At 52.4% G+C, this 144,179-nt stretch overlaps 1 protein-coding gene across 1 annotated transcript; it reads right to left on the bottom strand.

Annotated features, from left to right (window-relative positions):
• Window positions 1-67,873: 67,873 nt before the first annotated feature.
• On the bottom strand, window positions 67,874-127,049 carry nfkb2 (nuclear factor of kappa light polypeptide gene enhancer in B-cells 2 (p49/p100)). Its single transcript, XM_079248489.1, has 23 exons — window positions 126,990-127,049; window positions 125,788-125,877; window positions 107,563-107,596; window positions 102,472-102,541; window positions 100,929-100,969; window positions 95,683-95,781; window positions 93,839-93,990; window positions 93,500-93,612; window positions 93,271-93,429; window positions 93,023-93,127; window positions 92,860-92,948; window positions 89,510-89,648; window positions 89,218-89,337; window positions 88,953-89,141; window positions 88,738-88,879; window positions 88,408-88,522; window positions 84,983-85,190; window positions 84,739-84,908; window positions 84,519-84,621; window positions 84,281-84,447; window positions 83,543-83,848; window positions 68,465-68,576; window positions 67,874-68,365 (listed from the first exon to the last, which is right to left on the bottom strand). Exons 2-23 carry the CDS (start codon window positions 125,802-125,804, stop codon window positions 68,295-68,297), a joined length of 2,721 nt encoding a protein of 906 aa, XP_079104615.1. The 5' UTR covers window positions 125,805-125,877; window positions 126,990-127,049; the 3' UTR covers window positions 67,874-68,294.
• Between the last annotated feature and the right edge of the window lie 17,130 nt (window positions 127,050-144,179).

Here is a 144,179-nt window from a genome sequence, read left to right as displayed (position 1 = left end):
CTCCCGTCGGTTTATTCCTGAACACACACTCCCGTTGGTTTATTCCTGAACACACACTCCCGTCGGTTTATTCCTGAACACACACTCCCGTTGGTTTATTCCTGAACACACACTCCCGTTGGTTTATTCCTAAACACAAACTCCCGTCGGTTTATTCCTGAACACACACTCCCGTCGGTTTATTCCTAAACACACACTCCCGTCGGTTTATTCCTAAACACACACTCCCGTCGGTTTATTCCTGAACACACACTCCCGTTGGTTTATTCCTGAACACACACTCCCGTCGGTTTATTCCTGAACACACACTCCCGTTGGTTTATTCCTGAACACACACTCCCGTTGGTTTATTCCTAAACACAAACTCCCGTCGGTTTATTCCTGAACACACACTCCCGTCGGTTTATTCCTAAACACACACTCCCGTCGGTTTATTCCTAAACACACACTCCCGTCGGTTTATTCCTGAACACACACTCCCGTTGGTTTATTCCTAAACACAAACTCCCGTCGGTTTATTCCTGAACACACACTCCCGTCGGTTTATTCCTAAACACACACTCCCGTCGGTTTATTCCTGAACACACACTCCCGTTGGTTTATTCCTAAACACAAACTCCCGTCGGTTTATTAACCTCCCATTGAAACCTTTGGTCCCTCCAGGTTTGGTCAGTAGGTCTGCAGCTTTTATTCCAGCTTTAAACTCGCTGCACGTGAAGTGAGGATCAGAGGTTTCTCTCCTGGAGCTGGTTGCTTTCCATTCTCTGGGTTTTCTTCTTGGAAAACGGAGATGTTTGCTTCCTCTTTGGTGAACGTCGACGTTGTTTAGTGTGTTAGTGAAAGACAGCAGTTCCAGCTCAGAGCCACATCTGTTTTGCAGCTCAACATCAGAAACACTGGGAGGGTCTATTTGGATGGTTTGTGAAGTTTCCTCACAGCTGGTCTGTCCTCTGAACCACAGCAGCATTTGTACAGACCGAAAGGACCTAGATATGCCATCCACTTTTCTTCCAGCTGGAATTCATGTGGTTAAATATGCACGAGCAGCAGATGGCATTTGTGTTAACTCCGTCAGTCTGCATCGTTCATGTTTCCTCATGAAGTGTGCATCAAATGACTTCATGTTGTGAAAGGTTCAACTGAAGTTTGCTTTTCGTTTTCTTGACAGAACTTAATTATCAACCTGCTGCTGAAAGTAGTTCCCGGTTCTGATCAGTTTCAGACAGAAACCATCGCATGTATGTGAAAGACACGCGAACACGTCACAAGACCAGGAGCAGGAACGCAGACATTTCCTCTCAATGGGGACAGATTTTCTCTTTGGGTTGAAGTGTGGTGGTGTTTGTGATGTGAGTCAGTGTGTGCTGCAAGTTTGGTTGTTGTGGTTTCAGTCTTCTGACACACCCTGGAAAATAACCAGCTTTCACTTCTTCTGATCTCAGCCTCCATCTCTGTCGGCTCTTTAAAGCCTCCCAGTCAGGTGTCATCCAGGTGTCAGGTGTCATCCAGGTGTCAGGTGTCATCCAGGTGTCAGGTGTCATCCAGGTGTCAGGTGTCATCCAGGTGTCAGGTGTCATCCAGGTGTCAGGTGTCATCCAGGTGTCGAGTGTCATCCAGGTGTCAGGTGTCATCCAGGTGTCAGGTGTCATCCAGGTGTCGAGTGTCATCCAGGTGTCAGGTGTCATCCAGGTGTCGAGTGTCATCCAGGTGTCGAGTGTCATCCAGGTGTCAGGTGTCATCCAGGTGTCAGGTGTCATCCAGGTGTCGAGTGTCATCCAGGTGTCAGGTGTTATCAGGGTGTCATCCAGGTGTCAGGTGTCATCTAGATGTCAGGTGTCATCCAGGTGTCAGGTGTCATCTAGATGTCAGGTGTCATCCAGGTGTCATCCAGGTGTCATCCAGGTGTCGGGTGTCATCCAGGTGTCATCCAGGTGTCTGGTGTCATCCAGGTGTTAACCAGGTGTTGGGTGTCAGGTGTCATCCAGGTGTCAGGTGTCATCCAGGAGTCGGGTGTTATCAGGGTGTCATCCAGGTGTCGGGTGTCATCCTGGTGTCAGATGTCATCTAGGTGTCAGGTGTCATCCAAGTGTTGGTTGTCAACTAGATGTCATCAAGGTGTCATCCAGGTGTCAGGTGTCAACCAGGTGTCGGGTGTCATCCAAATGTTGGGAGTCAACTAGGTGTCATTAAGGTATCAACCAGGCGTCAGGTGTCTTCCAGGGGTCGGGTGTCATCCAGGTGTCATCCAGGTGTCATCCGGGTGTCTTCCAGGTGTCGGGTGTCATCCAGGTGTCATCCAGGTGTCATCCAGGTGTCATCCAGGTGTCAGGTGTCATTCAGGGGTCAACCGGGTGTCAGGTGTCATCCAGGAGTCGGGTGTTATCAGGGTGTCATCCAGGTGGCAGGTGTCATTCAGGTGTCGGGTGTCATCCAGGTGGCAGGTGTCATCCAGGTGTCGGATGTCATTCTATTGTCGGGTGTCATCCAGGTGTCAAGTGTCATCCAGGTGTCGGGTGTCTTCCAGGTGTCGGGTGTCATCCAGGTGTCGGATGTCATTCTATTGTCGGGTGTCATCCAGGTGTCAAGTGTCATCCAGGTGTCGGGTGTCTTCCAGGTGTCAGATGTCATCCAGGTGTCAGATGTCATCCAGGTGTCAGATGTCATCCAAGTGTTGGGTGTCATCCAGGTGTCATCCAGGTGTCAGGTGTTTTCCAGGTGTCGGGTGTCATCCAGGTGTCATCCAGGTGTCAGGTGTCTTCCAGGTGTCGGGTGTCATCCAGTTGTCGTCCAGGTGTCAGGTGTCATCCAAATGCCGAGTGTCAACCAGGTGTCATCAAGGTGTCATCCAGGCGTCAGGTGTTTTCCAGGTGTCGGGTGTCATCCAGGTGTCATCCAGGTGTCAGGTGTCTTCCAGGTGTCGGGTGTCATCCAGTTGTCGTCCAGGTGTCAGGTGTCATCCAAATGCCGGGTGTCAACCAGGTGTCATCAAGGTGTCATCCAGGCGTCAGGTGTCATCCAGGTGTCGGGTGTCATCCAGGTGTCAGGTGTCATGCTGGTGTCAGGTGTCATGCTGGTGTCAGGTGTCATGCTGGTGTCAGGTGTCAACCAGGTGTCGGGTGTCATCCAGGTGTCGGGTGTCATCCAGGTGTCAGGTGTCAACCAGGTGTCATTCAGGTGTCATCCAGGTTTCATCCAGGTGTCATCCAGGTGTCAGGTGTCATCCTGGTGTCAACCAGGTGTCATCCAGGTGTTGGGTGTTATCAGGGTGTCATCCTGGTGTCAGGTGTCATCCTGGTGTCAGGTGTCATCCATGTGTCAGGTATCATCCACGTGTCACGTGTTATCATGGTGTCCTCCAGGTGTCTCGTGTCATCCAGGTGTCGGGTGTCATCCAGGTGTCAGATGTCATCCTATTGTCGGGTGTCATTCAGGTGTCAGGTGTCATCCTGGTTTTAACCAGGTGTCATCCAGGTGTCTGGTTTTATCAGGGTGTCATCCAGGTCTAATGTGTCATCCCGGAGTCAGGTGTCTCCAGGTCTCAGGTGTCATCTAGGTGTCAGGTGTCATCCAGGTGTCATCCATGTGTCATCCGCGTGTCAGGTGTCAACCAGGTGTCGGGTGTTCTCAGGGTATCATGCAGGTCTCAGGTGTCTCCAGGTGTCAGGTGTCATCTAGGTGTCCGGTGTCATCCAGGTTTCGGGTGTCATCCAGGTGTCATCCAGGTGTCAGGTGTCATCCAGGTGTCATCCAGGAGTCGGGTGTTATCAGGGTGTCATCCAGGTGTCGGGTGTCATCCTGGTGTCAGATGTCATCTAGGTGTCAGGTGTCATCTAGGTGTCAGGTGTCATCCAAGTGTTGGGTGTCAACTAGATGTCATCAAGGTGTCATCCAGGTGTCAGGTGTCAACCAGGTGTCGGGTGTCATCCAAATGTTGGGAGTCAACTAGGTGTCATTAAGGTGTCAACCAGGCGTCAGGTGTCTTCCAGGGGTCGGGTGTCATCCAGGTGTCATCCGTGTGTCTTCCAGGTGTCGGGTGTCATCCAGGTGTCATCCAGGTGTCAGGTGTCATTCAGGTGTCAACCGGGTGTCAGGTGTCATCCAGGAGTCGGGTGTTATCAGGGTGTCATCCAGGTGGCAGGTGTCATCCAGGTGTCGGGTGTCATCCAGGTGGCAGGTGTCATCCAGGTGTCTGATGTCATCCTATTGTCGGGTGTCATCCAGGTGTCAGGTGTCATCCAGGTGTCGGGTGTCATCCAGGTGGCAGGTGTCATCCAGGTGTCTGATGTCATCCTATTGTCGGGTGTCATCCAGGTGTCAGGTGTCATCCAGGTGTCAGGTGTCATCCAGGTGTCGGGTGTCATCCAGGTGTCAGGTGTCATCCAGGTGTCAGGTGTCATCCAGGTGTCAGATGTCATCCAAGTGTTGGGTGTCAACTAGATGTCATCAAGGTGTCATCCAGGTGTCAGGTGTCAACCAGGTGTCGGGTGTCATCCAAATGTTGGGAGTCAACTAGGTGTCATTAAGGTGTCAACCAGGCGTCAGGTGTCTTCCAGGGGTCGGGTGTCATCCAGGTGTCATCCGTGTGTCTTCCAGGTGTCGGGTGTCATCCAGGTGTCATCCAGGTGTCAGGTGTCATTCAGGTGTCAACCGGGTGTCAGGTGTCATCCAGGAGTCGGGTGTTATCAGGGTGTCATCCAGGTGGCAGGTGTCATCCAGGTGTCGGGTGTCATCCAGGTGGCAGGTGTCATCCAGGTGTCTGATGTCATCCTATTGTCGGGTGTCATCCAGGTGTCAGGTGTCATCCAGGTGTCGGGTGTCATCCAGGTGGCAGGTGTCATCCAGGTGTCTGATGTCATCCTATTGTCGGGTGTCATCCAGGTGTCAGGTGTCATCCAGGTGTCAGGTGTCATCCAGGTGTCGGGTGTCATCCAGGTGTCAGGTGTCATCCAGGTGTCAGGTGTCATCCAGGTGTCAGATGTCATCCAAGTGTTGGGTGTCATCCAGGTGTCAACTGGGTGTCAGGTGTCATCCAGGAGTCGGGTGTTATCAGGGTGTCATCCAGGTGTCATCCAGGTGTCGGGTGTCATCCAGGTGTCGGGTGTCATCCAGGTGTCAGGTGTCTTCCAGGTGTCGGGTGTCATCCAGTTGTCATCCAGGTGTCAGGTGTCATCCAGGTGTCAACCAGGTGTCGGGTGTCATCCAGGTGTCAACCAGGTGTCGGGTGTCAGGTGTCATCCAGGAGTCGGGTGTTATCCAGGTGTCGGGTTTCATCCTATTGTCAGGTATCATCCAGGTGGCATCCTGGTGTCATCCAGGTGTCATACAGGTTTCAGGTGTCATCCAGGTGTCGGGTGTCATCCTGGTGTCATCCAGGTGTCATCCAGGAGTCGGGTGTTATCAGGGTGTCATCCAGGTGTCAGGTGTCATCCAGGTGTCGGGTTTCATCCTATTGTCAGGTATCATCCAGGTGGCATCCTGGTGTCAACCAGGTGTCATACAGGTTTCAGGTGTGCTCCCTGCAGCCCTCTACTGAACGTGGAGAGGACTGCTCACCCTGCTGTTCAGGGCTACCATTGCTAACATGCTGATTTTAAGAGAACCACCGTATTAACTTGGTTTAGAGTTTATTATTATTAACATGTTGTAGTTGTGGTTTTCCCTCTCCGGGTCGGGAGTCAGGTCCTGCCTCAAGTGGAGGAGTTTAAATATCTCGGGGTCTTGTTCACGAGTGAGGGAAGGATGGAGCGCGAGATCGACAGACAGATCGGTGCGGTACGGAATGAAACTAGCAAAATCTCTGGATGGAATTTCATTACTTTGGAGAACATTCAGATTGATGTGGTTGAGGTTAGATCGTCCCCCATGCAAATTATTCAGAAGAAGAGTCTGTGTGTGAAGATGGCAGTGAAATGTACGTGTGGTTGGACATTGTGTTGAAAGTCCCCCTGCTCAGACTGGAATGCGAGCTGGTCCTGGACCAGCGGAAAGCCTTGCAGCGGCTGAGCATGAGTGGGTCTGTGCCGTCAGACATGGACTGAAACACAGAAAATGAGCTTCCTGGCATCCTGCGGTTATTTTTGGCAGGGATGAATGGCTTGTGTTGGTGAGTGTAAGAAGGCCTCGCCGACAGAAACATCCGGACTCATATTCTCTGTTTGTCTACACACCAGGAAGTATTCGTCCCCAGCTGAGCACCGGCAGGCTGAAAGGGTGGAACTCTTTTCATCCAGAGAGAGCCTGCAGGTGGAGTCTTGTGGTCAGTGCAGCACCGAGGTCTTTCTGAAGCCACGCAACAGGAACACAGACCGGTTCCTGAAGCCAAACCCACGTCGATCGCCTGTTTGTTCGCCCAGAAACATTGGAAGCCTCTCCTGCATCTTGCTGTGTTGCATGTTTGTCTGTCAGCTGAATAACTGAACCATGAATCATGCAGAAGATGTTGACTTTGAGAGCTAAAACAGCTGCGCAGTGATCCACTGAGGGGAAGCTGGAGGGAAAGTGGATGTAGTCCACGCTGTGGCTCAGCCACTACCCACTTTCCCATTTCCTCCTCATGCTCCAGTTTTTATTTCAAACTTAAAGAGCGACTGAAGAGCTGATGATGGAGAACGTTTCCAGGACAGCAACAGATGGGTGCGTTACGGACCAGGAAGCTGCCTGTCTGAGGCTGCATGAGGAGAGGTTAAGTTTGTCTGGTTTTTTAGCCGTGACAGATAACCCCAGCGGTGACATCGTGTCTGGCGTGCAGACTGCGATGATGACGCTGAGGAGTAGCAGACTTCAGAGGAGCTCAGGTTACAGCTGTGAACATGGTTCAGCGTTTCGTCCCGAGCCGTTTCCCTCTTCATGCGAGCGTGTTGTCATGGCGGCATCTCTTGCAGCAGCTGTCAGGCTGCAAGATCAGCATACATTTCCTTCTGGAAGTTATCTGGAAGTATAGAGAAATAATCGATTTCAAGTTTTTTAGATAAATATGGCAATTAATCTTTTTAATTCTAGCTTCTGTCCAGTGGTCACATAGAATTTATCTGTAACATGAATTGAAAGTAAAGGGACCAGCTTTTTCCAACTGTAAGATGCCAACTGTGGCCAAAACACTAAAGTTTCCTCTGTACCAGCTTTCTACCCACACAATCCAGTGTTACTCATCTGATTTACCTCACTTGGCATGTCACAATGATTTCATTTCACATCTAATCATTGTATTAAATGCCACAATAATTTCCTCAGTATCACTGCTTTCTATAAAAGCCCATGTCTGAACCATAACTTTAGCTCAGCTCCAGTTATGTGATGTGAAACGGCGCGTCCTGTGATCATCTGTGAGGCTGTAACACGGTGAGAAGGTGAATAAATCCGGTTCACCTCTGAGGCAAGGCTCCTACATAAACCAGGTTCTTGCAGACAACACTAAATATGGATCTTTAAGGAGTTTTTTGATCATGTGCTGAAAGCCACAGATGAATCTGCATTAAAACATTCATTTTGGCAGCCCTGATCAGAACAGGTCGTGATTTTACACATTTATAGTGTTAGGAATAGATGGACAAATGATCTCCGCATTTGTCCATCTCCAACCTGCAGACCTTTATGAAAAACCCTACTACTGCACATTGGAACAGTTGTAAACAAAACACAGCAGAACAAAAAGTTTGCACAATGTAGAAAAGATGATGTAGGAGCTGTATTGTAATTCATTGATGTCTGGGAGTATGCTGATGTGTGCACACATGATTGGCACTTGGGTGGAGGGTGTATCACTTTGGGTGTGAATGCATAGGTTACAAATAGTTGCACTCACCTGAGCGCATCGCTTGGCTTGGAGGATGCAGAGGTTGGGTGAGCTCGGGAGTGAACTTTTTGTTAATCACAATTAGATGACTTATGTTAGTACTCTGCGTGTTGTTAGTTTGTTATAATTTATTTTGATGTAACAATGAAAATAAACAAATACAAGATGGAGAACATACAACGTAGTGCGCATCATCAAGGTACCTCCCGTACCTAGCCTGCCGTGGGTAAAGAAGATAATGGCATCAGATGGCGTTGGCCGCAACAGATGACAATGTAAAACTGGCAAGGATGTATAACGAGACGATGTAAATCAAGACAATGTAGAAAAGTGAATGATGTAAAATAGGGGATGTTGTAAAATGGCACAACTGGGGATAATGTAAAATGGGACAATAGAAAGCGGGACGATGTAAAATGGGGACGAGGTAAAACGGGACAATGTGAAACAGAAGACTATGTAAAATGGGATGATCGAAAGCAGGATTATGTAAAACAGGAAGATGTTAAACAGGACGACGTTAAACAGGACGACGTAAAACAGGAAGACGTTAAACAGGACGACATTAAACAGGACGACGTTAAACAGGACGACGTTAAACAGGAAGACGTTAAACAGGACGACGTTAAACAGGACGACGTTAAACAGGACGACGTTAAACAGGACGACGTTAAACAGGACGACGTTACACAGGACGACGTTAAACAGGATGACGTTAAACAGGACGACGTTAAACAGGACGACGTTACACAGGACGACGTTAAACAGGACGACGTTAAACAGGACGACGTTAAACAGGACGACGTTAAACAGGGAGATGTTAAACAGGAAGACGTTAAACAGGACGACGTTAAACAGGACGACGTTAAACAGGACGACGTTAAACAGGACGACGTTAAACAGGACGACGTTAAACAGGACGACGTTAAACAGGACGACGTTAAACAGGACGACGTTAAACAGGGAGACGTTAAACAGGACGACGTTAAACAGGACGACGTTAAACAGGACGACGTTAAACAGGACGACGTTAAACAGGACGACGTTACACAGGACGACGTTAAACAGGACGACGTTAAACAGGACGACGTTAAACAGGACGACGTTACACAGGACGACGTTAAACAGGACGACGTTAAACAGGACGACGTTAAACAGGGAGATGTTAAACAGGAAGACGTTAAACAGGACGACGTTAAACAGGACGACGTTAAACAGGACGACGTTAAACAGGACGACGTTAAACAGGACGACGTTAAACAGGGAGATGTTAAACAGGACGATGTTAAACAGGACGACGTTAAACAGGAAGACGTTAAACAGGACGACGTTAAACAGGAAGACGTTAAACAGGACGACGTTAAACAGGACGACGTTACACAGGACGACGTTAAACAGGACGACGTTACACAGGACGACGTTACACAGGACGACGTTAAACAGGACGACGTTAAACAGGACGACGTTAAACAGGACGACGTTAAACAGGAAGACGTTAAACAGGACGACGTTAAACAGGACGATGTTAAACAGGGAGATGTTAAACAGGACGACGTTAAACAGGACGACGTTAAACAGGACGACGTTAAACAGGACGACGTTAAACAGGAAGACGTTAAACAGGAAGACGTTAAACAGGAAGACGTTAAACAGGACGACGTTAAACAGGAAGACGTTAAACAGGACGACGTTAAACAGGAAGACGTTAAACAGGAAGACGTTAAACAGGACGACGTTAAACAGGACGACGTTAAACAGGACGACGTTAAACAGGACGACGTTAAACAGGACGACGTTACACAGGACGACGTTACACAGGACGACGTTAAACAGGACGACGTTAAACAGGACGACGTTAAACAGGACCACGTTAAACAGGACCACGTTAAACAGGACCACGTTAAACAGGACCACGTTAAACAGGACCACGTTAAACAGGACCACGTTAAACAGGACCACGTTAAACAGGACGACGTTAAACAGGACGACGTTAAACAGGACGACGTTACACAGGACGACGTTACACAGGACGACGTTAAACAGGACGACGTTAAACAGGACGACGTTAAACAGGACGACGTTAAACAGGACGACGTTAAACAGGAAGACGTTAAACAGGACGACGTTAAACAGGACGACGTTAAACAGGAAGACGTTAAACAGGACGACTTTAAACAGGAAGACGATAAACAGGACGACTTTAAACAGGAAGACGATAAACAGGGAGATGTTAAACAGGAAGACGTTAAACAGGACGACGTTAAACAGGACGACGTTAAACAGGACGACGTTAAACAGGACGACGTTAAACAGGACGACGTTAAACAGGACGACGTTAAACAGGACGACGTTAAACAGGACGACGTTAAACAGGACGACGTTAAACAGGACGACGTTAAACAGGAAGACGTTAAACAGGACCACGTTAAACAGGACGATGTTAAACAGGACCACGTTAAACAGGACGACGTTAAACAGGACGACGTTAAACAGGAAAACGTTAAACAGGAAGATGTTAAACAGGACGACGTTAAACAGGACGACGTTAAACAGGACGACGTTAAACAGGACGATGTTAAACAGGACGACGTTAAACAGGAAGACGTTAAACAGGACGACGTTAAACAGGAAGACGTTAAACAGGACGACGTTAAACAGGACGACGTTACACAGGACGACGTTAAACAGGACGACGTTAAACAGGACGACGTTACACAGGACGACGTTAAACAGGACGACGTTAAACAGGACGACGTTAAACAGGAAGACGTTAAACAGGACGACGTTAAACAGGACGATGTTAAACAGGGAGATGTTAAACAGGACGACGTTAAACAGGACGACGTTAAACAGGACGACGTTAAACAGGAAGACGTTAAACAGGAAGACGTTAAACAGGAAGACGTTAAACAGGACGACGTTAAACAGGAAGACGTTAAACAGGACGACGTTAAACAGGAAGACGTTAAACAGGAAGACGTTAAACAGGAAGACGTTAAACAGGACGACGTTAAACAGGACGACGTTAAACAGGACGACGTTAAACAGGACGACGTTAAACAGGACGACGTTACACAGGACGACGTTACACAGGACGACGTTAAACAGGACGACGTTAAACAGGACGACGTTAAACAGGACGACGTTAAACAGGACGACGTTAAACAGGACCACGTTAAACAGGACCACGTTAAACAGGACCACGTTAAACAGGACCACGTTAAACAGGACCACGTTAAACAGGACCACGTTAAACAGGACCACGTTAAACAGGACCACGTTAAACAGGACGACGTTAAACAGGACGACGTTACACAGGACGACGTTACACAGGACGACGTTAAACAGGACGACGTTAAACAGGACGACGTTAAACAGGACGACGTTAAACAGGACGACGTTAAACAGGACGACGTTAAACAGGAAGACGTTAAACAGGACGACGTTAAACAGGACGACGTTAAACAGGAAGACGTTAAACAGGACGACTTTAAACAGGAAGACGATAAACAGGAAGACGTTAAACAGGAAGACGTTAAACAGGACGACGTTAAACAGGAAGACGTTAAACAGGAAGACGTTAAACAGGAAGACGTTAAACAGGAAGACGTTAAACAGGACGACGTTAAACAGGAAGACGTTAAACAGGACGACGTTAAACAGGAAGACGTTAAACAGGACGACGTTAAACAGGACGACGTTAAACAGGACGACGTTAAACAGGACAACGTTAAACAGGAAGATGTTAAACAGGAAGATGTTAAACAGGACGACGTTAAACAGGAAGACGTTAAACAGGACGACGTTAAACAGGAAGACGTTAAACAGGAAGACGTTAAACAGGAAGACGTTAAACAGGACGACGTTAAACAGGACGACGTTAAACAGGACGACGTTAAACAGGACGACGTTAAACAGGAAGACGTTAAACAGGAAGACGTTAAACAGGACGACGTTAAACAGGACGACGTTAAACAGGACGACGTTAAACAGGACGACGTTAAACAGGAAGACGTTAAACAGGAAGACGTTAAACAGGAAGACGTTAAACAGGAAGATGTTAAACAGGAAGACGTTAAACAGGACGACGTTAAACAGGACGACGTTAAACAGGACGACGTTAAACAGGACGACGTTAAACAGGAAGACGTTAAACAGGAAGATTTTAAACAGGACGACGTTAAACAGGACGACGTTAAACAGGACGACGTTAAACAGGAAGACGTTAAACAGGAAGACGTTAAACAGGAAGATTTTAAACAGGACGACGTTAAACAGGACGACGTTAAACAGGACGACGTTAAACAGGAAGACGTTAAACAGGAAGACGTTAAACAGGACGACGTTAAACAGGAAGATGTTAAACAGGACGACGTTAAACAGGACGACGTTAAACAGGAAGACGGTAAACTGGACGACGTTAAACAGGACGACGTTAAACGTTACGACGTAAAACATTACGACGTAAAACGGGGGACGATGTGAAACGGGACGGTGTTAAACGGTACGGTGTAAAACGGGACGATGTAAAACGCGACAATGTAATACAGGGGACGATGTAAAACGCGACAATGTAATACAGGGGACGATGTAAAATGGGACGATGTAAAACACAACGATATAAAACGCGACAATGTAATACAGGGGACGATGTAAAACGGGACGATGTAAAACACAACGATATAAAACGCGACAATGTAATACAGGGGACGATGTAAAACGGGACGATGTAAAACGGGACGATGTAAAACGCGACAATGTAATACAGGGGACGATGTAAAATGGGACGATGTAAAACGCAACGATATAAAACGCGACAATGTAATACAGGGGACGATGTAAAATGGGACGATGTAAAACGCAACGATGTAAAACGCAACGATATAAAACGCGACAATGTAATACAGGGGACGATGTAAAATGGGACGATGTAAAACGCAACGATATAAAACGCGACAATGTAATACAGGGGACGATGTAAAATGGGACGATGTAAAACGCAACGATATAAAACGCGACAATGTAATACAGGGGACGATGTAAAATGGGACGATGTAAAACGCAACGATATAAAACGCGACAATGTAATACAGGGGACGATGTAAAATGGGACGATGTAAAACGCAACGATATAAAACGCGACAATGTAATACAGGGGACGATGTAAAATGGGACGATGTAAAACGCAACGATATAAAACGCGACAATGTAATACAGGGGACGATGTAAAATGGGACGATGTTAAATGGGAAGATGTTAAATATTAAAGTCATAAAAACAACAATTAGATGAGAAACATTAACAGGATTTTCTGTCTTGTCTTTAAGGGCTGCATGAGATGTTTTCCTTGTTTAATGTGTTGGAATAACCTATTAATACCCAGAAAGAAGCTTTTATCACATCATGACCTCCTAATTCTCTGGTTCTGGCATCAGCAGCTGCTGTAACCATGGCAACGAGTAACATTTAGCGACTGCTGGAACTGAAGGAAAACATCTGAGAGTGACTCATGAACCTGGTTCTGAACTGCGTGAAACCTGAAGGTTTATGATGGATTTCCTCCTTCGTGGCTCCAGCAGTCCACTCATGTTTCTGGGTTTATTTGTGTCAGCGTGACGTTGTGGAGTTCAGAAAACTCTCAGCTGTCTTTGCTAGGTTAGGGTTGTTGTGCTATATTCCTGCTCATCTGAAACATCCATTTACAGCTGTAAATGCCTCATCGTGTTTCTGGCATAGAAAGAAGGAACTCAGAACAGGAAGTAATAAACTTCTGATGTTTGGTGAAAAGGATGTGAAAGTTCTGAAATAATTGTTGTGTTGTGTTGTGTTGCCAGGGAGCGGCCGGTGAACCGACCGCCAGAGCTGCTGAACCCCCAGGCTGATGTGGCAGAGCGTCTGGCGCTTGGTGGCAGCGATGACGCTCTTGCTAACGGCTTCAAACCAGATCTTCAGGCCGCTAAACGCCTCGCCAAACGCCTCTACAACCTGGACGGCTTCAGGAAGTCTGATGTTGCTCGACACCTCAGCAAGAAGTCAGTGTTTCAGCCAGTTAGCAGCAGCCTGAACAGATTATCAGTGAACGGCGTTCAGAGTGGATCAGCTTGGTCTCCAAGGCGTCTGGAACGTTCTACAGCCTGTTGGATCCAACGTGCCGCTTCCGCTGGAAGCTCTTTACCTGCTCCGGCTTTCCATCTTTACCTGCTCTGGCTTTCCATCTTTACCTGCTCCGTACCTGATCCGGCTTTCCATCTTTACCTGCTCCGTACCTGATCCGGCTTTCCATCTTTACCTGCTCCGGCTTTCCATCTTTACCTGCTCCGTACCTGATCCGGCTTTCCATCTTTACCTGCTCCGTACCTGATCCAGCTTTCCATCTTTACCTGCTCCGGCTTTCCATCTTTACCTGCTCCGTACCTGATCCGGCTTTCCATCTTTACCTGCTCCGTACCTGATCCGGCTTTCCATCTTTACCTGCTCCGTACCTGATCCGGCTTTCCATCTTTACCTGCTCCGTACCTGATCCGGCTTTCCATCTTTACCTGCTCCGTACCTGATCCGGCTTTCCATCTTTACCTGCTCCGTACCTGATCCGGCTTTCCATCTTTACCTGCTCCGGCTTTCCATCTTTACCTGCTCCGTACCTGATCCGGCTTTCCATCTTTACCTGCTCCGGCTTTCCATCTTTACCTGCTCCGTACCTGATCCGGCTTTCCATCTTTACCTGCTCCGTACCTGATCCGGCTTTCCATCTTTACCTGCTCCGGCTTTCCATCTTTACCTGCTCCGTACCTGATCCGGCTTTCCATCTTTACCTGCTCCGTACCTGATCCGGCTTTCCATCTTTACTTGCTCCGTACCTGATCCGGCTTTCCATCTTTACCTGCTCCGTACCTGATCCGGCTTTCCATCTTTACCTGCTCCGTACCTGATCCGGCTTTCCATCTTTACCTGCTCCGTACCTGATCCGGCTTTCCATCTATACCTGCTCCGGCTTTCCATCTTTACCTGCTCCGTACCTGATCCGGCTTTCCATCTTTACCTGCTCCGTACCTGATCCGGCTTTCCATCTTTACCTGCTCCGGCTTTCCATCTTTACCTGCTCCGTACCTGATCCGGCTTTCCATCTTTACCTGCTCCGGCTTTCCATCTTTACCTGCTCCGTACCTGATCCGGCTTTCCATCTTTACCTGCTCCGTACCTGATCCGGCTTTCCATCTTTACCTGCTCCGTACCTGCTCCGGCTTTCCATCTTTACCTGCTCCGTACCTGCTCCGGCTTTCCATTTTTACCTGCTCCGGCTTTCCATCTTTACCTGCTCCGTACCTGATCCGGCTTTCCATCTTTACCTGCTCCGGCTTTCCATCTTTACCTGCTCCGTACCTGATCCGGCTTTCCATCTTTACCTGCTCCGTACCTGATCCGGCTTTCCATCTTTACCTGCTCCGGCTTTCCATCTTTACCTGCTCCGTACCTGATCCGGCTTTCCATCTTTACCTGCTCCGGCTTTCCATCTTTACCTGCTCCGTACCTGATCCGGCTTTCCATCTTTACCTGCTCCGTACCTGATCCGGCTTTCCATCTTTACCTGCTCCGTACCTGCTCCGGCTTTCCATCTTTACCTGCTCCGTACCTGCTCCGGCTTTCCATTTTTACCTGCTCCGGCTTTCCATCTTTACCTGCTCCGTACCTGATCCGGCTTTCCATCTTTACCTGCTCCGGCTTTCCATCTTTACCTGCTCCGTACCTGATCCGGCTTTCCATCTTTACCTGCTCCATACCTGATCCGGCTTTCCATCTTTACCTGCTCCATACCTGCTCCAGCTTTCCATGTTTACCTGCTCCAGCTTCTCCATGTTTATCCTGCACTGGCTTTTTCCTGTCCAGATAAACCCACTCACACCCAACGTAAGCGGCACAGGGCCTGTACAACCCACTGAGTTGGACCACAGCTGAAACCCAGTCAGAACCAACTTAAAGAGACCCACATCAGCAGCACAGATGTCATTTACATGGTCCCATACGGACCTGCTGGCTGGGTAAAGATTAGATTGTAATAAAGAATGAAGGCATTACTTTGTCCTGAAAATCCTCTGAATATACTGATGAAGTTTTAAATCGTGGCTCAAGCTGTGACTCCACCGTGCACCTGAAACAGCTGAAGCTTCATGTCCCAGCAGGACACGATGGTCTCACCAGAAGACTTCTGCTCGTTCTAAACACTGCTAGAAAACGGATAATATCAGACGTTACTGCTGCTTTCAGATGTCTTTTCTAGCTTCCAGGTAAATATAAAGCTGAATTTAGGCCTCAGAGTCAGACTGGGCCCAAACTACCTCAGACACAGGATAACCGAAGCCTAGTAGGAGTTCCCCACTCTGCCCTAGCTGGAAGGACACTGAGCAGCTGAGAAGATGATCTGAAATACCTGAATGTCCCGTTGATGCTGAGCTGACATCTCTTTGTCTCTGCAGTAACGAGTTCAGTCAGCTGGTGGCAGAAGAATATCTCAGTTTCTTCAACTTCACCGGTCTGACCATCGACCACGCACTCAGGTTGGTTCTAATTTTCTGTTTCTGTTTCTGAGTGAGTTTTACTCACAAAGTTCCTTTCAAGCAGAAGGAATTTAATGTTGGTGTCCCGGCAGATCTCAGGAACGTACGTTCACTCTCACACACACTCACTCTCACACACACTCTCACTCACACTAACTCTCACGCTCACACTCACACACTTACACACACTCTCACACACACTCACTCTCACACACACTCTCACTCACACTAACTCTCACTCACACACTCACACACTTACACACACTCACTCTCACACACACTCTCACTCACACTAACTCTCACGCTCACACTCACACACTTACACACACTCTCACACTCACACACACTCACTCTCACACACACACACACTCACTCACACTCACACACACACACACTCACTCTCACACACACTCTCACTCACACTAACTCTCACGCTCACACTCACACACTTACACACACTCTCACACTCACACACACTCACTCTCACACACACACACACTCACTCACACTCACACACACACACACTCACTCTCACACACACTCTCACTCACACTAACTCTCACGCTCACACTCACACACTTACACACACTCTCACACTCACACACACTCACTCACACACACACACACTCACTCACACTCACACACACACACACTCACTCTCACACACACACACACACTCACTCTCACGCTCACACTCTTGCTCACTTTCACGCTCTAGGGGCACTAGGGACAATCTAGTGCAACCAGTTAACCCAACATGCATGTCTTCGGAAGGAGAGAGAAAACCAGAGAACCCACGGAGAGAACCCATCAGGCGAGGATCGAACCCGTGACCTTGTTGCTGTGGTGGTGCTCGCCACTACTCCACCATGCCGCCTGTTGACATCATACAGTAGTGAAAGGAATGTTTAGCCAGCTGCAGGGAAGGATCTCCAGCTCTCTGCCACAATCTGCTATCAGATCATCACCTTCAGTCCGGACCAGTGAAAGCAGACCAGGTTACTGGTTGGTTGCCAAAACCAGTTAGATGGAAAGACGGTCTGAGTCCAGAGTCCAGAGTCAGTCTTGGCTTTGTGTTTGGAAACACGTTTCTATGAAAATGTGTGAATTTTAGGACTTATGAGCCGATCTGTCCCGTTTGTTCAGGATGTTTCTGGGTCAGTTCGCTCTGATGGGAGAAACCCAGGAGAGAGAACGAGTCCTCGTCCACTTCTCCAGGAGATACAGACAGTGTAACCCAGACAGCCTCTCCAACCAAGGTACCTGTCTCGCTATCTGTCCACACGTCTGTCATCTGGATGCCAGTCTGTCTGTTCAGCTATATGTCTACCTGTTCGTCTGTTCACCTGCCCCCATATCTACCTGTATGTCCGTGTGTCCGTGTATCTGTACATCTGTCTGTCTGCTTCCCCGTCTATATGCATGTCTATCCACATGTCATCTGTCTGTTCTCTGTCCAATTTATATTTATATCTATATCTATATTTATATGTTTATTTATATTTATATTTATATTTGTTATGTTGCACCCTATGTCCACATCTGCCCACCTGTCTGTCCGTCCAACCACCTGTTTCTCTGTCCTCCCTCTTTCAGACAGCGTCCACACTCTGACGTGTGCTGTCATGCTGCTGAACACAGACCTACATGGAAATGTGAGTTTTGGTTTTTATTTTTTTATTTATTTATTTGTTTTATCGGATCAAGTCACATGACTACCCTCTCTTTAACAGGAAGCCCATATATGGTCATATGAAAATGCAGCTTTTTTTTTTTTTATCATTCCAGTCCTGCTGCTAAAAGTTCTATTAGGGTTCAGATATATTTTTAATTCTGTTTACATTCCCAGTTAGCCAATGAATGTATCCATCACTGCAAAAAGTAGGTGTTTCATTTAAAGTTTGACAGCAGATAAACGGAGCAGCGCTGGGTCATGGATATCATCCTACCCGACTTCTGAACAAGCCTAAAAAGACTAATGCTGAATACAAAATCTGGCTTCAAATGTCTCAAATAGTCATCTTCTGCATCTTTTTTTGTATGTAAAATTAATGGATTTAAGAAGAGCTCAATGTCACCAAAAGTATTTTAAACTATAGAAATAACGTTTTGAAATTCCAATCATCTCTTGACTTTCAGCTGTTAGGTCATTAAACGCCTGTTATGTTGGTGGGTAACTTGATGTTCCTTCACACGCTTGTTTGATAGAGTTAGCCTGTTACCAAGGCAACCAGGAAACTGATTACACACAGCGACACATCTCTTCCATGTGTGTCAACAGAAGGGACAGTTTGTAGCATCGTGCAACAGGAACGTAACATAGGATCCTCTGATGTCATGTAAACAAGACTGTGTGTGTGTGTGTGTGTGTGTGTGTGTGTGTGTGTGTGTGTGTGTGTGTGTGTGCGTGCGTGCAGAACGTGGGAAAGAGGATGTCCTGCAGTCAGTTCATCTCCAACCTGGAGGGACTCAATGATGGAAAGGACTTCCCCAAAGATCTGCTGAAGGTAAGACATGTCCGACCTGACCGTGTCCCCATTCTACCTGGAAACGTGCGGTCCGACCTGACCGTGTCCCCATTCTACCTGGAAACCTTCGGTCCTACCTGACCGTGTCCCCATTCTACCTGGAAACCTGCGGTCCGACCTGACCGTGTCCCCATTCTACCTGGAAACCTGCGGTCCAACCTGACCGTGTCCCCATTCTACCTAGAAACCTGCGGTCCAACCTGACCGTGTCCCCATTCTACCTGGAAACCTGCGGTCTGACCTGACCGTGTCCCCATTCTACCTAGAAACCTGCGGTCCAACCTGACCGTGTCCCCATTCTACCTAGAAACCTGCGGTCCAACCTGACCGTGTCCCCATTCTACCTAGAAACCTGCGGTCCAACCTGACCGTGTCCCCATTCTACCTGGAAACCTGCGGTCCGACCTGACCGTGTCCCCATTCTACCTGGAAACCTTCGGTCCTACCTGACCGTGTCCCCATTCTACCTGGAAACCTGCGGTCCAACCTGACCGTGTCCCCATTCTACCTGGAAACCTGTGGTCCTACCTGGAAACCTGCGGTCCGACCTGACCGTGTCCCCATTCTACCTGGAAACCTGCGGTCCTACCTGACCGTGTCCCCATTCTACCTGGAAACCTGCGGTCCAACCTGACCGTGTCCCCATTCTACCTGGAAACCTGCGGTCCGACCTGACCGTGTCCCCATTCTACCTAGAAACCTGCGGTCTGACCTGACCGTGTCCCCATTCTACCTAGAAACCTGCGGTCCGACCTGACCGTGTCCCCATTCTACCTGGAAACCTGCGGTCCGACCTGACCGTGTCCCCATTCTACCTAGAAACCTGCGGTCCTACCTGACCGTGTCCCCATTCTACCTAGAAACCTGCGGTCCTACCTGGAAACCTGCGGTCCGACCTGACCGTGTCCCCATTCTACCTAGAAACCTGCGGTCCAACCTGACCATGTCCCCATTCTACCTGGAAACCTGCGGTCCTACCTGACCGTGTCCCCATTCTACCTGGAAACCTGCGGTCCGACCTGACCGTGTCCCCATTCTACCTGGAAACCTGTGGTCCTACCTGGAAACCTGCGGTCCGACCTGACCGTGTCCCCATTCTACCTGGAAACCTGCGGTCCGACCTGACCGTGTCCCCATTCTACCTGGAAACCTGCGGTTCGACCTGACCGTGTCCCCATTCTACCTGGAAACCTGCGGTCTGACCTGACCGTGTCCCCATTCTACCTGGAAACCTGCGGTCCGACCTGACCGTGTCCCCATTCTACCTAGAAACCTGCGGTCCAACCTGACCGTGTCCCCATTCTACCTGGAAACCTGCGGTCCGACCTGACCGTGTCCCCATTCTACCTGGAAACCTGTGGTCCTACCTGGAAACCTGCGGTCCGACCTGACCGTGTCCCCATTCTACCTGGAAACCTGCGGTCCGACCTGACCGTGTCCCCATTCTACCTAGAAACCTGCGGTCTGACCTGACCGTGTCCCCATTCTACCTGGAAACCTGCGGTCCGACCTGACCGTGTCCCCATTCTACCTGGAAACCTGCGGTCCGACCTGACCGTGTCCCCATTCTACCTGGAAACCTGCGGTCCGACCTGACCGTGTCCCCATTCTACCTGGAAACCTGCGGTCCGACCTGACCGTGTCCCCATTCTACTTGGAAACCTGCGGTCCGACCCGACCGTGTCCCCATTCTACCTGGAAACCTGCGGTCCGACCCGACCATGTCCCCATTCTACCTAGAAACCTGCGGTCCTACCTGACCGTGTCCCCATTCTACCTAGAAACCTGCGGTCCGACCTGACCGTGTCCCCATTCTACCTGGAAACCTGCGGTCCGACCTGACCGTGTCCCCATTCTACCTGGAAACCTGCGGTCCGACCTGACCGTGTCCCCATTCTACCTGGAAACCTGCGGTCCGACCTGACCGTGTCCCCATTCTACCTGGAAACCTGCGGTCCGACCTGACCGTGTCCCCATTCTACCTGGAAACCTGCGGTCCAACCTGACCGTGTCCCCATTCTACCTGGAAACCTGCGGTCCAACCTGACCGTGTCCCCATTCTACCTGGAAACCTGCGGTCCTACCTGACCGTGTCCCCATTCTACCTGGAAACCTGCGGTCCTACCTGACCGTGTCCCCATTCTACCTGGAAACCTGCGGTCCTACCTGACCGTGTCCCCATTCTACCTGGAAACCTGCAGTCCTACCTGACCGTGTCCCCATTCTACCTGGAAACCTGCGGTCCGACCTGACCGTGTCCCCACTCTACCTGGAAACCTGCGGTCCTACCTGACCGTGTCCCCATTCTACCTGGAAACCTGCGGTCCGACCCGACCGTGTCCCCATTCTACCTGGAAACCTGCGGTCCTACCCGACCGTGTCCCCATTCTACCTGGAAACCTGCGGTCCAACCTGACCGTGTCCCCATTCTACCTAGAAACCTGCGGTCCGACCTGACCGTGTCCCCATTCTATCTGGAAACCTGCGGTCCAACCTGACCGTGTCTCCATTCTACCTGGAAACCTGCGGTCCGACCTGACCGTGTCCCCATTCTACTTGGAAACCTGCGGTCCGACCTGACCGTGTCCCCATTCTACCTGGAAACCTGCGGTCCGACCTGACCGTGTCCCCATTCTACCTGGAAACCTGTGGTCCTACCTGGAAACCTGCGGTCCGACCTGACCGTGTCCCCATTCTACCTGGAAACCTGCGGTCCGACCTGACCGTGTCCCCATTCTACCTGGAAACCTGCGGTCCGACCTGACCATGTCCCCATTCTACCTGGAAACCTGCGGTCCTACCTGACCGTGTCCCCATTCTACCTGGAAACCTGCGGTCCGACCTGACCGTGTCCCCATTCTACCTGGAAACCTGCGGTCCGACCTGACCGTGTCCCCATTCTACCTGGAAACCTGCGGTCCAACCTGACCGTGTCCCCATTCTACCTGGAAACCTGCGGTCCTACCTGACCGTGTCCCCATTCTACCTGGAAACCTGCGGTCCTACCTGACCGTGTCCCCATTCTACCTGGAAACCTGCGGTCCTACCTGACCGTGTCCCCATTCTACCTGGAAACCTGCAGTCCTACCTGACCGTGTCCCCATTCTACCTGGAAACCTGCGGTCCTACCTGACCGTGTCCCCATTCTACCTGGAAACCTGCGGTCCGACCCGACCGTGTCCCCATTCTACCTGGAAACCTGCGGTCCGACCTGACCGTGTCCCCATTCTACCTGGAAACCTGCGGTCCTACCTGACCGTGTCCCCATTCTACCTGGAAACCTGCGGTCCTACCTGACCGTGTCCCCATTCTACCTGGAAACCTGCGGTCCAACCTGACCGTGTCCCCATTCTACCTAGAAACCTGCGGTCCGACCTGACCGTGTCCCCATTCTATCTGGAAACCTGCGGTCCAACCTGACCGTGTCTCCATTCTACCTGGAAACCTGCGGTCCGACCTGACCGTGTCCCCATTCTACCTGGAAACCTGCGGTCCGACCTGACCGTGTCCCCATTCTACCTGGAAACCTGCGGTCCGACCTGACCGTGTCCCCATTCTACCTGGAAACCTGCGGTCCGACCTGACCGTGTCCCCATTCTACCTGGAAACCTGTGGTCCTACCTGGAAACCTGCGGTCCGACCTGACCGTGTCCCCATTCTACCTGGAAACCTGCGGTCCGACCTGACCGTGTCCCCATTCTACCTGGAAACCTGCGGTCCGACCTGACCGTGTCCCCATTCTACCTGGAAACCTGCGGTCCTACCTGGAAACCTGCAGTCCGACCTGACCGTGTCCCCATTCTACCTGGAAACCTGCGGTCTGACCTGACCGTGTCCCCATTCTACCTAGAAACCTGCGGTCTGACCTGACCGTGTCCCCATTCTACCTGGAAACCTGCGGTCCGACCTGACCGTGTCCCCATTCTACCTGGAAACCTGTGGTCCTACCTGGAAACCTGCGGTCCGACCTGACCGTGTCCCCATTCTACCTGGAAACCTGCGGTCCGACCTGACCGTGTCCCCATTCTACCTGGAAACCTGCGGTCCGACCTGACCGTGTCCCCATTCTACCTGGAAACCTGCGGTCCTACCTGGAAACCTGCAGTCCGACCTGACCGTGTCCCCATTCTACCTGGAAACCTGCGGTCTGACCTGACCGTGTCCCCATTCTACCTGGAAACCTGCGGTCCGACCTGACCGTGTCCCCATTCTACCTGGAAACCTGCGGTCCGACCTGACCGTGTCCCCATTCTACCTGGAAACCTGCGGTCCGACCTGACCGTGTCCCCATTCTACCTGGAAACCTGCGGTCCAACCTGACCGTGTCCCCATTCTACCTGGAAACCTGCGGTCCTACCTGACCGTGTCCCCATTCTACCTGGAAACCTGCGGTCCGACCTGACCGTGTCCCCATTCTACCTGGAAACCTGCGGTCCGACCTGACCGTGTCCCCATTCTACCTGGAAACCTGCGGTCTGACCTGACCGTGTCCCCATTCTATCTGGAAACCTGCGGTCCAACCTGACCGTGTCCCCATTCTACCTAGAAACCTGCGGTCCGACCCGACCGTGTCCCCATTCTACCTGGAAACCTGCGGTCCAACCTGACCATGTCCCCATTCTACCTGGAAACCTGCGGTCCGACCTGACCGTGTCCCCATTCTACCTGGAAACCTGCGGTCCGACCTGACCGTGTCCCCATTCTACCTGGAAACCTGTGGTCCTACCTGGAAACCTGCGGTCCGACCTGACCGTGTCCCCATTCTACCTGGAAACCTGCGGTCCGACCTGACCGTGTCCCCATTCTACCTGGAAACCTGCGGTCCGACCTGACCGTGTCCCCATTCTACTTGGAAACCTGCGGTCCGACCCGACCGTGTCCCCATTCTACCTGGAAACCTGCGGTCCGACCCGACCGTGTCCCCATTCTACCTGGAAACCTGCGGTCCGACCTGACCGTGTCCCCATTCTACCTGGAAACCTGCGGTCCAACCTGACCGTGTCCCCATTCTACCTGGAAACCTGCGGTCCAACCTGACCGTGTCCCCATTCTACCTGGAAACCTGCGGTCCTACCTGACCGTGTCCCCATTCTACCTGGAAACCTGCAGTCCTACCTGACCGTGTCCCCATTCTACCTAGAAACCTGCGGTCCGACCTGACCGTGTCCCCATTCTACCTGGAAACCTGCGGTCCGACCTGACCGTGTCCCCATTCTACCTGGAAACCTGCGGTCCGACCTGACCGTGTCCCCATTCTACCTGGAAACCTGCGGTCCAACCTGACCGTGTCCCCATTCTACCTGGAAACCTGCGGTCCAACCCAACCGTGTCCCCATTCTACCTGGAAACCTGCGGTCCGACCTTACCGTGTCCCCATTCTATCTGGAAACCTGCGGTCCGACCTGACCGTGTCCCCATTCTACCTGGAAAACTGCGGTCCGACCTGACCGTGTCCCCATTCTACCTGGAAACCTGCGGTCCGACCTGACCGTGTCCCCATTCTACCTGGAAACCTGCGGTCCGACCTGACCGTGTCCCCATTCTACCTGGAAACCTGTGGTCCTACCTGGAAACCTGCGGTCCGACCTGACCGTGTCCCCATTCTACCTGGAAACCTGCGGTCCGACCTGACCGTGTCCCCATTCTACCTGGAAACCTGCGGTCCGACCTGACCGTGTCCCCATTCTACCTGGAAACCTGCGGTCCTACCTGGAAACCTGCAGTCCGACCTGACCGTGTCCCCATTCTACCTGGAAACCTGCGGTCTGACCTGACCGTGTCCCCATTCTACCTAGAAACCTGCGGTCTGACCTGACCGTGTCCCCATTCTACCTGGAAACCTGCGGTCCGACCTGACCGTGTCCCCATTCTACCTGGAAACCTGCGGTCCGACCTGACCGTGTCCCCATTCTACCTGGAAACCTGCGGTCCGACCTGACCGTGTCCCCATTCTACCTGGAAACCTGCGGTCCGACCTGACCGTGTCCCCATTCTACCTGGAAACCTGCGGTCCGACCTGACCGTGTCCCCATTCTACCTGGAAACCTGCGGTCCGACCTGACCGTGTCCCCATTCTACCTGGAAACCTGCGGTCCGACCTGACCGTGTCCCCATTCTACCTGGAAACCTGCGGTCCGACCTGACCGTGTCCCCATTCTACCTAGAAACCTGCGGTCCAACCTGACCGTGTCCCCATTCTACCTAGAAACCTGCGGTCCGACCTGACCGTGTCCCCATTCTACCTGGAAACCTGCGGTCCGACCTGACCGTGTCCCCATTCTACCTGGAAACCTGCGGTCCAACCTGACCGTGTCCCCATTCTACCTGGAAACCTGCGGTCCGACCTGACCGTGTCCCCATTCTACCTGGAAACCTGCGGTCCGACCTGACCGTGTCCCCATTCTACCTGGAAACCTGCGGTCCGACCTGACCGTGTCCCCATTCTACCTAGAAACCTGCGGTCCGACCTGACCGTGTCCCCATTCTACCTGGAAACCTGCGGTCCTACCCGACCGTGTCCCCATTCTACCTGGAAACCTGCGGTCCAACCTGACCGTGTCCCCATTCTACCTAGAAACCTGCGGTCCAACCTGACCGTGTCCCCATTCTACCTGGAAACCTGCGGTCCAACCTGACCGTGTCCCCATTCTACCTGGAAACCTGCGGTCCTACCTGACCGTGTCCCCATTCTACCTAGAAACCTGCGGTCCTACCTGACCGTGTCCCCATTCTACCTGGAAACCTGCAGTCCTACCTGACCGTGTCCCCATTCTACCTGGAAACCTGCAGTCCTACCTGACCGTGTCCCCATTCTACCTGGAAACCTGCGGTCCTACCTGACCGTGTCCCCATTCTACCTGGAAACCTGCGGTCCTACCTGACCGTGTCCCCATTCTACCTGGAAACCTGCGGTCCGACCCGACCGTGTCCCCATTCTACCTGGAAACCTGCGGTCCTACCCGACCGTGTCCCCATTCTACCTGGAAACCTGCGGTCCAACCTGACCGTGTCCCCATTCTACCTGGAAACCTGCGGTCCTACCTGACCGTGTCCCCATTCTACCTGGAAACCTGCGGTCCGACCTGACCGTGTCCCCATTCTACCTGGAAACCTGCGGTCCTACCAGACCGTGTCCCCATTCTACCTGGAAACCTGCGGTCCTACCTGACCGTGTCCCCATTCTACCTGGAAACCTGCGGTCCTACCTGACCGTGTCCCCATTCTACCTGGAAACCTGCGGTCCGACCTGACCGTGTCCCCATTCTACCTGGAAACCTGCGGTCCTACCCGACCGTGTCCCCATTCTACCTGGAAACCTGCGGTCCGACCTGACCGTGTCCCCATTCTACCTGGAAACCTGCGGTCCGACCCGACCGTGTCCCCATTCTACCTGGAAACCTGCAGTCCTACCTGACCGTGTCCCCATTCTACCTGGAAACCTGCGGTCCTACCTGACCGTGTCCCCATTCTACCTGGAAACCTGCGGTCCGACCTGACCGTGTCCCCATTCTACCTGGAAACCTGCAGTCCTACCTGACCGTGTCCCCATTCTACCTGGAAACCTGCGGTCCAACCTGACCGTGTCCCCATTCTACCTGGAAACCTGCGGTCCTACCTGACCGTGTCCCCATTCTACCTGGAAACCTGCGGTCCGACCTGACCGTGTCCCCATTCTACCTGGAAACCTGCGGTCCGACCTGACCGTGTCCCCATTCTACCTGGAAACCTGCGGTCCTACCTGACCGTGTCCCCATTCTACCTGGAAACCTGCGGTCCGACCTGACCGTGTCCCCATTCTACCTGGAAACCTGCGGTCCTACCTGACCGTGTCCCCATTCTACCTGGAAACCTGCGGTCCGACCTGACCGTGTCCCCATTCTACCTGGAAACCTGCGGTCCGACCTGACCGTGTCCCCATTCTACCTGGAAACCTGCGGTCCGACCTGACCGTGTCCCCATTCTATCTGGAAACCTGCGGTCCAACCTGACCGTGTCCCCATTCTACCTGGAAACCTGCGGTCCTACCTGACCGTGTCCCCATTCTACTTGGAAACCTGCGGTCCGACCTGACCGTGTCCCCATTCTACCTGGAAACCTGCGGTCCAACCTGACCGTGTCCCCATTCTACTTGGAAACCTGCGGTCCGACCTGACCGTGTCCCCATTCTACTTGGAAACCTGCGGTCCGACCTGACCGTGTCCCCATTCTACCTGGAAACCTGTGGTCCTACCTGGAAACCTGCGGTCCGACCTGACCGTGTCCCCATTCTACCTGGAAACCTGCGGTCCGACCTGACCGTGTCCCCATTCTACCTGGAAACCTGCGGTCTGACCTGACCGTGTCCCCATTCTACCTGGAAACCTGCGGTCCGACCTGACCGTGTCCCCATTCTACCTGGAAACCTGCGGTCTGACCTGACCGTGTCCCCATTCTACCTGGAAACCTGCGGTCCTACCTGACCGTGTCCCCATTCTACCTGGAAACCTGCGGTCTGACCTGACCGTGTCCCCATTCTACTTGGAAACCTGCGGTCCGACCTGACCGTGTCCCCATTCTACCTGGAAACCTGCGGTCTGACCTGACCGTGTCCCCATTCTACCTAGAAACCTGCGGTCTGACCTGACCGTGTCCCCATTCTACCTAGAAACCTGCGGTCCAACCTGACCGTGTCCCCATTCTACCTGGAAACCTGCGGTCCGACCTGACCGTGTCCCCATTCTACCTGGAAACCTGCGGTCTGACCTGACCGTGTCCCCATTCTACCTGGAAACCTGCGGTCTGACCTGACCGTGTCCCCATTCTACCTGGAAACCTGCGGTCCGACCTGACCGTGTCCCCATTCTACCTGGAAACCTGCGGTCCTACCTGACCGTGTCCCCATTCTACCTGGAAACCTGCGGTCTGACCTGACCGTGTCCCCATTCTACCTAGAAACCTGCGGTCCAACCTGACCGTGTCCCCATTCTACCTGGAAACCTGCGGTCCGACCTGACCGTGTCCCCATTCTACCTGGAAACCTGCGGTCTGACCTGACCGTGTCCCCATTCTACCTGGAAACCTGCGGTCCTACCTGACCGTGTCCCCATTCTACCTGGAAACCTGCGGTCCTACCTGACCGTGTCCCCATTCTACCTGGAAACCTGCGGTCTGACCTGACCGTGTCCCCATTCTACCTGGAAACCTGCGGTCCTACCTGACCGTGTCCCCATTCTATCTGGAAACCTGCGGTCCGACCTGACCGTGTCCCCATTCTACCTGGAAACCTGCGGTCCGACCTGACCGTGTCCCCATTCTACCTGGAAACCTGCGGTTCGACCTGACCGTGTCCCCATTCTACCTGGAAACCTGCGGTCCGACCCGACCGTGTCCCCATTCTACCTGGAAACCTGCGGTCCAACCTGACCGTGTCCCCATTCTACCTGGAAACCTGCGGTTCGACCTGACCGTGTCCCCATTCTACCTGGAAACCTGCGGTCCGACCCGACCGTGTCCCCATTCTACCTGGAAACCTGCGGTCCAACCTGACCGTGTCCCCATTCTACCTGGAAACTTGCGGTCCGACCTGACCGTGTCCCCATTCTACCTGGAAACCTGCGGTCCTACCTGACCGTGTCCCCATTCTACCTGGAAACCTGCGGTCCTACCTGACCGTGTCCCCATTCTACCTGGAAACCTGCGGTCCGACCTGACCGTGTCCCCATTCTACCTGGAAACCTGCGGTCCGACCTGACCGTGTCCCCATTCTACCTGGAAACCTGCGGTCCTACCTGGAAACCTGCGGTCCGACCTGACCGTGTCCCCATTCTACCTGGAAACCTGCGGTCCGACCTGACCGTGTCCCCATTCTATCTGGAAACCTGCGGTCCAACCTGACCGTGTCCCCATTCTACCTGGAAACCTGCGGTCCGACCTGACCGTGTCCCCATTCTACCTGGAAACCTGCGGTCCGACCTGACCGTGTCCCCATTCTACCTGGAAACCTGCGGTCCGACCTGACCGTGTCCCCATTCTACCTGGAAACCTGCGGTCCGACCTGACCGTGTCCCCATTCTACCTGGAAACCTGCGGTCCGACCCGACCGTGTCCCCATTCTACCTGGAAACCTGCGGTCCAACCTGACCGTGTCCCCATTCTACCTGGAAACTTGCGGTCCGACCTGACCGTGTCCCCATTCTACCTGGAAACCTGCGGTCCTACCTGACCGTGTCCCCATTCTACCTGGAAACCTGCGGTCCTACCTGACCGTGTCCCCATTCTACCTGGAAACCTGCGGTCCGACCTGACCGTGTCCCCATTCTACCTGGAAACCTGCGGTCCTACCTGGAAACCTGCGGTCCGACCTGACCGTGTCCCCATTCTACCTGGAAACCTGCGGTCCGACCTGACCGTGTCCCCATTCTATCTGGAAACCTGCGGTCCAACCTGACCGTGTCCCCATTCTACCTGGAAACCTGCGGTCCGACCTGACCGTGTCCCCATTCTACCTGGAAACCTGCGGTCCGACCCGACCGTGTCCCCATTCTACCTGGAAACCTGCGGTCCAACCTGACCGTGTCCCCATTCTACCTAGAAACCTGCGGTCCGACCTGACCGTGTCCCCATTCTACCTGGAAACCTGCGGTCCTACCCGACCGTGTCCCCATTCTACCTGGAAACCTGTGGTCCTACCTGACCGTGTCCCCATTCTACCTGGAAACCTGCGGTCCTACCCGACCGTGTCCCCATTCTACCTGGAAACCTGTGGTCCTACCTGACCGTGTCCCCATTCTACCTGGAAACCTGCGGTCCGACCTGACCGTGTCCCCATTCTACCTGGAAACCTGCGGTCCGACCTGACCGTGTCCCCATTCTACCTGGAAACCTGCGGTCCTACCCGACCGTGTCCCCATTCTACCTGGAAACCTGCGGTCCGACCCGACCGTGTCCCCATTCTACCTGGAAACCTGTGGTCCTACCTGACCGTGTCCCCATTCTACCTGGAAACCTGCGGTCCAACCTGACCGTGTCCCCATTCTACCTGGAAACCTGCGGTCCGACCTGACCGTGTCCCCATTCTACCTGGAAACCTGCGGTTCGACCTGACCGTGTCCCCATTCTACCTGGAAACCTGCGGTTCGACCTGACCGTGTCCCCATTCTACCTGGAAACCTGCGGTCCGACCTGACCGTGTCCCCATTCTACCTGGAAACCTGCGGTCCGACCCGACCGTGTCCCCATTCTACCTGGAAACCTGCGGTCCGACCTGACCGTGTCCCCATTCTACCTGGAAACCTGCGGTTCGACCTGACCGTGTCCCCATTCTACCTGGAAACCTGCGGTCCAACCTGACCATGTCCCCATTCTACCTGGAAACCTGCGGTCTGACCTGACCGTGTCCCCATTCTACCTGGAAACCTGCGGTCCGACCTGACCGTGTCCCCATTCTACCTGGAAACCTGCGGTCCGACCTGACCGTGTCCCCATTCTACCTGGAAACCTGCGGTTCGACCGGAGTCCTGAGACCGAATCCTCAAAGGGGTCTATGGAGCTCTGAGACAGCAGAGTCCCTTCTGTTCAGACACGCCGTGTCCTGCACCGCAGACAGATGTGTGAATTATGATGATTCAGAAATGTCCTCGTCGTCCAGAACGTCCTTATAGCACAGGGAAAACTTGTCCTCACTATGAGCATGCCCACACAGAGACGAAGAGACATACACACACATAAACACACACACGCTGATGTTTCTTGTGAGGACATCGGGTTAACATGCAGAGACAATTAAAGGAGTCCTCAGATTATATTAACGTGGGGACTCACTTCTTGTCCTGAAACACAGGTCAAATGTCCACAAATGGACAGGTTAACGTCGTCACAGCGCCAGGACCATACACATACACACTCACACTGAAAGGCTTGTTGGTGTGTGTGTTTGTTCAAGCAGGAAAAGAAAGAAGTGATGCATTAATTTCACTTCTCATGACTCCTGGGCAGAAGTGTGTGTGTGTGTGTGCGTCTATGTTCTCCCACTCTTTTGTTTCCATCTCAGTTTTTCCATCTCAGCCTGAGAGCGATCAACATGAATCTGCGTCACCTCTTCACCTCCATCATCATCATCATGCCTGTGACTGTGTGTGTTGCCTTCAGCTCGTCTCTGGTTGGTCTGCTGCTGGTTCATGCAGCAGAGAGTGTGTGGGCAGCAGCTCAAGCTGACTGAGAGCCAGAAAAACACTGAATTCAGAACATTTAGATGAGAAAAACATCAACTGCTTCTCTTCTTCTGTGGTTTTCAGCCGTGGTTGGCAGAAAGGCATCTTTGTTTTGTTTCAGAGACATCAGTGCTCATATTGACCAGCAAACTAACTGAAGGCAATTTGTGGTGCTTCTGGTCAACTTTAAAGACTTTTTGGTGGTTTTGTGACTCCTTGACGTTCTTTTACTTCCATTTCTAGTGATTTTGTTTCAGTCTCTTTCCTGGTGTTGCAGTTTTGTTGTCAACCACTGTGACAGTGTGTGTTTTTTGTTGCTTTCCACAAAGAGAAGATCTGATTTGCAGTTTATGAATATTGCTAAAATTTTCTGTACTTGCTGGCCAGAACGACCTGAAACAACACACTTCCTTTTCTGTTTTATTCTAAAACATAAGAGCCTTAAAAGAGTGTTGTAAAACATGACAGACGACATGAAGTCAGGAAGGAAATCATCAAAATGTCCTCTGAGAACACAGATGAACTGAGCTGTCACACAGACTGCTGAAAGAGTGGCCGACTGCTGGCTGCAGGTTGAAGTGACTTTTACCATGAAGATGAAGCCTGAGTTCTGCAGCATCATCGTGTCACGTCTGCTTCATTGTTCATAAGTTGCTACGTTCGCTTACACAGTCTGTTTTTAGTTCAGATCTAAGACACACAGGACATTTAATGAATCATTTATTCTAAACAAGCATACAAAAGCTGAGATCACAGAGCCAAATTATTTTATTTTATTTTATCTTATTTTATTCCCTGAGCCGTCACCTTATCGTGGTGGAGGGGTTTGTGCGTCCCGAAGATCCTAGCAGCTATGTTGTCGGGGGCTTTATGCCCCTGGTAGGGTCACCCATCGCAAACAGGTGTCTAGGGGAGGGACCAGACCAAGCACGGCTCATCGACCCCTATGATGACGACCAACCTGGGCATGAATGTTCCCTTGCCCGGACGCGGGTTACCAGGACCCCCCTCTGGAGCCAGGCCTGGAGGTGGGGTATGAGAGGAAGCGTCTGGTGGCCGGGCCTTCGCCCATGGGGCCCGGTCGGGCTCAGCCCGAAAGGGTTACATGGGCCCCACCTCCCGTGGGCTCACCATCTGTGGGAGGAGCCGTAGGGGTCGGGTGCAGTGTGAGCAACAGTAAGATATGGGGACCCTGGCGGTCCGATCCCCGGCTGCAGAAGCTGGCTCTAGGGACGTGGAACGTCACCTCTCTGGTGGGGAAGGAGCCTGAGCTTGTGCGCGAGGTTGAGCGGTTCCGACTAGATATAATTGGACTCACCTCGACGCATGGCTTGGGCTCTGGAACCAGAACCCTCGAGAGGGGCTGGACCTTCTTCCACTCTGGAGTTGCTCATGGTGAGAGGCGCCGAGCAGGTGTGGGCATTCTCATCAGCCCCCAGCTTGGTGCCTGCACGTTGGGGTTTACCCCGGTGGATGAAAGGGTAGTTTCCCTCCGCCTCCGGGTGGGGGGACGGGTCCTGACTGTTGTCTGTGCTTATGCACCGAACAGCAGTTCAGAGTACCCACCCTTTCTGGAGTCCTTGGAGGGAGTGCTGGAGGGTGCTCCTTCTGGGGACTCCATTGTTCTGCTGGGGGACTTCAATGCTCACGTGGGCAATGACAGTGAGACCTGGAGGGGAGTGATTGGGAGGCATGGTCCCCCCCTCTGAACCCAAATGGTGTTTTGTTATTGGACTTCTGTGCTCGTCATGGATTGTCCATAACAAACACCATGTTCCAGCATAAGAGTGTCCATATGTACACCTGGCATCAGGATTCCCTGGGCCGCAGTTCGATGATCGATTTTGTAGTCGTATTGTCGGACCTGCGGCCACATGCCTTGGACACTCGGGTGAAGAGGGGGGCGGAGCTTCAACTGATCACCACCTGGTGGTGAGTTGGCTCAGATGGTGGGGGAGGAAGCCGGTCAGAGCTGGCAGGCCCAAACGTGTTGTGAGGGTCTGCTGGGAACATCTGCCAGAGTCCCCCGTCAGAGCGAGCTTCAACTCCCACCTTCAGCAGAGCTTCAACCATGTCCCGAGTGAGGCGGGGGACATTGAGTCCGAATGGGCTGTGTTCCGTGTCTCTATTGCTGAGGCGGCCGGCCGGAGCTGTGGTTGTAAGGTCGTTGGTGCCTGTCGTGGTGGTAATCCCAGGACTCGTTGGTGGACACCAGCAGTGAGGGATGCCGTCAAGCTGAAGAAGGAGTCCTATCGGGCCTTCTTGGCCTGTGGGACTCTGGAGGCAGCTGATGGGTACCGACGGGCTAAGCGGCATGCGGCTTCGGCTGTCATCAAGGCAAAAACTCGGGCATGGGAGGAGTTTGGCGAGGCCATGGAGAAAGACTTCCGGACGGCTTCGAGGAGATTCTGGTCCACCATCCGGCGGCTCAGGAGGGGGAAGCAGTGCTCCATCAATACTGTGTACAGTGGAGGTGGGGAGCTGCTGACCTCAACTCGGGACGTTGTGGGTCGGTGGAGGGAATACTTCGAAGACCTCCTCAATCCCACCAACACGTCTTCCGATGATGAAGCAGAGCTGGAGGACTCAGGGGTGGACTCTCCTATCTCTGGGGCTGAAGTCGCTGAGGTGGTTAAAAAGCTCCTTGACGGCAAGGCCCCGGGGGTGGATGAGATCCGCCCGGAGTTCCTTAAGGCTCTGGATGCTGTGGGGCTGTCCTGGCTGACACGCCTCTGCAGCATCGCGTGGACATCGGGGGCAGTGCCTCTGGATTGGCAGACTGGGGTGGTGGTCCCCCTTTTTAAGAAGGGGGACCGGAGGGTGTGTTCCAATTACAGGGGAATCACACTCCTCAGCCTCCCTGGTAAGGTCTATTCAGGGGTCCTGGAGAGGAGGGTCCGCCGGATATTCGAATCCCGGATTGAGGAGGAGCAGTGTGGTTTTCGTCCTGGTCGCGGAACAGTGGACCAGCTCTATACCCTCTTTGGGGTCCTGGAGGGGGCATGGGAGTTTGCCCAACCAGTCTACATGTGCTTTGTGGACCTGGAGAAGGCATTCGACCGTGTCCCTCGGGGGGCTCCTGTGGGGGGTACTCTGGGAGTATGGGGTACCGGACCCCCTTGTACGAGCTGTCCGGTCCCTGTACGACAGGTGTCAGAGCTTGGTCCGCATTGCCGGTAGTAAGTCGGATCCGTTTCCGGTGAGGGTTGGACTCCGCCAAGGCTGCCCTTTATCACCGATTCTGTTCATAACTTATGTGGACAGAATTTCTAGGCGCAGCCGAGGTGTTGAGGGGATCCGACTTGGTGGCCTCAGGATTGGGTCCCTGCTTTTTGCAGATGACGTGGTCCTGTTGGCTTCATCTGGTCGTGATCTCCAGCTCTCGCTTGAGCGATTCGCGGCCGAGTGTGAAGCGGCCAGGATGAGAATCAGCACCTCCAAATCTGAGACCATGGTCCTCAGCCGGAATAGGGTGGATTGCCCTCTCCGGGTCGGGAGTCAGGTCCTGCCTCAAGTGGAGGAGTTTAAATATCTCGGGGTCTTGTTCACGAGTGAGGGAAGGATGGAGCGTGAGATGGACAGACGGATCGGTGCGGCGTCTGCAGTAATGCGGGCTCTGCGCCGGTCTGTCGTGGTGAAGAAGGAGCTGAGCCAGAAGGCGAAGCTCTCCATTTACCAGTCGATCTACGTTCCTACCCTCACCTATGGTCATGAGCTGTGGGTCGTGGTGGAAAGAACGAGATCTCGTATACAGGCGGCTGAAATGAGTTTCCTCCGCAGGGTGGCCGGGCTCTCCCTTAGAGATAGGGTGAGGAGCTCTTTCATCCGGGAGGAGATCAGAGTAGAGCCGCTGCTCCTCCGCATCGAGAGGAACCAGTTGAGGTGGCTCAGGCATCTGGTCAGGATGCCTCCTGGACCTCCCTGGTGAGGTGTTCCAGGCACGTCCCTCTGGGTGGAGACCCCGGGGAAGACCCAGGACACGCTGGAGGGATTACATCTCTCGGCTGGCCTGGGAACGCCTCGGGATCCCCCCCGCAGAGTTGGCAAATGTGTCTGGGGAGAGGGAAGTCTGGGCTTCCCTGCTTAGGCTGCTGCCCCCGCGACCCGACCCCGGATAAGCGGCAGAAGATGGATGGATGGGTTTATTTTATTTTATTTTAAATATTACCCATATTTGAGCAAATTCTTTTTTATTTTGACCTGAATTTATTCCATTTTACATTTTGATATTTTTTTATTAAATTTTTCCTTTATTTGAGACAGGGTAGGGGTGGACCGGAGCAAATGGGGTGCAGTTGCTCAGAGGATTAGTTTACATTTTAAAGCAATGAATCAAATATTTATAATAAATATGTGAGGAAATTGAAGCCACCGATGTCAAAACACAGAAGCTGCTCACCATGCATGGAGGGTTCCACCCCAAGTCCAGTGTCCAGCGACTATACACTAAGAGCAAAGAAGGGGCCGGGGACTGGTGAGCATTAAGGCCACTATCCAAGATGAAACATCCAAGCTCCATGAATACATCAGGAAGAGGGCACCGAGGGATGAAGCACTTAATGAATGTCTCAGACAATGGAGTCTGGAGGAACACGAGATGGAAGAACCATCATGGGAGGAAAAGCCTCTGGATCCCAGATCTACCAGACCAGGCAGGATCCCAGATCTACCAGACCGGGACCAGATCTACCAGACCAGACCGGGACCAGATCTACCAGACCAGGCAGGATCCCAGATCTACCAGACCGGGACCAGATCTACCAGACCAGACCGGGACCAGATCTACCAGACCAGACTGGGACCAGGTTATTGGCACGTTCCTCTGACTGAAAGCAGCTTTAATGAAGCAGTTTTGATCAGTGATTATTGATCGGCAGCTGATCAGCTGCTTGTCATCCCTCGGCTGCATTTACATTCAGCTCTGTGAATCCAAGATGAGTGACAGCTCCAAGGAGAGCACGGGGCGGGCCTTAGTTCCAGTCCCTGGGTTCTGATTGGCTGCTGAAGCTCAGAGAAAATGCGCATTGCGAGTGCGAGGGAAATAAGAGAGGAGGAGGAGGGGGGGGGACGGCTCCCCCTAAGTCCTCAACAGTTCAGAGTCTCAGCAGAGGAGGGGGAGGAGGGGGAGGAGGGGGAGGACGAAACTGAGGAAGAGGAGGAAACGAAGGAGTTCTGCAGGAGTAAGAAAGCAAATGAAGGAGAAAAAAGGAGGATGAAGAGATCAACACCTGAGCAAGAGCAATAGCAAAAACTTTTCTTTTTTCTCCACCTTCATCCCTCCATCATCCCTCCATCATCCCTCCTTCATCCCTCCATCATCCTTCCTTCATCCCGCCATCATCCCGCCATCATCCCTCCATCATCCCTCCTTCATCCCTCCTTCATCCCTCCATCATCCCTCCTTCATCCCTCCTTCATCCCTCCATCATCCCTCCATCATCCCTCCTTCATCCCTCCTTCATCCCTCCATCATCCCTCCTTCATCCCTCCATCATCCCTCCTTCATCCCTCCTTCATCCCTCCTTCATCCCTCCTTCATCCCTCCATCATCCCTCCTTCATCCCTCCATCATCCCTCCTTCATCCCTCCATCATCCCTCCTTCATCCCTCCATCATCCCTCCTTCATCCCTCCTTCATCCCTCCTTCATCCCTCCATCATCCCTCCTTCATCCCTCCATCATCCCTCCATCATCCTTCCTTCATCCCTCCATCATCCCTCCTTCATCCCTCCTTCATCCCTCCTTCATCCCTCCATCATCCCTCCATCATCCTTCCTTCATCCCTCCATCTTCCCTCCTTCATCCCTCCATCATCCCTCCTTCATCCCTCCATCATCCCTCCATCATCCCTCCATCATCCCTCCTCCATCCCGCCATCATCCCTCCTTCATCCCTCCTTCATCCCTCCTTCATCCCTCCTCCATCCCTCCATCATCCCTCCTCCATCCCTCCTTCATCCCGCCATCATCCCTCCTTCATCCCTCCATCATCCCTCCTTCATCCCTCCATCATCCCTCCATCATCCCTCCTTCATCCCTCCTCCATCCCTCCATCATCCCTCCTTCATCCCTCCATCATCCCTCCATCATCCCTCCTTCATCCCTCCTTCATCCCTCCTTCATCCCTCCATCATCCCTCCTTCATCCCTCCTTCATCCCTCCATCATCCCTCCTTCATCCCTCCATCATCCCTCCTTCATCCCTCCATCATCCCTCCATCATCCCTCCTTCATCCCTCCTTCATCCCTCCTCCATCCCTCCTCCATCCCTCCTCCATCCCTCCTTCATCCCTCCTCCATCCCTCCATCATCCCTCCATCATCCCTCCTTCATCCCTCCATCATCCCTCCTTCATCCCTCCATCATCCCTCCATCATCCCTCCATCATCCCTCCATCATCCCTCCTTCATCCCTCCATCATCCCTCCTTCATCCCTCCTCCATCCCTCCTCCATCCCTCCATCATCCCTCCTCCATCCCTCCTCCATCCCTCCTCCATCCCTCCATCAGGGCGCTGACGTCAGGTTGGGGCTGCTCTCTCTCTCTCTGCGTGTGGGTGTGCTCGCTCGCCCCAGCCTCCTGCTCTGCCTGTCTTCGGCTGTGTTTGGAGACGAGAGCGTCTCCGTCACGCTGCTGTTTTTGCAGATCAGGGATTCTCCTCCGGCCGCTGCAGCAGCTCAACTCCAGAGCTGCTTTTTGGGATTTGGTTTGTCTGAATGTGAGCGGATGAATCACGCCTGAGCGGCGCGGATCGTCTGGGGAATCGACTGGAACGCCGTCGGGACGGTTTGGAGTGTTTGTTTAACGAGATGTGAGGTGGAGGAGCTACTGGACGACTAATGGTAGCGTTAAATATTCACAGAAAGTCCTCAACCTGCTTTTTACAGGTGAATTTATGAATCCAGAATTTTTCAAGTTTATCTTTTGAACCAGCAGAAATAATCCAGACAGCAAGCGGACGGATGGAAACATGAAATAATATTAACAATAAATTCTGACTGAATCATTTAATTCTCTCCTTTTTCACATTAAGATGAGGTTGTATTATTTCTAAAGAGCGAATAATCGATGCATATTCTAAACAACAAAATACTGCATTAATGATTTATTTACAGACTTGCAGAGATCTGACAGGAGCAAAACTAACAATCATTTCGCCTCATTTCAACCTGATTGCTGGACAACCTGACATGGTCTCTGAGGCGTAGCGGACTGCGTTCTGGTCACCGTCCTGGTCTCAAGCATCGCCGGGTTTTTATGCATCAGGTCCATCATACAGCAGACCTGACTCCTCTGAGGACCCTCCCTCATCACCGCCTGCTTCCCTGCTGGATCAGGACCAGCATCGGTGGAGTTATCTCTCCTTCATGTGGAGCAACTCCAGACTCAACACATGAAACAAACATTATTTGAGTTTTTTGGAGATCGTCAATAGTTCGGTCAAATTTTTGTCGTTTCAAATTTTTCCACTCAATTTTTAACCTCCAACCTTTTGCGGTTCAGCCTGACCCGAACTGATCAGATCATCATCTGACTCAGCACGATGATCGGTGTGAACAGCATCCACTCAACGGGGCGCATGCGCTCGCGCTCGCTGTGCTCGGTCCGGAGCGGGCGGGACTCGAGGGACTCGGACGCCTTCAGGTATCCCAGAGCCCCTCGCTCCCGTTCCTTGAAGCCGCTGGCCTTCCCTGATCTGCTGGGAAAATCCCAGGATGGACAGCAGCACCCACAGAGCCGCAAGAAGAAGGTAAAACAGTCCATACAACCAAAAAGATCTTTTCACTTGATGTTACAGGCTTAGTAGACATCAGGGAGATTGCTAAGTTCCCCTCTTTTAATCCTGCATGTCTTCACGTGGAAACGCTTCATGGAAAAACATTGACATATATAACATATGAACTCTGGGTGGGACTCGATGCTAAAGACTCGTGAATAACTACAGGCTTTGTAATAATTTATCTAGATTAATCATACTTTTATTGCAACAACAACAACAGTATTTGACCCAAAAAGCAACTTGTTTTTTTCATTTAAATTGATTTTAGTGGATAACTGACTCAAATAATACACACAGATATTAATATCGTAAAGTCAGGCTGTATAAATGTCTGGAAAAGTACTTTAAATTTAATTTCTATTCAAAACTGTGGAAAAAAATAGAAAAAAGTTTTCATCCACGCTCATCATGTAGACATTATTTTCTGAATCAAAGCCAGGACGAGATCAACCAGGATCAGCTTCAGTCTGGTCCTGCAGCTGAGGTGATCACCTCCTGTTCTGACTGCAGCTGAAGGCTGGGTGCTGCCGGAGGACCAGGCTTCCACAGAGTTCCTCTGGATGGGGGAAGAGCTAATGCAGCAGCTGCTGCTGCTAAAGGATAAGAGGAAACTACACATTCTTTCATCTTACTCACGAAACGTCTCCAATATCACCTGAAAAGTCATCAGACTTTTTGATAGACTTCTTTATCTTTCAATAGAGTCGCAAGAGGTGTTGAAAAACATAGCGACAAAATAGTTAAGATATTAGCAGACGTCTACTATATGCATCAGTGTAATCACTGTACCAGGATATTGTACACTGACAAAGGTTCCGCATTTTACAATTAAAAGCTTCGATTTTTCTGTTATTGATGAATGATAATTACCATGTTAAAGCCCCACTCCTAATATAAACTTAAGATCCATCCATCCATCTTCTGCCTCTTATCCGGGGTCGGGTCGCGGGGGCAGCAGCCTAAGCAGGGAAGCCCAGACTTCCCTCTCCCCAGCCACATTTGCCAACTCTGCGGGGGGATCCCGAGGCGTTCCCAGGCCAGCCGAGAGATATAATCCCTCCAGCGTGTCCTGGGTCTTCCCCGGGGTCTCCTCCCAGAGGGACGTGCCTGGAACACCTCACCAGGGAGGTCCAGGAGGCATCCTGACCAGATGCCCGAGCCACCTCAACTGGTTCCTCTCGATGCGGAGGAGCAGCGGCTCTACTCTGATCTCCTCCCGGATGACCGAGCTCCTCACCCTATCTCTAAGGGAGAGCCCGGCCACCCTGCGGAGGAAACTCATTTCAGCCGCCTGTATACGAGATCTCCTTCTTTCGGTCACGACCCACAGCTCATGACCATAGGTGAGGGTAGGAATGTAGATCGACTGGTAAATGGAGAGCTTCGCCTTCTGGCTCAGCTCCTTCTTCACCACGACAGACCGGCGCAGAGTCCACATTACTGCAGACGCCGCACCGATCCGTCTGTCCATCTCGCGCTCCATCCTTCCCTCACTCGTGAACAAGACCCCGAGATATTTAAACTCCTCCACTTGAGGCAGGACCTGACTCCCGACCCGGAGAGGGCAATCCACCCTATTCCGGCTGAGGACCATGGTCTCAGATTTGGAGGTGCTGATTCTCATCCCAGCCGCTTCACACTCGGCCGCGAATCGCTCAAGCGAGAGCTGGAGATCACAACCAGACGAAGCCAACAGGACCACATCTTTTGGAGACTCCAAATGGTCACTTTGGGCAGCGCATGAACATACTTACAGTAAAGCAGTCATAGAATAATCATTTTGGCTGCTATTGTCACCAGATTTGAACTGGTAATAGGAAAGGCTTTCATGCTACAGCTACATTTGATTTTCCAGTCCATATCTTCATCTCTCCATGCGCAGCATATTGACAAAATAGAAGAAAAATTCGGCCAAAGGAAAAAAAAAAAGACTGTTTATTTTGTTCCAACTTCAATAACTTTATGCTGGTTACAGTTACAATACATCTGAAAGCTCAGGGTAAAACTTTAGAGTGTTTTTTTATAAAGAGACCATGCTTTTGAATCTACTCAAAGGGGTTCAAGAACAGCCTCTAATTTTATTTGGGTATGTATTTTTCGGCGTTTTTGGGCTTTTGGGGGGGTGACTGTTAAGGGGCTAACCACTTCAGCCCCAGAGATAGGAGAGTCCACCCCTGAGTCCACCAGCTCTGCTTCCTCATCGGAAGACGTGTTGGTAGGATTGAGGAGGTCTTCGAAGTATTTCTTCCACCGACCCACAACGTCCCGAGTTGAGGTCAGCAGCTCCCCATCTCCACTGTACACAGTATTGATGGAGCACTGCTTCCCCCTCCTGAGCCGCCGGATGGTGGACCAGAATCTCCTCGAAGCCGTCCAGAAGTCTTTCTCCATGGCCTCGCCGAACTCCTCCCATGCCCGAGTTTTTGCCGAAGCCGCATGCCGCTTAGCCTGTCGGTACCCATCAGCTGCCTCCAGAGTCCCACAGGCCAAGAAGGCCCGATAGGACTCCTTCTTCAGCTTGGCGGCATCCCTCACTGCTGGTGTCCACCAACGAGTCCTGGGATTACCGCCACGACAGGCACCAACGACCTTACAGCCACAGCTCCGGCCGGCCGCCTCAGCAATAGAGGCACTGAACACAGTCCATTCGGACTCAATGTCCCCCGCCTCACTCGGGACATGGTTGAAGCTCTGCTGAAGGTGGGAGTTGAAGCTCGCTCTGACAGGGGACTCAGCCAGACGTTCCCAGCAGACCCTCACAACACGTTTGGGCCTGCCAGATCTGACCGGCTTCCTCCCCCACCATCTGAGCCAACTCACCCCCAGGTGGTGATCAGTTGACAGCTCCGCCCCCCTCTTCACCCGAGTGTCCAAGGCATGTGGCCGCAGGTCCGACGATACGACTACAAAATCGATCATGGAACTGCGGCCCAGGGAGTCCTGATGCCAGGTGTACATATGGACACTCTTATGCTGGAACATGGTGTTCGTTATGGACAATCCATGACGAGCACAGAAGTCCAATAACAAAACACCATTTGGGTTCAGAGGGGGGGGACCATGCCTCCCAATCACTCCCCTCCAGGTCTCACTGTCATTGCCCACGTGAGCATTGAAGTCCCCCAGCAGAACAATGGAGTCCCAAGAAGGAGCACCCTCCAGCATTCCCTCCAAGGACTCCAGAAAGGTATATATATATATGTATATATATATATATATATATACATATATATATATATATATATATATATATATATAATGTAACTCTTCAGAGCTCAGTTTGACTGGGGCCCACGAGCAAAGACTCGGCCACCAGATGCTTGCTCTCGTGCCCCACCCGGTCGTCGTCATCATGGGAGTCACTGAGCCGCACTTGGTCTGGTCCCTCCCCTAGACACCTGTTTGCCATGGGTGACCCTACCAGGGGCATTAAGCCCCCAACAACATAGCTGCTAGGATCTTCGGGACACACAAACCCCTCCACCACGATAAGATTATGGAAAAAATGGATATATAATTGACAACATAAGTTTGTCATGTAAAATTTAAAAGATTTGTTTGTAAATAACATTTCAAATTTTGTATTTAACATTTTCTTCTTTGAGCCAAATCACATTGCTTTCTGATTTTTTTACAAATGTGGTTTAGCTCATATTTGTTGCAGTAAAATTAATTTAGTCATGGTTGATGAGCACCCTGTCTGATATAAAAACAATAGATGGATGAGTTTATAAATAAAATGGAAGCAGCTGATAATTTCATAAATTGAAGCTGCATTCTATCCAGTGGCCAGCAGGGAAGTCACTCTGGGTCCTGTTGTGTTGAAGTACTGTAAATTTGGTCATTTCGGAGCAACTTTTGAGAACACTTAACTTAATTTTCATTGGTTTTTGTTGTTTTCTTTTGCACTGCAGTATCTGTCCTGCAGAGAGAAACGTTAGCTTCTGTACATGTTCAGTGTTGTGGTGTTTCATGATGCTGTAGATGAATAGCAACATTTGAGACATTACATTGCTTTTCTTTCTGAGTGATCACCAGACATGTCACCAAATGCATGCCAGGAGTTGTCTTATAAGAACTGGGACGGTAATTTTTGTTATATACGAGTACTAAAATCAGGATTCAGCATTGATTGAATATAGAAAGATTAGCAGAGCCTCTGTGACGTCACCGGTAGGTTTCTGAAGAGCTGAACTGAAGCTCACTGAGTGGTTCCCACGGAGGCGTCACACGTGCCATCTTTTCTAAAATAAATGCAGAAATGGGCAAAGAGGTGGAGCAGAAAAAGGGATGTAAGCGTGGGGGCGGATGATTGGCTTCTAAGAACCTCACTTCTAGGACTTATCACTTAACATGTCACTTGACAAATGTAATAAGAAACATGTCACGATTTTACACGTCATTAGACACGTAAAGTCAGGTGATATATCACCTGGCTCAGCAGGTCACATGGTGCAGCGTGTTGGGTAATATATACCACATGACTCAGCATGCCACCTGGCTTGATATAACACTTTACACAACATACTGCATGACTCGACATGTCACATGATATGTACCACGTGACACAGCATGTCAATTCACTCAACATATCACTCATTTCGACATGTCATGTGACACGTGATGGGAGAAAGTCAACCTCCTGTTCATCTTTACAACACTGATTGTCCCTCTTCTGAAAACGTTTTGAATGTTTAAAACACCTTCCGCTGACTTCACCTGCTGTTTAGCTTCCTGTTTCGTCAAATTACTTCCTGATGATCTTTCACAATAAAAGCCAAAGTAAGGGGTCGGAGGGGGGGCACTGAGGAGATCCCGCTGAGGAGTGTGATGTGCTTCATGTTTCAGGGCTGTGAGTGTGAGTGTGTAGGGTTCAGAAAAAACCAACAGCAAGACAGACGAGGAGCTGAGAGGCAGTGATGATCTTCGAGTGCTGGTTGATGATAACTCTCTGAGTGTGTGTGTGTCATGTCCAGCTGACTGTGTGTGTTGTCTCTGCAGACGCTGTATAGCTCCATCAAGAACGAGAAGCTGCAGTGGACCATGTAAGTGTCAACACGCAACATGTACACATGACAAGTGTGTTTTTAAGTTTCTTTTTGTTTGTGTGTGTGTGTTTGTGTGTGTCCCCACTGCCCTGACTCTTAGTTAAGCCTCTGTTGCCATGGTAACCATTCCCTGCTTATTTCCTCAATGTAATTACAGGTCAGCATCCCAACGCCCATGCTAAACATTACACACACACAAACACCCACAGTGAATGTGTTAGTTTCCCTCATGTTCAGGTTTTTCTTTATTTTCTCAATAGGTTTCTTCCTAGATCATCAGAAAACAGACAGAAACAATAACTGCCTTGTTTTACATCAAATCCTTTTGACTGGGCTTAAAACTGCGTCCTGTCAAAAACTAAAGTCCAACAGAATAAACTGCAATAACAGCCAATAACTTTCAGTTTGGGTTGTGTATCCCTGTGATTGGCTGGTGGCATGTCCGGGTTTACCTCCCTCTCACCCAGTGAATGCTGGAATAAACTCCCTTCCCTACGACCCTTAAATAAACTAAGCTGTTCGGGAAATGGATGGATTGATGAAAGGATGGCTGGACGGAGTGATGGATGATGATGATGATGATGATGGTGATGGTGATGATGATGATGATGGTGATGATGATGATGGTGATGATGATGATGGTGATGATGATGATAGTGATGATGATGATAGTGATGATGGTGATGATGATGGTGATGGTGATGATGATGGTGGTGATGATGATGATGGTGATGGTGGTGATGATGATGGTGGTGATTGTGATGATGATGAGGGTGATGATGGTGGTGATGATGATGATGGTGGTGATGGTGGTGATGGTGATGATGATGGTGGTGATGGTGATGATGATGAGGGTGATGGTGGTGATGGTGATGATGATGGTGGTGATTGTGATGATGATGAGGGTGATGATGGTGGTGATGATGATGATGGTGGTGATGGTGATGATGATGGTGGTGATGGTGATGATGATGAGGGTGATGGTGGTGATGGTGATGATGATGGTGGTGATTGTGATGATGATGAGGGTGATGATGGTGGTGATGATGATGATGGTGGTGATGGTGGTGATGGTGATGATGATGAGGGTGATGGTGATGATGGTGATGATGGTGGTGATGGTGGTGATGGTGATGATGATGGTGGTGATGGTGATGATGATGGTGGTGATGGTGATGATGATGAGGGTGATGATGGTGGTGATGGTGGTGATGGTGGTGATGGTGGTGAAGGTGATGGTGGTGATGGTGATGGTGGTGATGGTGATGATGATGGTGGTGATGGTGATGATGGTGGTGAAGGTGATGGTGGTGATGGTGATGGTGGTGATGGTGGTGGTGATGGTGGTGATGGTGATGGTGATGGTGATGATGGTGGTGATGGTGATGATGGTGGTGATGGTGATGATGATGGTGGTGATGGTGATGATGGTGGTGAAGGTGATGGTGATGGTGGTGATGGTGGTGATGGTGGTGATGGTGATGATGGTGGTGATGGTGATGATGATGGTGGTGATGGTGATGATGGTGGTGATGATGGTGGTGATGGTGATGATGATGGTGGTGATGGTGATGATGGTGGTGAAGGTGATGGTGATGGTGGTGATGGTGGTGAAGGTGATGGTGGTGATGGTGATGGTGGTGATGGTGGTGATGATGGTGGTGATGGTGGTGATGGTGATGATGGTGATGATGATGGTGGTGATGGTGATGATGATGGTGGTGATGGTGATGATGATGAGGGTGATGATGGTGGTGATGGTGATGATGGTAGTGATGATGGTGGTGATGGTGATGATGATGGTGGTGATGGTGGTGATGGTGATGATGGTGGTGATGGTGGTGATGGTGGTGAAGGTGATGGTGGTGATGGTGATGGTGGTGATGGTGGTGATGATGGTGGTGATGGTGATGATGATGAGGGTGATGATGGTGGTGATGGTGGTGATGGTGGTGATGGTGGTGAAGGTGATGGTGGTGATGGTGATGGTGGTGATGATGATGGTGATGGTGATTGTGATGATGATGAGGGTGGTGATGATGGTGGTGATGGTGATGGTGGTGGTGATGGTGATGATGGTGGTGATGGTGATAGTGATGATGGTGGTGATGGTGATGGTGGTGATGATGGTGATGGTGATGATGGTGATGATGATAGTGATGATGGTGGTGATGGTGATGATGATAGTGATGATGGTGGTGATGATGGTGGTGATGATAGTGATGATGGTGGTGATGGTGGTGGTGATGATGGTGGTGATGGTGATGATGATAGTGATGATGGTGGTGATGATGGTGGTGATGATAGTGATGATGATGGTGATGGTGGTGATGGTGGTGATGATGGTGATGGTGGTGGTGATGGTGATGATGATAGTGATGATGGTGGTGATGGTGATGATGATAGTGATGATGGTGGTGATGATGGTGGTGATGGTGGTGATGATGGTGATGGTGGTGGTGATGATGGTGATGATGATAGTGATGATGGTGGTGATGATGGTGATGATGGTGATGGTGGTGATGATGGTGGTGATGATGGTGGTGATGGTGATGGTGATGATGATGGTGATGGTGATGATGGTGATGATGGTGATGGTGGTGATGATGATAGTGATGATGGTGGTGATGATGGTGATGATGGTGATGATGGTGATGGTGGTGATGATAGTGATGATGGTGGTGATGGTGATGGTGGTGATGATGGTGATGGTGGTGATGATGGTGATGGTGGTGATGATAGTGATGATGGTGGTGATGATGGTGGTGATGGTGATGGTGATGGTGATGATGGTGATGATAGTGATGATGATAGTGATGATGGTGGTGATGATGATGGTGATGGTGATGGTGATGATAGTGATGATGGTGATGATGGTGATGATGATAGTGATGATGATGGTGATGGTGATGATGGTGATGATGATGGTGATGGTGATGATGATAGTGATGATGATGGTGATGGTGGTGATGATGGTGATGGTGATGATGGTGATTGTGATGATGATGATTGTGATGGTGGTGAAGGTGATGGTGATGATGATGATAGTGATGATGATGATGATGGTGATGGTGGTGAAGGTGATGGTGATGATGATGATAGTGATGATGATGGTGGTGATGATGGTGATGATGGTGGTGATGATGGTGGTGGTGATGGTGGTGGTGGTGGTGGTGATGGTGATGATGGTGGTGGTGATGGTGATGATGGTAATGATGGTGATGGTGATGATGGTGATGGTGGTGATGGTGATGATGGTGATTGTGATGATGATGATTGTGATGGTGGTGAAGGTGATGGTGATGATGATGATAGTGATGATGATGATGATGGTGATGGTGGTGATGGTGATGATGATGATAGTGATGATGATGATGATGGTGATGGTGGTGATGGTGATGGTGATAGTGATGATGATGATGGTGATGATGGTGATGGTGGTGGTGATGATGATGGTGATGATGAAGATGAGTGTGTATGAATAACTGACCTGGTGTAAAAGAGGGTTAAGGTTACAAAGTCGTTGTTTATTCAGGTTGTGTTCTAAAAGCAGCTCCTTCTCGCCTGGAAATGACATCATGTATGATTTTCTCTTCTTGCTGGAGCGGTGGGAAGTCGTGTTGAGAGTCACGACTTCCAACCAGCCTTTTGCAACTCCAAGTCAACCAGACTTCTGTGAAATGGAACTGTCCACTTAGGAAGCAACACTGACTGACAATCAGTTCCACCTGCTGTTGTGCAAATGGAACAGACAACAGGTGGAAATTATAGGCAACTGGCAAGACACACCCAATAAAGGAGTGGTTCTGCAGGTGGAGACCACAGACCACTTCTCAGTTCCGATGCTTTCTGGCTGATGTTTTGGTCTGAATGCTGGCGGTGCTTTCACTCTAGTGGTAGCATGAGACGGAGTCTACAACCCACACAAGTGGCTCAGGTAGTGCAGCTCATCCAGGATGCCACATCAATGCCAGCTGTGGCAAGAAGGTTTGCTGTGTCTGTCAGCGTAGTGTCCAGAGCATGGAGGCGCTACCAGGAGACAGGCCAGTACATCAGGAGACGTGGAGGAGGCCGTGGGAGGACAACAACCCAGCAGCAGGACCGCTACCTCCTTCTTTGTGCAAGAAGGAACAGGAGGAGCACTGCCAGAGCCCTGCAGAATGAGCTCCAGCAGGACACAGATGTGTCTGCTCCAACAGTCAGAAACAGACTCCATGAGGGTGGTATGAGGGCCCAACGTCCACAGGTTGGGGTTGTGCTTCCAGCCCAACACCGTGCAGGACGTTTGGCGTTTGCCAGAGAACACCAAGATCGGCAAATTCTCCACTGGCGCCCTGAGCTCTTCACAGATGGAAGCAGGTTCACACTGAGCACATGGGACAGACGTGACAGAGTCTGGAGACGCCGTGGAGAACGTTCTGCTGCCTGCAACATCCTCCAGCAGGACCGGTTTGGCAGTGGGTCAGTAATGGTGTGGGGGGGCATTTCTTTGGAGGGCCGCACAGCCCTCCATGTGCTCGCCAGAGGTAGCCTGACTGCCATTAGGTACCGAGATGAGATCCTCAGACCCCTTGTGGGACCATATGCTGGTGCGGTTGGCCCTGGGTTCCTCCTAATGCAAGACAATGCTAGACCTCATGTGGCTGGAGTGTGTCAGCAGTTCCTGCAACATGAAGGCATTGATGTTATGGACCGGCCCGCCCGTTCCCCAGACCTGAATCCAGCTGAGCACATCTGGGACATCATGTCTCGCTCCATCCACCAACGCCAAGTTGCACCACAGACTGTCCAGGAGTTGGCGGATGCTTTAGTCCAGGTCTAGGAGGAGATCCCTCAGGAGAACGTCCACCGCCTCATCAGGAGCATGCCCAGGCGTTGTAGGGAGGTCATACAGGCACGCGGAGGCCACACACACTACTGAGCCTCATTCTGACTTGTTTAAAGGACATTACATCAAAGTTGGATCAGCCTGTAGTGTGTTTTTCCTCTTTCATTTAGAGTAGAACTCCAAATCCAGACTTCCATGGGTTGATATGTTTGATTTTCATTGATAATTTTTGTGTGATTTTGTTGTCAGAACATTCAGCTATGGAAAGAACAAAGTATTTCATAAAATATTTCATTCATTCAGATCTACAACGTGGTACTAGTGTTCCCTTTGTTTATTTGAGCAGCGTACATATGAATAATTTATTTTCCTGTTTTACTGATTAAAGTGATGAAGAGGAGTTAAGGAAGTCCATGTCGGAGCTGGCAGATGTCCGTACAGACTCCGCCTCCCACACTATGAAACGACTGGGGAGTGGTGGAAACCCACTGGTAGGCGTCGCCCAACAGGCCGACGGCGAGCTTTACAAGAGCGGCTTCCTGATTCGCAAAGTCCACGCCGACCCTGATGGGAAGAGAAGTACGACTCTCCTCCTGCTTTAATCTTCATGGTTCTTACAGAAGCTTTTCTAAATAAAATGATTTCATTTGTAAATGAAGCTCCGTTTTAACCATACAGAAAAGCTGATTAAAGCCAAAGATGTTGCTGAAACGTGGCAGGAGAACACGGATGCTTGTTGTTTCCTGTCCCTCGTACCATCGTGTGATATCCCACAATGCTTTGCTTGTTACAGCGCCGCGGGGTAAAAGAGGGTGGAAGACGTTCTACGCCATGTTGAAGGGCCTGGTGCTCTACCTGCAGAAGGTAAACATGTCCCCTCTCTTTGACCTGGGGTCACATGATCAGGCTGAGAAGTGGGCGTGGTCTGTGTCATGTCACTCAGCTGCTGGGTTTGGAACTTCTTCTTCTTCTGAACATAAAACTTTAAATGAAACCTTTTAGGCAAATATAAACTGGATCTTTGTTTCTGGGACTTTAAAGGTCCAGCCTGCTGCGTGCAGTGACATCCAGTGGTGAAAGGACTCAACCAATCAGGAATTTTCACTGTAGCACATCTAAAATCCAAAAGGTTATGTTTCATCTGCAGTTAGCTAGATGAATAGATGATATTTAGATGATATTTCAAGCTAGATGAAATATCAGACAAACACAAATGTTAAAAGTTATGAAATCAGAAGAGAAAAGCTTGTTTCCACCTCAGGAACCAAACGGAGTCTATGGAGCTAAGATAACAACAAAAGTTTTATCTTCAGATGTAAAACTAATGACAAATCAAATCTACAAGTACAGATTAACTCTGCAAGTCAGAGAATACCGGTAAAGTACAAAAAATTGGTCCCACATTTGCAAACCTGCCAAACCAATGGGGTTTGTCCAGTCCCGACCAGTTCCCATCCACAGTCAGACTTGATCTATGTGAAAAGGTCCGACTGCAACGGTGGGACTCCTGGAAGCTCAGCTGCTTTATGGAAACTCAACATTTTCCTTCTGGAGATGAAAACCACAGTTTTGATAACGGCTAACGGTTTGCTAAGTGATTTGTCCAGAAACCAGTTCACCATCAAGCTCAGAGGCCAGATTTGGCCCTGGTCAGCTCTCTCTGGACTTGGTTCTGGGTTGGAGTCATTTCATTGGTTCTTGAGGATGTGTGTAAAACGTGGGACAACTTAGAGACACAGGCGACAACATATGTCCCATTTCAGCATGGAAGTCAGTAGACAAGGTGTGAAATGTCAGCTGTTCTAACAGACAGAAGGAAGACCTCAACTCCCAGTAGTTCATCCAGATGATTCACACGGTGTTGTTCCTCGTGGAATCATCGCTTACGCCGCCGCGGTCCATCCTCAGGGCGTCCTGAACGGTCCATCCTCAGGGCGTCCTGAACGGTCCATCCTCAGGGCGTCCTGAACGGTCCATCCTCAGGGCGTCCTGAACGGTCCATCCTCAGGGCGTAAGGCTGTATGTGGTCACATGACTGTGGCGTCCCGGTCTGCAGGACGAGTACCGTGCAGAGCGCGAGCTGACGGAGGAGGACGTGAAGAGCGCCGTGTCCGTCCATCACTCCCTCGCCATGAGAGCAGCGGATTATGGCAAGAGGCCCAACGTGTTCTACCTGCGGACCGCCGACTGGAGGGTCTTCCTGTTCCAGGCGCCGTAAGCTGCTCCTCCCACCTCCTCCTCTGTCTGCTCCTCTGCTCCTCCGGCTTCAGACGTCTTTCTGTCCTCCTGCAGGAACGCAGAGCAGATGCAGTCCTGGATTACTCGCATCAACGTGGTGGCGGCCATGTTTTCTGCACCTCCCTTCCCCGCCGCCATCGGCTCCCAGAAGCGCTTCAGCCGTCCTCTGCTGCCGGGCTCCAACACCAAGCTGCCACAGGTACCAACAGAAGCTCCGCTTCATGGCCCAGCGTCTCCAGACCGGGTCTCACCGGGTTCCTGCTCTGTTCCTCCAGGAAGAGCAGCTCAAAAGCCACGAGAACCGCTTCAGGGCCGTTTCCTCCGAGCTGCTGGAACTCACAGCCTCCACGCCCGATCGGAAGGCAAAAGGTCGGGAGCTGGACGAGCAAAAGCTCCGGAGGGAGTATCTGGAGTTTGAGGTGAGGAGAAACGCCACAGAAGAAGAAAGAAATAGCAAATAAATTCATTTTTAAAGTCTTGTGAAATGCTGCCCCCTTGTGGTGATGAGTTTTAGTCCTTCTGGGTCACTTTAAGTTTGATCGTTATTCATGTGCAATTCCACTAAAATACCTAAACTTTTAAAATGCGGTGTGACCATAAAATGTCTGTTTTTATGAAGGAAAAGAAAAAAAAACTAATTATTTTCCATGTTTTTGTTGCACCAAAAGTTGTCTCGTCTCGTCTTTGTGCCGCTTATCCGGGGTCGGGTCGCGGGGGCAGCAGCCTAAGCAGGGAAGCCCAGACTTCCCTCTCCCCAGCCACATTTGCCAACTCTGCGGGGGGGATCCCGAGGCGTTCCCAGGCCAGCCGAGAGATATAATCCCTCCAGCGTGTCCTGGGTCTTCCCCGGGGTCTCCTCCCAGAGGGACGTGCCTGGAACACCTCACCAGGGAGGTCCAGGAGGCATCCTGACCAGATGCCCGAGTCACCTCAACTGGTTCCTCTCGATGCGGAGGAGCAGCGGCTCTACTCTGATCTCCTCCCGGATGACCGAGCTCCTCACCCTATCTCTAAGGGAGAGCCCGGCCACCCTGCGGAGGAAACTCATTTCAGCCGCCTGTATACGAGATCTCCTTCTTTCGGTCACGACCCACAGCTCATGACCATAGGTGAGGGTAGGAACGTAGATCGACTGGTAAATAGAGAGCTTCGCCTTCTGGCTCAGCTCCTTCTTCACCACAACAGACCGGCGCAGAGTCCGCATTACTGCAGACGCCGCACCGATCCGTCTGTCGATCTCGCGCTCCATCCTTCCCTCACTCGTGAACAAGACCCCGAGATATTTAAACTCCTCCACTTGAGGCAGGACCTGACTCCCGACCCGGAGAGGACAATCCACCCTATTCCGGCTGAGGACCATGGTCTCAGATTTGGAGGTGCTGATTCTCATCCCAGCCGCTTCACACTCGGCCGCGAATCGCTCAAGCGAGAGCTGGAGATCACGACCAGATGAAGCCAACAGGACCACGTCCTCTGCAAAAAGCAGGGACCCAATCCTGAGGCCACCAAGTCGGATCCCCTCAACCCCTCGGCTGCACCTAGAAATTCTGTCCACATAAGTTATGAACAGAATCGGTGATAAAGGGCAGCCTTGGCGGAGTCCAACCCTCACCGGAAACGAATCCGACTTACTACCGGCAATGCGGACCAAGCTCTGACACCTGTCGTACAGGGACAGGGCAGCTCGTACAAGGGGGTCCGGTACCCCATACTCCCGGAGTACCCCCCACAGGAGCCCCCCGAGGGACACGGTCGAATGCCTTCTCCAGGACCCCAAAGAGGGTATAGAGCTGGTCCACTGTTCCGCGACCAGGACGAAAACCACACTGCTCCTCCTCAATCTGAGATTCGACTATCCGGCGGACCCTCCTCTCCAGGACCCCTGAATAGACCTTACCAGGGAGGCTGAGGAGTGTGATTCCCTTGTAATTGGAACACACCCTCCGGTCCCCCTTCTTAAAAATGGGGACCACCACCCCAGTCTGCCAGTCCAGCAGCACTGTTCCCGATGTCCACGCGATGCTGCAGAGACGTGTCAGCCAGGACAGCCCCACAGCATCCAGAGCCTTAAGGAACTCCGGGCGGATCTCATCCACCCCCGGGGCCTTGCCGCCAAGGAGCTTTTTGACCACCTCAGCGACTTCAGCCCCAGAGATATTCGGGTTAGGGTTAGGCAAATTCCATCGATGTTCAGGTTAGGGTTAGGTTTAGGCGGATCCCATCGGTGTTTAGGGTTAGGTGTAGACTAATCTCATTGATGTTCAGGTTAGGGTTAGGCGAATCCCATTGATGTTCCGGTTAGGGTTAGGCGAATCCCATCGATGTTCCGGTTAGGGTTGGGCGAATCCCATCGATGTTCCGGTTAGGGTTGGGCGAATCCCATCGATGTTCCGGTTAGGGTTAGGTTTAGGCGGATCCCATCGGTGTTTAGGGTTAGGTGTAGACTAATCTCATCGATGTTCCGGTTAGGGTTGGGCGAATCCCATCGATGTTCCGGTTAGGGTTAGGCGAAACCCATCGATGTTCAGGTTAGGGTTGGGCGAAACCCATCGATGTTCCGGTTAGGGTTAGGCGAATCCCATCGGTGTTTAGGGTTAGGTGTAGACTAATCTCATCGATGTTCCGGTTAGGGTTGGGCGAATCCCATCGATGTTCCGGTTAGGGTTAGGTTTAGGCGGATCCCATCGGTGTTTAGGGTTAGGTGTAGACTAATCTCATCGATGTTCCGGTTAGGGTTGGGCGAATCCCATCGATGTTCCGGTTAGGGTTAGGTTTAGGCGGATCCCATCGGTGTTTAGGGTTAGGTGTAGACTAATTTCATCGATGTTCCGGTTAGGGTTGGGCGAATCCCATCGATGTTCCGGTTAGGGTTAGGCGAATCCCATCGATGTTCCGGTTAGGGTTAGGCGAATCCCATCGATGTTCAGGTTAGGGTTAGGCGAATCCCATCGATGTTCCGGTTAGGGTTAGGCGAATCCCATCGATGTTCCGGTTAGGGTTAGGCGAAACCCATCGATGTTCAGGTTAGGGTTGGGTGAAACCCATCGATGTTCCGGTTAGGGTTAGGCGAATCCCATCGGTAGGGTTAGGTGTAGACTAATCTCATCGATGTTCAGGTTAGGGTTAGGCGAATCCCATCGATGTTCAGGTTAGGGTTGGGCGAAACCCATCGATGTTCAGGTTAGGGTTGGGCGAATCCCATCGATGTTCCGGTTAGGGTTAGGTTTAGGCGCATCCCATCGGTGTTTAGGGTTAGATGTAGACTAATCTCATCGATGTTCCGGTTAGGGTTGGGCGAATCCCATCGATGTTCCGGTTAGGGTTAGGCGAATCCCATCGATGTTCCGGTTAGGGTTAGGCGAATCCCATCGATGTTCCGGTTAGGGTTGGGCGAAACCCATCGATGTTCAGGTTAGGGTTGGGCGAATCCCATCGATGTTCCGGTTAGGGTTAGGTTTAGGCGCATCCCATCGGTGTTTAGGGTTAGGTGTAGACTAATCTCATCGATGTTCCGGTTAGGGTTGGGCGAATCCCATCGATGTTCCGGTTAGGGTTAGGCGAATCCCATCGATGTTCCGGTTAGGGTTAGGCAAATCCCATCGATGTTCCGGTTAGGGTTAGGCGAATCCCATCGATGTTCCGGTTAGGGTTAGGCGGATCCCATCGATGTTCCGGTTAGGGTTAGGCGCATCCCATCGATGTTCCGGTTAGGGTTAGGCGAATCCCATCGATGTTCCGGTTAGGGTTGGGCGAATCCCATCGATGTTCCGGTTAGGGTTAGGCGAATCCCATCGATGTTCCGGTTAGGGTTGGGCGAATCCCATCGATGTTCCGGTTAGGGTTAGGCGAATCCCATCGATGTTCCGGTTAGGGTTGGGCGAATCCCATCGATGTTCCGGTTAGGGTTAGGCGAATCCCATCGATGTTCCGGTTAGGGTTAGGCGAAACCCATCAATGTTCAGGTTAACATCCAGATCATTTTGTCCTCTTCTTTAAAATCCCATGAGATGCTCTACTCCTCAGCCTGAGGAGGAGACAGAGCAGAAAACGGCAGCTGGTCCCTGAAGGCAGCGCCAGAGATGTGATGTTCAGCAACGCCAAGAGGCAGATGGAGCCGGAGCCGCGGCTGCAGATGGTCGGTCAGAACCAACAGCATGAATCCATGGAAACAACCTGCCGGCCGCCAACAGGCATCAGCCTGCTGCCGCCATGCTGCGTTCAGTGCAAATCAGACCAACAAGCGGCCAGTATACGAACCCAACCTTCAAATGGAAACGACCATGGAGGCAGCTCTTAAGCCATAAATGTGACAAACGCACATGTAAACGACAGCGAACGCATCGTCAGTTTATTGACTGAAGCTTACACAGTGTCTGTTGCTATAGTGATGGATTAAAACCTCTGTCATGCTCCATGCTTCTTCGTGATGCATTCAGAGTCATGTAGAAAATCTGATAATCTGACAATAGTTGAATCGTCTTTGTCCCTAAAACTCTTCAGAGTCACATTTTAATGTTTTTTTCAGGCCGTTATTTGGAACCATGTTGGGAACGGACACTTTGCCACCAGTGATGCTGGTGATTTGGGGTTTCCATGGCAACCCAGTTGAAAAGCTCCGCTTCCCTGTCTTTCAGAAAACCCGTTACGGTACGTATGCCATGCTGATGCGAGCCAAGCTGTCCCACGGAGACGAGGACTTGGCAGCCTTTGAGTCCCGACTGTTAGGCGACGGTGGGCTCCAGAGGGCGCACTCGAGCCCGTCGCTGCCTCAGGATGCCGCCAACAGGGACAAGACCCGCGCAGCCAAGACGTCCAAGAGTTTAAAAGTCACCTCGTCTTCATCCAAGAGTGGTGGCAGAGACAGAAGCAGGAGGAAGAACGGTGGCAACGGCCAGCAGGTGGCGCTCCAGAGACAGAGCAGCAGGCAGGAGGAGGCGGCGTAGCCAATCAGAAGCCGCCGTCCTCCTTTTACCTTTTCTGTTCAGCAGCAGCCTCTTTCTGATAGGCTGATGCTGTTTAACAGGTGCTGATGCTGCCTTCAGGGTCACAAACACTCTGTAGAAAATTACAACTTTGTCCCAGTCGACCGGCTAATTCTCCCAGCTGGTTGCTATGCGAGCCACAAATGTGTGGGAGCGTTGCCGTGGAGACTCCAGTCAGACGGCCTCCAAACACATTGACACACTTTAATCATCGTACTTGTGATTGTGCTGGAAACAAACCAGAACTACGGAGGACCATGAGGGACAAACTCTTCTGAGTGACAACAGAAGACATTGAAATCTGGATCAGTGAGCTGATCAATCAGTTTTTGATCCGTTCACTTTGAAATACGACTGAAAGATGAAAGCAGGAGGTTTAAAATGGGATTTCTCTGAAAAAAGTTCAAAGAAAAGTTTTTTAAAGTTTAGTTCAGTCAGGAAAATAATTTGGAATTAAAAACATACAGAAAATTAATGAGCGAGACGTAGAAAGTAAAAATGTAATTATAGATCAGATGGTAAAGACGACCTTCCCAGAAGAATAAATTAATTGGAAGCTCCGTTTTCATTCTTCTGTCTGTCTTTGTGCTCGTCCTCCTTCAGGCTCATCTAAACCTAAACTTTATTTTTCTTTCTTTTATGAATTTAATGAAAATCTGTCCGTGGCTTGCAAATGTGTTTTTACCCACTCTCCCTAGAGACAGTGAACTACCCACAGACACCGGACTGTCCCACTCTCCCTAGAGACAGTGAACTACCCACAGACACCGGACTGTCCCACTCTCCCTACAGACAGCGAACTACCCACAGACACCGGACTGTCCCACTCTCCCTACAGACAGCGAACTACCCACAGACACCGGACTGTCCCGCTCTCCCTACAGACAGCGAACTACCCACAGACACCGGACTGTCCCGCTCTCCCTACAGACAGCGAACTACCCACAGACACCGGACTGTCCCGCTCTCCCTACAGACAGTGAACTACCCACAGACACCGGACTGTCCCACTCTCCCTACAGACAGCGAACTACCCACAGACACCGGACTGTCCCACTCTCCCTACAGACAGCGAACTACCCACAGACACCGGACTGTCCCGCTCTCCCTACAGACAGCGAACTACCCACAGACACCGGGCTGTCCCACTCTCCCTACAGACAGCGAACTACCCACAGACACCGGGCTGTCCCACTCTCCCTACAGACAGCGAACTACCCACAGACACCGGGCTGTCCCACTCTCCCTACAGACAGCGAACTACCCACAGACACCGGACTGTCCCACTCTCCCTACAGACAGTGAACTACCCACAGACACCGGACTGTCCCGCTCTCCCTACAGACAGTGAACTACCCACAGACACCGGGCTGTCCCACTCTCCCTACAGACAGCGAACTACCCACAGACACCGGACTGTCCCACTCTCCCTACAGACAGTGAACTACCCACAGACACCGGGCTGTCCCACTCTCCCTACAGACAGCGAACTACCCACAGACACCGGACTGTCCCACTCTCCCTACAGACAGTGAACTACCCACAGACACCGGACTGTCCCACTCTCCCTACAGACAGTGAACTACCCACAGACACCGGACTGTCCCACTCTCCCTACAGACAGCGAACTACCCACAGACACCGGGCTGTCCCACTCTCCCTACAGACAGTGAACTACCCACAGACACCGGACTGTCCCGCTCTCCCTACAGACAGCGAACTACCCACAGACACCGGGCTGTCCCACTCTCCCTACAGACAGTGAACTACCCACAGACACCGGACTGTCCCGCTCTCCCTACAGACAGTGAACTACCCACAGACACCGGACTGTCCCACTCTCCCTACAGACAGCGAACTACCCACAGACACCGGGCTGTCCCACTCTCCCTACAGACAGCGAACTACCCACAGACACCGGACTGTCCCGCTCTCCCTACAGACAGCGAACTACCCACAGACACCGGGCTGTCCCACTCTCCCTACAGACAGCGAACTACCCACAGACACCGGACTGTCCCGCTCTCCCTACAGACAGCGAACTACCCACAGACACCGGGCTGTCCCACTCTCCCTACAGACAGTGAACTACCCACAGACACCGGGCTGTCCCACTCTCCCTACAGACAGTGAACTACCCACAGACACCGGACTGTCCCACTCTCCCTACAGACAGTGAACTACCCACAGACACCGGACTGTCCCGCTCTCCCTACAGACAGCGAACTACCCACAGACACCGGACTGTCCCACTCTCCCTAGAGACAGCGAACTACCCACAGACACCGGGCTGTCCCACTCTCCCTACAGACAGTGAACTACCCACAGACACCGGACTGTCCCACTCTCCCTACAGACAGCGAACTACCCACAGACACCGGACTGTCCCACTCTCCCTACAGACAGTGAACTACCCACAGACACCGGACTGTCCCGCTCTCCCTACAGACAGCGAACTACCCACAGACACCGGACTGTCCCGCTCTCCCTACAGACAGCGAACTACCCACAGACACCGGACTGTCCCACTCTCCCTACAGACAGTGAACTACCCACAGACACCGGGCTGTCCCACTCTCCCTACAGACAGTGAACTACCCACAGACACCGGACTGTCCCACTCTCCCTAGAGACAGCGAACTACCCACAGACACCGGACTGTCCCACTCTCCCTACAGACAGCGAACTACCCACAGACACCGGACTGTCCCACTCTCCCTACAGACAGTGAACTACCCACAGACACCGGGCTGTCCCACTCTCCCTACAGACAGTGAACTACCCACAGACACCGGACTGTCCCACTCTCCCTACAGACAGTGAACTACCCACAGACACCGGGCTGTCCCACTCTCCCTACAGACAGCGAACTACCCACAGACACCGGACTGTCCCGCTCTCCCTACAGACAGTGAACTACCCACAGACACCGGACTGTCCCACTCTCCCTACAGACAGCGAACTACCCACAGACACCGGACTGTCCCACTCTCCCTACAGACAGTGAACTACCCACAGACACCGGACTGTCCCGCTCTCCCTACAGACAGTGAACTACCCACAGACACCGGACTGTCCCGCTCTCCCTACAGACAGCGAACTACCCACAGACACCGGGCTGTCCCGCTCTCCCTACAGACAGTGAACTACCCACAGACACCGGACTGTCCCACTCTCCCTACAGACAGTGAACTACCCACAGACACCGGGCTGTCCCACTCTCCCTAGAGACAGCGAACTACCCACAGACACCGGGCTGTCCCGCTCTCCCTACAGACAGCGAACTACCCACAGACACCGGACTGTCCCACTCTCCCTACAGACAGCGAACTACCCACAGACACCGGACTGTCCCACTCTCCCTACAGACAGCGAACTACCCACAGACACCGGACTGTCCCACTCTCCCTACAGACAGTGAACTACCCACAGACACCGGACTGTCCCACTCTCCCTACAGACAGTGAACTACCCACAGACACCGGACTGTCCCACTCTCCCTACAGACAGTGAACTACCCACAGACACCGGACTGTCCCACTCTCCCTACAGACAGCGAACTACCCACAGACACCGGACTGTCCCACTCTCCCTACAGACAGCGAACTACCCACAGACACCGGACTGTCCCGCTCTCCCTACAGACAGCGAACTACCCACAGACACCGGACTGTCCCACTCTCCCTACAGACAGCGAACTACCCACAGACACCGGACTGTCCCGCTCTCCCTACAGACAGTGAACTACCCACAGACACCGGACTGTCCCACTCTCCCTACAGACAGTGAACTACCCACAGACACCGGACTGTCCCACTCTCCCTACAGACAGTGAACTACCCACAGACACCGGACTGTCCCACTCTCCCTACAGACAGCGAACTACCCACAGACACCGGACTGTCCCGCTCTCCCTACAGACAGTGAACTACCCACAGACACCGGACTGTCCCGCTCTCCCTACAGACAGTGAACTACCCACAGACACCGGACTGTCCCACTCTCCCTACAGACAGCGAACTACCCACAGACACCGGGCTGTCCCACTCTCCCTACAGACAGCGAACTACCCACAGACACCGGACTGTCCCACTCTCCCTACAGACAGTGAACTACCCACAGACACCGGGCTGTCCCGCTCTCCCTACAGACAGCGAACTACCCACAGACACCGGACTGTCCCACTCTCCCTACAGACAGCGAACTACCCACAGACACCGGACTGTCCCACTCTCCCTACAGACAGTGAACTACCCACAGACACCGGACTGTCCCACTCTCCCTACAGACAGTGAACTACCCACAGACACCGGGCTGTCCCACTCTCCCTACAGACAGTGAACTACCCACAGACACCGGACTGTCCCACTCTCCCTACAGACAGCGAACTACCCACAGACACCGGGCTGTCCCACTCTCCCTACAGACAGCGAACTACCCACAGACACCGGACTGTCCCGCTCTCCCTACAGACAGCGAACTACCCACAGACACCGGACTGTCCCACTCTCCCTACAGACAGCGAACTACCCACAGACACCGGACTGTCCCACTCTCCCTACAGACAGCGAACTACCCACAGACACCGGACTGTCCCGCTCTCCCTACAGACAGTGAACTACCCACAGACACCGGGCTGTCCCACTCTCCCTACAGACAGTGAACTACCCACAGACACCGGACTGTCCCACTCTCCCTACAGACAGTGAACTACCCACAGACACCGGACTGTCCCGCTCTCCCTACAGACAGTGAACTACCCACAGACACCGGACTGTCCCACTCTCCCTACAGACAGTGAACTACCCACAGACACCGGACTGTCCCACTCTCCCTACAGACAGTGAACTACCCACAGACACCGGACTGTCCCACTCTCCCTACAGACAGTGAACTACCCACAGACACCGGGCTGTCCCACTCTCCCTACAGACAGTGAACTACCCACAGACACCGGACTGTCCCACTCTCCCTACAGACAGTGAACTACCCACAGACACCGGACTGTCCCACTCTCCCTACAGACAGTGAACTACCCACAGACACCGGACTGTCCCACTCTCCCTACAGACAGTGAACTACCCACAGACACCGGACTGTCCCACTCTCCCTACAGACAGCGAACTACCCACAGACACCGGACTGTCCCGCTCTCCCTACAGACAGTGAACTACCCACAGACACCGGACTGTCCCGCTCTCCCTACAGACAGCGAACTACCCACAGACACCGGACTGTCCCGCTCTCCCTACAGACAGCGAACTACCCACAGACACCGGACTGTCCCGCTCTCCCTACAGACAGCGAACTACCCACAGACACCGGACTGTCCCGCTCTCCCTACAGACAGCGAACTACCCACAGACACCGGACTGTCCCACTCTCCCTACAGACAGTGAACTACCCACAGACACCGGACTGTCCCACTCTCCCTACAGACAGCGAACTACCCACAGACACCGGACTGTCCCACTCTCCCTACAGACAGTGAACTACCCACAGACACCGGACTGTCCCGCTCTCCCTACAGACAGCGAACTACCCACAGACACCGGACTGTCCCACTCTCCCTACAGACAGTGAACTACCCACAGACACCGGACTGTCCCGCTCTCCCTACAGACAGTGAACTACCCACAGACACCGGACTGTCCCGCTCTCCCTACAGACAGTGAACTACCCACAGACACCGGACTGTCCCACTCTCCCTACAGACAGTGAACTACCCACAGACACCGGACTGTCCCACTCTCCCTACAGACAGCGAACTACCCACAGACACCGGGCTGTCCCACTCTCCCTACAGACAGTGAACTACCCACAGACACCGGACTGTCCCACTCTCCCTACAGACAGTGAACTACCCACAGACACCGGACTGTCCCGCTCTCCCTACAGACAGTGAACTACCCACAGACACCGGACCACTTCGCTGTTGATGTGGACCAGCAGTCCAGACGGTCATGTGATCGGTCGTTTTTTTGGACAAAGAACCAATCCAGAACCAGAGCTGTGAGTTGTATTTCTGGGAAAACCAGTCAACTATTGACTCAATCTGGTTTCACTGTGGAGTTTTGTCCTGATGAGCTTCCGTAGTTTCATTTGCTGGAACATTTGGCTCCGTCCACCCTGCCCTCATGGACCTTGTCTTTCTTTTTCATGTGAAGAGCTCGGTTTGGTCCAGGTCACATGACAGACTCCTGTAGTTTCCTCCTGCTGCCACCGGAGGGCAGCAGCTGCTGCTGGTCACGTTGATCAGTTCAACTTGTTGGAGATCAATTTTCTTCCTCGTTGTTTCAAATCTAAAACTTATCAGAATGTTTTTCTACGATGATGCCGTCACGTTCCTGACGTGGTGGGTTATGCTTGTCGTCAGAGCTCTGAGTAATGACAGGAAACGGCCAGTGGGGGGCAGCGGAGAACGGCCGCTTGTTTTCCACCTTTACAGCCTGAACCTGCCAGGAAACTATACCTGCCGGCTTTTGTCCTGCCGCGCTCCCATCATTTTAAACCAACAGAAGAGTTCAAGCTGAGGATCGGAGGGAGGATAAGGACTGGACAGAGGACGCTCTTCATCCTCCCCCGGAGTCCTCCTCACTTTCATTGGCTCTGTTGTTCCCTGACTTCGTCCAGTCTGCATGTGGAAACTCTTCAGCTCACCTGGAGCACAAACACTCTGGGTTCAGGTTCTGGTCTGATGTTGGTTCCAGTAAATAAACTGGAGTAAACTGTGAACCAGAACCAGGACTAATCTGGGCCTGAACAGGTGCAGGTCTCATTCAGGTTTACTTCAGGATTCAAAAGATGGCTGCAGTTTCCATGGAAACGCTGTGTTTGTGTGTGTTTGTCCTTGCTTTCAGCTCGTTGTTGTTTTAATTGAAGATGGAGAAGCAGAAGAAGAAGCCATACAGCCGCACTTTGCTTTTCAAGCTTTTAAGTCAGGGGTGTCCACCTCCGGTCCTCCAGGGCCACCGTCTGCAGGTTCTCCATGTATCCCTGCTCCAATACACCTGGCTCAAACAAATCAGTCATTGTGCAGAACCTCATTAGCTGTTGGATTATTTAATGGAAGCCAGGTGTGTTGGAGCAGGGATACATGGAACACCTGCAAGACAGCGACCCCCGAGGACCGACTTGGACAGCCCTGCTTTATTTTATTTATTCAGACCACAAACTTGTTCCTGTAAATGTTTGTTGTTGTTGGGCTTCCCAGTAGCCGGAAGATCTGATCCCTGATGTACATGCTGTCACAACCTGTCAGCTTTGTTGTAGTGAAACACAAACAACATGTTTGTGACGTGATGCAGGCTTAGGAATAAAATAACAATAAACACTACAATAAAAAAAACACTCAGTCCTTCATTTATTAATGTACAAAAAAAATTGTCAGGGTTGTAACCCGCTTCCCCAGGTCCAGGTCTGGCACCTACCACCACTTCACATTTCTTCAACCAAATATAATAAAACTTGTTTCTTATGTTAAAAAAGAAAAAGTGACGGGGGTTTTTCCGGCGGCCGTTCCCAGACATGCACGCATAAGAACTGAGCTCCGGCACTAGCCTTCGATTTCCCCCAGACTCGAGAATTAAATCCTACAAAAATAGTGTTAACCCGCAGCAGTAATGAGTGGGGATAAAACTAAGAAAGCAAAATACGGACTACGAAACAATCCCGGCAGTGAAATGGAAAAAGAAGCATCGGCTAACACAACGGAGCTAACATCAGAGCAACATGGCGACCACGCGGTTAGCCTAGATCTGATCCGAGGTGCCATGAGCGAGGTCATGACTGCTGAAATGGCCACTCTCCGAGCCGAGTTAAAGACTGACTTGCAAGATTTTCGCTCAGCATTTCATGAGGATATGAAAAGACAAATGGACGAGTTCACTAAAGAGGTACATCTAAAGCTGCAGGAGTCCGCTAAGTGAGTGGATCACGCTGAGGCACGCATGAAACAGAGCGAGGATAACATGGCGGAAACTGAGCGATGGGATATTGGAGTGAAGGATGCACTTATTCAGCTGATGCAAAACCAACATAAACTGCAAGAGAAGGTCTCCGAGATGGAGGGGTGTGCCAGGCGCAACAATATCCGGATCTACGGAGTGGCGGAGGACTCGGAGGGCACATCTATGACTGCCTTTATTGAAAATCTGATTAAAAGAGAATTTGAGAACGACCTGGGCCAGGATTATAATCTCGGCATTGAATGCGCCCACCGGGCGTTAGGTTTGAAGCCCCCCCTCGGTCTATAGTCGTCTACTTCCTCCGCTTCACCGTGAAAGAAGCAGTGCTTCGCGCTGCATGGAAGAGGCCAATACACATCAACAACAAGCAAGTGTACTTCGACCATGACTATGCACTGGATAGAAGAAAGCAAATCTGATGTCTTTTGATGCTTTATGTGAGTTGTACGGTTTGGAAAAACACGATTTCTTTAGATACTTACAGCTTCGCAATTATATTACTAAAAGAATACAGAATACCACTGTTGAAGAGTTTTCATTATTTGTTAACATCTTTATCAGTGCATATAAATCAGCCTCAGAAGTCTTATTAGTAAGCTATACCGTAGTTTGATCATACTTAAAACAGATTCAACAACTTACATAAAGCAAAAATGGGAAAAAGAAATGCATACTGTAATTACAGAGGACATGTGGACGGGGGCTTGGGAGATTCAGTTTTCATCCACCAACTCCAACACTTGGAGGGTTTTTTGTTGGAAAACACTTATTTGCTTTTTTATTACACCTAAACAAAAATCTAAGTTTAGTATGGGCTCTGCACACTGTTGGAGGGAATGTGGCGAAACAGCAGCGGACCACGGGCATATATTTTGGTTATGTCCAGTTATTCAACCCTTCTGGGCAGAGGTGACAAATGTAATCTCCAAAGTGCTAGGTTATAACGTCAGCTGCTCTTTCACACTACTATACCTTGGATGTAGTCCAGATGAGCTGATTACAGATGATATGTATCTCCTCAAAATCCTGTCCACATCAGCAAAGAAGGCTATCACAAAAGAAACAGCGTCCTACAATGAGACTCTTTATTTCCATCGTTGAAAACATTAAAGTTATGGAACTCATGACTTATACTTTGCGCCTTCAACAAGACCTAGGAACAAGACGCTGGAGAAAATGGCTGAACTATGACAGTACCTAAAACAAAAACAAGGGTTAATCTTATGTAAACATTTTTTTTGTACATGCCAATTATTGTATTAGATACCCCCTGACCTCTTCTGTGTTTTGTTTTTCATAAATGAAAATGTTTACAAATAAAAAGTTACAAAAAAAAAAAGAAAAAAGAAAAATGACTAAATTAAATTTAATGTGTAATTTTACATTAGAGGTAATGTTTGTATGAAAGTGCCAGAGCTGCCATCAAACTGTTCATTTTCTTTCACACTCCATGCAGAAGATGGAGCGACGAGAGCAAGCGGCTCAGTCCTTAGTTCTGTTAGTTCTGTTAGTCTTGAACAAGACAAACAGAACTATCAAAATCTGGTCTGCTGAAGCTGAAGATGCTCTTAGAGGAGGCTTTGAGGCTACAGACTGGAACGTCCTCTGTGAACCTCATGGAGACGACATCAACGCCATGACTGAGTGTGTGACAGATTACATAAACTTCTGTGTGGACAGCATCGTCCCAACAAGAACAGTGAGGTGCTTCCCCAATAACAAACCCTGGATCACCAGTGACCTGAAAAAGCTGCTGAACATCAAAAAGAAAGCCTTCAGGGATGGAGACAGGGAGTTATTGAGGGCAACACAAAAACAACTTAAAACCCAAACTAAGAAGTGCAAGGAGGACTACAGGAAGAAGTTAGAAAGTCAGCTCCAGCAGAATAACCTGAGGGATGTGTGGTCTGGAATGAAGAAGATCACCGGCTTCAAGTTAAAGGGGGACCAGCCTGATGGAGGTCTGGACAGAGCTAATGAGCTGAACATATTGTGATCGGCTGGTCTCTGAACACAATCGCTAAAATGTTCTCATCCTCTAAGGGATGAGAACATTCCTCTCCTCAGGCAGAGGGGAGCCTGCATGTCCTGAGGGGACGCTTCCAGCTGGATACGTTCAGGACTCATGGGCCAGGTGGAGACCGATGTGTCTGGTGGTTCTGTCCTCTGAGGGCGTGGAGGAAGTTTACATCTTTGGATAATTGGTGATCTGGATTCTGCTGATTGGCGCTGGTGGAGTTCTGATCTACCTGAAGGCCCCTGAAATTCTGGAAACAACTGGCAGGCTGCCTGAATTCGGCAACGGTATGGGCCGAGCTAGCAGTGCTCTTGCGTTGACTGGACTTGACCGTGAGCAGGATGCCAGTTTAGCCCAGACTGGTTATCTTGCATCGGTCCTAGAGCTGGTCCACAGAATTGATAACAGCATGGAGAAGATGTCTGCAAGAATCTGAGGAAATTGACCCCCCCCCCCCCATTCGGCTGTTTGGAGCTGCCAGCCTGAGACCTGCTATGGACTCAAGGCCGAGGGCAAATTGTTTTCCTCGCCTGGGATTCGGCTTCCCAGCGGCCTTGGGCTGGCGCAACCCCCCCTGAGAACGGAAGAAAAAATGTTCATAGACGCTCTGTCCCCCCTCCTCAACCACCCCAGTCCCCTCCCACATGACTCACCGCCTCCCTGGACTTTGTGTGTCTTGTCTGAGTTTGTGCTTCAGTGTATTAGGGTTTTTTTTTTTGCCCCCCCCCCCCCCCAATGATCCTAATGTATATCTGTTCTTATGTTATAAGGCAAAGTAAACCAGTAAAACTGGCTGCGGGGCCCGAGCTTCAGTTTGGTTCTGTAAACTTGTCATAAATGTTAATTGTATGTCAAACCTTGGACGAGCTGTCTTGAACCTTGAATTATTGTTAATCCGGCTTGCAGGCCTCTGCATGTTCCAGGTGAATTTACTCCTACACAGTAACATGTACGGTGCCATGTCTGTAGTGATCTAACAGGGCTTCCTGTAGAGACCAGGACTAGACATACTAAAATTGTAGCTGTGAAGTCTTACTTCTTAGACAGGAGGCTTGTGAAGAAGAGGTTGAGGTTTAATTAATCTAGTTTGTATAAAGTTTACACACTAGAATCTGGCAGACATGAGATTCATTTTATTTACACTTTGTCACATGATGTCAGTCCATCCTGAAACCAGACCTCCTCTCTGCTCCCTCCATTAAAAACCCGACCGTTATTACTTCAAACTTGTCAGGAAAAGACATTTTCCTGCTGATCACGTTCAAACAGAAAATAACGGAGATGGATTGATCAATCCTGATCGATTGAACATGAAAACCGGGAGAGCTGCTCAGTTTTCTCTGTTGAAGTCTTAAAACAGATCAAATTAGTCCTGTCATGGACAGGTAGGGGCGGGCGTGGACAGGTAGGGGCGGGCGTGGCCAGGTAGGGGCGGGCGTGGACAGGTAGGGGCGGGCGTGGACAGGTAGGGGCGGGCGTGGCCAGGTAGGGGCGGGCGTGGCCAGGTAGGGGCGGGCGTGGACAGGTAGGGGCGGGCGTGGACAGGTAGGGGCGGGCGTGGGGACAGGTAGGGGCGGGCGTGGGGACAGGTAGGGGCGGGCGTGGCCAGGTAGGGGCGGGCGTGGCCAGGTAGGGGCGGGCGTGGCCAGGTAGGGGCGGGCGTGGCCAGGTAGGGGCGGGCGTGGACAGGTAGGGGCGGGCGTGGACAGGTAGGGGCGGGCGTGGACAGGTAGGGGCGGGCGTGGACAGGTAGGGGCGGGCGTGGACAGGTAGGGGCGGGCGTGGCCAGGTAGGGGCGGGCGTGGACAGGTAGGGGCGGGCGTGGACAGGTAGGGGCGGGCGTGGACAGGTAGGGGCGGGCGTGGACAGGTAGGGGCGGGCGTGGGGACAGGTCGGGGCGGGCGTGGCCAGGTAGGGGCGGGCGTGGCCAGGTAGGGGCGGGCGTGGGGACAGGTAGGGGCGGGCGTGGGGACAGGTAGGGGCGGGCGTGGGGACAGGTAGGGGCGGGCGTGGGGACAGGTAGGGGCGGGCGTGGGGACAGGTAGGGGCGGGCGTGGGGACAGGTAGGGGCGGGCGTGGGGACAGGTAGGGGCGGGCGTGGGGACAGGTAGGGGCGGGCGTGGGGACAGGTAGGGGCGGGCGTGGACAGGTGAGCCATGCTGCCTTTCAGACCTGACAGAAAACTGTAAATTCCAGTTTAATCTTCAGATTATCAACAAAAACCAATAAAACTGATAAATTAATGAAAGAAGAAAATGGAGGAAGCCAGATGTAGAGAAAGTCGGGCTTTCGGCTCCAAGGTGGATCTTTGGAGTAAAATGTTCTTCGGCACGGTGACTGATGCCACAAACTCTCTGACGGACGCTTCAGTCACTCATCACTGATTGGCCACGGGCTGCTGCTCCTCCTCCATTGGCTGACTGCTGAAGCCGCTGTCAACGGTGGCGTCTGATTGGACAGAAAGATGTAAACGAGGAGAGTCTGATTCATTCAGAGTGAAAATGTCTCCATGTCTCTGTCCTGTCTTACTGCTTGTTCTGGTTTTACCTGGACTGTGTTTGTCGTCCGGCAGCTCAGCGTTCCTCAGCAGTCGGACTCCTTCTGTCAGACCGAGAGACTGAAGAGCTTCAACCAGACCTTCCACTGCACCTCCACCCAGCTATACACACACACACACACACACACACACACACACACACACACACACACACACACACACACACACACACACACACACAGTATTAGGTGGAGGCTGTCACAAAGATCTTATCAAATGATTAAAATACAACTCAGATCTGAAGAAGAAAAATGACGTTTTCCAAACTTGATTCATACGTCTCGTCCTCTCTGTCTCGTCCTCTCTGTCTCGTCCTCTCTGTCCCGTCCTCTCTGTCCCGTCCTCTCTGCCCCGTCCTCTCTGCCCCGTCCTCTCTGCCTCGTCCTCTCTGCCCCGTCCTCTCTGTCTCGTCCTCTCTGCCTCGTCCTCTCTGTCTCGTCCTCTCTGTCTCGTCCTCTCTGTCCCGTCCTCTCTGTCCCGTCCTCTCTGCCCCGTCCTCTCTGCCCCGTCCTCTCTGCCTCGTCCTCTCTGCCCCGTCCTCTCTGTCTCGTCCTCTCTGCCTCGTCCTCTCTGCCTCGTCCTCTCTGCCCCGTCCTCTCTGCCTCGTCCTCTCTGCCTCGTCCTCTCTGTCTCGTCCTCTCTGTCTCGACCTCTCTGCCCCGTCCTCTCTGTCCCGTCCTCTCTGCCTCGTCCTCTCTGCCCCGTCCTCTCTGCCTCGTCCTCTCTGCCTCGTCCTCTCTGCCTCGTCCTCTCTGCCTCGTCCTCTCTGTCTCGTCCTCTCTGTCTCGACCTCTCTGCCCCGTCCTCTCTGCCTCGTCCTCTCTGCCTCGTCCTCTCTGCCTCGTCCTCTCTGCCTCGTCCTCTCTGACTCGTCCTCTCTGTCCCGTCCTCTCTGCCTCGTCCTCTCTGCCTCGTCCTCTCTGCCCCGTCCTCTCTGTCCCGTCCTCTCTGTCCCGTCCTCTCTGCCTCGTCCTCTCTGCCCCGTCCTCTCTGTCTCGTCCTCTCTGCCTCGTCCTCTCTGCCTCGTCCTCTCTGCCTCGTCCTCTCTGCCTCGTCCTCTCTGCCTCGTCCTCTCTGTCTCGTCCTCTCTGACTCGTCCTCTCTGCCCCGTCCTCTCTGCCTCGTCCTCTCTGTCTCGTCCTCTCTGCCTCGTCCTCTCTGCCTCGTCCTCTCTGTCTCGTCCTCTCTGCCTCGTCCTCTCTGTCTCGTCCTCTCTGACTCGTCCTCTCTGCCCCGTCCTCTCTGCCCCGTCCTCTCTGTCTCGTCCTCTCTGCCTCGTCCTCTCTGCCCCGTCCTCTCTGCCCCGTCCTCTCTGACTCGTCCTCTCTGCCTCGTCCTCTCTGCCTCGTCCTCTCTGTCTCGTCCTCTCTGACTCGTCCTCTCTGCCCCGTCCTCTCTGCCTCGTCCTCTCTGTCCCGTCCTCTCTGTCCCGTCCTCTCTGCCTCGTCCTCTCTGCCCCGTCCTCTCTGTCTCGTCCTCTCTGCCTCGTCCTCTCTGCCTCGTCCTCTCTGCCTCGTCCTCTCTGCCTCGTCCTCTCTGCCTCGTCCTCTCTGTCTCGTCCTCTCTGACTCGTCCTCTCTGCCCCGTCCTCTCTGTCCCGTCCTCTCTGTCCCGTCCTCTCTGCCTCGTCCTCTCTGCCCCGTCCTCTCTGTCTCGTCCTCTCTGCCTCGTCCTCTCTGCCTCGTCCTCTCTGCCTCGTCCTCTCTGCCTCGTCCTCTCTGTCTCGTCCTCTCTGCCTCGTCCTCTCTGTCTCGTCCTCTCTGACTCGTCCTCTCTGCCCCGTCCTCTCTGCCTCGTCCTCTCTGCCCCGTCCTCTCTGTCTCGTCCTCTCTGCCCCGTCCTCTCTGTCCCGTCCTCTCTGCCTCGTCCTCTCTGCCTCGTCCTCTCTGCCCCGTCCTCTCTGCCTCGTCCTCTCTGCCCCGTCCTCTCTGACCCGTCCTCTCTGCCCCGTCCTCTCTGTCCCGTCCTCTCTGTCCCGTCCTCTCTGCCCCGTCCTCTCTGACTCGTCCTCTCTGTCCCGTCCTCTCTGTCCGTCCTCTCTGCCCCGTCCTCTCTGCCTCGTCCTCTCTGACTCGTCCTCTCTGCCCCGTCCTCTCTGCCTCGTCCTCTCTGTCCCGTCCTCTCTGTCTCGTCCTCTCTGTCTCGTCCTCTCTGCCCCGTCCTCTCTGACTCGTCCTCTCTGTCCCGTCCTCTCTGCCTCGTCCTCTCTGTCCCGTCCTCTCTGCCCCGTCCTCTCTGCCTCGTCCTCTCTGCCCCGTCCTCTCTGTCTCGTCCTCTCTGTCCCGTCCTCTCTGCCCCGTCCTCTCTGTCTCGTCCTCTCTGCCCCGTCCTCTCTGCCTCGTCCTCTCTGCCTCGTCCTCTCTGTCTCGTCCTCTCTGCCCCGTCCTCTCTGCCTCGTCCTCTCTGCCTCGTCCTCTCTGTCTCGTCCTCTCTGACTCGTCCTCTCTGTCCCGTCCTCTCTGTCTCGTCCTCTCTGCCTCGTCCTCTCTGCCCCGTCCTCTCTGTCTCGTCCTCTCTGCCCCGTCCTCTCTGCCTCGTCCTCTCTGCCTCGTCCTCTCTGACTCGTCCTCTCTGTCCCGTCCTCTCTGTCTCGTCCTCTCTGCCTCGTCCTCTCTGCCCCGTCCTCTCTGTCTCGTCCTCTCTGCCCCGTCCTCTCTGACTCGTCCTCTCTGTCCCGTCCTCTCTGTCTCGTCCTCTCTGCCTCGTCCTCTCTGCCCCGTCCTCTCTGTCTCGTCCTCTCTGCCCCGTCCTCTCTGCCTCGTCCTCTCTGCCTCGTCCTCTCTGTCTCGTCCTCTCTGACTCGTCCTCTCTGTCCCGTCCTCTCTGTCTCGTCCTCTCTGCCTCGTCCTCTCTGCCCCGTCCTCTCTGTCTCGTCCTCTCTGCCCCGTCCTCTCTGACTCGTCCTCTCTGTCCCGTCCTCTCTGTCTCGTCCTCTCTGCCTCGTCCTCTCTGCCCCGTCCTCTCTGTCTCGTCCTCTCTGCCCCGTCCTCTCTGCCTCGTCCTCTCTGCCTCGTCCTCTCTGTCTCGTCCTCTCTGACTCGTCCTCTCTGTCCCGTCCTCTCTGCCTCGTCCTCTCTGTCCCGTCCTCTCTGTCCCGTCCTCTCTGTCCCGTCCTCTCTGCCTCGTCCTCTCTGCCCCGTCCTCTCTGCCTCGTCCTCTCTGTCTCGTCCTCTCTGTCCCGTCCTCTCTGTCTCGTCCTCTCTGCCTCGTCCTCTCTGTCCCGTCCTCTCTGTCTCGTCCTCTCTGTCTCGTCCTCTCTGCCCCGTCCTCTCTGACTCGTCCTCTCTGTCCCGTCCTCTCTGCCTCGTCCTCTCTGTCCCGTCCTCTCTGTCCCGTCCTCTCTGCCCCGTCCTCTCTGCCTCGTCCTCTCTGCCCCGTCCTCTCTGTCTCGTCCTCTCTGTCCCGTCCTCTCTGCCCCGTCCTCTCTGCCTCGTCCTCTCTGTCTCGTCCTCTCTGACTCGTCCTCTCTGTCCCGTCCTCTCTGCCTCGTCCTCTCTGTCTCGTCCTCTCTGCCTCGTCCTCTCTGCCCCGTCCTCTCTGCCTCGTCCTCTCTGCCCCGTCCTCTCTGTCTCGTCCTCTCTGCCCCGTCCTCTCTGACTCGTCCTCTCTGCCCCGTCCTCTCTGTCTCGTCCTCTCTGTCCCGTCCTCTCTGTCTCGTCCTCTCTGCCTCGTCCTCTCTGCCTCGTCCTCTCTGTCTCGTCCTCTCTGCCTCGTCCTCTCTGCCCCGTCCTCTCTGTCCCGTCCTCTCTGTCTCGTCCTCTCTGCCTCGTCCTCTCTGCCTCGTCCTCTCTGTCCCGTCCTCTCTGTCCCGTCCTCTCTGTCTCGTCCTCTCTGTCTCGTCCTCTCTGCCTCGTCCTCTCTGCCTCGTCCTCTCTGCCCCGTCCTCTCTGTCCCGTCCTCTCTGTCTCGTCCTCTCTGTCTCGTCCTCTCTGCCTCGTCCTCTCTGCCCCGTCCTCTCTGCCTCGTCCTCTCTGCCCCGTCCTCTCTGTCTCGTCCTCTCTGCCTCGTCCTCTCTGCCTCGTCCTCTCTGCCCCGTCCTCTCTGTCTCGTCCTCTCTGCCTCGTCCTCTCTGTCTCGTCCTCTCTGCCTCGTCCTCTCTGCCCCGTCCTCTCTGCCTCGTCCTCTCTGCCCCGTCCTCTCTGTCTCGTCCTCTCTGCCCCGTCCTCTCTGACTCGTCCTCTCTGCCCCGTCCTCTCTGTCTCGTCCTCTCTGTCCCGTCCTCTCTGCCCCGTCCTCTCTGACTCGTCCTCTCTGCCCCGTCCTCTCTGTCTCGTCCTCTCTGCCCCGTCCTCTCTGTCTCGTCCTCTCTGCCTCGTCCTCTCTGCCTCGTCCTCTCTGCCTCGTCCTCTCTGCCTCGTCCTCTCTGTCTCGTCCTCTCTGACTCGTCCTCTCTGCCCCGTCCTCTCTGCCCCGTCCTCTCTGTCTCGTCCTCTCTGCCTCGTCCTCTCTGCCCCGTCCTCTCTGCCTCGTCCTCTCTGCCCCGTCCTCTCTGTCTCGTCCTCTCTGCCCCGTCCTCTCTGTCCCGTCCTCTCTGTCTCGTCCTCTCTGCCTCGTCCTCTCTGCCTCGTCCTCTCTGCCCCGTCCTCTCTGCCTCGTCCTCTCTGCCCCGTCCTCTCTGACCCGTCCTCTCTGCCCCGTCCTCTCTGTCCCGTCCTCTCTGTCCCGTCCTCTCTGCCCCGTCCTCTCTGACTCGTCCTCTCTGTCCCGTCCTCTCTGTCCGTCCTCTCTGCCCCGTCCTCTCTGCCTCGTCCTCTCTGACTCGTCCTCTCTGTCCCGTCCTCTCTGTCTCGTCCTCTCTGTCTCGTCCTCTCTGCCCCGTCCTCTCTGACTCGTCCTCTCTGTCCCGTCCTCTCTGCCTCGTCCTCTCTGTCCCGTCCTCTCTGTCCCGTCCTCTCTGCCCCGTCCTCTCTGCCTCGTCCTCTCTGCCCCGTCCTCTCTGACTCGTCCTCTCTGTCCCGTCCTCTCTGCCTCGTCCTCTCTGTCCCGTCCTCTCTGTCCCGTCCTCTCTGCCTCGTCCTCTCTGCCCCGTCCTCTCTGCCTCGTCCTCTCTGCCCCGTCCTCTCTGTCCCGTCCTCTCTGTCCCGTCCTCTCTGCCTCGTCCTCTCTGCCTCGTCCTCTCTGCCCCGTCCTCTCTGCCCCGTCCTCTCTGCCTCGTCCTCTCTGCCTCGTCCTCTCTGCCCCGTCCTCTCTGTCCCGTCCTCTCTGCCTCGTCCTCTCTGTCCCGTCCTCTCTGTCCCGTCCTCTCTGCCTCGTCCTCTCTGCCCCGTCCTCTCTGCCTCGTCCTCTCTGCCCCGTCCTCTCTGTCCCGTCCTCTCTGCCTCGTCCTCTCTGCCTCGTCCTCTCTGCCTCGTCCTCTCTGCCTCGTCCTCTCTGTCTCGTCCTCTCTGCCTCGTCCTCTCTGCCTCGTCCTCTCTGCCCCGTCCTCTCTGCCTCGTCCTCTCTGCCCCGTCCTCTCTGTCTCGTCCTCTCTGCCCCGTCCTCTCTGACTCGTCCTCTCTGCCCCGTCCTCTCTGTCTCGTCCTCTCTGTCCCGTCCTCTCTGTCTCGTCCTCTCTGCCTCGTCCTCTCTGCCTCGTCCTCTCTGTCTCGTCCTCTCTGCCTCGTCCTCTCTGCCCCGTCCTCTCTGTCCCGTCCTCTCTGTCTCGTCCTCTCTGCCTCGTCCTCTCTGCCTCGTCCTCTCTGTCCCGTCCTCTCTGTCTCGTCCTCTCTGTCTCGTCCTCTCTGCCTCGTCCTCTCTGCCTCGTCCTCTCTGCCCCGTCCTCTCTGTCTCGTCCTCTCTGTCTCGTCCTCTCTGCCTCGTCCTCTCTGCCCCGTCCTCTCTGCCTCGTCCTCTCTGCCCCGTCCTCTCTGTCTCGTCCTCTCTGCCTCGTCCTCTCTGCCTCGTCCTCTCTGCCCCGTCCTCTCTGTCTCGTCCTCTCTGCCTCGTCCTCTCTGTCTCGTCCTCTCTGCCTCGTCCTCTCTGCCCCGTCCTCTCTGCCTCGTCCTCTCTGCCCCGTCCTCTCTGTCTCGTCCTCTCTGCCCCGTCCTCTCTGACTCGTCCTCTCTGCCCCGTCCTCTCTGTCTCGTCCTCTCTGTCCCGTCCTCTCTGCCCCGTCCTCTCTGACTCGTCCTCTCTGCCCCGTCCTCTCTGTCTCGTCCTCTCTGCCCCGTCCTCTCTGACTCGTCCTCTCTGTCCCGTCCTCTCTGTCTCGTCCTCTCTGCCTCGTCCTCTCTGCCTCGTCCTCTCTGCCTCGTCCTCTCTGCCTCGTCCTCTCTGCCCCGTCCTCTCTGTCCCGTCCTCTCTGTCTCGTCCTCTCTGTCTCGTCCTCTCTGTCTCGTCCTCTCTGCCCCGTCCTCTCTGTCTCGTCCTCTCTGTCTCGTCCTCTCTGCCTCGTCCTCTCTGTCTCGTCCTCTCTGCCTCGTCCTCTCTGCCCCGTCCTCTCTGTCTCGTCCTCTCTGCCTCGTCCTCTCTGCCTCGTCCTCTCTGCCTCGTCCTCTCTGACTCGTCCTCTCTGCCCCGTCCTCTCTGCCTCGTCCTCTCTGTCCCGTCCTCTCTGTCCCGTCCTCTCTGTCCCGTCCTCTCTGCCCCGTCCTCTCTGCCCCGTCCTCTCTGACACGTCCTCTCTGACTCGTCCTCTCTGACTCGTCCTCTCTGCCCCGTCCTCTCTGCCTCGTCCTCTCTGTCCCGTCCTCTCTGCCCCGTCCTCTCTGCCCCGTCCTCTCTGCCTCGTCCTCTCTGCCTCGTCCTCTCTGACTCGTCCTCTCTGCCTCGTCCTCTCTGTCCCGTCCTCTCTGCCTCGTCCTCTCTGTCCCGTCCTCTCTGACTCGTCCTCTCTGTCCCGTCCTCTCTGCCTCGTCCTCTCTGACTCGTCCTCTCTGCCCCGTCCTCTCTGACTCGTCCTCTCTGACTCGTCCTCTCTGTCCCGTCCTCTCTGTCCCGTCCTCTCTGACTCGTCCTCTCTGTCCCGTCCTCTCTGACTCGTCCTCTCTGCCTCGTCCTCTCTGCCTCGTCCTCTCTGACTCGTCCTCTCTGCCCCGTCCTCTCTGACTCGTCCTCTCTGACTCGTCCTCTCTGTCCCGTCCTCTCTGTCCCGTCCTCTCTGACTCGTCCTCTCTGTCCCGTCCTCTCTGACTCGTCCTCTCTGCCTCGTCCTCTCTGACTCGTCCTCTCTGACTCGTCCTCTCTGTCCCGTCCTCTCTGACTCGTCCTCTCTGACTCGTCCTCTCTGACTCGTCCTCTCTGTCCCGTCCTCTCTGTCCCGTCCTCTCTGACTCGTCCTCTCTGTCCCGTCCTCTCTGACTCGTCCTCTCTGCCCCGTCCTCTCTGACTCGTCCTCTCTGACTCGTCCTCTCTGTCCCGTCCTCTCTGCCCCGTCCTCTCTGCCCCGTCCTCTCTGCCTCGTCCTCTCTGACTCGTCCTCTCTGACTCGTCCTCTCTGTCCCGTCCTCTCTGCCTCGTCCTCTCTGTCCCGTCCTCTCTGACTCGTCCTCTCTGTCCCGTCCTCTCTGCCTCGTCCTCTCTGACTCGTCCTCTCTGCCCCGTCCTCTCTGACTCATCCTCTCTGACTCGTCCTCTCTGTCCCGTCCTCTCTGTCCCGTCCTCTCTGACTCGTCCTCTCTGCCTCGTCCTCTCTGTCCCGTCCTCTCTGACTCGTCCTCTCTGTCCCGTCCTCTCTGACTCGTCCTCTCTGCCCCGTCCTCTCTGCCCCGTCCTCTCTGACTCGTCCTCTCTGTCCCGTCCTCTCTGCCTCGTCCTCTCTGTCCCGTCCTCTCTGCCCCGTCCTCTCTGCCTCGTCCTCTCTGCCTCGTCCTCTCTGACTCGTCCTCTCTGTCCCGTCCTCTCTGCCTCGTCCTCTCTGTCCCGTCCTCTCTGCCCCGTCCTCTCTGCCTCGTCCTCTCTGCCTCGTCCTCTCTGTCCCGTCCTCTCTGTCCCGTCCTCTCTGCCCCGTCCTCTCTGCCCCGTCCTCTCTGCCTCGTCCTCTCTGCCTCGTCCTCTCTGCCCCGTCCTCTCTGCCTCGTCCTCTCTGCCCCGTCCTCTCTGCCTCGTCCTCTCTGCCCCGTCCTCTCTGACTCGTCCTCTCTGCCTCGTCCTCTCTGTCTCGTCCTCTCTGCCCCGTCCTCTCTGCCCCGTCCTCTCTGCCTCGTCCTCTCTGCCCCGTCCTCTCTGCCTCGTCCTCTCTGCCTCGTCCTCTCTGTCCCGTCCTCTCTGTCCCGTCCTCTCTGTCTCGTCCTCTCTGTCTCGTCCTCTCTGCCTCGTCCTCTCTGCCTCGTCCTCTCTGCCCCGTCCTCTCTGTCCCGTCCTCTCTGTCTCGTCCTCTCTGTCTCGTCCTCTCTGCCTCGTCCTCTCTGCCCCGTCCTCTCTGCCTCGTCCTCTCTGCCCCGTCCTCTCTGTCTCGTCCTCTCTGCCTCGTCCTCTCTGCCTCGTCCTCTCTGCCCCGTCCTCTCTGTCTCGTCCTCTCTGCCTCGTCCTCTCTGTCTCGTCCTCTCTGCCTCGTCCTCTCTGCCCCGTCCTCTCTGCCTCGTCCTCTCTGCCCCGTCCTCTCTGTCTCGTCCTCTCTGCCCCGTCCTCTCTGACTCGTCCTCTCTGCCCCGTCCTCTCTGTCTCGTCCTCTCTGTCCCGTCCTCTCTGCCCCGTCCTCTCTGACTCGTCCTCTCTGCCCCGTCCTCTCTGTCTCGTCCTCTCTGCCCCGTCCTCTCTGTCTCGTCCTCTCTGCCTCGTCCTCTCTGCCTCGTCCTCTCTGCCTCGTCCTCTCTGCCTCGTCCTCTCTGTCTCGTCCTCTCTGACTCGTCCTCTCTGCCCCGTCCTCTCTGCCCCGTCCTCTCTGTCTCGTCCTCTCTGCCTCGTCCTCTCTGCCCCGTCCTCTCTGCCTCGTCCTCTCTGCCCCGTCCTCTCTGTCTCGTCCTCTCTGCCCCGTCCTCTCTGTCCCGTCCTCTCTGTCTCGTCCTCTCTGCCTCGTCCTCTCTGCCTCGTCCTCTCTGCCCCGTCCTCTCTGCCTCGTCCTCTCTGCCCCGTCCTCTCTGACCCGTCCTCTCTGCCCCGTCCTCTCTGTCCCGTCCTCTCTGTCCCGTCCTCTCTGCCCCGTCCTCTCTGACTCGTCCTCTCTGTCCCGTCCTCTCTGTCCGTCCTCTCTGCCCCGTCCTCTCTGCCTCGTCCTCTCTGACTCGTCCTCTCTGTCCCGTCCTCTCTGTCTCGTCCTCTCTGTCTCGTCCTCTCTGCCCCGTCCTCTCTGACTCGTCCTCTCTGTCCCGTCCTCTCTGCCTCGTCCTCTCTGTCCCGTCCTCTCTGTCCCGTCCTCTCTGCCCCGTCCTCTCTGCCTCGTCCTCTCTGCCCCGTCCTCTCTGACTCGTCCTCTCTGTCCCGTCCTCTCTGCCTCGTCCTCTCTGTCCCGTCCTCTCTGTCCCGTCCTCTCTGCCTCGTCCTCTCTGCCCCGTCCTCTCTGCCTCGTCCTCTCTGCCCCGTCCTCTCTGTCCCGTCCTCTCTGTCCCGTCCTCTCTGCCTCGTCCTCTCTGCCTCGTCCTCTCTGCCCCGTCCTCTCTGCCCCGTCCTCTCTGCCTCGTCCTCTCTGCCTCGTCCTCTCTGCCCCGTCCTCTCTGTCCCGTCCTCTCTGCCTCGTCCTCTCTGTCCCGTCCTCTCTGTCCCGTCCTCTCTGCCTCGTCCTCTCTGCCCCGTCCTCTCTGCCTCGTCCTCTCTGCCCCGTCCTCTCTGTCCCGTCCTCTCTGCCTCGTCCTCTCTGCCTCGTCCTCTCTGCCTCGTCCTCTCTGTCTCGTCCTCTCTGCCTCGTCCTCTCTGCCTCGTCCTCTCTGCCCCGTCCTCTCTGCCTCGTCCTCTCTGCCCCGTCCTCTCTGTCTCGTCCTCTCTGCCCCGTCCTCTCTGACTCGTCCTCTCTGCCCCGTCCTCTCTGTCTCGTCCTCTCTGTCCCGTCCTCTCTGTCTCGTCCTCTCTGCCTCGTCCTCTCTGCCTCGTCCTCTCTGTCTCGTCCTCTCTGCCTCGTCCTCTCTGCCCCGTCCTCTCTGTCCCGTCCTCTCTGTCTCGTCCTCTCTGCCTCGTCCTCTCTGCCTCGTCCTCTCTGTCCCGTCCTCTCTGTCTCGTCCTCTCTGTCTCGTCCTCTCTGCCTCGTCCTCTCTGCCTCGTCCTCTCTGCCCCGTCCTCTCTGTCTCGTCCTCTCTGTCTCGTCCTCTCTGCCTCGTCCTCTCTGCCCCGTCCTCTCTGCCTCGTCCTCTCTGCCCCGTCCTCTCTGTCTCGTCCTCTCTGCCTCGTCCTCTCTGCCTCGTCCTCTCTGCCCCGTCCTCTCTGTCTCGTCCTCTCTGCCTCGTCCTCTCTGTCTCGTCCTCTCTGCCTCGTCCTCTCTGCCCCGTCCTCTCTGCCTCGTCCTCTCTGCCCCGTCCTCTCTGTCTCGTCCTCTCTGCCCCGTCCTCTCTGACTCGTCCTCTCTGCCCCGTCCTCTCTGTCTCGTCCTCTCTGTCCCGTCCTCTCTGCCCCGTCCTCTCTGACTCGTCCTCTCTGCCCCGTCCTCTCTGTCTCGTCCTCTCTGCCCCGTCCTCTCTGACTCGTCCTCTCTGTCCCGTCCTCTCTGTCTCGTCCTCTCTGCCTCGTCCTCTCTGCCTCGTCCTCTCTGCCTCGTCCTCTCTGCCTCGTCCTCTCTGCCCCGTCCTCTCTGTCCCGTCCTCTCTGTCTCGTCCTCTCTGTCTCGTCCTCTCTGTCTCGTCCTCTCTGCCCCGTCCTCTCTGTCTCGTCCTCTCTGTCTCGTCCTCTCTGCCTCGTCCTCTCTGTCTCGTCCTCTCTGCCTCGTCCTCTCTGCCCCGTCCTCTCTGTCTCGTCCTCTCTGCCTCGTCCTCTCTGCCTCGTCCTCTCTGCCTCGTCCTCTCTGACTCGTCCTCTCTGCCCCGTCCTCTCTGCCTCGTCCTCTCTGTCCCGTCCTCTCTGTCCCGTCCTCTCTGTCCCGTCCTCTCTGCCCCGTCCTCTCTGCCCCGTCCTCTCTGACACGTCCTCTCTGACTCGTCCTCTCTGACTCGTCCTCTCTGCCCCGTCCTCTCTGCCTCGTCCTCTCTGTCCCGTCCTCTCTGCCCCGTCCTCTCTGCCCCGTCCTCTCTGCCTCGTCCTCTCTGCCTCGTCCTCTCTGACTCGTCCTCTCTGCCTCGTCCTCTCTGTCCCGTCCTCTCTGCCTCGTCCTCTCTGTCCCGTCCTCTCTGACTCGTCCTCTCTGTCCCGTCCTCTCTGCCTCGTCCTCTCTGACTCGTCCTCTCTGCCCCGTCCTCTCTGACTCGTCCTCTCTGACTCGTCCTCTCTGTCCCGTCCTCTCTGTCCCGTCCTCTCTGACTCGTCCTCTCTGTCCCGTCCTCTCTGACTCGTCCTCTCTGCCTCGTCCTCTCTGCCTCGTCCTCTCTGACTCGTCCTCTCTGCCCCGTCCTCTCTGACTCGTCCTCTCTGACTCGTCCTCTCTGTCCCGTCCTCTCTGTCCCGTCCTCTCTGACTCGTCCTCTCTGTCCCGTCCTCTCTGACTCGTCCTCTCTGCCTCGTCCTCTCTGACTCGTCCTCTCTGACTCGTCCTCTCTGTCCCGTCCTCTCTGACTCGTCCTCTCTGACTCGTCCTCTCTGACTCGTCCTCTCTGTCCCGTCCTCTCTGTCCCGTCCTCTCTGACTCGTCCTCTCTGTCCCGTCCTCTCTGACTCGTCCTCTCTGCCCCGTCCTCTCTGACTCGTCCTCTCTGACTCGTCCTCTCTGTCCCGTCCTCTCTGCCCCGTCCTCTCTGCCCCGTCCTCTCTGCCTCGTCCTCTCTGACTCGTCCTCTCTGACTCGTCCTCTCTGTCCCGTCCTCTCTGCCTCGTCCTCTCTGTCCCGTCCTCTCTGACTCGTCCTCTCTGTCCCGTCCTCTCTGCCTCGTCCTCTCTGACTCGTCCTCTCTGCCCCGTCCTCTCTGACTCATCCTCTCTGACTCGTCCTCTCTGTCCCGTCCTCTCTGTCCCGTCCTCTCTGACTCGTCCTCTCTGCCTCGTCCTCTCTGTCCCGTCCTCTCTGACTCGTCCTCTCTGTCCCGTCCTCTCTGACTCGTCCTCTCTGCCCCGTCCTCTCTGCCCCGTCCTCTCTGACTCGTCCTCTCTGTCCCGTCCTCTCTGCCTCGTCCTCTCTGTCCCGTCCTCTCTGCCCCGTCCTCTCTGCCTCGTCCTCTCTGCCTCGTCCTCTCTGACTCGTCCTCTCTGTCCCGTCCTCTCTGCCTCGTCCTCTCTGTCCCGTCCTCTCTGCCCCGTCCTCTCTGCCTCGTCCTCTCTGCCTCGTCCTCTCTGTCCCGTCCTCTCTGTCCCGTCCTCTCTGCCCCGTCCTCTCTGCCCCGTCCTCTCTGCCTCGTCCTCTCTGCCTCGTCCTCTCTGCCCCGTCCTCTCTGCCTCGTCCTCTCTGCCCCGTCCTCTCTGCCTCGTCCTCTCTGCCCCGTCCTCTCTGACTCGTCCTCTCTGCCTCGTCCTCTCTGTCTCGTCCTCTCTGCCCCGTCCTCTCTGCCCCGTCCTCTCTGCCTCGTCCTCTCTGCCCCGTCCTCTCTGACTCGTCCTCTCTGCCTCGTCCTCTCTGACTCGTCCTCTCTGCCTCGTCCTCTCTGTCTCGTCCTCTCTGCCTCGTCCTCTCTGCCTCGTCCTCTCTGCCCCGTCCTCTCTGACTCGTCCTCTCTGCCTCGTCCTCTCTGACTCGTCCTCTCTGCCTCGTCCTCTCTGCCCCGTCCTCTCTGACTCGTCCTCTCTGCCTCGTCCTCTCTGCCTCGTCCTCTCTGTCTCGTCCTCTCTGCCTCGTCCTCTCTGCCCCGTCCTCTCTGACTCGTCCTCTCTGCCTCGTCCTCTCTGCCTCGTCCTCTCTGCCCCGTCCTCTCTGACTCGTCCTCTCTGCCTCGTCCTCTCTGACTCGTCCTCTCTGCCTCGTCCTCTCTGTCCCGTCCTCTCTGTCTCGTCCTCTCTGCCTCGTCCTCTCTGCCTCGTCCTCTCTGCCCCGTCCTCTCTGCCTCGTCCTCTCTGTCTCGTCCTCTCTGTCTCGTCCTCTCTGTCTCGTCCTCTCTGACTCGTCCTCTCTGCCTCGTCCTCTCTGCCCCGTCCTCTCTGCCTCGTCCTCTCTGTCCCGTCCTCTCTGTCTCGTCCTCTCTGTCTCGTCCTCTCTGACTCGTCCTCTCTGCCTCGTCCTCTCTGCCCCGTCCTCTCTGCCTCGTCCTCTCTGCCTCGTCCTCTCTGCCCCGTCCTCTCTGCCTCGTCCTCTCTGCCTCGTCCTCTCTGCCTCGTCCTCTCTGCCCCGTCCTCTCTGCCTCGTCCTCTCTGCCCCGTCCTCTGTCTCGTCCTCTCTGTCCCGTCCTCTCTGCCTCGTCCTCTCTGTCCCGTCCTCTCTGCCCCGTCCTCTCTGCCTCGTCCTCTCTGCCTCGTCCTCTCTGCCTCGTCCTCTCTGTCCCGTCCTCTCTGTCCCGTCCTCTCTGCCCCGTCCTCTCTGCCTCGTCCTCTCTGCCTCGTCCTCTCTGTCCCGTCCTCTCTGCCCCGTCCTCTCTGCCTCGTCCTCTCTGCCTCGTCCTCTCTGTCTCGTCCTCTCTGCCCCGTCCTCTCTGCCTCGTCCTCTCTGTCCCGTCCTCTCTGCCCCGTCCTCTCTGACTCGTCCTCTCTGCCCCGTCCTCTCTGTCCCGTCCTCTCTGTCCCGTCCTCTCTGCCTCGTCCTCTCTGCCCCGTCCTCTCTGACTCGTCCTCTCTGTCCCGTCCTCTCTGTCCCGTCCTCTCTGCCCCGTCCTCTCTGCCTCGTCCTCTCTGCCTCGTCCTCTCTGCCCCGTCCTCTCTGCCTCGTCCTCTCTGCCCCGTCCTCTCTGACTCGTCCTCTCTGCCTCGTCCTCTCTGTCCCGTCCTCTCTGTCTCGTCCTCTCTGCCTCGTCCTCTCTGCCTCGTCCTCTCTGTCCCGTCCTCTCTGCCCCGTCCTCTCTGCCTCGTCCTCTCTGCCCCGTCCTCTGTCTCGTCCTCTCTGCCTCGTCCTCTCTGCCCCGTCCTCTCTGCCTCGTCCTCTCTGTCCCGTCCTCTCTGCCTCGTCCTCTCTGACTCGTCCTCTCTGCCCCGTCCTCTCTGTCTCGTCCTCTCTGCCCCGTCCTCTCTGCCCCGTCCTCTCTGTCTCGTCCTCTCTGCCTCGTCCTCTCTGTCCCGTCCTCTCTGCCTCGTCCTCTCTGACTCGTCCTCTCTGCCCCGTCCTCTCTGTCTCGTCCTCTCTGTCCCGTCCTCTCTGCCCCGTCCTCTCTGCCTCGTCCTCTCTGTCCCGTCCTCTCTGCCCCGTCCTCTCTGCCTCGTCCTCTCTGCCCCGTCCTCTGTCTCGTCCTCTCTGCCTCGTCCTCTCTGCCCCGTCCTCTCTGCCTCGTCCTCTCTGTCCCGTCCTCTCTGCCTCGTCCTCTCTGACTCGTCCTCTCTGCCCCGTCCTCTCTGTCTCGTCCTCTCTGCCTCGTCCTCTCTGCCCCGTCCTCTCTGTCTCGTCCTCTCTGCCTCGTCCTCTCTGTCCCGTCCTCTCTGCCTCGTCCTCTCTGACTCGTCCTCTCTGCCCCGTCCTCTCTGTCTCGTCCTCTCTGTCTCGTCCTCTCTGCCTCGTCCTCTCTGCCTCGTCCTCTCTGTCCCGTCCTCTGTCTCGACCTCTCTGTCCCGTCCTCTCTGCCTCGTCCTCTCTGTCCCGTCCTCTCTGCCTCGTCCTCTCTGCCTCGTCCTCTCTGTCCCGTCCTCTCTGTCTCGTCCTCTCTGCCTCGTCCTCTCTGCCTCGTCCTCTCTGCCTCGTCCTCTCTGTCCCGTCCTCTGTCTCGACCTCTCTGTCCCGTCCTCTCTGCCTCGTCCTCTCTGTCCCGTCCTCTCTGCCTCGTCCTCTCTGCCTCGTCCTCTCTGCCCCGTCCTCTCTGTCCCGTCCTCTGTCTCGACCTCTCTGTCCCGTCCTCTCTGCCTCGTCCTCTCTGCCTCGTCCTCTCTGTCCCGTCCTCTGTCTCGACCTCTCTGTCCCGTCCTCTCTGCCTCGTCCTCTCTGTCCCGTCCTCTCTGCCTCGTCCTCTCTGCCTCGTCCTCTCTGCCTCGTCCTCTCTGTCCCGTCCTCTCTCCCGGCCAATCGGAGCCAGTTACCTTGTAGTGCTGCAGCAGGTGGTGACAGGGGGCGGGGCTCTGCTCGTACAGGTGGGTCAGCGTCATCATTCCCAGTTTCTCTGCCAGCTTCATCCAGGGAACGTCTCGGACACTCAGAACCTCCACCAGCCGGGTCAGCGTGTCTTCGTCCAGCGACCCGCCATCTGCACAAGCTGCTACGTCAGACCGGTTCTGGACAGATCCGACACCCGCAGAACCAGAACCCACCGACCCACCTGCACCGGGGCTGACCCGGATCTTCTTTCTACTGGACGGACCGGGTATGGACTTTAACAGGTTCCTCACCTGGAGGAGCAGGAGGAGGAGGTGGAGGAGGAGGAAGAGGACGAGGAGGAGCAGGACGATCAAAAGGAGGAGCAGGAGGAAGAGCAGGAGGAGGAGGAGCAAAAGGAGGAGGAAAAGGAGGAAGGGCAGGAGGAGGAGGAGCAAAAGGAGGAGGAAAAGGAGGAAGGGCAGGAGGAGGAGGAGCAAAAGGAGGAGGAAAAGCAGTAGGAGGAGAAGCAGGAGGAGCAGAAGGAGGAGGAGGAGCAAAAGGAGGAGGAAAAGGAGGAAGGGCAGGAGGAGGAGAAGCAGGAGGAGCAAAAGGAGGAGGAGGAGCAAAAGGAGGAGCAAAAGGAGGAGGAGGAGCAGGAGGAGGAAAAGGAGGAGGAGGAGGTCCAGGTTAGGTTAGGGTGCATCATGTAGAAAGAACTTCTGGATGTTTTTTTCAGACATTACCTTCTGGCAGGTGGCCAGATCCAGGGGGGTGTGTCCTGCTGGTCTCTTGCGCGTGATTGGCTGTGAAGCAGCTGGTGGCTCTCTGATTGGTTCATCCTGGTCCTGCTCTTCATCTGATGAGGAGCTGAGGAACAGCGGCTCGTCGTTCTCCAGGTTCTTGTCGGCTCCTTGGAGAGACTGCAGGTTAGACTGGGTGTGTGTGTGTGTCCGTGTGTGTGTGTGTGTGTGTGTGTGTTACCTGCAGCTATCAGCATGGAGCAGAGCGTTGGGGAGCCCATGCTGGCAGCCAGGTGCAGCGCCGTGTTTCCTCCGAACGTGCCGGCGTCCACGTCAGCCTTCAGCTGCGGGCGAAACGTTGCGTCAGGAGGATGTAGCCCCGCCCCCTCTGCACACAGGTACCCCTGTGTGTGTGTGTGTGTGTGTGTGTGTGTGTGTGTGTGTGTGTGTGTGTGTGTTACCTCTGTGATGAGCATACAGGCCACCTTGAACAGGTTTTCCTTGACAGCCAGGTGCAGCACAGTATTCCCACTCTTCTGCTCAGGTGCATCTACGTTGGCCCCGCCCTCGACCAGCAGCTGGAGGCAGCGCTCGCCGTCCCGCCTCACGGCGAGGTGGAGCGGCAGAAGACCTGATGGAAACACGCCAGCTCTCAGCTTCCGGCCTTGAACCGCATCGCGGCGGCAGATCTGGGTCCAGACTCACCGTGGTAGTCGGGGGTGTTGACCAGGTTGCCGTGGCGATCTCCCAGGTAAGCCAGCAGCAGCTGGAGTGTGTTGTTGTCTCCCGCCAGCGCCGCCAGGTGTAGCGGGCTCCGCCCATCTTTGTCGGGCAGGCTGGGATCGGCGCCCGACCTCAGCAGCGCCTCCACCACCTTCAGCTGCCGGGTGATCACCGCCAGGTGAAGAGGAGTCTGCGACAGGTAGGGGGGCGGAGTTAACCAGGTTCAGGTGAACACATATTCAGGCGTTCCTCCAGCGTTTTAGCAGCTCCGCCACATCTGTGCAACCGGTCACGTTTACCTGCTGCAGCCGGTCACGTTTACCTGCTGCAACCGGTCACGTTTACCTGCTGCAGCCGGTCACGTTGACCTGCTGCAACCGGTCACGTTGACCTGCTGCAGCCGGTCACGTTGACCTGCTGCAACCGGTCACGTTTACCTGCTGCAGCCGGTCACGTTTACCTGCTGCAGCCGGTCACGTTGACCTGCTGCAGCCGGTCACGTTGACCTGCTGCAACCGGTCACGTTTACCTGCTGCAGCCGGTCACGTTTACCTGCTGCAGCCGGCCACGTTTACCTGCTGCAGCCGGCCACGTTTACCTGCTGCAGTCGGCCACGTTTACCTGCTGCAGTCGGCCACGTTTACCTGCTGCAGTCGGCCACGTTTACCTGCTGCAGTCGGCCACGTTTACCTGCTGCAGCCGGCCACGTTTACCTGCTGCAGTCGGCCACGTTTACCTGCTGCAGTCGGCCACGTTTACCTGCTGCAGTCGGTTGGTCATGTTTACCTGCTGCAGTCGGCCATGTTTAGCTGCTGCAGTCGGCCATGTTTACCTGCTCCAGTCGGCCATGTTTACCTGCTGCAGTCGGCCATGTTTACCTGCTGCAGTCGGCCACGTTTACCTGCTGCAGTCGGCCACGTTTACCTGCTGCAGTCGGCCACGTTTACCTGCTGCAGCCGGCCACGTTTACCTGCTGCAGCCGGCCACGTTTACCTGCTGCAGCCGGCCACGTTTACCTGCTGCAGTCGGCCACGTTTACCTGCTGCAGTCGGCCACGTTTACCTGCTGCAGTCGGTTGGTCATGTTTACCTGCTGCAGTCGGCCACGTTTACCTGCTGCAGTCGGCCACGTTTACCTGCTGCAGTCGGCCACGTTTACCTGCTGCAGTCGGCCACGTTTACCCGCTGCAGCCGGCCATGTTTACCCGCTGCAGCCGGTCACGTTTACCCGCTGCAGCCGGTCAAGTTTACCTGCTGCAGCCGGTCAAGTTCACCTGCTGCAGCCGGTCAAGTTTACTTGCTGCAGCCGGTCACGTTGACCTGCTGCAACCGGTCACGTTTACCTGCTGCAGCCGGTCACGTTGACCTGCTGCAGCCGGTCAAGTTTACTCGCTGCAGCCGGTCGAGTTTACCTGCTGCAGCCGGTCAAGTTTACTTGCTGCAGCCGGTCACGTTGACCTGCTGCAACCGGTCACGTTTACCTGCTGCAGCCGGTCACGTTTACCTGCTGCAGCCGGTCAAGTTTACCTGCTGCAGCCGGTCACGTTTACCTGCTGCAGTCGGCCATGTTTACCTGCTGCAGTCGGCCATGTTTACCTGCTGCAGCCGGTCGGCCACGTTTACCTGCTGCAGTCGGTTGGCCATGTTTACCTGCTGCAGTCGGTTGGTCATGTTTACCTGCTGCAGTCGATCATGTTTACCTGCTGCAGCCGGTCAAGTTTACTCGCTGCAGCCGGTCACGTTGACCTACTGCAGCCGGTCACGTTGACCTGCTGCAGCCGGTCACGTTTACCTGCTGCAGCCGGTCAAGTTTACCTGCTGCAGCCGGTCAAGTTTACCTGCTGCAGCCGGTCACGTTTACCTGCTGCAGCCGGTCATGTTTACCTGCTGCAACCGGTCACGTTTACCTGCTGCAGTCGGCCATGTTTACCTGCTGCAGTCGGCCATGTTTACCTGCTGCAGCCGGCCATGTTTACCTGCTGCAGTCGGCCATGTTTACCTGCTGCAGTCGGCCACGTTTACCTGCTGCAGTCGCCCACGTTTACCTGCTGCAGTCGGCCATGTTTACCTGCTGCAGTCGGCCATGTTTACCTGCTGCAGCCGGCCATGTTTACCTGCTGCAGTCGGCCATGTTTACCTGCTGCAGTCGGCCATGTTTACCTGCTGCAGTCGGTTGGTCATGTTTACCTGCTGCAGTCGGCCATGTTTACCTGCTGCAGTCGGCCATGTTTACCTGCTGCAGTCGGCCATGTTTACCTGCTGCAGTCGCCCATGTTTACCTGCTGCAGTCGGCCATGTTTACCTGCTGCAGTCGGCCATGTTTACCTGCTGCAGTCGGCCATGTTTACCTGCTGCAGTCGGCCATGTTTACCTGCTGCAGTCGCCCATGTTTACCTGCTGCAGTCGGCCATGTTTACCTGCTGCAGTCGGCCATGTTTACCTGCTGCAGTCGGCCATGTTTACCTGCTGCAGTCGGCCATGTTTACCTGCTGCAGTCGGCCATGTTTACCTGCTCCAGTTGGCCATGTTTACCTGCTGCAGTCGGCCACGTTTACCTGCTGCAGTCGGCCACGTTTACCTGCTGCAGTCGGCCACGTTTACCTGCTGCAGTCGGCCACGTTTACCTGCTGCAGTCGGCCACGTTTACCTGCTGCAGTCGGCCACGTTTACCTGCTGCAGCCGGCCACGTTTACCTGCTGCAGCCGGCCATGTTTACCTGCTGCAGTCGGCCACGTTTACCTGCTGCAGCCGGTCACGTTTACCTGCTGCAGCCGGTCACGTTTACCTGCTGCAGCCGGCCACGTTTACCTGCTGCAGTCGGCCACGTTTACCTGCTGCAGCCGGCCATGTTTACCTGCTGCAGCCGGTCGGCCACGTTTACCTGCTGCAGTCGGCCATGTTTACCTGCTGCAGCCGGTCGGCCACGTTTACCTGCTGCAGTCGGCCATGTTTACCTGCTGCAGCCGGTCGGCCACGTTTACCTGCTGCAGCCGGTCGGCCACGTTTACCTGCTGCAGTCGGCCATGTTTGCCTGCTGCAGCCGGTCGGCCACGTTTACCTGCTGCAGTCGGCCATGTTTACCTGCTGCAGCCGGTCGGCCACGTTTACCTGCTGCAGCCGGTCGGCCACGTTTACCTGCTGCAGTCGGCCATGTTTACCTGCTGCAGCCGGTCGGCCACGTTTACCTGCTGCAGCCGGTCGGCCACGTTTACCTGCTGCAGTCGGCCATGTTTGCCTGCTGCAGCCGGTCGGCCACGTTTACCTGCTGCAGTCGGCCATGTTTACCTGCTGCAGCCGGTCGGCCACGTTTACCTGCTGCAGTCGGCCATGTTTACCTGCTGCAGTCGGCCACGTTTACCTGCTGCAGCCGGTCGGCCATGTTTACCTGCTGCAGCCGGCCATGTTTACCTGCTGCAACCGGTTGGTCGTATTGAGGATGCTTTGCTGCTGGCTGCTGAGCAGAGTGTGGAGCAGCTGCTGGATCACACCTGTCTGCTGGTGGATGATGGCCAGGTGTAGTGGGCTACGGGAAACAAACAGCTGTTAGCATCTTGTTGCTACGTAAACACTGACCAGAAGCTCCAACTGGCTCATCCGAAAGGTGAGTCATAAGTTTTAGGTCGCATTTGCTCAGCTGTGTTCAGTCGAAGGTCTCATGGACACAATGACGTCTCTGACGTGAGCAACTGGAGCGTTAACAGGTTTACTTCCCAGAACAGGAAGTAAAAGCACACTCACGTGTCTCCGTTGGAGTCCTGGATACCACACAGGTGTCTTTGTAGGGCGAGCAGGACCCGGGCGTCCCCGGTGCTGCAGTACTGCAGCAGGGCTGCGGCCGTGTGCCGGGCGCTCTGAGACACTCTGCTGCTGAGGCTGGCGGCTGAAAACAACACATCTGTAAACATCACCACCAAACAAAGAGACCAAACGACGTCTGAGCTGCTGCGCCTCACCAATCTGAAGCAGCTGCTGCTGAAGCGGCGAGCCCGTCTGTCTGTCGCCCTGTTGCTGGGATACACCTGTCGGATGGGCGGAGCCAGACATCTGAGCTCCTCCACCTGCAGAAAAGCCTGTGAAGCCTCCTGTTAAAAACGCTCCACCTCCTCCACCGCCTCCGTTCATCTGCTGGAGGAACTGAAATCCTGCAGACACCAGCATCATTTAACGGATGATCAATACCTCAGTGATCTCTGAACAGAAACCAGATCAGATCCATACCTCCTCCCCCTCCCCCTCCTCCATATCCTCCAGCTCCCCCCCCTCTTGCTCCTCCTCCCCCTCTCCAGGACTCATAGTGAGGCAGAGGCTTCTGCTTCTTCCTCAGAACCTCCTCTTTATCTGAAACCAGCAGGAGATGAAGGAAAGGACACATCAGACCAGGAAGGAGGTGTGTTTCATCTTCATCATCACGCTGCATGATGAAGATGCGACTCAGTAGGTGAGCAAATGAAACGGCAGTAACTTTTTCCACTGAGAAAGACCAGCAGAATCCTGTCAGAAGGGGACCCACCTCGGATCTGTGGGATGTAGGTGAACTGTTTGGGGTCGCTGCTGTCGCCGGCCTTCTTCCTCTTCAGCTGCAGGAAGACGGTGACGGGACGGTCGATATCTGTGTTGTGATAGGCTGGCGTTTTGAAGACGATGGCATACTGATGAGAGAGCAGATAATGGAAACCAGCGGTGATCTTCATTTACAGGAGGAGAGTGTGTGTTTCTATGCCGGGGGCCCCGGTGATCCAGACGTGGGTTACCGGGACCCCCCTCTGGAGCCAGGCCTGGAGGTGTGGTACGAGAGCGAGCGTCTGGTGGCCGGGCCTTCGCCCATGGGGCCCAGTCGGGCTCAGCCCGAAAGGGTTACATGGGCCCCACCTCCCGTGGGCTCACCATCTGCGGGAGGAGCCGTAGGGGTCGGGTGCAGTGTGAGCTGGGCGGCAGCAAGAGGCAGGGACCCTGGCGGTCCGATCCCCGGCTGCAGAAGCTGGCTCTAGGGACGTGGAACGTCACCTCTCTGGTGGGGAAGGAGCCTGAGCTTGTGCGTGAGGTTGAGCGGTTCCGACTAGATATAGTTGGACTCACCTCGACGCATGGCTTGGGCTCTGGAACCAGAACCCTCGAGAGGGGCTGGACCTTCTTCCACTCTGGAGTTGCTCATGGTGAGAGGCGCCGAGCAGGTGTGGGCATTCTCATCAGCCCCCAGCTTGGTGCCTGCACGTTGGGGTTTACCCCGGTGGATGAAAGGGTAGTTTCCCTCCGCCTCCGGGTGGGGGGACGGGTCCTGACTGTTGTCTGTGCTTATGCACAGAACAGCAGTTGGTCTGGTGGGAACGTCTGGCTGAGTCCCCCGTCAGAGCGAGCTTCAACTCCCACCTTCAGCAGAGCTTCAACCATGTCCCGAGTGAGGCGGGGGACATTGAGTCCGAATGGGCTGTGTTCCGTGCCTCTATTGCTGAGGCGGCCAGCCGGAGCTGTGGCTGTAAGGTCGTTGGTGCCTGTCGTGGCGGTAATCCCAGGACTCGTTGGTGGACACCAGCAGTGAGGGATGCCGTCAAGCTGAAGAAGGAGTCCTATCGGGCCTTCTTGGCCTGTGGGACTCTGGAGGCAGCTGATGGGTACCGACAGGCTAAGCGGCATGCGGCTTTGGCTGTCGCCGAGGCAAAAACTCGGGCATGGGAGGAGTTTGGCGAGGCCATGGAGAAAGACTTCCGGACGGCTTCGAGGAGGTTCTGGTCCAGCATCCGGCGGCTCAGGAGGGGGAAGCAGTGCTCCATCAATACTGTGTACAGTGGAGGTGGGGAGCTGCTGACCTCAACTCAGGACGTAGTGGGTCGGTGGAGGGAATACTTCGAAGACCTCTTCAATCCTACCAACACGTCTTCCGATGAGGAAGCAGAGCTGGCGGACTCAGGGGTGGACTCTCCTATCTCTGGGGCTGAAGTCGCTGAGGTGGTCAAAAAGCTCCTTGGCGGCAAGGCCCCGGGGGTGGATGAGATCCGCCCGGAGTTCCTTAAGGCTCTGGATGCTGTGGGGCTGTCCTGGCTGACACGCCTCTGCAGCATTGCGTGGACATCGGGGACAGTACCGCTGGATTGGCAGACTGGGGTGGTGGTCCCCCTTTTTAAGAAGGGGGACCGGAGGGTGTGTTCCAATTACAGGGGAATCACACTCCTCAGCCTCCCTGGTAAGGTCTATTCAGGGGTCCTGGAGAGGAGGGTCCGCCGGATAGTCGAATCCCGGATTGAAGAGGAGCAGTGTGGTTTTCGTCCTGGTCGTGGAACAGTGGACCAGCTCTATACCCTCTTTGGGGTCCTGGAGGGGGCATGGGAGTTTGTCCAACCAGTCTACATGTGCTTTGTGGACCTGGAGAAGGCGTTCGACCGTGTCCCCCGGGGGCTCCTGTGGGGGGTACTCCGGGAGTATGGGGTACCGGACCCCCTTGTACGAGCTGTCCGGTCCCTGTATGACAGGTGTCAGAGCTTGGTCCACATTGCCGGTAGTAAGTCGGATTCATTTCCGGTGGGGGTTGGACTCCGCCAAGGCTGCCCTTTATCACCGATTCTGTTCATAACTTATATGGACAGAATTTCTAGGTGCAGCCGAGGTGTTGAGGGGATCCGGTTTGGTGGCCTCAGGATTGGGATCCTGCTTTTTGCAGATGACGTGGTCCTGTTGGCTTCATCTGGTCGTGATCTCCAGCTCTCACTTGAGCGATTCGCGGCCGAGTGTGAAGCGGCTGGGATGAGAATCAGCACCTCCAAATCTGAGACCATGGTCATCAGCCGGAATAGGGTGGATTGCCCTCTCCGGGTCGGGAGTCAGGTCCTGCCTCAAGTGGAGGAGTTTAAATATCTCGGGGTCTTGTTCACGAGTGAGGGAAGGATGGAGCGTGAGATGGACAGACGGATCGGTGCGGCGTCTGCAGTAATGCGGACTCTGCGCCGGTCTGTCGTGGTGAAGAAGGAGCTGAGCCAGAAGGCGAAGCTCTCGATTTACCAGTCGATCTACGTTCCTACCCTCACCTATGGTCATGAGCTGTGGGTCATGACCGAAAGAAGGAGATCTCGTATACAGGCGGCTGAAATGAGTTTCCTCCGCAGGGTGGCCGGGCTCTCCCTTAGAGATAGGGTGAGGAGCTCGGTCATCCGGGAGGAGACCAGAGTAGAGCCGCTGCTCCTCCGCATCGAGAGGAACCAGTTGAGGTGGCTCGGGCATCTGGTCAGGATGCCTCCTGGACCTCCCTGGTGAGGTGTTCCAGGAGGCATCTGGGAGGAGACCCCGGGGAAGACCCAGGACACGCTGGAGGGATTATATCTCTGGGCTGGCCTGGGAACGCCTCGGGATCCCCCCCGCAGAGTTGGTAAATGTGGCTGGGGAGAGGGAAGTCTGGGCTTCCCTGCTTAGACTGCTGCCCCCACGACCCGACCCCGGATAAGTAGCATGAAGATGGATGGAAAAAAGAATATTTGTTCATCATAACAGTGCTCCTCAGCTCTGAACGAGAACAAAGAAGAAATGAGCAACAAGGAAAAATAACACCCTGCATCTCAGTAACACACACCATCAACCTGAACAAACCCAACAAGCAGAGCAGCAGATTTTAGAGGAAAACCGTGTGAATCATCTGAATGTCTGCTGATATTCTGCAGGAAATCCCCTCCGAGCTGCTGCCACTCTTCATGCAAATCACACCCATGCTCTGACTCAAAACACACACACACACACACACACACACACTTCCACAGTAAATGAAACCATGACTGGGTTGAGAGTCTGAAAAGGTCTTGTCTTCTTCTAGTGTTCATTTTCAGTGAAGAAGAATAAAGCAGCTGGTTCCACACACACAGAAACACACACTCTCCTCACCTGTTTGTGGACGTCCGTAGGTGAGAAGTCCCCGAACGCCTCCCAGCACCCGTCCTCTTCATCCTCGTAGAAACGGATCTCAATGTCATCTGAGGAGCAGCACAGATGCATGATGGGAAGAGTGTTCAGTCTCCAAGCAGTCGGAGCAGGAGCGGGTCGTCACCTTTCTGAACTTTATCACACAGCAGGAAGATCTCGTCTCCTCCCAGCACCGAGCCGCACGTCTTGTCCAGCCTGGAGATCTTCAGGTTGGAGGCGTTGGGAGATTCTGGAGGACATGCAGACACAACCATGACTTTATCTGAGTGATGGAAAGTCGGACTGTCAGTGAAGTGGTTCTGAATCAGATCATCGCTTTCTAATCTGTCAGAACATGTGTGTGTGTGTGTGTGTGTGTGTGTGTGTCCTCACTGCTGTCGTAGATGGGGTTGGACACGACGGGCTTCAGCGCTCTGGTGTAGCCGCCGTCGCTGTCCTGCAGGTACGCAGTGAACCTGAGCCTGACGATGTTCAGGTCCATGGTCTTGCCCAGCTCCTTGGCCTCCTTCAGGATGGAAACCTCCTCAGCGTCTGCAGAGGTTCCACCGTCACCTCCAGCCTTTCTAACCACATCTCTGTGCACGTGTTCAGGTGTGCATACCTGTCAGGTGATTGTGTCTTCCTTTTTGTCTCTTCTTCTCTTCTCGCAGCCTTCTGGTTAAGACCTCCACCACACATTTCTTGGTCACATGGAGGATTCCCAGGTTACTGAACCTACAGGAAGTGACATCACACAGTAAGCACTCCGTCATGTGACTGACAGTCACCAGGTGAAACCAACTCAGAGATGATCCATCAGAAACTTTCTCAGGAAGCTCAGCACGGAACTCAGAAAAACATTCTGACATCCTCTTTGGATTTTTTTCTGTTGACTCGAGCAGAAACATGAAAACTTTCTGTTTGAACCCTGTCAGGTGCTGCGATGTGATTGGATACTGACGAGGCGGTGAGGTCATTGGGCCCGGTCTCCATCACGCAGGTGCCGCTTTCCGTGCAGTGCCGTCCCACCAGACTGTGGGCGTGGACTCGAGGAGGGTCGGTGTGGGTCACCAGCTGCACCTCCACACGGGCGTGACCCATGTAGTTATTAATCTGTAGCACAAACACACACATCTTCACAATCTGCATGGAGCTACGTCAGTTTCTGCTCCACCCAGCAGCTGCACACAGAAAGACGAGCACTCAGATCGTCTTTATTTAGAGAAAAAAGAAAAATATTTAGAATCAAAAGACGCGTAAATAAAAAAAAAAAAAGAACGAAAGAGATTAGAAGTTGAGGTGGTTTTCGTCCTGGTCGTGGAACAGTGGACCAGCTCTATACCCTCTCTGGGGTCCTGGAGGGGGCATGGGAGTTTGCCCAACCAGTCTACATGTGGTTTGTGGACCTGGAGAAGACGTTCCACCGTGTCCCTCGGGGGGCTCCTGTGGGGGGTAATCCGGGAGTATGAGGTACCGGACCCCCTTGTACGAGCTGTCCGGTCCCTGTACGACAGGTGTCAGAGCTTGGTCCACATTGCCGGTAGTAAGTCGGATTCGTTTCCGGTGAGGGTTGGACTCCGCCAAGGCTGCCCTTTATCACCGATTCTGTTCATAACTTATATGGACAGAATTTCTAGGCGCAGCCGAGGTGTTGAGGGGATCCGGTTTGGTGGCCTCAGGATTGGGTCCCTGCTTTTTGCGGATGACGTGGTCCTGTTGGCTTCATCTGGTCGTGATCTCCAGCTCTTGCTGGAGCGATTTGTGGCCGAGTGTGAAGCGACTGGGATGAGAATCAGCACCTCCAAATCTGAGACCATGGTCCTCAGCCGGAATAGGGTGGACTGCCCTCTCCGGGTCGGGAGTCAGGTCCTGCCTCAAGTGGAGGAGTTTAAATATCTCGGGGTCTTGTTCACGAGTGAGGGAAGGATGGAGCGTGAGATCGACAGACGGATCGGTGCGGCGTCTGCAGTAATGCGGACTCTGCGCCGGTCTGTCGTGGTGAAGAAGGAGCTGAGCCAGAAGGTGAAGCTCTCCATTTACCAGTTGATCTACGTTCCTACCCTCACCTATGGTCATGAGCTGTGGGTCGTGACTGAAAGAAGGAGATCTCGTATACAGGCGGCTGAAATGAGTTTCCTCCGCAGGGTGGCCGGGCTCTCCCTTAGAGATAGGGTGAGGAGCTCGGTCATCCGGGAGGAGATCAGAGTAGAGCCGCTGCTCCTTCGCATCGAGAGGAACCAGTTGAGGTGGCTCGGGCATCTGGTCAGGATGCCTCCTGGACCTCCCTGGTGAGGTGTTCCAGGCACGTCCCTCTGGGAGGAGACCCCGGTGAAGACCCAGGACATGCTGCAGGGATTATATCTCTCAGCTGGCCTGGGAACGCCTCGGGATCCCCCTGCAGAGTTCGTAAACGTGGCTGGGGAGAGGGAAGTCTGGGCTTCCCTGCTTAGGCTAATTGATTGATTGATTAGTGGATGGATGGATGGATGGGGTGGTCTAGGTAAGAAAAGAAGGTAAGACGTAGAAAGGGTAAAAAGAAGCAGCTCAGTAATAAAGGAATATGTGAGAATAAAACAAAATTTAAAAGGAAAAAGGAGTTATGAGGAGAGGCAGAAAAAGAATGGCTCAGAGAGAAGGTAAGGAAAAGAAAAGAAAATGATAAGAAGATGAAAAGGAAAAGAAGAGAAATCAAGAAAAATAAGAAAATCAAGAAGAGGAGAAAGAAAAAGAAACTGCTAAGAAAACAAAAGAAGAACAATGACAGCTGATTTATTGTGATGAAATTGACACATTCGCATCGCCCACCTTCACTGTCGGGTAAGTCCTCCTGTTCTTCTCGCTGGAGGCCCCTGGGAGTCCGCCGTGTGATGGGCCTTCGCATTCATACCGGAAGCGGAAGCCCCTCTGCAAACACGGACAGCTGCAGGTTATTATGAGTCTTTTCCCAAACTTTATTCATTGAGTTTCAAAGCAGTACACAGTTAAGGCAGGAGAACAATCAACCTATATTGGTACCAGAAACTTTCACAAAGGCAGACTAGAACATAAACCCCCCACCCCTCATACATAAAAAAAAAAATACAGAAACAACAAAGACATACAGTAACAACTGTCATTGTAATGTAACACTGACAGCAGCTAATCAAGCAAAACTTGAATGTCATACAGCGTTAAGAAATACCAAGCGTACAAGCGTTGGGGGGGGGGGGGGGGGGGGGGGGGGACGACAGGTGTCAGGGGAAGTGCCAAAATGTCAGGTTCATTCATACCAGAGCAGTGAACCAGATCCCAGGAACATATAAAGAACTCGTTAGCCTGGAATGCCAGGAAAATTGGTCTTTCTAAGGACTCTTAAGAGAGGGTCCCACAGTTCAGAAAATCAAAAGTAAAACAGATTTTCTCAAGCTAATAAAATGTAAAACATCTCAAAGCCAGTGCACATATGAAGGAGGCTGAAGGGATTTCCATTTCGTTACAATGACCCTTCGTGCAAGAAGATTCATAAAAGCTAGTGAGGATTTTTGCAAAGGAGATAAGACAGGCTGAGGAGGTGCGACTCCAAACAGGGCAGTCAAGGGGTTAGGGTCGACATTCCTACCAAAAACATCTGATATAATGGCAAAGACTTTTGACCGGTAATTAAAGAGTTGAGGGCGAAGCCAAACTGTGCATCAAGTTGGCTGGGTAATGTTGGCATCTATCACAAGCGGAGGAAGTATTGGCGTAAAACTTAGCCAGGCAAGCTTTGGTATAATAGGCACGGTGCACAAGTTTACATTGAATTAAGCTATGTCCGGCACAAAGAGATGATTTATGAACTTGTGACAAAATTCGAGTCCAGACATCCTCTAAAATAGTTTGTCCTATGCCCTCTTCCCAAAGTGACCTGATTGAGTCCATGGGTTGTGGCCGAAGTAGAGTGATTTGATTATAGATGACAGAAATAGCCCCTTTCAAACTGTGAATTGGCTCTGAAAAGTCATCTAGAGAAGAGTCCCCAGGAAAACAGGGAAAGGTGGGGTATGTAGCCTGAACAAAGTTTGCAGGTATCTAAAGAATTGGTGACGCGGAAGACCAAATTTAGCAGAGATTTGCTGGAAAGAGGCAAATACATTATTAATGAACAGATGTTGAAAGGTTGAGATCCCCATTTTACTCCATGACAAAAACATATTGTCTGTGAGAGAAGGCACATATTTTCAGGGATGTATTAACCAGTCTGTTGGATGTATAAAGTTTGGTTTAAGACTGTAGCGGCGAATGCGACAGGGCCAACAAAGACACAGGTTTTACGGAGTTGGCCTAATAGCAAGCCAAGTTGGTGGGGATGGGCCAACTGACTGAAGCCAGTACTTAAAAAGTCTAATATTAGAGGCCCAATAATAATATCTGAAATTCGGCAGCGCTATTCCCCCAAAGTGCTTTGGATCAGTGTAAAAATTGTGCACGTATACGGGGGACCTTTCCATTCCAAAGAAACTCACAAATAATATCATATAATAATAAAAATAATCTAATTTGACAAAAAATTAATGTGGAAGAAAGATAGGGATACACTGAAATAGATAGAAGAGCGGAAGGATATTCATATTAATACAATTGATTCTGGCAACCAAAGAGGCAAAGCTCTGTCCACCGACCAAGATCTTCCTCAATGCGCAACAATAAAGGAGAAAAATTGGCACTGAAGAGGTCCTTAAATCTTGTGTAACCTGAATCCACAAGTAAGTAAGGTTATTATAAGTCTTCAACACATTTTGTTTGTTGTTAAAATTAGGAGACTAGCAAATGTTCGGGACATGGGGAGATTAAGGAATATTTGGAAAATCGGGAGATTGAGGAACCTTTGGTACACTGGGAGATTAGGAAACATTTGGGACATGGGAAGATTAAGGAATATTTGGGACATGGGAAGATTAAGGAATATTTGGGACATGGAAGATCAAGGAATATTTGGGACATGGGGAGACTGAGGAACATTTAGGAGATTGGAAGATTAATGAATATTTGGGACATGGGGAGACTGAGGAACATTTGGGACAGGGGGAACCTGAGGAATGTTTGGGACAGGGGGAGACTGAGGAACGTTTGGGACATGGGGAGACTGAGGAACGTTTAGGACATGGGGAGACTGAGGAACGTTTAGGACATGGGGAGACTGAGGAACGTTTAGGAGATGGGGAGACTGAGGAACGTTTGGGACATGGGGAGACTGAGGAACATTTAGGACATGGGGAGACTGAGGAACGTTTGGGACATGGGGAGACTGAGGAACGTTTAGGACATGGGGAGACTGAGGAACGTTTAGGACATGGGGAGACTGAGGAACGTTTGGGACATGGGGAGACTGAGGAACGTTTAGGACATGGGGAGACTGAGGAACGTTTAGGACATGGGGAGACTGAGGAACGTTTAGGACATGGGGAGACTGAGGAACGTTTAGGACATGGGGAGACTGAGGAACGTTTAGGAGATGGGGAGACTGAGGAACGTTTGGGACATGGGGAGACTGAGGAACATTTAGGACATGGGGAGACTGAGGAACGTTTGGGACATTGGGAGACTGAAGAACGTTTGGCACATGGGGAGACTGAGGAATGTTTAGGACATTGGGAGACTAAGGAACATTTAGGATTGGGGAACGTTTAGGACATAGGGAGACTGAGGAACCTCTGGGACATTGGGAGACTGAAGAACGTTTGGGACATGGGGAGACTGAGGAACGCTTGGGACATGGGGACACAGGAACGTTTGGGACATTGGGAGACTGAGGAACGTTTGGGACATGGGGAGACTGAGGAACGTTTGGGACATGGGGACACAGGAACGTTTGGGACATGGGGAGACTGAGGAACGTTTGGGACATGGGGACACAGGAACGTTTGGGACATGGGGAGACTGAGAAACGTTTGGGACATGGGGACACAGGAACGTTTGGGACATGGGGAGACTGAGGAACGTTTGGGACATGGGGAGACTGAGGACAAAGGAACGTTTGGGACATGGGGAGACTGAGGAACGTTTGGGACATGGGGAGACTGAGGAACGTTTGGGACATGGAGAGACTGAGGAACGTTTGGGACATGGGGACACAGGAACGTTTGGGACATGGGGAGACTGAGGAACGCTTGGGACATGGGGAGACTGTCCCAAACGTTTGGGACATGGGGAGACTGAGGAACGTTTGGGACATGGGGACACAGGAACGTTTGGGACATGGGGACACTGAGGAACGCTTGGGACATGGGGACACAGGAACGTTTGGGACATGGGGAGACTGAGGAACATTTGGGACATGGGGACACAGGAACGTTTGGGACATGGGGAGACTGAGGAACGTTCGGGACATGGGGACACAGGAACGTTTGGGACATGGGGAGACTGAGGAACGTTCGGGACATGGGGACACAGGAACGTTTGGGACATGGGGAGACTGAGGAACGTTTGGGACATGGGGAGACTGAGGAACATTTGGGACATGGGGACACAGGAACGTTTGGGACATGGGGAGACTGAGGAACGTTCGGGACATGGGGACACAGGAACGTTTGGGACATGGGGAGACTGAGGAACGTTCGGGACATGGGGACACAGGAACGTTTGGGACATGGGGAGACTGAGGAACGTTTGGGACATGGGGAGACTGAGGAACGTTTGGGACATGGGGAGACTGAGGAACGTTTGGGACATGGGGAGACTGAGGAACGCTTGGGACATGGGGACACAGGAACGTTTGGGACATTGGGAGACTGAGGAACGTTTGGGACATGGGGAGACTGAGGAACGTTTGGGACATGGGGACACAGGAACGTTTGGGACATGGGGAGACTGAGGAACGTTTGGGACATGGGGACACAGGAACGTTTGGGACATGGGGAGACTGAGAAACGTTTGGGACATGGGGACACAGGAACGTTTGGGACATGGGGAGACTGAGGAACGTTTGGGACATGGGGAGACTGAGGACAAAGGAACGTTTGGGACATGGAGAGACTGAGGAACGTTTGGGACATGGGGACACAGGAACGTTTGGGACATGGGGACACTGAGGAACGCTTGGGACATGGGGACACAGGAACGTTTGGGACATGGGGAGACTGAGGAACATTTGGGACATGGGGACACAGGAACGTTTGGGACATGGGGAGACTGAGGAACGTTCGGGACATGGGGACACAGGAACGTTTGGGACATGGGGAGACTGAGGAACGTTCGGGACATGGGGACACAGGAACGTTTGGGACATGGGGAGACTGAGGAACGTTTGGGACATGGGGAGACTGAGGAACGTTTGGGACATGGGGAGACTGAGGAACATTTGGGACATGGGGACACAGGAACGTTTGGGACATGGGGAGACTGAGGAACATTTGGGACATGGGGACACAGGAACGTTTGGGACATGGGGAGACTGAGGAACGTTCGGGACATGGGGACACAGGAACGTTTGGGACATGGGGAGACTGAGGAACGTTCGGGACATGGGGACACAGGAACGTTTGGGACATGGGGAGACTGAGGAACGTTCGGGACATGGGGACACAGGAACGTTTGGGACATGGGGAGACTGAGGAACGTTCGGGATATGGGGACACAGGAACGTTTGGGACATGGGGAGACTGAGGAACGTTCGGGACATGGGGACACAGGAACGTTTGGGACATGGGGAGACTGAGGAACGTTCGGGACATGGGGACACAGGAACGTTTGGGACATGGGGAGACTGAGGAACGTTTGGGACATGGGGAGACTGAGGAACGTTTGGGACATGGGGAGACTGAGGAACGTTCGGGACATGGGGACACAGGAACGTTTGGGACATGGGGAGACTGAGGAACGTTTGGGACATGGGGAGACTGAGGAACGTTCGGGACATGGGGACACAGGAACGTTTGGGACATGGGGAAATATAAGGTTAAACTGTCAATAAAGATGAGGACCAACATTTCATTTCAGTTATAAACATTTCAGGTGAGAGTTTATCTGGTGACTTATGAAGCTGATTTATGACAACATAATGAAGAAGAAGAGCAGTAAAAAGTTCACCTTACCTGTTTGGGCTCTTCAATGATCTGGATGTGAGGGCCGTGAGCTGAAACGCAAACAACATTAACCGTCACAAATATTTTCTGAATTTCTCCAACTTTCATTATTTCAGCATCTGCAGGACTTTTCCATGTGGTTTCAGGCCTGGGGTCCTTGGAGAGAAAGGGGTCCCGAGGCTCTGACTGTTCAGAGCCAGGGAAAAGGAAAGCCATGTCCTCAGAGACGAGCTGAGGTGAATATGTTTAGGTTTTCTATCACCTGCAGTTTTTATTGGGATGTGAGGGTGACGCCACTGATCAGATGATGCGAAAGCAGCTGGACTTTGGTTTGGTCAGAGGAAAGGATGCATCTGGAATCGAGAAAACAGCCATGGTTTCAGCACAGGGAGGGGGGTGGGGTGGCACCGTTTTCTGGCAGTTGCATGAAAGTGGTCGAAAGGCAAAATTAGGTTGTATTGGAAAAACCAGTTCCAGGTTCTCCGGAGCTGCTCCAGTGTAATCAGGACAGACAAGGTTTCTGGTAACCAGTTGGTGGACACCATCGCTTACAGGAAAACTGGTTCCCAGTAAGAGTCAGAAATGTCTCAGACCTGACTCCCAGATTCCATTCAGAGATTTTAGAAAAGCCCAATGTGTGATGGGGGGCTCCCCAGTGACAGAACTGTTGATGACCAGCCTGAAAAGTCAGGTTGCTTTTTGAGTTGCAGAAGTCCTGTAGACCAATGTAGATGTCAGCATGTTTTCATTACAAAAAACGCTTTAAGGTTCTGTCTGCAGGGGAGTTTTAACAACTCACACTGCAGTTATGAAATGATTATTAGGATTTTCATGCCTCTTTTTTCCAAAGTGAGGGTTTTTTCTCTTGCCATGGCTCCTTTTTACTAGTTTACACTGCGTTTAGTGTCTAAGTAACCAAACACTACTATTTATTTATGTGGAACCATATATACAGCCAAGACTCGAACAGATTTTCCATATCGTCTTTCCGTCGAGTTTCCTGGAAAATGTGTTTGCAATAGCTACTCTTCGTGGCAGCTAACAGCAGCTGCTGTTTGTAGTTTTACTGTTCAAGCAGCTTCCATGTGCAGCTCTCGTCTGTCCTCATGTCCATAAAACCCAAAACATTTCTAAACACTGCCTTCAGAGTCGATGAGGACATCAGCCTTGCTGCCTTGACACTGTAGGAGGACGGCCTCCTGGGCAACACATGTAGCTTCTATGTTCCTGCCACAACATGCAAGAATCATAACTGAATCAGCGCGTCAGGAAACAAACAGACTTGCAAAATGAATCCGTGTTCGTGGATCTGATTTGTTTCACATATGAAGACACCAGTTAGGAAACGGGTGTCCTGTAGAAGGAGGTCCGAGTGGACGTTCAGCTCAGCTGGCAGAAGGAAGAGTCTGGTGCAAACAGGACCCACATTCTGCGGCTGTAGCCGGACTGGAGGTTCTGATGGAAGTCCAGAACCTTCTACTGGTGGATTTACAGACCGACACCATCCTGACAGGCAGCAAACTCCCCCATCAACAGCTGTGTGAGCACTCACCTGTTTCAGGTAAGTACTGCTCCATCTTTATCTCCACCGGAGGAATGAATTCAAAGATGGACGAATCCAGCTGCGGAACAAACAGATCAATCGATCGATAACCTTCTCACTTCAAACATCAACATATTTGGAGACCAGAGATCTTCTCTTCAGTTTTACTGAGGGTCCCAAACCAATACGACCTGCTGAACCAGGTGAGCAGCCTGGTTTCAGAAGTACAGCGGGAACATGAGGGTTCTGACTAGCTTCATTTCAACGTGGTGTGACAGCGAGACTTGTCCGTTAGGTCACGAGACCTGACAGGCTGCAGTTAGAAACAAACCCGCGTCTTACAGCCGCTCTTCCCGTCTGACGACGTGTTGCGGTTCGTAACACCTGCTAATGACATGGGATCCTTTTCAGGTGGGAATCTGTCGGGTTTAAGGCTCCTTAACGTCTAGATAGCTGCTCTCTTTCTGCTGGTGAACTGGTGTGAGCCAAGTCGCTCCGCAGAGTAAACCGAGTCGCTGTGGAGAGTAAACCGAGTCGCTCCGCAGAGTAAACCGAGTCGCTGTGGAGAGCAAACCGAGTCGCTCCGCAGAGTAAACCGAGTCGCTCCGCAGAGTAAACCGAGTCGCTCCGCAGAGTAAACCGAGTCGCTGTGGAGAGTAAACCAAGTCGCTCCGCAGAGTAAACCGAGTCGCTCCGCAGAGTAAACCGAGTCGCTGTGGAGAGTAAACCGAGTCGCTCCGCAGAGTAAACCGAGTCGCTGTGGAGAGCAAACCGAGTCGCTCCGCAGAGTAAACCGAGTCGCTCCGCAGAGTAAACCGAGTCGCTGTGGAGAGTAAACCAAGTCGCTCCGCAGAGTAAACCGAGTCGCTCCGCAGAGTAAACCGAGTCGCTGTGGAGAGTAAACCGAGTCGCTCCGCAGAGTAAACCGAGTCGCTGTGGAGAGCAAACCGAGTCGCTCCGCAGAGTAAACCGAGTCGCTCCGCAGAGTAAACCGAGTCGCTCCGCAGAGTAAACCGAGTCGCTGTGGAGAGTAAACCAAGTCGCTCCGCAGAGTAAACCGAGTCGCTGTGGAGAGTAAACCGAGTCGCTGTGGAGAGTAAACCGAGTCGCTCCGCAGAGTAAACCGAGTCGCTGTGGAGAGTAAACCAAGTCGCTCCGCAGAGTAAACCGAGTCGCTCCGCAGAGTAAACCGAGTCGCTCCGCAGAGTAAACCGAGTCGCTGTGGAGAGTAAACCGAGTCGCTGTGGAGAGTAAACCAAGTCGCTCCGCAGAGTAAACCGAGTCGCTCCGCAGAGTAAACCGAGTCGCTCCGCAGAGTAAACCGAGTCGCTGTGGAGAGTAAACCAAGTCGCTCCGCAGAGTAAACCGAGTCGCTGTGGAGAGTAAACCGAGTCGCTCCGCAGAGTAAACCGAGTCGCTCCGCAGAGTAAACCGAGTCGCTCCGCAGAGTAAACCGAGTCGCTGTGGAGAGCAAACCGAGTCGCTCCGCAGAGTAAACCGAGTCGCTCCGCAGAGTAAACCGAGTCGCTCCGCAGAGTAAACCGAGTCGCTGTGGAGAGTAAACCGAGTCGCTGTGGAGAGTAAACCGAGTCGCTCCGCAGAGTAAACCGAGTCGCTGTGGAGAGTAAACCGAGTCGCTCCGCAGAGTAAACCGAGTCGCTCCGCAGAGTAAACCGAGTCGCTGTGGAGAGTAAACCGAGTCGCTGTGGAGAGTAAACCGAGTCGCTCCGCAGAGTAAACCGAGTCGCTGTGGAGAGTAAACCAAGTCGCTCCGCAGAGTAAACCGAGTCGCTCCGCAGAGTAAACCGAGTCGCTCCGCAGAGTAAACCGAGTCGCTGTGGAGAGTAAACCGAGTCGCTGTGGAGAGTAAACCAAGTCGCTCCGCAGAGTAAACCGAGTCGCTCCGCAGAGTAAACCGAGTCGCTCCGCAGAGTAAACCGAGTCGCTGTGGAGAGTAAACCAAGTCGCTCCGCAGAGTAAACCGAGTCGCTGTGGAGAGTAAACCAAGTCGCTCCGCAGAGTAAACCGAGTCGCTGTGGAGAGTAAACCAAGTCGCTCCGCAGAGTAAACCGAGTCGCTGTGGAGAGTAAACCAAGTCGCTCCGCAGAGTAAACCGAGTCGCTGTGGAGAGTAAACCGAGTCGCTGTGGAGAGTAAACCGAGTCGCTGTGGAGAGTAAACCGAGTCGCTCCGCAGAGTAAACTGAGTCGCTCCGCAGAGTAAACCGAGTCGCTGTGGAGAGTAAACCGAGTCGCTGTGGAGAGTAAACCGAGTCGCTCCGCAGAGTAAACCGAGTCGCTCCGCAGAGTAAACCGAGTCGCTCCGCAGAGTAAACTGAGTCGCTCCGCAGAGTAAACCGAGTCGCTCCGCAGAGTAAACCGAGTCGCTCCGCAGAGTAAACCGAGTCGCTGTGGAGAGTAAACCGAGTCGCTGTGCAGAGTAAACCGAGTCGCTGTGGAGAGTAAACCGAGTCGCTGTGGAGAGTAAACCGAGTCGCTCCGCAGAGTAAACCGAGTCGCTGTGGAGAGTAAACCGAGTCGCTGTGGAGAGTAAACCGAGTCGCTCCGCAGAGTAAACCGAGTCGCTCCGCAGAGTAAACCGAGTCGCTCCGCAGAGTAAACCGAGTCGCTGTGGAGAGTAAACCGAGTCGCTCCGCAGAGTAAACCGAGTCGCTGTGGAGAGTAAACCGAGTCGCTCCGCAGAGTAAACCGAGTCGCTGTGGAGAGTAAACCGAGTCGCTGTGCAGAGTAAACCGAGTCGCTGTGGAGAGTAAACCGAGTCGCTCCGCAGAGTAAACCGAGTCGCTGTGGAGAGTAAACCGAGTCGCTGTGGAGAGTAAACCGAGTCGCTGTGGAGAGTAAACCGAGTCGCTCCGCAGAGTAAACCGAGTCGCTGTGGAGAGTAAACCGAGTCGCTGTGCAGAGTAAACCGAGTCGCTGTGGAGAGTAAACCGAGTTGCTCCGCAGAGTAAACTGAGTCGCTCCGCAGAGTAAACCGAGTCGCTGTGGAGAGTAAACCGAGTCGCTGTGGAGAGTAAACCGAGTCGCTCCGCAGAGTAAACCGAGTCGCTGTGGAGAGTAAACCAAGTCGCTCCGCAGAGTAAACCGTGTCGCTCCGCAGAGTAAACCGAGTCGCTCCGCAGAGTAAACCAAGTCGCTGTGGAGAGTAAACCAAGTCGCTCCGCAGAGTAAACCGAGTCGCTCCGCAGAGTAAACCAAGTCGCTCCGCAGAGTAAACCGAGTCGCTGTGGAGAGTAAACCAAGTCGCTCCGCAGAGTAAACCGAGTCGCTGTGGAGAGTAAACCAAGTCGCTCCGCAGAGTAAACCGAGTCGCTCCGCAGAGTAAACCGAGTCGCTCTGCAGAGTAAACCAAGTACTCCGCAGAGTAAACCGAGTCGCTCTGCAGAGTAAACCAAGTCGCTGTGGAGAGTAAACCGAGTCGCTCCGCAGAGTAAACCGAGTCGCTGTGGAGAGTAAACCAAGTCGCTCCGCAGAGTAAACCAAGTCGCTCCACAGAGTAAACCGAGTCGCTCCGCAGAGTAAACCGAGTCGCTCCGCAGAGTAAACCGAGTCGCTCCACAGAGTAAACCAAGTCGCTCCACAGAGTAAACCGAGTCGCTGTGGAGAGTAAACCGAGTCGCTGTGGAGTAAACCAAGTCGCTCCGCAGACTAAACCAAGTCGCTCCGCAGAGTAAACCGAGTCGCTCCGCAGAGTAAACCGAGTCGCTGTGGAGAGTAAACCGAGTTGCTCCGCAGAGTAAACCGAGTCGCTCCGCAGAGTAAACTGAGTCGCTCCGCAGAGTAAACCGAGTCGCTCCGCAGAGTAAACCGAGTCACTCCGCAGAGTAAACCGAGTCGCTCTGCAGAGTAAACCAAGTCGCTCCGCAGAGTAAACCGAGTCGCTCCGCAGAGTAAACCGAGTCGCTGTGGAGAGTAAACCGAGTCACTCCGCAGAGTAAACCGAGTCGCTCTGCAGAGTAAACCGAGTCGCTCCGCAGAGTAAACCGAGTCACTCCGCAGAGTAAACCGAGTCGCTCTGCAGAGTAAACCAAGTCGCTCCGCAGAGTAAACCGAGTCGCTCCGCAGAGTAAACCGAGTCGCTGTGGAGAGTAAACCGAGTCACTCCGCAGAGTAAACCGAGTCGCTCCGCAGAGTAAACCGAGTCACTCCGCAGAGTAAACCGAGTCGCTCCGCAGAGTAAACCGAGTCACTCCGCAGAGTAAACCGAGTCGCTCTGCAGAGTAAACCAAGTCGCTCCGCAGAGTAAACCGAGTCGCTCCGCAGAGTAAACCGAGTCGCTCCGCAGAGTAAACCGAGTCGCTGTGGAGAGTAAACCGAGTTGCTCCGCAGAGTAAACCGAGTCGCTCCGCAGAGTAAACTGAGTCGCTCCGCAGAGTAAACCGAGTCGCTCCGCAGAGTAAACCGAGTCACTCCGCAGAGTAAACCAAGTTGCTCCGCAGAGTAAACCAAGTTGCTCCGCAGAGTAAACCGAGTCGCTCTGCAGAGTAAACCAAGTCGCTCCGCAGAGTAAACCAAGTCGCTCCGGAGAGTAAACCGAGTCGCTCCGCAGAGTAAACCGAGTCGCTCCGCAGAGTAAACCGAGTCGCTCCGCAGAGTAAACCGAGTCGCTCCGCAGAGTAAACCGAGTCGCTGTGGAGAGTAAACCGAGTCGCTGTGGAGAGTAAACCGAGTCGCTGTGCAGAGTAAACCGAGTCACTGTGCAGAGTAAACTGAGTCGCTGTGCAGAGTAAACACAGCAGGGAAGAAACATTCAGTCATTTAATCTAACTGTTATTATCACGAATGATCACAAAGACTGATGGAAATTGAAAATCTAATAATTGTTTGTTATGCAATGTTTTTATTGTGCTGCAGAGATCAAGAACATTGAGCTGAACGTTTAGCAGCTTTATAAAGTTAGGAAGAAATGTTGGTTCGGCTCTGCAGCACATATACACACCCAAATGCATCGTGTAATCAGAAATCCGAAGAAAAACTCGAGAAGTTTTAAAGATTAGTTTCAGTGACATGATCAGGTGATTAGACGAATAAAAACACAGCTAGTCTGAGTAACGTGAGAATATAAAGAAAAAAGGACTCACGTCATCGTAGTTCAACTGAGTTTCTGTCATCCTGCTGAAACACACAGATCACAATGACTTTAACTCACAGACAAAAAAAACTCCAACTGAGTTGTTTTAAATCTGCTCATTTGTCAGCTGAACATCTTAGTAAACAAACAAATTGCAGCAGTTTCACTTTCAGATGACGGACAAAAGAGGATCACACACACAGTAAGCTATCTCTCTCTTTCTCTGTATTTGTCACTGTGGGTTTACCCTCCTCCCCTTTCTGCAGCCTTTCAGCCTGTTTTCAGTCACTTCCTGGAAGTGGCCGAGCTGAGGAAAACCCCCAGAATCCCAGAGCAGCACTGAGGGGGCGGAGCTTCTGGGCATGTCGTCATCTCATGCTGCTATCACAACAAACAGTCGGAGTTTAAATTACTGAATTATTCTCAATCAAATAGAAAGCACAACATAGAAAAAAAGAAAAAGTAAAAAATTAACTCAAATCTAAAGACAAAACATCTTCGCAGCTACAATAGAAACACACAGAGTAGAATTAGTTCAGTCGAAGATGAAAACACAATCCTGAATTGAGGAATTTATCCTCAATTCAGGATTAACAAATAAGAATCTGAAGAAAAATAAATGTTTCATTTAAAAAGTTGTTAAAAACAGAGTTTGTCAAAGACAGAAAGATGTCCATCTGGACTTGGATGACATGAGCAGAAAACTGGAACAGAAGCGAACCGAACCAGATCAAAGAGACCAAATGGAACCAGGTTTTAATAAAACAAACAGAACCCGATCTAACAGGACCGAACTGAACCGGATCAAAGAGACCGAATGGAACCAGGTTTTAATAAAACAAATAGAACCCGATCAAACAGGACCGCACTGAACCAGATCAAAGAGACCGAACAGAACCAGATCAAAGACACCAAATAGAACCAGATCAAAGAGACCAAACGGAACCAAATTTAAAAAGTAAAAAAAACAGAACCTGATCAAACAGGACCGAACGGAACCATCTCAAAAGAGACTGAACGGAACCAGATCAAAGAGACCGAACGGAACCAAATATGAAAAGTAAAACAAACGGAATCCGATCAAAAAGGATCGAACTGAACTGGTTAAAAGAGACCGAACGGAACCAGATCAAAGAGACCGAACGTAACCAGATCAAAGAGACCGAACTGAACCGGATCCAAGAGACCGAACTGAACTAAATTTTAAAATAAAACAAACAGAACCCGATCAAACAGGACCGAATGGAACCAGGTCAAAGAGACCATACAGAACCAGATCAAATAAGATTGAACAGAACCGGATCAAAGAGACCATACGGAACCAGATCAAGGAGGATCGAACGGAACCTGATCAAAGACACCAAACAGAACCAGATCAAAGACACCAAATAGAACCAGATCAAAGAGACCAAACGGAACCAAATTTAAAAAGTAAAAAAAAACAGAACCCAATCAAACAGGACCGGACGGAACCATCTCAAAAGAGACCGAACGGAACCAGATCAAAGAGACCGAACGGAACCAAATATAAAAAGTAAAACAAACGGAATCCGATCCAAAAAGGATCGAACTGAACTGGTTAAAAGAGACCGAACTGAACCGGATCAAAGAGACCAAATAGAACCAGATCAAAGAGACCGAACGGAACCAAATTTAAAAAGTAAAAAAAAACAGAACCCGATCAAACAGGACCGGACGGAACCATCTCAAAAGAGACTGAACGGAACCAGATCAAAGAGACCGAACGGAACCAAATTTAAAAAGTAAAAAAAAACAGAACCCGATCAAACAGGACCGGACGGAACCATCTCAAAAGAGACTGAACGGAACCAGATCAAAGAGACCGAACGGAACCAAATATAAAAAGTAAAACAAACGGAATCCGATCCAAAAAGGATCGAACTGAACTGGTTAAAAGAGACCGAACTGAACCGGATCAAAGAGACCAAATAGAACCAGATCAAAGAGACCGAACTGAACCAAATTTAAAAAGTAAAAAAAAACAGAACCCGATCAAACAGGACCGGACGGAACCATCTCAAAAGAGACTGAACGGAACCAGATCAAAGAGACCGAACGGAACCAAATATAAAAAGTAAAACAAATGGAATCCGATCAAAAAGGATCGAACTGAACCGGATCCAAGAGACCGAACTGAACTAAATTTTAAAATAAAACAAACAGAACCCGATCAAACAGGACCGAATGGAACCAGGTCAAAGAGACCATACAGAACCAGATCAAATAAGATTGAACAGAACCAGATCAAAGAGACCATACGGAACCAGATCAAGGAGGATCGAACGGAACCTGATCAAAGACACCAAACAGAACCAGATCAAAGACACCAAATAGAACCAGATCAAAGAGACCAAACGGAACCAAATTTAAAAAGTAAAAAAAAACAGAACCCGATCAAACAGGACCGGACGGAACCATCTCAAAAGAGACCGAACGGAACCAGATCAAAGAGACCGAACGGAACCAAATATAAAAAGTAAAACAAACGGAATCCGATCCAAAAAGGATCGAACTGAACTGGTTAAAAGAGACCGAACTGAACCGGATCAAAGAGACCAAATAGAACCAGATCAAAGAGACCGAACGGAACCAAATTTAAAAAGTAAAAAAAAACAGAACCCGATCAAACAGGACCGGACGGAACCATCTCAAAAGAGACTGAACGGAACCAGATCAAAGAGACCGAACGGAACCAAATATAAAAAGTAAAACAAACGGAATCCGATCAAAAAGGATCGAACTGAACTGGTTAAAAGAGACTGAACGTAACCAGATCAAAGAGACCATACGGAACCAGATCAAGGAGGATCGAACAGAACCGATCAAAGAGACCATATGGAACCGGATCCTTCCTGCAAAATGAATTGATGAATAAAGTGATGGAGCGAGCATGTGCACTCAGGTGATCAGAAATCTCAACTTCAGGGAAAACTTCATCATCCTCAACATGAAGAGCAGCAGCAATTTAACTAATGGTTCAGTTTAACTGTTGGTTCAGTTTAACTGTTGGTCCAGTTTAACTGTTGGTCCAGTTTAACTGTTGGTCCAGTTTAACTGTTGGTTCAGTTTAACTGTTGGTCCAGTTTAACTGTTGGTCCAGTTTAACTGTTGGTCCAGTTTAACTGTTGGTCCAGTTTAACTGTTGGTCCAGTTTAACTGTTGGTCCAGTTTAACTGTTGGTTCAGTTTAACTGTTGGTTCAGAAGGAGAAGAGAAAGAAGGTACAATGTCATGGCAACAAGAATCAATTTTGTTATTTACTGAACTCGTTTTGCCAACGGCGACTGAAGGAATCTGACAAACACAGCAACTACACCAGGACACACCGACACGTGACCTGAACGTGACTGACACGTGACCTGAACGTGACTGACACCTGAGCTGAACCTGACTGACACGTGACCTGAACGTGACTGACACGTGACCTGAACGTGACTGACACCTGAGCTGAACCTGACTGACACGTGACCTGAACCTGACTCATGACCTGAACCTGACTCATGACTTGAACATGACTGACGCCTGACCTGAACCTGACTGACCTGAACCTGACTGACGCCTGACCTGACTCGACCTGACCTGAACCTGACTGACGCCTGACCTGAACCTGACTGACCTGAACCTGACTGACGCCTGACCTGACTCGACCTGACCTGAACCTGACTGACGCCTGACCTGAACCTGACTCATGACCTGAACCTGACTCGTGACCTGAACCTGACGCGTGACCTGAACATGACGGTTGACCTGAACCTGACACGTAACCTGAACCTGACTGACACGTGACCTGAACCTGACTGACACGTGACCTGAACCTGACACGTAACCCTTCCAATTCACATTCCAGAACAACTTGCGATTCACATTCCAGAATATCTTCCGATTCCCATTCAAGAACATCTTCCGATTCCCATTCAAGAACATCTTCCGATTCCCATTCCAGAACAATTTGCGATTCACATTCCAGGACAACTTGCAATTCACGTTCCAGAACATCTTCCAATTCACATTCCAGATTAACTTCAAATTCAAATTCAGAACAACTTCTAATTCAGACTCCAAAATAACTTCCGATTCCCATACCAGAACATCTTCCGATTCCCATTCCAGAACACCTTGTGATTCACATTCCAGAACATCTTCCGAAACCCATTCCAGAACATCTTCCGATACCCATTCCAGAACAACTTCCTATTCACATTCCAGAAAAACTTCCAATTGACATTCCAGAATAACTTCCGATTCCCATTCCAGAACATCGTCCGATTCCCATTCCAGAACAACTTGCAATTCACATTCCAGAATAACTTCCGATTCCCATTCAAGAACATCTTCCGATTCCCATTCCAGAACATCTTCCGATTCATGTTCCAGAACAACTTGCGATTCACATTCCAGAAAAACTTCCTATTCACATTCCAGATTAACTTCCAATTCAAATTCAGAACAACTTCCAATTCACATTCCAAAATAACTTCCGATTCCCATTCCAGAACATCTTCCGATTCCCATTCCAGAACAACTTGCGATTCACATTCCAGAATAACTTCCGATTCCCTTTCCAGCACATCTTCCGATTCCCATTCCAGAACAACTTGCGATTCCCATTCCAGAACATCTTCCGATTCCCATTCCAGAACAACTTGCGATTCACATTCCAGAATAACTTCCGATTCCCTTTCCAGCACATCTTCCGATTCCCATTCCAGAACAACTTGCGATTCACATTACAGAATAACCTCCGAATCCCATTCCAGAACATCTTCCGATTCATGTTCCAGAACATCTTCCGATTCATATTCCAGAACAACTTGCAATTCACATTCCAGAACAACTTCCAATTCACATTCCAGAATAACTTCCGATTCCTATTCCAGAACATCTTCCCATTCCCATTCCAGAACAACTTGCGATTCATATTCCAGAACAACTTGCGATTCACACCTGAACCTGACTTCATGTGACCTGAACCTGACTGACGCGTGACCTGAACCTGACTGACACGTGACCTGAACCTGACTGACACGTGACCTTAACCTGAAATGTGACCTGAACCTGACTGACACGTGACCTGAACCTGACGTGTGACCTGAACCTGACTGACGCCTGACCTGAACCTGACGCCTGACCTGAACCTGACTGACGTGTGACCTGAACCTGACTGACTCGTGACCTGAACCTGACGCCTGACCTGAACCTGACTGACGCGTGACCTGAACCTGACTGACGCATGACCTGAACCTGACTGACGCGTGACCTGAACCTGACTGACACGTAACCTGAACCTGACTGACATGTAACCTGAACCTGACTGACGTGTGACTTGAACCTGACTGACGCGTAACCTGAACATGACACGTGACCTGAACCTGAACCTGACGTGTGACTTGAACCTGACTGACGCGTGACCTGAACCTGAACCTGACGCGTGACCTGAACCTGACTGACACGTGACATCAACCTGACATGTGACATGAACCTGACTGACACGTGACCTGAACCTGACTGACGCCTGACCCGAACCTGACTGACACATGACCTGAACCTGACAGACGCGTGACCTGAAACTGACACGTGACCTGAACCTGACGCATAACCTGAACATGACACGTGACCTGAACCTGACTGACACGTGACCCGTACCTGACACGTGACCTGAACCTGACTGACACCTGACCTTAACCTGACGTGTGACTTGAACCTGACTGACGCCTGACCTGAACCTGACACGTGACCTGAACCTGACTGACGCTTGACCTAAACCTGACTGACACGTGACCTCAACCTGACACGTGAACTGAACCTGACTGACGCCTGACCTGAACCTGACTGACGCGTGACCTGAACCTGACTGACGCGTGACCTGAAACTGACACGTGACCTGAACCTGAACCTGACGCGTGACCTGAACCTGAAAGACACGTGACCTGAACCTGACGCGTGACCTGAACCTGACGGACACGTGACCTGAACTTGACTGACACGTGACCTGAACCTGACTGACACGTGACCCGAACCTGACATGTGACCTGAACCTGACTGACATGACCTGAACCTGACTGACGCGTGACCTGAAACTGACACGTGACCTGAACCTGATTGACACGTGACCTGAACCTGACACGTGACCTGAACCTGACACGTGACCTGAACCTGACTGACACGTGACCTGAACCTGACTGACACGTGACCCGAACCTGACACGTGACCTGAGCCTGAACGTGACGCCTGACCCGAACCTGACTGACACATGACCTGAACCTGACAGATGTGTGACCTGAAACTGACAGGTGATCTGAACCTGACTGACGCGTAACCTGAACATGACACGTGACCTGAACCTGACTGACACGTGACCTGAACCTGACTGACGCCTGACCCGAACCTGACTGACACATGACCTGAACCTGACAGACGCGTGACCTGAAACTGACGCCTGACCTGAACCTGACTGACGTGTGACCTGAACCTGACTGACTCGTGACCTGAACCTGACGCCTGACCTGAACCTGACTGACGCGTGACCTGAACCTGACTGACGCATGACCTGAACCTGACTGACGCGTGACCTGAACCTGACTGACACGTAACCTGAACCTGACTGACATGTAACCTGAACCTGACTGACGTGTGACTTGAACCTGACTGACGCGTAACCTGAACATGACACGTGACCTGAACCTGAACCTGACGTGTGACTTGAACCTGACTGACGCGTGACCTGAACCTGAACCTGACGCGTGACCTGAACCTGACTGACACGTGACATCAACCTGACATGTGACATGAACCTGACTGACACGTGACCTGAACCTGACTGACGCCTGACCCGAACCTGACTGACACATGACCTGAACCTGACAGACGCGTGACCTGAAACTGACACGTGACCTGAACCTGACTGACGCATAACCTGAACATGACACGTGACCTGAACCTGACTGACACGTGACCCGTACCTGACACGTGACCTGAACCTGACTGACACCTGACCTTAACCTGACGTGTGACTTGAACCTGACTGACGCCTGACCTGAACCTGACACGTGACCTGAACCTGACTGACGCTTGACCTAAACCTGACTGACACGTGACCTCAACCTGACACGTGAACTGAACCTGACTGACGCCTGACCTGAACCTGACTGACGCGTGACCTGAACCTGACTGACGCGTGACCTGAAACTGACACGTGACCTGAACCTGAACCTGACACGTGACCTGAACCTGAACCTGACGCGTGACCTGAACCTGAAAGACACGTGACCTGAACCTGACGCGTGACCTGAACCTGACGGACACGTGACCTGAACTTGACTGACACGTGACCTGAACCTGACTGACATGACCTGAACCTGACTGACGCGTGACCTGAAACTGACACGTGACCTGAACCTGATTGACACGTGACCTGAACCTGACACGTGACCTGAACCTGACACGTGACCTGAACCTGACTGACACGTGACCTGAACTTGACTGACACGTGACCCGAACCTGACACGTGACCTGAGCCTGAACGTGACGCCTGACCCGAACCTGACTGACACATGACCTGAACCTGACAGATGTGTGACCTGAAACTGACAGGTGATCTGAACCTGACTGACGCGTAACCTGAACATGACACGTGACCTGAACCTGACTGACACGTGACCCGTACCTGACTGACACATGACCTGAACCTGACTGACGCCTGACCCGAACCTGACTGACACATGACCTGAACCTGACAGACGCGTGACCTGAAACTGACACGTGACCTGAACCTGACTGACGCATAACCTGAACATGACACGTGACCTGAACCTGACTGACGCATAACCTGAACATGACACGTGACCTGAACCTGACTGACACGTGACCCGTACCTGACTGACACGTGACCTGAACCTGACTGACGCCTGACCCGAACCTGACTGACACATGACCTGAACCTGACAGACGCGTGACCTGAAACTGACACGTGACCTGAACCTGACTGACGCATAACCTGAACATGACACGTGACCTGAACCTGACTGACACGTGACCCGTACCTGACACGTGACCTGAACCTGACTGACACCTGACCTTAACCTGACGTGTGACCTGAACCTGACTGACACGTGACCCGTACCTGACACGTGACCTGAACCTGACTGACACCTGACCTTAACCTGACGTGTGACTTGAACCTGACTGACGCCTGACCTGAACCTGACACGTGACCTGAACCTGACTGACGCTTGACCTAAACCTGACTGACACGTGACCTCAACCTGACACGTGAACTGAACCTGACTGACGCCTGACCTGAACCTGACTGACGCGTGACCTGAACCTGACTGACGCGTGACCTGAAACTGACACGTGACCTGAACCTGAACCTGACACGTGACCTGAACCTGAACCTGACGCGTGACCTGAACCTGAAAGACACGTGACCTGAACCTGACGCGTGACCTGAACCTGACGGACACGTGACCTGAACTTGACTGACACGTGACCTGAACCTGACTGACATGACCTGAACCTGACTGACGCGTGACCTGAAACTGACACGTGACCTGAACCTGATTGACACGTGACCTGAACCTGACACGTGACCTGAACCTGACACGTGACCTGAACCTGACTGACACGTGACCTGAACTTGACTGACACGTGACCCGAACCTGACACGTGACCTGAGCCTGAACGTGACGCCTGACCCGAACCTGACTGACACATGACCTGAACCTGACAGATGTGTGACCTGAAACTGACAGGTGATCTGAACCTGACTGACGCGTAACCTGAACATGACACGTGACCTGAACCTGACTGACACGTGACCCGTACCTGACTGACACATGACCTGAACCTGACTGACGCCTGACCCGAACCTGACTGACACATGACCTGAACCTGACAGACGCGTGACCTGAAACTGACACGTGACCTGAACCTGACTGACGCATAACCTGAACATGACACGTGACCTGAACCTGACTGACGCATAACCTGAACATGACACGTGACCTGAACCTGACTGACACGTGACCCGTACCTGACTGACACGTGACCTGAACCTGACTGACGCCTGACCCGAACCTGACTGACACATGACCTGAACCTGACAGACGCGTGACCTGAAACTGACACGTGACCTGAACCTGACTGACGCATAACCTGAACATGACACGTGACCTGAACCTGACTGACACGTGACCCGTACCTGACACGTGACCTGAACCTGACTGACACCTGACCTTAACCTGACGTGTGACCTGAACCTGACTGACACGTGACCCGTACCTGACACGTGACCTGAACCTGACTGACACCTGACCTTAACCTGACGTGTGACTTGAACCTGACTGACGCCTGACCTGAACCTGACACGTGACCTGAACCTGACTGACGCTTGACCTAAACCTGACTGACACGTGACCTCAACCTGACACGTGAACTGAACCTGACTGACGCCTGACCTGAACCTGACTGACGCGTGACCTGAACCTGACTGACGCGTGACCTGAAACTGACACGTGACCTGAACCTGAACCTGACACGTGACCTGAACCTGAACCTGACGCGTGACCTGAACCTGAAAGACACGTGACCTGAACCTGACGCGTGACCTGAACCTGACGGACACGTGACCTGAACTTGACTGACACGTGACCTGAACCTGACTGACATGACCTGAACCTGACTGACGCGTGACCTGAAACTGACACGTGACCTGAACCTGATTGACACGTGACCTGAACCTGACACGTGACCTGAACCTGACACGTGACCTGAACCTGACTGACACGTGACCTGAACCTGACTGACACGTGACCCGAACCTGACACGTGACCTGAGCCTGAACGTGACGCCTGACCCGAACCTGACTGACACATGACCTGAACCTGACAGATGTGTGACCTGAAACTGACAGGTGATCTGAACCTGACTGACGCGTAACCTGAACATGACACGTGACCTGAACCTGACTGACACGTGACCCGTACCTGACTGACACATGACCTGAACCTGACTGACGCCTGACCCGAACCTGACTGACACATGACCTGAACCTGACAGACGCGTGACCTGAAACTGACACGTGACCTGAACCTGACTGACGCATAACCTGAACATGACACGTGACCTGAACCTGACTGACGCATAACCTGAACATGACACGTGACCTGAACCTGACTGACACGTGACCCGTACCTGACTGACACGTGACCTGAACCTGACTGACGCCTGACCCGAACCTGACTGACACATGACCTGAACCTGACAGACGCGTGACCTGAAACTGACACGTGACCTGAACCTGACTGACGCATAACCTGAACATGACACGTGACCTGAACCTGACTGACACGTGACCCGTACCTGACACGTGACCTGAACCTGACTGACACCTGACCTTAACCTGACGTGTGACTTGAACCTGACTGACGCTTGACCTGAACCTGACACGTGACCTGAACCTGACTGACGCTTGACCTGAACCTGACTGACACATGACCTGAACCTGACAGACGCGTGACCTGAAACTGACACGTGACCTGAACCTGACTGACGCGTAACCTGAACATGACACGTGACCTGAACCTGACTGACACGTGACCCGTACCTGACACGTGACCTGAACCTGACTGACGCGTGACCTGAAACTGACACGTGACCTGAACCTGACTGACGCGTGACCTGAACCTGACTGACGCGTGACCTGAAACTGACTGACACGTGACCTGAACCTGAACCTGACGCGTGACCTGAACCTGACTGACATGACCTGAACCTGACTGACGCGTGACCTGAAACTGACACCTGACCTGAACCTGACTGACACGTGACCTGAACCTGACACGTGAACTGAACCTGACTGACGCCTGACCTGAACCTGACTGACACATGACCTGAACCTGACAGACGCGTGACCTGAAACTGACACGTGACCTGAACCTGACTGACGCGTAACCTGAACATGACACGTGACCTGAACCTGACTGACACGTGACCCGTACCTGACACGTGACCTGAACCTGACTGACGCGTGACCTGAAACTGACACGTGACCTGAACCTGAACCTGACGTGTGACCTGAACCTGACTGACATGACCTGAACCTGACTGACGCGTGACCTGAAACTGACACCTGACCTGAACCTGACTGACGCGTGACCTGAACCTGACTGACGCGTGACCTGAAACTGACTGACACGTGACCTGAACCTGAACCTGACGCGTGACCTGAACCTGACTGACATGACCTGAACCTGACTGACGCGTGACCTGAAACTGACACCTGACCTGAACCTGACTGACGCGTGACCTGAACCTGACTGACGCGTGACCTGAAACTGACTGACGCGTGACCTGAAACTGACACGTGACCTGAACCTGAACCTGACGCGTGACCTGAACCTGAAAGACACGTCACCTGAACCTGACTGACGCGTGACCTGAACCTGACACGTGACCTGAACCTGACTGATGCGTGACCTGAACCTGACATGTGACATGAACCTGACTGACACATGACCTGAACCTGACACGTGACCTGAACCTGACTGATACGTGACCTGAACCTGACATGTGACATGAACCTGACTGATACGTGACCTGAACCTGACTGACGCGTGACCTGAAACTGACTGATACGTGACCTGAAACTGACTGACACATGACCTGAACCTGACTGACGCGTGACCTGAACCTGACACGTGACCTGAACCTGACTGATGCGTGACCTGAACCTGACTGACGCGTGACCTGAACCTGACACGTGACCTGAACCTGACTGATGCGTGACCTGAACCTGACTGATGCGTGACCTGAACCTGACACGTGACCTGAACCTGACTGACGCGTGACCTGAACCTGACTGACGCGTGACCTGAAACTGACTGACACGTGACCTGAACCTGAACCTGACGCGTGACCTGAACCTGACTGACATGACCTGAACCTGACTGACGCGTGACCTGAAACTGACTGACGCGTGACCTGAAACTGACACGTGACCTGAACCTGAACCTGACGCGTGACCTGAACCTGAAAGACACGTCACCTGAACCTGACTGACGCGTGACCTGAACCTGACACGTGACCTGAACCTGACTGATGCGTGACCTGAACCTGACATGTGACATGAACCTGACTGATACGTGACCTGAACCTGACTGACGCGTGACCTGAAACTGACTGATACGTGACCTGAAACTGACTGACACATGACCTGAACCTGACTGACGCGTGACCTGAACCTGACACGTGACCTGAACCTGACTGATGCGTGACCTGAACCTGACTGACGCGTGACCTGAACCTGACACGTGACCTGAACCTGACTGATGCGTGACCTGAACCTGACTGATGCGTGACCTGAACCTGACACGTGACCTGAACCTGACACGTGACCTGAACCTGACACGTGACCTGAACCTGACTGATGCGTGACCTGAACCTGACACGTGACCTGAACCTGACTGATGCGTGACCTGAACCTGACATGTGACATGAACCTGACTGACACGTGACCTGAACCTGACTGACGCGTGACCTGAACCTGACTGACGCGTGACCTGAACCTGACTGACGCGTAACCTGAACCTGACACGTGACCTGAACCTGACTGATGCGTGACCTGAACCTGACTGACGCGTGACCTGAACCTGACACGTGACCTGAACCTGACTGACGCCTGACCTGAACCTGACTGATGCGTGACCTGAACCTGACTGACGCGTGACCTGAACCTGACACGTGACCTGAACCTGACTGACGCGTGACCTGAACCTGACACGTGACCTGAACCTGACGCGTAACCTGAACCTGACACGTGACTTGAACCTGACTGATGTGTGACCTGAACCTGACTGACACGTGACCTGAACCTGACACGTGACCTGAACCTGACTGACGCGTAACCTGAACCTGACACGTGACTTGAACCTGACTGATGTGTGACCTGAACCTGACTGACACGTGACCTGAACCTGACACGTGACCTGAACCTGACTGATGCGTGACCTGAACCTGACTGACACGTGACCTGAACCTGACTGACGCGTGACCTGAACCTGACATACGCGTGACCTGAACCTGTGATCACGTGACCTGAATCAAAAGATAAATCTTAGGAAGAAATGTTTGTGAGTCGAGTCGTCCGAGTGCTCGTGGCGTCCGTCAAACAGCAACGAGTGGCGGCAGGAAAATAGCTTCATTCAATCCCTGTTGTAGTTTAAATGACATGTTTTTATTCCATCTGTCGTCATTTAAAGTCGTTTTTCTCCGAGGAGCAGTTTTACTTTTTCTCTTGGCGTGTCACCGCGGCAACGTGCTGGTTTCCTCCACGCCAGTCTGAATGCACCCTGCTCCTTTCTGCACATGCTCATTAACCAGAGAAGAGAACAGACCTGCAGCGGCGTGAAAAGATGGCGTCCCGCAGCGACCAGCTGGGATGGTTATTACTTCCTCTTCGGCTGCTTTTCACTGAACTGACTTTCTGTCTGGCCTCCTTCAGAGAAAAACCGCCTCGCAGCGCTTTGACTCGCGGGACGGCCCCCTGTCAGGGCAGCAGCCAATCGCAGCGCTTTGAATCGCGGGACGGCCCCCTGTCAGGGCAGCAGCCAATCGCAGCGCTTTGAATCGCGGGACAGCCCCCTGTCAGGGCAGCAGCCAATCGCAGCGCTTTGAATCGCGGGACAGCCCCCCTGTCAGGGCAGCAGCCAATCGCAGCGCTTTGAATCGCGGGACAGCCCCCTGTCAGGGCAGCAGCCAATCGCAGCACTTTGAATCGCGGGACAGCCCCCTGTCAGGGCAGCAGCCAATCGCAGCGCTTTGAATCGCGGGACAGCCCCCTGTCAGGGCAGCAGCCAATCGCAGAGCAGCTCGCGGGACAGCCCCCCCTGTCAGATCCCGGATCAGACCCGGTCCACTGAGGAGCATGTTTTTGGTCAGTAGTCTGGTCAGGACTCTGGTCAGTGGTCTGGTCAGTAGTCTGGTCAGTGGTCTGGTCAGTAGTCTGGTCAGGACTCTGGTCAGTAGTGTGGTCAGGACACTGGTCAGTAGTCTGGTCAGGACACTGGTCAGTAGTCTGGTCAGGACTCTGGTCAGTAGTGTGGTCAGGACTCTGGTCAGTAGTCTGGTCAGGACACTGGTCAGTAGTCTGGTCAGGACTCTGGTCAGTAGTGTGGTCAGGACTCTGGTCAGTGGTCTGGTCAGGACACTGGTCAGTAGTCTGGTCAGGACTCTGGTCAGTAGTGTGGTCAGGACACTGGTCAGTAGTCTGGTCAGGAGTCTGGTCAGTAGTGTGGTCAGGACACTGGTCAGTAGTCTGGTCAGGAGTCTGGTCAGTAGTGTGGTCAGGACTCTGGTCAGTGGTCTGGTCAGGACTCTGGTCAGTGGTCTGGTCAGGACACTGGTCAGTAGTCTGGTCAGGACTCTGGTCAGTAGTCTGGTCAGTAGTCTGGTCAGTACTCTGGTCAGTAGTCTGGTCAGTGGTCTGGTCAGGACTCTGGTCAGTAGTGTGGTCAGGACTCTGGTCAGTGGTCTGGTCAGTGGTCTGGTCAGTAGTCTGGTCAGTAGTCTGGTCAGTACTCTGGTCAGTAGTCTGGTCAGTAGTCTGGTCAGTAGTGTGGTCAGGACACTGGTCAGTAGTGTGGTCAGGACTCTGGTCAGTGGTCTGGTCAGGACTCTGGTCAGTAGTGTGGTCAGGACACTGGTCAGTAGTCTGGTCAGGACTCTGGTCAGTAGTCTGGTCAGGACACTGGTCAGTAGTCTGGTCAGGACTCTGGTCAGTAGTCTGGTCAGGAGTCTGGTCAGTAGTGTGGTCAGGACACTGGTCAGTAGTGTGGTCAGGAGTCTGGTCAGGACTCTGGTCAGTGGTCTGGTCAGGACACTGGTCAGTAGTCTGGTCAGGACTCTGGTCAGTAGTCTGGTCAGGACACTGGTCAGTAGTCTGGTCAGGAGTCTGGTCAGTGGTCTGGTCAGGACTCTGGTCAGTAGTCTGGTCAGTAGTCTGGTCAGTAGTCTGGTCAGTGGTCTGGTCAGGACACTGGTCAGTAGTGTGGTCAGGACTCTGGTCAGTGGTCTGGTCAGGACTCTGGTCAGTGGTCTGGTCAGGACTCTGGTCAGTAGTGTGGTCAGGACTCTGGTCAGTGGTCTGGTCAGGACTCTGGTCAGTAGTGTGGTCAGGACATTGGTCAGGACTCTGGTCAGTGGTCTGGTCAGGACTCTGGTCAGGACTCTGGTCAGTAGTCTGGTCAGGACTCTGGTCAGTAGTCTGGTCAGGACTCTGGTCAGGACACTGGTCAGTAGTGTGGTCAGGACTCTGGTCAGTAGTCTGGTCAGGACACTGGTCAGTAGTGTGGTCAGGACTCTGGTCAGTGGTCTGGTCAGGACTCTGGTCAGTAGTCTGGTCAGGACTCTGGTCAGTAGTGTGGTCAGGACATTGGTCAGGACTCTGGTCAGTGGTCTGGTCAGTAGTGTGGTCAGGACACTGGTCAGGACTCTGGTCAGTGGTCTGGTCAGTAGTCTGGTCAGGACTCTGGTCAGTGGTCTGGTCAGTAGTCTGGTCAGGACTCTGGTCAGTGGTCTGGTCAGGACTCTGGTCAGTAGTCTGGTCAGTAGTCTGGTCAGGACTCTGGTCAGGACTCTGGTCAGTAGTGTGGTCAGGACTCTGGTCAGTGGTCTGGTCAGGACACTGGTCAGTGGTCTGGTCAGGACTCTGGTCAGTAGTCTGGTCAGTAGTCTGGTCAGTAGTCTGGTCAGGACTCTGGTCAGTGGTCTGGTCAGGACACTGGTCAGTGGTCTGTTCAGTAGTCTGGTCAGGACTCTGGTCAGTAGTCTGGTCAGGACTCTGGTCAGTAGTCTGGTCAGTGGTCTGGTCAGGACTCTGGTCAGTAGTGTGGTCAGGACTCTGGTCAGTAGTCTGGTCAGGACACTGGACAGTGGTCTGGTCAGGACTCTGGTCAGTAGTCTGGTCAGGACTCTGGTCAGTAGTCTGGTCAGGACTCTGGTCAGTAGTGTGGTCAGGACTCTGGTCAGTAGTCTGGTCAGGACACTGGACAGTGGTCTGGTCAGGACTCTGGTCAGTAGTGTGGTCAGGACTCTGGTCAGTAGTCTGGTCAGGACACTGGACAGTGGTCTGGTCAGGACTCTGGTCAGTAGTCTGGTCAGGACACTGGACAGTGGTCTGGTCAGGACTCTGGTCAGTAGTGTGGTCAGGACTCTGGTCAGTAGTCTGGTCAGGACACTGGACAGTGGTCTGGTCAGGACTCTGGTCAGTAGTGTGGTCAGGACACTGGACAGTGGTCTGGTCAGGACTCTGGTCAGTAGTGTGGTCAGGACACTGGACAGTGGTCTGGTCAGGACTCTGGTCAGTAGTCTGGTCAGGACACTGGACAGTAGTCTGGTCAGGACACTGGACAGTGGTCTGGTCAGGACTCTGGTCAGTAGTGTGGTCAGGACACTGGTCAGTGGTCTGGTCAGGACTCTGGTCAGTAGTGTGGTCAGGACTCTGGTCAGTGGTCTGGTCAGTAGTGTGGTCAGGACACTGGTCAGTGGTCTGGTCAGGACTCTGGTCAGTAGTCTGGTCAGGACACTGGTCAGTGGTCTGTTCAGTAGTCTGGTCAGGACTCTGGTCAGTAGTCTGGTCAGGACTCTGGTCAGTAGTCTGGTCAGTGGTCTGGTCAGGACTCTGGTCAGTAGTGTGGTCAGGACTCTGGTCAGTAGTCTGGTCAGGACACTGGACAGTGGTCTGGTCAGGACTCTGGTCAGTAGTCTGGTCAGGACTCTGGTCAGTAGTCTGGTCAGGACACTGGACAGTGGTCTGGTCAGGACTCTGGTCAGTAGTGTGGTCAGGACTCTGGTCAGTAGTCTGGTCAGGACACTGGACAGTGGTCTGGTCAGGACACTGGACAGTGGTCTGGTCAGGACTCTGGTCAGTAGTGTGGTCAGGACACTGGACAGTGGTCTGGTCAGGACTCTGGTCAGTAGTGTGGTCAGGACACTGGACAGTGGTCTGGTCAGGACTCTGGTCAGTAGTCTGGTCAGGACACTGGACAGTAGTCTGGTCAGGACACTGGACAGTGGTCTGGTCAGGACTCTGGTCAGTAGTGTGGTCAGGACTCTGGTCAGTAGTGTGGTCAGGACACTGGTCAGTGGTCTGGTCAGGACTCTGGTCAGTAGTGTGGTCAGGACACTGGTCAGTAGTGTGGTCAGGACTCTGGTCAGTGGTCTGGTCAGGACTCTGGTCAGTGGTCTGGTCAGTAGTGTGGTCAGGACACTGGTCAGTGGTCTGGTCAGGACTCTGGTCAGTAGTCTGGTCAGGACTCTGGTCAGTGGTCTGGTCAGTAGTCTGGTCAGGACACTGGTCAGTGGTCTGGTCAGGACTCTGGTCAGTAGTGTGGTCAGGACACTGGTCAGTAGTCTGGTCAGGACTCTGGTCAGTGGTCTGGTCAGTAGTCTGGTCAGGACTCTGGTCAGTGGTCTGGTCAGTGGTCTGGTCAGGACTCTGGACAGTAGTCTGGTCAGGACACTGGTCAGTGGTCTGGTCAGGACTCTGGTCAGTGGTCTGGTCAGGACTCTGGTCAGTAGTCTGGTCAGTGGTCTGGTCAGTGGTCTGGTCAGGACTCTGGACAGTAGTCTGGTCAGTAGTCTGGTCAGGACACTGGTCAGTGGTCTGGTCAGGACTCTGGTCAGTGGTCTGGTCAGTGGTCTGGTCAGGACTCTGGTCAGGACTCTGGTCAGTGGTCTGGTCAGGACTCTGGTCAGTGGTCTGGTCAGTGGTCTGGTCAGGACTCTGGTCAGTAGTCTGGTCAGGACTCTGGTCAGTGGTCTGGTCAGGACTCTGGTCAGTAGTCTGGTCAGGACTCTGGTCAGTGGTCTGGTCAGTAGTCTGGTCAGGACTCTGGTCAGTAGTCTGGTCAGGACTCTGGTCAGTGGTCTGGTCAGTAGTCTGGTCAGGACTCTGGTCAGTAGTCTGGTCAGTAGTCTGGTCAGGACTCTGGTCAGTAGTCTGGTCAGGACTCTGGTCAGGACTCTGGTCAGTAGTCTGGTCAGGACTCTGGTCAGTAGTCTGGTCAGTAGTCTGGTCAGGACTCTGGTCAGTAGTCTGGTCAGGACTCTGGTCAGTGGTCTGGTCAGTAGTCTGGTCAGGACTCTGGTCAGTGGTCTGGTCAGTGGTCTGGTCAGGACAGACGGGGAGGGACAGACGGGGAGGGACAGACATGTCTTACCTCAGAATTCCTGCCATGACTGAAGGTGAGGAAGGCAATGAGGACGATGATTGTCAGGATGTAGGCATCCAGGTAGAGGACGTCTTCGTCCTGCAGACGATGTCAACATTCAGAGTGAGAAATGAGAGGGAATTTCACCCTCCTCCTCCTTTTCCTCAGTAAGTATTAGGGGACATCCTGGATTTCCCGAATGGACAGACGCTGTTTTTTCCTGGAAAAGTCCCAACTGGACAGAGACGGTTAAAGGGACATTCCTGGAAAAGTCCATCTGAGACATGCAACTTTACCACTGAGGCCTGGTACGGGGGCCCCAAGGGGCCAAAACCATTTTCTTGGCTTTTAGTTGTGACTGGGAAAATGTTTGGTGCAAAACAAACAAACAAACAAACAAACAGCAATGTGATCAGCTGATCGTTGGTCCTCCTGGTCGCGTTTTCAGAAGGAAAATAATTTTACACCCATTAAAGTTTCACTTGGATCTGCTGGTCTGACTGGCATCCCATTACGTCCATCTAACTGGGTGGACTGGGTCTGAAGATCCCAGACAGTCCCATTACGTCCATCTAACTGGGTGGACTGGGTCTGAAGATCCCAGACAGTCCCATTACGTCCATCTAACTGGGTGGACTGGGTCTGAAGATCCCAGACAGTCCCATTACGTCCATCTAACTGGGTGGACTGGGTCTGAAGATCCCAGACAGTCCCATTACGTCCATCTAACTGGGTGGACTGGGTCTGAAGATCCCAGACAGTCCCATTACGTCCATCTAACTGGGTGGACTGGGTCTGAAGATCCCAGACAGTCCCATTACGTCCATCTAACTGGGTGGACTGGGTCTGAAGATCCCAGACAGTCCCATTACGTCCATCTAACTGGGTGGACTGGGTCTGAAGATCCCAGACAGTCCCATTACGTCCATCTAACTGGGTGGACTGGGTCTGAAGACGTCTCAGCCACACAGGTGAAGCTGAACACCTGCAAGCCTTCCTCTGCCACGTCCTGATCAAATTCTTCATCACGGTCATTCAAGCCGCTTTTTCCGACACGCACCTGAACACACCACCAGGTGGCAACTTCAACTTTTAGCGCTTTTTACAGCGAATTAAACGTCATTTTAACGATTTTAACAGTTCGCTCCGTGTTTAAGCGGCTTTTCTGAACCCTTTCTCTCCCTGCTGAGGTGAATAAAGGTGAGTTTTACCTGCAACAAGCCGCCGTTCTGCCGTCCGGTCCGCCACCAAACTGTCACAGCGTTGCGGCACAACGGCAAAGTGCGCAAAGTGGGGGCAGCGCATCCGCTCCGGGATTTTCAAAATAATACACGTATTTTACTGGACGAAAAATGTAAAAAAAAATAAAATAAAAAAAAAAACCCAAAAACAAAACGGTTGATTAGCTATGAAGTATTAAGATGCAACGAGATTATTAATCCCACAGCGGGGATATTCAGACAATGTTTCGTTACACAAAAAACAATGCAACTCAGGGAAGGAAACAAAAACTCTGGCAATCATACGTCACGTATAAATCACAAACACACACACAGACATATATATATATATATATATATATATATATATATATATATATATATATATATATATATATATATATATATATAAATAAATAATAAATGAATGTGGCGGGCGGTATAAGGCCCAAAAGACAACGCCACCTTGGGAGTGACCCAAGGAAATCAGCTATACAAGTTCAAGTACCCAGTAGACATGTTCCCCTCAAAATAAACTTATTTAAAAGAAAACAACTGAAATCAGGGTCATTTGACTGGCTGGTGATGAAATAGGCAGAAGGGGCGTCTCAAAAATAAAAACAAAGATCATCCCACCAGAACATCACTCCCTGCGATTGAAACGACTGGTGAGGATTGCATGCACACAGCAGTTGCAAAGGAGACTGCTACACCAAAACAGCCTGTCCACCACCAGCAGCAAATGGTAAATCTAAAAGAAAAATAAGCATGTCAATAAAAATAGTTTGGTTAAAATAACACGAAAACATAACAGTATAAAACAACTGACGTTTCAATGTTTAAAAGAAAACTGTCCTTTGCAGTGTTCGGTCAGAACAGCTTATCATCACAGCGAAGCAGCTTGTGGATCTGTGGACTGAGACAGGGCAGCAGTGGGCTTGGGCCAATGTGGCAGCAGCACAGGCGTTCGTCTAGGTCCTCTGTGTCTAATAGGGCACAGGATCAGTGCAGGATAATTTAAGCAAAGGAGGACCACATCAATACCCCCCAGAGATTGGCAACTACATACCGATCAGCAGGTTCTCACCTAGGTAAATCCGTTACCTATCACAATATAGATTTTAAGAAAATATAGCCACCTGCAGTACATATAGTCAAAAGCCAGGGCAACCTACCAGTCCAGCCAGGGCTTCAGGGCATTAAACAGCGAGTTAAGCTCTCACAAGAGTTCCTCTGTAGCACTGAGTGTAGACAGGAGATCAAATTTAACCTCCCTTACTCACCGCCACCGCTTTTATGCCATGGCAACCAATATTTCCTGGGGGCCAAGTCCCTACTGGACAGAGACGGTTAAAAGGACACAAACACACACACACACACACACACACACACACACACACACACACGCGCATGCTTTTATTTTGAAGAAGATATACCCCAACCGGATATGGTTTCTACTCACTCCCAGCCGCTTGACGCTGCGTATATGGGTTGTCATGGTGACCGCAGCCTGCCAGTCGTGTCGGAAACCCCCGGAGCTGGAGGGGAATTCCGGAGCGAGGTGGCCGCTGATTGGTGCAAAAACAAGAATAAACCCCGCCCCTTCAGAAAATAACAATCCAATCAAACTAAAGCAAACAACAAAAAAAAACAGAAGAAGAAACAGATAAACAGGGTGTTTCTCAATTCAGGGTCTGCACACTTTTTTTTTTTTTTAATTGAAATGTATTTACAATACAATACAACAGATATACAGGAGAATTTAATAACTCAGGGGCAGAATCATAGATTATTCTGGTTTTCACAGCTTTTGAATTAGTGCAAAATTTCAATGACTTCATATACATATGGACATAACAGGAAAACTGACATATTTGGTTTTTGCTTAGCAAATTTAAAACAAAGTATGTGAAATTTAGCAAGTAGAGTGAAGAGGTTAATTACAAATCTTATTTTGTGTGGAAGGTGACAAATAAAACATAATCAGGCTTCTTTCTAACTTGATACTCCAGCTTCCTACTGAGGTACAGATTCACATCATTCCACAAGACTTGACAACAGGAGCGCTCCCAGAAAATATGACATGTAGTTTCATCTGCTTGTTGACAGAAGGAGCAGAGATTTTCAACATTTTTATGGATTTTTGCCAGAAAAACATTAACTGGATAGCACCTGTGTAGAATTTCTTCTCGCACTTTGTTGGTAATAAAGAATAGTCTGGGAAGGGACCAGACCTTTTTCCAGTTCATATCAGGATATTCATTGTTCCAGATAAAAACAGAGGCAGGGTTACAACTCAAATCTCTTTGAATGAATTCTCTAATGCATTTGTTCTTAGTTTTTGGACTAAGAAAGGGCTCTGAGTTCTAGGTGCAGATGAGACCAGATGTTCGCTTCCTGAGGGATCGGCATCATTAACAACGGCAAATTCTCTAGGAGAAACAGGAAAATGGAATTTTTCAAGAAACTCAGAATATGTAAGTAAATGACCATCCCTATTAAGCAACTGGTTAACAAGCAGAATCCCATGTTCCACCCATGTTTTTAAATACAGAGACTTGTGTTTAAAAGAAATATCCTGATTATTCCAGATGTAATAAGAGTGTGGAGAAAAGTTATGTTTGTATATATATATATATATATATATATATATATATATATATATATATATATATATATAATATTGATTTTTAAAAAAGCCGTCACCTTATCGTGGTGGAGGGGTTTGTGCGTCCCGAAGATCCTAGCAGCTATGTTGTCGGGGGCTTTATGCCCCTGGTAGGGTCACCCATGGCAAACAGGTGTCTAGGGGAGGGACCAGACTAAATGCGGCTTATCGACCCCTATGATGATGACGACCATTGGTATAAATCTTCCATTGCCCGGACGCGGGTTACCGGGACCCCCCTCTGGAGCCAGGCCTGGAAGTGGGTTACATGGGCCCCACCTCCCGTGGGCTCACCATCTGCGGGAGGAGCCGTAGGGGTCGGGTGCAATGTGAGCTGGGCGGCAGCAAGAGGCGGGGACCCTGGCGGTCCGATCCCCGGCTGCAGAAGCTGGCTCTAGGGACGTGGAACGTCACCTCTCTGGTGGGGAAGGAGCCTGAGCTTGTGCGTGAGGTTGAGCGGTTCCGACTAGATATAGTTGGACTCACCTCGACGCATGGCTTGGGCTCTGGAACCAGAACCCTCGAGAGGGGCTGGACCTTCTTCCACTCTGGAGTTGCTCATGGTGAGAGGCGCCGAGCAGGTGTGGGCATTCTCATCAGCCCTCAGCTTGGTGCCTGCACGTTGGGGTTTACCCCGGTGGATGAAAGGGTAGTTTCCCTCCGCCTCCGGGTGGGGGGACGGGTCCTGACTGTTGTCTGTGCTTATGCGCCGAACAGCAGTTCAGAGTACCCACCCTTTCTGGAGTCCTTGGAGGGAGTGCTGGAGGGTACTCCTTCTTGGGACTCCATTGTTCTGCTGGGGGACTTCAATGCTCACGTGGGCAATGACAGTGAGACCTGGAGAGGAGTGATTGGGAGGCATGGTCCCCCCCCTCTGAACCCAAATGGTGTTTTGTTATTGGACTTCTGTGCTCGTCATGGATTGTCCATAACGAACACCATGTTCCAACATAAGAGTGTCCATATGTACACCTGGCATCAGGATTCCCTGGGCCGCAGTTCCATGATGGATTTTGTAGTCGTATCATCGGACCTGCGGCCACATGCCTTGGACACTCGGGTGAAGAGGGGGGCGGAGTTTCAACTGATCACCACCTGGTGGTGAGTTGGCTCAGATGGTGGGGGAGGAAGCCGGTCAGATCTGGCAGGCCCAAACGTGTTGTGAGGGTCTGCTGGGAACGTCTGGCTGAGTCCCCCGTCAGAGCGAGCTTCAACTCCCACCTTCAGCAGAGCTTCAACCATGTCCCGAGTGAGGTGGGGGACATTGAGTCCGAATGGACTGTGTTCCGTGCCTCTATTGTTGAGGCGGCCAGCCGGAGCTGTGGCTGTAAGGTCGTTGGTGCCTGTCGTGGCGGTAATCCCAGGACTCGTTGGTGGACACCAGCAGTGAGGGATGCTGTCAAGCTGAAGAAGGAGTCCTATCGGGCCTTCTTGGCCTGTGGGACTCTGGAGGCAGCTGATGGGTACCGACGGGCTAAGCGGCATGCGGCTTCAGCTGTCGCCAAGGCAAAAACTTGGGCATGGGAGGAGTTCGGCGAGGCCATGGAGAAAGACTTCCGGACAGCTTCGAGGTGATTCTGGTCCACTATCCGGCGGCTCAGGAGGGGGAAGCAGTGCTCCATCAATACTGTGTACAGTGGAGATGGGGAGCTGCTGACCTCAACTCGGGACGTTGTGGGTCAGTGGAGGGAATACTTCGAAGACCTCCTCAATCCTACCAACACGTCTTCCGATGAGGAAGCAGAGCTGGTGGACTCAGGGGTGGACTCTCCTATCTCTGGGGCTGAAGTCGCTGAGGTGGTCAAAAAGCTCCTTGGCGGCAAGGCCCCGGGGGTGGATGAGATCCGCCCGGAGTTCCTTAAGGCTCTGGATGCTGTGGGGCTGTCCTGGCTGACACGCCTCTGCAGCATCATGTGGATATCGGGGACAGTACCGCTGGATTGGCAGACTGGGGTGGTGGTCCCCCTTTTTAAGAAGGGGGACCGGAGGGTGTGTTCCAATTACAGGGGAATCACACTCCTCAGCCTCCCTGGTAAGGTCTATTCAGGGGTCCTGGAGAGGAGGGTCCGCCGGATAGTCGAATCCCGGATTGAGGAGGAGCAGTGTGGTTTTTGTCCTGGTCGCGGAACAGTGGACCAGCTCTATACCCTCTCTGGGGTCCTGGAGGGGGCATGGGAGTTTTTCCAAACAGTCTACATATGCTTTGTGGACCTGGAGAAGGCGTTTGACCGTGTCCCCCGGGGGCTCCTGTGGGGAGTACTCCGGGAGTATCGGGTACCGGACCCCCTTGTAAGGGCTGTCCTGTCCCTGTATGACAGGTGTCAGAGCTTGGACCACATTGCCGGTAGTAAGTCGGATTAGTTTCCGGTGAGGGTTGGACTCCACCAACACTCTCAAAAATAGAGGTACAAGATGAGGACATTTCTGTACCTATAGGTACATTATAAAGAAATGTTCTCTCAAAGGTACAATACTGGTCTTTAAGAGACCAGAAGCACACATTCAGAGTATGAAAAAGGGTTCAAAGTGAGATAAAGCACAAATTTGTACCATTTCGACCATAAGGGTACCTGCAGCATTGAAAAATGTAATGTTAATGGCTGTAATGTTACAAACTAGAGCAGAGTTGAGTGATGACAGTAGTACTACTTAAAAGTCATTTACTACACCAGATAATGAAGGTCAGATGCTGCAAACTAAGTGTATGTCTGGTCAGTATTTTGAGTTTTTGAAGATTATTTCTAGATTAAAGATGAGATAATATTGCTAAGTGGAATGGACCAGGCCTAATGCTGTGGAAAACATAAAAAACATAACTTGAAAAGGTGAGGTTGAACTTGATAAGGTACAAAAATAGACCAGAACTGAAGGGTACAGAAATGTCCCTCAAAAGAGTACACCCCCAGCGACAAGCATTTGTACCTTTTTAGGTACAAGCTGGTACCTCTATTTTTGAGTGTGAAGGCTGCCCTTTATCACCGATTCTGTTCATAACTTATATGGACAGAATTTCTAGGTGCAGCCGAGGTGTTGAGGGGATCCGGTTTGGTGGCCTCAGGATTGGGTCCCTGCTTTTTGCGGATGACGTGGTCCTGTTGGCTTCATCTGGTCATGATCTCCAGCTCTCGCTTGAGCGATTCGCGGCCGAGTGTGAAGCGGCTGGGATGAGAATCAGCACCTCCAAATCTGAGACCATGGTGCTCAGCCGGAATAGGGTGGATTGCCCTCTCCGGGTCGGGAGTCAGGTCCTGCCTCAAGTGGAGGAGTTTAAATATCTCGGGGTCTTGTTCACGAGTGAGGGAAGGATGGAGCGGGAGATGGACAGACGGATCGGTGCGGCGTCTGCAGTAATGCGGACTCTGCGCCGGTCTGTCGTGGTGAAGAAGGAGCTGAGCCAGAAGGCAAAGCTCTCGATTTACCAGTCGATCTACTTTCCTACCCTCACCTATGGTCATGAGCTGTGGGTCGTGACCAAAAGAAGGAGATCTCGTATACAGGCGGCTGAAATGAGTTTCCTCCGCAGGGTGGCCGGGCTCTCCCTTAGAGATAGGGTGAGGAGGTCGGTCATCCGGGAGGAGATCAGAGTAGAGCCGCTGCTCCTCCGCATCGAGAGGAACCAGTTGAGGTGGCTCGGGCATCTGGTCAGGATGCCTCCTGGACCTCCCTGGTGAGGTGTTCCAGGCACGTCCCTCTGGGAGGAGACCCCGGGGAAGACCCAGGACACGCTGGAGGGATTATATCTCTTGGCTGGCCTGGGAACGCCTCGGGATCCCCCCTGCAGAGTTGGCAAATGTGTCTGGGGAGAGGGAAGTCTGGGCTTCCCTGCTTAGGCTGCTGCCCCCGCAACCCGACCCCGGATAAGCAGCAGAGGATGAAGATGAAGAAGATGAAGCTTTTTAAAAAATCTTTTTATTGAACCAGAATTAGAAAATAATGTCATGATTTTCATAACACTTTTATTTGTTATGACTTTAGTCAGGTTCATCTTCTGTCCCGGGCAGCAGTTTTCTCTTTCTTTAATGGGAGGGTATGAATACATATGAGGACGACTGTATATGTGTCTAACAAGGATTATTTTCCACTGAAGTTAACGTCAGCTTGACAGGATGAGCTGTCAGCCAGAGGAGAGCTCGTCTAAACCGCCTCATGTTGCTCATTCACACACAAAGGAACAAGAAAATAAATCAAAGTTTAATTACTGGCACCATTTTCTCTCACTTAAAAAAATTTTTTTTGTGTCTTTTTGTGGAAGAATGGGATCAGTATGTAGATGAACTTGGCATATGTAGTTGCTAGGCAACGGAGGACTGGAGCACTATGGGTAATTCTCGTCCACTAGAGAGGCCGTCTCATTTTACTGGCAGGAAGTTCAGCTGTATGCAGACAGTGTAGAACACTTCGTAGCCTACGCAGTCTGCTCACTTGGAGGTGTGCAGACCCTGGACTGAGAAACACCCAGAGTCTCAGGTAAATGCTCCTCCGCATCGAGAGGGACCAGTTGAGGGGGCTCGGGCATCTGGTCGCGATGCCTCCTGGACCTCCCTACAGACTACTACAGACTACATAGACTACCAGATCTATAGACTACATAGACTACCAGGTGGTCTACAGACTACATAGACTACCAGGTGTTATACAGACTACGTAGACTACCAGGTGGTCTAAAGACTACATAGACTACCAGGTGTTATATAGACTACGTAGACTACCAGGTGGTCTACAGACGACATAGACTACCAGGTGGTTCACAGACTACATTGACTACCAGGTGGTTTACAGACTACATAGACTACCAGGTGGTTTACAGACTACATAGACGGCCAGGTCTACAGACTACATAGACTACCAGGTCTACAGACTACGTAGACTACCAGGTGTTCTACAGACTACAAAGACTACCAGGTGGTTTACAGACTACATAGACGGCCAGGTGGTCTACAGACTACCAAGACTACCAGGTGTTCTACAGACTGCATAGACCACCAGGTGTTCTCCAGACTGTATAGACTACCAGGTGGTCTACAGACTACATAGACTACCAGGTCTACAGACTGCATAGACTACCAGGCCTAAAGACTACATAGACTACCAGGTGTTCTACAGACTACATAGACTACCAGGTGGTCTACAGACTACATAGACTACCAGGTCTACAGACTACATAGACCACCAGGTGTTCTACAGACTTCATAGACTACCAGGTGGTCTACAGACTACATAGACTACCAGGTGATCTACAGACTACATAGAGTACCAGGTGGTTTACAGACTACATAGACGGCCAGGTCTAATGACTACATAGACTACCAGGTCTACAGACTACGTAGACTACCAGGTGTTCTACAGACTGCATAGACCACCAGGTGTTCTACAGACTACATAGACTACCAGGTCTACAGACTACATAGACTACCAGGTGTTCTACAGACTAAATAGACTACCAGGTGGTTTACAGACTACATAGACTACCAGGTGGTTTACAGACTACATAGACGGCCAGGTCTACAGACTACATAGACTGCAAGGTGGTCTGCAGACTACATCGACTACCAGGTCTTCTGCAGACTACATAGACTACCAGGTCTACAAACTACATAGACTACCAGGTGTTCTACAGACTGCATAGACCACCAGGTGTTCTACAGACTACATAGACTACCAGGTCTACAGACTACATAGACTACCAGGTGTTCTACAGACTAAATAGACTACCAGGTGGTTTACAGACTACATAGACTACCAGGTGGTTTACAGACTACATAGACGGCCAGGTCTACAGACTACATAGACTACCAGGTCTACAGACTACGTAGACTACCAGGTGGTCTACAGACTACAAAGACTACCAGGTGGTTTACAGACTACATAGACAGCCAGGTGGTCTACAGACTACCAAGACTACCAGGTGTTCTACAGACTGCATAGACCACCAGGTCTACAGACTGCATAGACTACCAGGTCTAAAGACTACATAGACTACCAGGTGTTCTACAGACTACATAGACTACCAGGTGGTCTACAGACTACATAGACTACCAGGTGGTCTAAAGACTACATAGACTAGCAGGTGTTCTACAGACTACATAGACTACCAGGTCTACAGACTACATAGACCACCAGGTGTTCTACAGACTTCATAGACTACCAGGTGTTCTGAAGACTACATAAACTACCAGGTCGTCTACAGACTACATAGACTACCAGGTCTACAGACTACATAGACTACCAGGTGGTCTACAGACTACATAGACTACCAGGTGGTCTACAGACTACATAGACTAGCAGGTGATCTACAGACTACATAGACTGCAAGGTGGTCTGCAGACTACATCGACTACCAGGTCTTCTGCAGACTACATAGACTACCAGGTCTACAAACTACATAGACTACCAGGTGTTCTACAGACTGCATAGACCACCAGGTGTTCTACAGACTACATAGACTACCACGTGTTCTAAAGACTACATAGACTAACACGTGTTCTACAGACTACATAGACTACCAGGTCTGCAGACTGCATAGACTACCAGGTCTAAAGACTACATAGACTACCAGGTGTTCTGCAAACTACAAAGACTACCAGGTGCTCTACAGACTACATAAACTACCAGGTGGTCTACAGACTACATAGACTACCAGGTTTACAGACTACATAGACTACCAGGTTTTCAATAGACTACATAGACTACCAGGTCTACAGACTAAATAGACAACCAGGTGTTCTACAGACTACAAAGACTACCAGAAGTTCTACAGACTACATAGACTACCAGGTCTACAGACTACATCGACTACCAGGTGTTCTACAGACTACATAGACTGCCAGATGGTCTACAGACTACCAAGACTACCAGCTGTTCTAAAGACTGCATAGACCACCAGGTGTTCTCCAGACTGTATAGACTACCAGGTGGTGTCCAGACTACATAGACTACCAGGTCTACAGACTGCATAGACTACCAGGTCTATAGACTACATAGACTACCAGGTGTTCTACAGACTACATAGACTACCAGGTGTTCTACAGACTACATAGACTACCAGGTCTACAGACTACATACACTACCAGGTCTACAGACTACATAGATTACCAGGTGGTCAATAGGCAAACATAGACTAAAAGTTGGTCTACATACTACATAGACTACCAGGTCTATAGACGATATAGACCACCAGGTGTTCTCCAGACTGTATAGACTACCAGGTGGTGTCCAGACTACATAGACTACCAGGTCTACAGACTGCATAGACTACCAGGTCTACAGACTACATAGACTACCAGGTGTTCTACAGACTACATAGACTACCAGGTCTACAGACTACATACACTACCAGGTCTACAGACTACATAGATTACCAGGTGGTCAATAGGCAAACATAGACTAAAAGTTGGTCTACATACTACATAGACTACCAGGTCTATAGACGACATAGACCACCAGGTGTTCTCAAGACTGTATAGACTACCAGGTGGTGTCCAGACTACATAGACTACCAGGTCTAAAGACTGCATAGACTACCAGGTCTACAGACTACATAGACTACCAGGTGTTCTACAGACTAAATAGACTACCAGGTCTACAGACTACATACACTACCAGGTCTACAGACTACATAGATTACCAGGTGGTCAATAGGCAAACATAGACTAAAAGTTGGTCTACAGACTACATAGACTACCAGGTCTATAGACGACATAGACTACCAGGTGTTCTAAAGACTACATAGACTACCAGGTGTTCCACAGACTACATAGATTACCAGGTGGTAAACAGACTACATAGACTACCAGGTGTTCTACAGACTGTATAGACTACTAGGTGTTCTATATATTACATAGACTAACAGGTGGTCAACAGACTACATAGACTACCTGGTGGTCTACAGACAACATAGACTACCAGGTGGTGTACAGACTACATAGACTTCCAGGTCCACAGACTACATAGACTACCAGGTGTTCTACAGACTACATAGACTACCTGGTGGTCTACAGACGACATAGACTACCAGGTGTTCTACAGACTACATAGACTACCAGGTCTACAGACTACATAGACTACCAGGTGTTCTACAGACTACATAGACTACCAGGTCTACAGACTACATAGACTACCAGGTGTTCTACAGACTACATAGACTACCAGGTGTTCTACAGACTACTTAGACTACCAGGTTTTCAAAAGACTACATAGACTACCAGGTCTACAGACTACATAGACTACCAGGTCTACAGACTAAATAGACTACCAGGTGTTCTACAGACTACATAGACTACCAGGTGTTCTACAGACTACATAGACTACCAGGTGTTCTACAGACTACATAGACTACCAGGTCTACAGACTACATAGACTACCAGGTCTACACACTACATAGACTACCAGGTGTTCTACAGACTACATAGACTCCCAGGTGTTCTACAGACTACATAGACTACCAGGTATTCTACAGACTACATAGACTATTAGGTCTACAGACTACATAGACTACCAGGTGTTCTACAGAATACATAGACTACCAGGTGTTCTACAGACTACATAGACTACCAGGTCTACAGACTACATAGACTACCAGGTGTTCTACAGACTACATACACTACCAGGTCTACAGACTATATAGACCACCAGGTGGTCTACAGACTACATAGACTACCAGGTGGTCTACAGACTACATACACTCCCAGGTGTTCTACAAACTGTATAGACTACCATTTGGTCTACAGACTACATAGACTATCAGGTGTTCTACAGACTACATAGACTACCAGGTGGTCTACAGACTACGTACACTCCCAGGTGTTCTACAAACTGTATAGACTACCATTTGGTCTAAAGACTACATAGACTATCAGGTGTTCTACAGACTACATAGACTACCAGGTGGTCTACAGACTACATAGACTACCAGGTGTTCTACAGACTGTATAGACTACCAGGTGGTCTACAAACTGTATAGACTACCATTTGGTTTACAGACTTCATAGACTACCAGGTGGTCTACTGACTACATACACTACCAGGTCTACAGACTACATAGATTACCAGGTGGTCAATAGGCAAACATAGACTAAAAGTTGGTCTACAGACTACATAGACTACCAGGTCTACAGACTACATAGACTACAAGGTGTTCTACAGACTACATAGACTACCAGGTTTAAAGACTACATAGACTACCAGGTCTACAGACTAAATAGACAACCAGGTGTTCTACAGACTACAAAGACTACCAGAAGTTGTACAGACTACTTAGACTACCAGGTGTTCTACAGACTACATAGACTACCAGGTCTGCAGACTACATAGACTACCAGGTGTTCTACAGACTACATAGACTACCAGGTTTTCAATAGACTACATAGACTACCAGGTCTACAGACTACATAGACTACAAGGTGTTCTACAGACTACATAGACTACCAGGTTTAAAGACTACATAGACTACCAGGTCTACAGACTAAATAGACAACCAGGTGTTCTACAGACTACAAAGACTACCAGAAGTTGTACAGACTATATAGACTATCAGGTGTTCTGCAGACTACATAGACTACCAGGTCTACAGACTACATCGACTACCAGGTGTTCTACAGACTACATAGACTACCAGGTGTTCTACAGACTACATAGACTACCAGGTGTTCTACAGACTACATAGACTACCAGGTGTTCTACAGACTACATAGACTGCCAGATGGTCTACAGACTACCAAGACTACCAGGTCCACAGACTACATAGACTACCAGGTGTTCTACAGACTACATAGACTACCTGGTGGTCTACAGACGACATAGACTACCAGGTGTTCTACAGACTACATAGACTACCAGGTCTACAGACTACATAGACTACCAGGTGTTCTACAGACTACATAGACTACCAGGTCTACAGACTACATAGACTACCAGGTGTTCTACAGACTACATAGACTACCAGGTGTTCTACAGACTACTTAGACTACCAGGTTTTCAAAAGACTACATAGACTACCAGGTCTACAGACTACATAGACTACCAGGTCTACAGACTAAATAGACTACCAGGTGTTCTACAGACTACATAGACTACCAGGTGTTCTACAGACTACATAGACTACCAGGTGTTCTACAGACTACATAGACTACCAGGTCTACAGACTACATAGACTACCAGGTCTACACACTACATAGACTACCAGGTGTTCTACAGACTACATAGACTACCAGGTGTTCTACAGACTACATAGACTCCCAGGTGTTCTACAGACTACATAGACTACCAGGTATTCTACAGACTACATAGACTATTAGGTCTACAGACTACATAGACTACCAGGTGTTCTACAGAATACATAGACTACCAGGTGTTCTACAGACTACATAGACTACCAGGTCTACAGACTACATAGACTACCAGGTGTTCTACAGACTACATACACTACCAGGTCTACAGACTATATAGACCACCAGGTGGTCTACAGACTACATAGACTACCAGGTGGTCTACAGACTACATACACTCCCAGGTGTTCTACAAACTGTATAGACTACCATTTGGTCTACAGACTACATAGACTATCAGGTGTTCTACAGACTACATAGACTACCAGGTGGTCTACAGACTACACACACTCCCAGGTGTTCTACAAACTGTATAGACTACCATTTGGTCTACAGACTACATAGACTATCAGGTGTTCTACAGACTACATAGACTACCAGGTGGTCTACAGACTACATAGACTACCAGGTGTTCTACAGACTGTATAGACTACCAGGTGGTCTACAGACTACATAGACTACCAGGTGTTCTACAGACTGTATAGACTATCAGGTGGTCTACAGACTACATAGACTACCAGGTGTTCTACAGACTGTATAGACTACCAGGTGGTCTACAAACTGTATAGACTACCATTTGGTCTACAGACTACATAGACTACCAGGTGTTCTACAGACTGTATAGACTATCAGGTGGTCTACAGACTACATAGACTACCAGGTGTTCTACAGACTGTATAGACTACCAGGTGGTCTACAAACTGTATAGACTACCATTTGGTTTACAGACTTCATAGACTACCAGGTGGTCTACTGACTACATAGACTACCAGGTGGTCTACAGACTACATAGATTACCAGGTGGTCAATAGGCAAACATAGACTAAAAGTTGGTCTACAGACTACATAGACTACCAGGTCTACAGACTACATAGACTACCAGGTGTTCTACAGACTACATAGACTGCCAGGTTTAAAGACTACATAGACTACCAGGTCTACAGACTAAATAGACAACCAGGTGTTCTACAGACTACAAAGACTACCAGAAGTTGTACAGACTACTTAGACTACCAGGTGTTCTACAGACTACATAGACTACCAGGTCTGCAGACTACATAGACTACCAGGTGTTCTACAGACTACATAGACTACCAGGTTTTCAATAGACTACATAGACTACCAGGTCTACAGACTACATAGACTACAAGGTGTCCTACAGTCTACATAGACTAACAGGTTTAAAGACTACATAGACTACCAGGTCTACAGACTAAATAGACAACCAGGTGTTCTACAGACTACAAAGACTACCAGAAGTTGTACAGACTCTATAGACTATCAGGTGTTCTGCAGACTACATAGACTACCAGGTCTACAGACTACATCGACTACCAGGTGTTCTACAGACTACATAGACTACCAGGTGTTCTAAAGACTACATAGACTACCAGGTGTTCTACAGACTACATAGACTACCAGGTGTTCTACAGACTACATAGACTGCCAGATGGTCTACAGACTACCAAGACTACCAGGTGTTCTAAAGACTGCATAGACCACCAGGTGTTCTCCAGACTGTATAGACTACCAGGTGGTGTCCAGACTACATAGACTACCAGGTCTACAGACTGCATAGACTACCAGGTCTACAGACTACATAGACTACCAGGTGTTCTACAGACTACATAGACTACCAGGTGTTCTACAGACTACATAAACTACCAGGTGTTCTACAGACTACATAGACTACCATGTGGTCTACAGACTACATAGACTACCAAGTCTACAGACTACAAAGACTACCAGAAGTTCTGCAGGCTACATAGACTACCAGGTTTCCTACAGACTAAATAGACTACCAGGTCTACAGACTACATAGACTACCAGGTTTTCAAAAGACGACATAGACTACCAGGTGTTCTACAGACTACATAGACGACCAGGTGGTCTACAGACTACATAGACTACCAGGTGTTCTACAGACTGTATAGACTACCAGGTGTTCTACAGACTACATAGACTACCAGGTGGTCTACAGACTACATAGACTAACAGGTGGTCTACAGACTACATAGACTACCAGGTGTTCTATAGACTACATAGACTACCAGGTCTACAGACTACATAGACTACCAGGTGTTCCACAGACTACATAGATTACCAGGTGGTAAACAGACTACATAGACTACCAGGTGTTCTACAGACTGTATAGACTACTAGGTGTTCTATAGATTACATAGACTAACAGGTGGTCAACAGACTACATAGACTACCTGGTGGTCTACAGACAACATAGACTACCAGGTGGTGTACAGACTACATAGACTTCCAGGTCCACAGACTACATAGACTACCAGGTGTTCTACAGACTACATAGACTACCTGGTGGTCTACAGACGACATAGACTACCAGGTGTTCTACAGACTACATAGACTACCAGGTTTACAGACTACATAGACTACCAGGTGTTCTACAGACTACATAGACTACCAGGTCTACAGACTACATAGACTACCAGGTGTTCTACAGACTACATAGACTACCAGGTGTTCTACAGACTACTTACACTACCAGGTTTTCAAAAGACTACATAGACTACCAGGTCTACAGACTACATACACTACCAGGTCTACAGACTAAATAGACTACCAGGTGTTCTACAGACTACATAGACTACCAGGTGTTCTACAGACTACATAGACTACCAGGTGTTCTACAGACTACATAGACTACCAGGTCTACAGACTACATAGACTACCAGGTCTACACACTACATAGACTACCAGGTGTTCTACAGACTACATAGACTACCAGGTGTTCTACAGACTACTTAGACTACCAGGTTTTCAAAAGACTACATAGACTACCAGGTCTACAGACTACATAGACTACCAGGTCTACAGACTAAATAGACTACCAGGTGTTCTACAGACTACATAGACTACCAGGTGTTCTACAGACTACATAGACTACCAGGTGTTCTACAGACTACATAGACTACCAGGTCTACAGACTACATAGACTACCAGGTGGTCTACAGACTACAAAGACTACCAGGTGGTTTACAGACTACATAGACAGCCAGGTGGTCTACAGACTACCAAGACTACCAGGTGTTCTACAGACTGCATAGACCACCAGGTCTACAGACTGCATAGACTACCAGGTCTAAAGACTACATAGACTACCAGGTGTTCTACAGACTACATAGACTACCAGGTGGTCTACAGACTACATAGACTACCAGGTGGTCTAAAGACTACATAGACTAGCAGGTGTTCTACAGACTACATAGACTACCAGGTCTACAGACTACATAGACCACCAGGTGTTCTACAGACTTCATAGACTACCAGGTGTTCTGAAGACTACATAAACTACCAGGTCGTCTACAGACTACATAGACTACCAGGTCTACAGACTACATAGACTACCAGGTGGTCTACAGACTACATAGACTACCAGGTGGTCTACAGACTACATAGACTAGCAGGTGATCTACAGACTACATAGACTGCAAGGTGGTCTGCAGACTACATCGACTACCAGGTCTTCTGCAGACTACATAGACTACCAGGTCTACAAACTACATAGACTACCAGGTGTTCTACAGACTGCATAGACCACCAGGTGTTCTACAGACTACATAGACTACCACGTGTTCTAAAGACTACATAGACTAACACGTGTTCTACAGACTACATAGACTACCAGGTCTGCAGACTGCATAGACTACCAGGTCTAAAGACTACATAGACTACCAGGTGTTCTGCAAACTACAAAGACTACCAGGTGCTCTACAGACTACATAAACTACCAGGTGGTCTACAGACTACATAGACTACCAGGTTTACAGACTACATAGACTACCAGGTTTTCAATAGACTACATAGACTACCAGGTCTACAGACTAAATAGACAACCAGGTGTTCTACAGACTACAAAGACTACCAGAAGTTCTACAGACTACATAGACTACCAGGTCTACAGACTACATCGACTACCAGGTGTTCTACAGACTACATAGACTGCCAGATGGTCTACAGACTACCAAGACTACCAGCTGTTCTAAAGACTGCATAGACCACCAGGTGTTCTCCAGACTGTATAGACTACCAGGTGGTGTCCAGACTACATAGACTACCAGGTCTACAGACTGCATAGACTACCAGGTCTACAGACTACATAGACTACCAGGTGTTCTACAGACTACATAGACTACCAGGTGTTCTACAGACTACATAGAC

This window comes from Telmatherina bonti (genome assembly GCF_933228915.1).
Source record: "Telmatherina bonti genome assembly, chromosome: 11".
Taxonomy (NCBI): domain Eukaryota; kingdom Metazoa; phylum Chordata; class Actinopteri; order Atheriniformes; family Telmatherinidae; genus Telmatherina; species Telmatherina bonti.
Note: the sequence above shows the minus strand (reverse complement) of the source record. Positions and strands in the feature narration are given on the sequence as shown.

Bases quoted from the DNA above. Each gene is read 5' to 3' on its own strand.
- nfkb2 (XM_079248489.1), bottom strand. The intron at 89,338-89,509 runs GTGGGTCCCCTT...TGCTGGTTTCAG, and splicing joins CTACATCCCACAGATCCGAG to ATAAAGAGGAGGTTCTGAGG. The intron at 89,142-89,217 runs GTATGGATCTGA...TGGTGTCTGCAG, and splicing joins AGGAGGGGGAGGGGGAGGAG to GATTTCAGTTCCTCCAGCAG.